The sequence below is a fragment of the Thamnophis elegans genome, chromosome 15 (genome assembly GCF_009769535.1).
Source record: "Thamnophis elegans isolate rThaEle1 chromosome 15, rThaEle1.pri, whole genome shotgun sequence".
NCBI lineage: Eukaryota > Metazoa > Chordata > Lepidosauria > Squamata > Colubridae > Thamnophis > Thamnophis elegans.
Genome location: NC_045555.1, coordinates 10,860,393 through 11,004,571, shown reverse-complemented (window position 1 = coordinate 11,004,571; position 144,179 = coordinate 10,860,393). Strand labels below are relative to the sequence as shown.

Here is a 144,179-nt window from a genome sequence, read left to right as displayed (position 1 = left end):
TCCTTCACAAGGAGACCTCAATTGCCTATGAATTCCTACAGAGAGAGATCCCACTTGCTCTCTGCAACAATTCCAGGCAAACACAAGTTCACTCATGCCAAACTAATCAACTTGGGAGTTGGGTCACCAGTAGGTGGGAGATGGCCAATATATCCAAATAAACAGAATAAAGTGAGATCATCAGCAACTCTTCCTCCATAGTGACCCTGGATCTACAATAGGTCCAAGTGATTGATTTAATAATGTATGAATTTGAGAAAGAGAAGATAGTAACCGAGAAACAAGCGGGTCTTGTTCAAAAAATGCAGTGAAATCTTTCTGATTAGTCACCCTTTCAAATTCATTTGAGGTCATACATCATGAAATCAGCACTTTAACAACTTAATTATTAATTGATTCTTAAGGTTCCCTAGTCCACCAAGACTTTTTCACAAATTTCGTTTTTTTAAAAATTGGTCCTAGTTATGCTTTATTTCATTCTTTTTGCAAGAAGATGCCCTTGCCAAGAACCCACCAGATGTGATTGAGCAGCAAAAATTAAAGACTGAAGAGAAATAGTATAGAACAGTGTCTCTCAACCTTTGCAACTTTAAGCTGTGTAGATCAACTCTTGGAATTCCGGAAGCAGATTCCACGCAGCTTCAAATAGCTGAGTTTGAGAAACACTGGTAGAGAAGCCCATCAAGTGTGATACTCCCCAATTATATTAGGAAAAGATGTGGTTCATTTTTAATACTGGGGCCAGGGGAGTGGAGTTAAATGAGGAAACTGGAGAGAAACCTTTTTGAGGGGGAATGATATTGGGACAAAATGCGAAGTGAAATGAATGCATGATGAAGTGATGATTCTAAATTATTTTATCTATTTTTTTTAAAAAAAGAATTTTTGAAGGGAAGCAGAAAAGAACTTCAATAATACTCTTTTAGGAAAATCTCACAGCAGCCCCCACATGAAAGAGTATACTAACTAAAAAAGACAAGTTGAGCAACAGGATTCAGAAATATAAGGGAGATATAACATAGGAACCAGTTAATAAATTGACATCAATTTAACAGCAGTTAAGGGAAAGGAGAACAATGGCAGTGTCATGTCACTTCAAACATATATCCACCCTTTCCATGCCCCTTGTGTGTTTTGCAATAAATATCCAATTGTTGATAGAAGTTAAATTCTCGCATGTGCATGTTTTGAACAGTTGTCTCTAAAGTGCGAGAAGCCAAGGGACACTCCTTAGCCGTATAAATTTATCATGGGCTCCAAGTCAGTCATAGGGAGTGAGTAAGGCAAGCAGAGGAGCGGGGGATGGGTAGGAAGCATGGTATGGTTAATGGAAATCAAGGAGAGTCCTCTTATCCTTTGGCACTTCAAAAGCTGAAGTGAAAATTCTGTGGAAACAGCAACTTCTTCTTTTTCTTCTTTCATCCTTCGAGTTATTGAACCTGATGATCAAAATCAGATGTGCACAGGTGATCAGGAATTGCTGTCTCTTCATGGTTACCCTCAGGAAAAATCAGATGTCCATCTCAAATTGAGCATCATCACCTGGTTGAAAGACAAGAACACATGCAAATCAACAGAAAATTTTTAGGGGAGAAACTTTACAGACATGTTTTTTTAAATCTCCTAAGAGGGCATTTGAGCCAGACCTCACTGACACATGTAGGTGGCCAAAGTAACAGAACAGGCAAAACCACTAGAAAATGCAGATGGAATATGCCATTTAAACGTAGCTAGGTGGTGATCAGAATCATTGGCTTAAAAATGGTACCCTACAAAGAATCTGGCTGGCAGGTTTGGGGAGATCTACCTATGCTTAAGTACTCAAGTATGCATTTTGCTTATTCTTGATCTATTTAATTTAAAGGCTTCTTTATCGGAGGAGAGTCGACTATTGCAACCAATACCTTTGCTACCTTCTGCTGCATGAGGATGTAACCAAAATAGAAAATGTGTTTTGAACTAAAGCAAAACAAAAGAAAAAGAAAAAAAACACCCAGGATATTTTAAAAGTTCTGCTGAAATGCTTCCAATCCAAAATGGTTAAGGAGAAACAAAACTCAGAACTTTTTGGTTGTTCCAGATTGTGGGCAAACCCCCCCCCCCCCATAGCATCGGTGAGTGAATTCATGAGGTAGGCATCCTGGTGCATAACTTTCCCTCGCTCCATTCCTTCTCCACGTGATCTGAATGCCTGTTTTTTTTTTTTTTTGCTACAATGGTTTCATGCTCCACCAGCTCTCCTATGCACTGTTTCAAATTCCTTCGCTTCAACTGATGATGCTGAAGTGGTATCTCTTCATAGCATACATTTACCAGGTGGTAAGATAGACTGCTAATAAACTTAATTGATAAAAATACCATATTTTCTGGAGAATAAGAAGCACCCCCCTAAAAGAGGCTGAAAATTTGGGTGCATCTTATACTCCAAATGTAGCTTTTTCAAAGCTTTTTTTCAGCCTCAATGAGGCGCTAATGAGTGAAGTGCTTTGCCTGCTTTTCTCATTGCTTTTCTCTCCAATGATCAGCTGTGCTTTAGAAGCTGTTCTTTTATCCCTAAACAGGGAATAAAAAGCGTACACATGCTCAAAACCAGCAAACTTATGTGCTGAAGCTGACCAGACTAAGGACGCTAGCCAGATGAATATCTGGTAGGCAGAATTTTGTTTTCCTATTTTCCTCCCTAAAAACTAAGGTGTATCTTATACTTGGTACAATAAAAGAATGGTTCCTGACGTGACAACTGTGCAAAGAGGTACCATTTCTTTCCTAGCTTTCCTTACTCCATTAGCTTTGTAGACACACTATATTGCCAAGAAAAACCACCAGTCTTGATTTTTATCGAGATCATCTTCTGCTGCATTATGAAATGTTTCGTGCATATCCAAAATAAAACTGCCTCATCTCACTCTGTATATGGGCCAATTGAATAGAATAACAGAGTTGGAAGGGACCTTGGAGGTCTTTTAGTCCAATCCCCCGTCTAGACAGGAAACCCTATACCATTTCAGACAAATGGTTATCCAACATCTTAAAAACTTTCAGTATTGGAGCATTCACACCTTCTGGAGGCAAGTTGTTCCCCTGATTAATTGTTCTGCCAGGAAATTTCTCCTCAGTTCTAAGTTGCTTCTCTCCTTGATTAGTTTCCATCCATTCCTTCTTGTCCTGCCCACAGGTGCTTTGGAGAATAGGCTGACCCTCTCTTCAAGAATAACTTGACTCCCGCTTCTCTGTGGCAACCCCTGAGATATTGGAACACTGCCATCATGTCTCCCTTGGTCCTTCTTTTCATTAAACTAGACATACCCAGTTCCTCATATGTTTTAGCCTCCAGTCCCTTAGTCATCTTTGTTGCTCTTCTCTGCACTCTTTCTAGAGTCTCCACATCTTTTCTACATCATGGTGGCCAAAGCTGAATGCAGTATTCCAAGTGTGGCCTTACCAAGGCATTATAAAGTGGTATTAACACTTCACATGATCTTGATTCTATCCCTCTGTTTATGTAGCCTAGAACTGTGTTGGCTTTTTTGCATTAGGACTCCAAGATCCCTCTCACAGTTAGTACTATTGAGCAAGGTACCACATATACTGTACCTGTGCAATATATCCATAAGACATTCCACTTTGGGCATGGAGCACACAAAGCCATATGATCTGAGCATGGTAAAGTTCATGCATGGAATATTTGGGACATTTCTCACCTCCAACATTTTTTTTAGTGTAAATTCAAGTTTTAGCTTGCGTTTTATATCTGGCCTTCCCTCCTTTACTTCTATAGTTTGTTATTGCTTTGCTATAGAGTAATCTTTGACTGAAATAAACTTTGAATTTGAAATACAAGATGATTCTGTTTGAGACCAGCTGCATAAACGAACAAATATGTGTAGATTCTATTAGCCTCACTTATCTCATGTTTTTGTCCAATTCCTATTTACCAATAAAGGATAATATTTGTAGATTAAAGTTGTGCTCTCTCAGCGTGCTCGTTTTCTTGTTTTATAACCCAAACTGGTAACACCTTCCGTGGTTGATGATGTTACTTAGTCTGGGTAATGAAACATCTGCAAGAATACAAGCAAGCGCAGAAAGCACCAAGGACCTCTCAATTCCTATAGCCTATACTGGGTCTCAGCTAGTTCCTCTAATGGATCAAGTCCATCTCATAATGATATAACCAAAATTGTATGGCAAAAAATATGTCCACTTTACCTCCACTTGAACTATTTTATTCCATTTTGAAAAGATAAATATCTTTTTAATAATTCATAGCTATTGAATTGCTATGACACAGAAGGCAAAAGGGCAATAATCCACCATTCAGTTCCTACTATATATGATTGTTACAACAGTTCACTGTTCTCTACAAGCAGAAGCTCTCTAACCGCATTAGAGAGAGAGAGAGAGAGGGGAAAAAACATCTACAGACAGGAAATAAATTACTTGATCCCAGGGTAGAACTCGTATTTGAACAATATCACAGTGCAGGAAATAGAATAGCTCTGTATCACTTCCCATCCTGGCTATAAAGAACAAGGAAATCAGTAATAATACATGTTTCTTTCCCCCCCCCCCCCCAGAAAAATATCTTTGTTTTTTGGAATAACAGGTAGTGGTCAACTTATATTACAGTCACAATTGCAACCAGAATTTCCATTCCAAGGCGATGAAGTGAGTTGCGCCCTATTTCACAACCTTTTTATCACAGTTGTTAAGAGAATAACTGCAACTGTTAAGTGACTCACATGGCCACTAAGCGAATGCAGTTTTCCCCATTGACTCTGCTTGTTGAAAATCAACTAGGAAAGGAACAAATGATGATCACGTAACCCTGGGATGTTGCAATGGTTGAAAACCCAAGCCGGTAGCCAAGCACCCAAAATTTGATCATGTGACTATGGGGATGCTACGATGTGTGAGGATTGGTAATAAGTCACTTTTTTCAGTGCTGTTGTAAATAAATGGTTGTAAGTTGAGGACTACTCGTGGCAGAGAGATGGATCGATACTGTCAATTGCAAGTAAGTATTTGGCATGCATGCTGGCGCTGCACTTTGCTTCTGCTATAATGCAAATGTTCTTACCAATTATAGGCTTCCCCTCATGATTGTTCAGATTGTTAACTTCCACTTTGGAATCTTCTGTCACAGAACCAGGACTGGTAACTCCTGGGATATTGGGAAGGTGGCAAGGAGGGGTCTGAGCCATGGGAGAATTGCGCCGATCTAACAGAAACTTGCGGTCATAGATGATTCTGGTACCTAGAGAGATGGAAAAGGAACAAAAGTAATTGGCATATCAGAGCCACTATGCTGAGACGGACATTATAGGGCAGTGGTGGCGAGCCTATAGCATGTGTGCCAGAGGTGACATGCAGAGCTCTCTCTGTGGGCACGCTTGCTATTGCCCCAGCTCTGGTTCGGGTCTCTCCCTTGCATGCACACGTGCCTCCCACTGGCCAACTGGTCTTTGGGTCTCTGCTGCACGTGTGGGATGCAAATGTGTGTGTGCACCCGTGGCCTTGCAGTTTGGGCAGGGCACAGGCACATGCACGTAGCATGCACACACACCTTGCAGTTTGGGTGCGCGTGCGCACTTTGAGCACTCAGTGCCTAAAAGGTTCATCATCACTATTATAGGAGGAGAGCCATGTTAGTCTATGGGAGCAAAAGAAATCAGGAGTTTATGAAGATCTTGGTGCTCTCTGAGCTTGGTTGTTTGCTTGCAGTTATTAAATTATCCCACTAGATAACATCGTAATCAGTGCCCAGAGCACCAAGGACTCTTTAGTTCAACCCTGAGCTACATATGTTGTCTTCTATTAAAATCAGAAGTTTGGCAGCACTGTTGCTGATTAACTATTTTTTTTTACTAAATTTTTACTTAATCATTGTTTTTTTTTTCTTTCAGGCAGATAAATCATAAATATTTGTGGCCTAAATCCTCTGAGTTATTGTTTTGTCAATTGCCAAGCCCCTAAGTTATAAAGAAAGGTTGCAGCTCTAAGGAAGTATCACACTCCACTGAATGCACTTTAGTTTATAACCAAGATATAAACTAAATATTATATACCATATTTTTCGGAGTATAAGATGCACCAAGGTTTTGAAGAGGCAAATTAAAAAAAAATTTTTTTTGCACTTTGCAGTCCTCCCAAAAACTGGTTTTTTTTTTTCAAAAAAAAAAAGGGGGGGCATGAATAGCCTTTAGGAAGCTTATAGAGTGCTCCTGGAGGATGGGGGGGGGGGATGAGCAAAAAACGGCCATTTTTCATAAAAAAAGATTGAATGCATAGTCTTTAGGAGGCTTATAGAGTGCTCCTGGGGGGGTTGGGGGGGAAGTGAGTAAAAAACCGTCCGTTTTTCGCTCATTTCTGCCCTTCCCAATGCCCAGGAGCTCTCTGAAAGCCTCCTACAGGCTCTGCACAGCCATTTTGGTGAAAGAGGCGGGGGTTTTGGAGGCAAAAAATGCTGTATTCAATGTATAAGATGCACCCAGATTTTCAGCCTCTTTTTTAAGGGAAAAAGTGTGTCTTATATTACGAAAAATACAGTAAATCTTATATATAAGAAAGCAAAAAAGCCAGTTCAGGTCTAGTAATTAAAGTGCTGGATGACTTTGGGCCATTCATGCTCTTTCAACCCTAGGAAGAAGGGAATGACAAACCCTTTTAGTTGTCTAGAAGTTGGATTCAAAGGCACCAATTAAAGTATGTTTAGTATAAAACCTAAAACTTTAGAAACTTCCCCCTTTTGCAACAAGGATGGCTCCTGACTTCTCAACCCCACCCACTATATCCTAATCTTCTCCAAGCAGTTGACTTTGGGGTTTGGATACACTCACCAGGTTAGGGAAGGCTACATTACCCTGAAAACAAAATAAAGTATCTTCAAGAAAATGAAATCTATCTTTTCTGTTTATTCCAAAGCTGACAATACCAGCTACTGATCAAGAGTCAAATCTGAACCATCAATAGTTAATACATGAGGCTTTGATAATTCAACTACAAGCCCCAACACTGAAGCCTTTTCATACATTGGTACAGAAATCTCTAATGAGTCAAAAAATGAAGAATATGAATCATGGTTTGCTATTCAACAACAACAAAAAAAAAAGCCACCACTTATGCCCTACTTGGAAAACAGAGGTATAGGATGGAGCCATTTTATATTGGCCTCTTCGCTGGCAGCATTATTCACTGACTAGAATGCTATTAAAAGGCAAAGGTTCCCCTCGCACATATGTGCTAGTCGTTCCCGACTCTAGGAGCCAGTGCTTATATCTGTTTCAAAGCCAAAAGCCAGCGCTGTCTGAAGACGTCTCCATGGTCATGTGGCTGGCATGACTAAACGTTGAAGACATATGGAATGCTGTTACCTTCCCACCAAAGGTGGTTCCTATTTTTCTACTTGCATTTATACATGCTTTTGAACTGCTAGGTTGGCAGAAGGTGGGACAAGTAACGGGAACTCACAAGTATGCAGCGCTAGGGATTTGAACCGCCGACCTTTCTGATCGACAAACTCAGCGTCTTAGCCACTAAACCACTAGAATACCAATACTTGGTTTAATTACTGGCTTGATAGCCAATATTTCTTAAAAATATATTTAAAGTGATACATCCTAGGAAATTATCCCAGGGCTGTTCAAATCCCATTTTCATTTGAATTCTCTTTCTTTGCTGAGCAAAATAATTGTTCCTTTCTCGGGTCGTCTTAATGCTTGCTTTGTCTTCTGTTGGAGCCTTCCTTTGCTAGCAACATCCCTGCTCATGTTTTTCTCTCTCTATTGGCTGAGACCCTCAAAGCTTGGCAATCTTCCTCTTGCCCATAAGGAGTTCCAACCTCCCATATTCCTTGGTTGGGTCTCCCCGACCTACCTATGAAACATTCAGTGGCTTGGCTTTGCCTACAAATTACTGCTGAAGGATGCAGAAATATGATGGGGGAGCAGTTGAGTCTGAGACATCCTTTCCCACTGGAGATAACAGGGACTTGCATGTAACAGGTAATCCCTGATTTGCAACCACAATTGAACCCAAAATTTATGTTAAGTGAGACATTTGTTAAGTAAATTACCTTTTTGCCACCGTTGTTAAGCGAATCACTGCAGCTGTTAATAATATGGTTGTTAAGTGAATGTGGCTCCCCCATTGACTTTGCTTGTGAAAGGTGATCACACGACCTCCTGACACAGCAGTCATAAATGAATCGGTTATCAAGCATATGAATTTTGATCACATGACCATGGGTCAGTTATAATGCTGGTGTGAAAAATAGTTGTCATAAATCACTTTTTTTCAATGCTGCTGTAACTTTGAATAGTTACTAAATGAACTGTTGTAAGTAGAGGATTACCTGTACTTTACTGAGGGGAGTCATGTGGTTTTACAGCAAGGAAAGGTTTTCTTTTACAGATAGAAAGGGGTTTCTGGAAAGATTAAACTACCAGATGGCATCTGACATACATCTGTGGCAAACTGGATGCAGGTTTAGTCAAACCTCTGCTCTCACCCAGCAGGGCACATTTTCATCCAGTGTCAACACATTGGTACCCACCAGATGCTTTAGACTCATACTATGGCAGAATGGTAAGCAATTATAGGAACTGTAGTTGAAAATATCTAGATGCTAGCAAACTGTGTACTCCTTTTTTAAGCTGAGACTTGGGGTACAAGCAGAAAATAAGTCTCCTGCTGCACCTTTACCTGCCCAATTTAAACTTTTGAGTCTGCGGAATCGATTTCTCAAAAATGATTGGCACTAGTTGGTCTATTATCAAAGGGTTTAAATGCATGTATTCCTTTCTGGTTCATATTGAAAATAAATCACAAATCTCATTTCCTTCCTTCCACTAGAAGCTCATCTGAACAGCATCACCAGCGTTTTAATACTAAGACAATAACAACACTGCCTGGCTTTAATCAAATTAAAGTTAAACTTAATTTAATTGATCTAATTGACGAAGGGGAAGTGTGCGAAGGGGGGGAAAAGGAAAGATGGCAAACTATTAACTCTAAGAAAAGGAACTTTTACAAATCTTTACAGTACAAATAAAATGACCGTTGGCTTACCTGAATGGTCGTTCTCTGGGCGCTGCGGGAGAGTCCAAGCATGGTTAAATTCAGTCTATTCGCCCAAGGACTGAAGTTGGACCTATCCTGACCTCTGTCATTCCCCTGGGAATACAGTCTCTGATAGGAGGTACCCAGGTTAGAGAAGTCCGACCCTCGAAAGGACTGCCTACGAAAAAAGGAGTTTCCTTTCTTCTCAGGCTTCTCGTTGGTAGATGGGAGTACTTTCCTTTTGTCCTTGGTTTCAATTAAGAACTTCTCCAAGGACTCCCCAAATAATTGGCCGCCCTTAAACGGGGCGGAGGCCAATTTCCATGTTGCCTTCATGTCTGCCTTCCAATGACGAAGCCACAGCAGGCGGCGTGAAGTCACGTTGGAAGCAAGTGCACGGGAAGCAAATTTTGCAGCATTGAGTGATGCATCAGCTGAATACTCCACTGCTGCAATGATTTTATTGAGGTCATGCCTCCACCTGATGGGGGATGTGCCCTCAGCTGCCTCAGCCACAGAAGCGAGGCCCTAGTGAAGAATGAGGCCAAGGAGGAGGCCCTGATAGACCAAGCGGCCGCTTGGTGAGTTTTGTGGCATGCTTTTTCTGCCTTTTTATCCTCAGCTTTGAGTCCCTCGAGGTGGTCAGCTGGGAGGACCGAATTAGAGGTAAGAGAAATGATGGGTGTGTCCACCTGTGGCAACTGTAACAGATCATCCAATTTACTCTCAACTGAGTAAAGAGTCTTGTCCACCCCTTATGCAGGATTGACTTGAAAATGGAGGGGCGGAAGAGGCCCGTAAAAGCAGGTTTGTCAGGAGGAGGGTTTTCATCCTTAGAAAATTCCTGCTCATCCACATTATCATCCTCCAGGACTGATGCCTCAGTAGCTATAGAGGTGCCTGGAGAAGGAGGATCCACAGACTGAGTCTTTGGGGCAGACCCTTTGCTGGACTTGGCCTGGGTGTTCTTAGAGGCTTGGAGTTTCTTATGGATGCCAGCCTCTATGCCCCTTTCAATGGCCTGCTCAACGGCCCTCTGAATGTTGGCTGGTAGATTGGCATCTGCTGAGGTGCCTGGTGACTCCACCCCTCCATCAATGGGGTGACCAGAAGGAAGTGGGCCTTCCTTGAGTTCATCACAGCCAAAGGGGCAAATTTCCTCTTGGATTGATGAGGACTCAGGGTAATCCGCTGCACCTTTCCGGAGTCCTCAGAAGTTGTCTTGCAGCGCTCCGGGCCTCCACCGAGGTCCCCGAGCGATTTGGGGCAAAAACGACAGCTGGGGGGAAAGGAAGCCTCCTACATCCCCCAGTGCTTGCCAGCAGCTGCTGGACAAGCGCCCACGCACCACAGCATCATTGTTTAAAAGGCGCAGTTCCTCCGGACTCCCTCAGCCTGTGTAAATGGAAATGATCCTTTTCTTGCCCTAACTAGCAACAAAAATAAGAAAAAACTAGCTAATTCTTTGAAGACTGAGGAACTCTCCAAAAACACATCCGACTGAGATGGACTGAGTTTTTGAATTGGCCCTCAATGAGGAAGGGAGGCGTGGTCAAAAGAATTAACTCAGTCCTTGGGCAAATAGACTGAATTTAACCCATGCTTGGACTCTCCAAGCAGCGCACCGGAGAACAAGTGGACAATGAATAAGATGATCCTCAACTGATCCTACTGCATATCTGATAGCTTCCACTTCCCACTTTCATCACATTGCTCAATTATTTGCCAATTTTTTTCCACTGCACATTTCGGCCTCCATTTTCTCTACATAGGGGTTAAGTCAATGAAAGGTATGTAACATCAGTGCTATAAGCAACCATATGTAGTGGATTTTACTGTAAGCAAAATGGCCCTTTGTGGCTCGGGCGAAGGATAGCTAAGAAACAAATTTCTCCCTTGTGTTCCATCATACCCCTATGTCAACTGAGTGTGACATCTATTCAGCACCATCTGTGCATTCCTAGGGCACATAAATAACACAGGAATCGAACCTCCCAAGCTTGTAAACAGCCTGTCACCCAATCAACTCCTCAGTAACAATCAAGGCTGAAAGAGGGAAGGTCTGTTTGTTGCCCTTTTTTTTTCAAGGAACAAAAAATGTGGAGTGGTCAGTGTTAAATAAAGCAAAGGCGAAAAATAAAATAAAATATGTCAGTTGGCATTTTTTTCAGTCCCGTTTACAAGAATAAACCTCATGTCAAACTCTTAAAATGGACAAAACATTGATGTTTCAGCTTAAAACTGGAGCCGCAGAGGTCTCACAGAAGCCATCACCTGAGACCCCATGGTTGTTATTTTAGAGAAAAAGCAGGAGGCAGAAGAAATATGTACATCTCCTTCAGCTGCAGAAATTAAAGGAAGAATGTAAATTTGTAACTCTATGCTTATAACATACCCATCCTTTTTCATTTACATTTCAATTCTACCCTAAAGCTCTGCCATAAGAGTGGGGGACATGCAATTCTACAAATCTGAGCCCACTGTGATGTAGTGATTAAGGTACTGGACTGGCACCAAGAACATGTGAGTTCTAGTTCATCCTCACCTTGGACCTTTCTGGATGATTATGGAACACCAAGTTAGGTTCAATTCCTGTTAACCTCAGTGACATATTTGACATATCTACGGCTTTCTTGGCAAGTATTGTATTTTGCCACTGCCTCTAAATTTCCTAATTTTGTCTACAGCCCTGGAATTTCCTTGATGTCTTCCACCCAAGCACAATCCCACTTAGCTTCTAGGCCCAATCTGCCAGATTTTTTTTTTGTACATAGTAGTAAACATGCTTGAACAGCATTCCACTTTGCAGTGCTTTGTTGCAGGATCTTGCAACTATTAATCTATTGATACAAAACATTTGAAAAGACCACTCTTCTGTTTAAAACTGTAGATAGCAGTAGGCTTTAAGTGAATTTGAGCTAGAATTTAATCGCTTGACACTTTTTAACAGCATATCGAATGAAAATTTCTGAGTTAAGACGAGCTATAGCACATGTGTGCCTCTGTTCAAAGGAACAATCCCTAGGTTTGAATCTCTCATCTGTAGCTCTCAATTTTACATTTGTTCACTTGGTTTCTCTTTACATCTGTATTTTTATGTGGCTAGTTACTAGGAAAATTACTAGAAAATGGACTTGAAGTAGTTCTGAAGGTCCCACGTTCCCCAAAGGAAAATGGTAGATTTGTTCCATGCCTTCTCCTTGGTTTTCTAACATATGTGTGTGTGTGTGTGTGTGTGTATGTGTGTGTGTGTGTGAGCACGCACACACAACTGGTTAAATATCCAAAGAAAATACTGGTTGTTGTCATTGACCCTTTTTTACTTACCAGGTGAACATATAATTATTTAGTTAGATTTATAGTCTATTGCTTCAATTTTGATTACTCAATTTTGGGGTGTTATTTTTGGAAATAACTCAAAGCAACCCTTCTCCCCCTCCCCCCTCTCTTGCATGAAGTGCCCTTTTGTTCATAAGCACAGTGGTATCTGCAGCAATCAATGGTGACCTCAGAATCACAGTACGAGCAGCTCCTCACATAAACCTCACCCCTGCATACTTGCACCATGACATCTAAGGCAAGTAAGCAAAATGCATTTGCCTGATGACATCTTCACACGCATGCCATCGTTTCCCCCTTGGGCTCTCTCTCTGTAGATGCCTATATAATATCAATTGCACTCACAACCTGAATATCAGAAATGGGGCAGGAGTGCAGTTCAAGTGGAACAGTCCAATTCCACCAATATAATTTCTTAGCATTAGTGACTCAGTGTATAAATAGCAATTCTGGAAGAAATGTTAACAAATGGCTGGTGATGAAAAGCAGCATAATCTGTAGTTTGAAAAGCAGCATAGCCCGTTTCTCCGATCAAATATATTAGTTTGCTAATTCAAACATTCTGAAAAAATGCTGCATAGGGGTCAATATAATAGAGTTCTGTCCAATTTAGGTCACTTCTCACAAAAATTCTTGCGGAATACTTACTGTATTAAAAAAAAACCTCTTATGTTTGACCACAAAAACAAATACCAGATTTTGAATTTTGGACAAATCGAGGCCCACAATAAAGGAAAAATCACGATACTTTAACCTACCTCACAATACCTCTGTTTAATTTGCATATGCCTACTTACTTCTGTGCACCAATACCAAATTCTGGCTCTTGATTTTCACATGTACTTTTAGCCAAAACAACAGCCTCTACTAAGACATTTCTGAATGCTGACTTCTTTTTTCCAGTATTATGAGGAAGATAAAATGAAATAACAAAAAAGGTGAGCAATTCCCACTCATCATGAATTGAAGACCAGCAGTCGGCAGTATCCTCATAATATCTGCATTTAAAACAATCCATTAACTCACACAACTACAGTTGCCTTAATGCAGAATCCCAAAAGTCCATAGAAAAGAAATGTAATTGTGGGTTTTTTTTAAGTCAGTGGGGATATCTCTCAAGGAGAAAGTTTTAACTTTTGGCTATGAAAACATATTCAGCCAATGGAGCTCATCAAAGCCTGTTGAAATATTGCTTTGCAGAGCAAAAGTGATGGTGCTCAGAAGTTCATTATTTTTTTCTCTAGGCACTGGGTGTAATTTTTGTTTTGCTGACCTGGGCTGGGTTCCAGCACCCATAGCAAGTAGCAAGGCACACTCAGTGCTTTCAAACGACACATCACAAAATTAGAGCGAGAAAGGAATGTGTCTAACAAAAGCACTTTTGTAAAAGTGAGGAAGAAATCCAAACATTGCCAAACGTCTGTATTTTGCCTTCTGAAGTTTCTTCTGGCTGTTAGTTCTCCTCAACCAACAAGTTGCTGTTCTTTCAAAACCCTTCTTTACACAGATATAGCCACCTTCAGTACTCTTCCTTACTATTTTGATCTGGAATCTGAAATAGGCTGTTAACATTTCTTTGGTTACAGAACAGTTCTTCTCTGTTGCATATGTACATGTATAAATACCCTTCCATGTTTTCAAAATTATTTTCTTTCTTGTTTAACTTACCGTATATACTCGAGTATAGGCCGACCCGAATATAAGCCGAGGCACCTAATTTTACCACAAAAAACTGGAAAAGTTATTGACTCGAGTATAAGCCTAGGGTGGGAAATGCAGCAGCTACCGGTAAATTTCAAAAATAAAAATAGATACCAATAATGTTTTTGAATATTTATTTCAAAGAAAAACAGTAAACTAGCGGTGTATTCAATGAAATACTTCACTCACCTCATGATGCTGATGTCCCGCTGTGATGATGATGTCCCGTGCAGCCGCGGGAGCGATGTCCCGCCTCCTATGACACACGGCACAGTGATTCCTATCATTGGATCACTGTACCAGAGGAGGTGGGACATCGCTATGTGGCTGCTTGCCATAACAAGGAGGAGGTGGGACATTGTTGCAGAGCGGCAGGAGGGGGAGGAAGGGGAATCGTAAGACAGCCCTGCATTACATTAGAACGTGAGGAGGGGGGATGGTGCGGTGCGCGCTGCGCGGCAAACTGACACAGAGGGAGGGGAAACTCACAGGGGCACTGGGCCATTCACGAGTGTCACCCAGCGGCATGGCCCCGCCCCTTTTTCTCCTCCATTTCGGGCAAATTTTTCACTGACTCGAGTATAAGCCGAGGCAGCTTTTTTCAGCCCAAAAAGTGGGCTGAAAAACTAGGCTTATACTCGAGTATATACAGTATACCTCATCTTTCATACATGAGCTTATGGTGGCAATCATAGCATTTCTACATACTTTTCCTACAACTCTATGACATAGGCTGCACTGAGAACGAATGAATGGTCCAAAGTCATTCAGGAAGCTTCCTGAGGCAAAAGTGGACTAGAATTTGATGCTTTTGCATTGTAGGAACTACTTAAGATTCTGTAAAATCCAGAATTAGATACTTGGCTTTGAAAAACCAACCAGCCAACCTTTTACACTGGTAACTTTAAAAAAATTTTTTTTTGAAATTTAGAATCATTAAATGAACAGAATCATAAAATAATAAGGAAATTTATATTTATAAACTGCTGCTTGATTATTTTCTTTGCAACTACTACTTTAAATATCTGAATTTCTTCTTTTCTCATATTTATGTTTAATGTTGCAATGCTAGGTTCATCCTCCCTAGGTTATATCTTAATTTAGCTAAAAAAGAGTTTTCACACCTTTAGATAACCAAGGATTTCAATGCATTCAAGCTTACACTGAATTACTGTATTTATTTATATAGAGAAATGTCAGATTCAGATGCCTGGAAAAATTGTAATATCTAAAACTAAAGTAATGGAATTTCAGCTGTGCAATTTTAAATAACCTTTAACAACCTTCCACTTAAGAACAAGGACAACCTGCTCACACTCTAAGCAAAAGTTTGAAATTAGTGTAGAGTCTGTCAGTTGCTTCATAAAGGAAATGGGATTAATGTCAAGATTATGAAGAGAATATCAATTTGACTGTATCAGCCCTCCATTCAAATTATACCTGAACTCCATAATGGGGTATAGTAAAATTAATCTAATTCAAGCATTAGGATTCTTTAAGCCTTGCAGATTCCAGCATGGTTACCTCTTTCATTGTAATCAATGGGAATCTATTTTTAAATTGTGGTCATGCTACACTGTTCTGCATACCAGGAGCAGCAGCAGCACGAGGGGGAAAAACTAATGTTTTTCAACTTTGTATATTGTACTCTACAAGTAGCCTCAACTTAAAACTTGTGCAAGTACAGTTTTAAGTCATGACAATCATAAAGTAGGGTCATTGTGTGATCAACCTGATTTTATGAACTTCTGGTAGTGGTCATTAAGTGAATCAACTGTTTGTTATGGGAACTAAATACTGCTTTACAGCAAAAGCATTGTAAGTTGCAGTCTCATATGAGACTGTAAGAAAGTGCAAATGGCTATAAATTCAGTCTGATTGCCAAGCGCTCAAAATATAGGAGGGGGTGGCTAATGGAACTTCAGAACTATGTTGTAAATATGTTTTTTTTGGGGGGGGGGTTATCAACTGTAACTTCAAACTTAAACTAACTGACCAGTTGTAAGTTGAGAACTACATATGTAAGACAGAAAGCAACATTAAGTGTTGACTGGTTTCGCAGAACTTTTATATTTGACTTGGATGCCATCAAATCTTCCCAGATTCTCAGCTGCTCACAAAAAACCCCCATATAATGAGGGGACGGGGCGGAAACTTGTGGCAATGATTCCACAACAGGGAAAACAGAGAATATAAATATCAATCCATCAATTTTAAAATGCCTTCTGGATGTTAAACTATGATGTAATTCGCTTGTTTGTGGGTTACCAAATTACGGGAATTTAAAGATTGTTTTCCATATCGTAATATGTTTACCAACTAATGTGAATCTCATAATGTATTTAATAAACCACAGTTAATGAATAAATACAACCATAATAATTAAAATATAATATTCTAGCAGAAACTGTCACGTTTCCCAGCTACTCCTTATCAATTGTGAATATTTATGCTAGCTATTTATTTTAAACAAGTCTGCTATGTCTAATTTTCCCAACTTGAGTTCCTTGTAGGTGTGTGGATTTCCACCCTGAATTCTTCAAGCAGAAATCTAACTTTAATTCACATATCTGGAGAGCTATTTTGTACCAAATCTTAACTTTGTACCTTCTAATAAAAAGCACCTTATCATTTCATCCTGATTCACAGTGCTGTGCCCTTTCCATTTCAAAGCAAGTTCTGGGCAAAGAAATGACATTCTAGAAATTATATAAACTTCCAAATTTATACTGCTATCTGGCATGACAGCTGTTAACTTGAAATGTATCCTTAATAGTTTTGAGCTTGCAGAAGGAACTGTATCATTGACAAATCAGCAAGGCAGCATATCTTACTTTCTCCCCCCATTACCAGTAATTTTGAATGTGAAATATGAAAGTATAATTCAAAGCTGTAAACAAAAGGCCCAAGAAGGAACTTGGTGCTCATCAACTTAAAAAAAAGTTTGCAAAGACCAAATCAGTTTGTAGCTATCTAAAATCTAAACCATGGCCACAAAATATAATAATCAGCTGTTAACTTTGAAGTTTACCAGAACTCAGCAGGATAAAACAATACACAGTTGCCCATATAAAAATCAAGGCAATGTGCAAACAAGTAAGACAGAGGGGTGTGGGGGGAGAGACATGACATCTGAGAACCAAATGATGATAACAAGTCTAATCACAACACAACCCTTAAGTGGTCTAGTGTCAATGAAAGCTGGATGTCACAACAATAGGGTCATAAGAATGTTTTTTTACAACATTAGAGACTCGGTGGCACAGTAGAGTGCAGTATTGCAGGCTGCCTTCAATTTGGCAGTTCAAATCCCATCAGGCTCAATGTTCAATTCAGCCTTCCATGGTGGGTAAAATGAGGGCCCAAATTGTTGGGGGCAATATACTGACTCTGCAAAACCTCTCATTGAGAGGACAGTAAAGTCTAAGTGTGCTATTCCTATATTACTGTCAGATATTTTTCTCTGGAATGTCTATTAGTTAATCCAGCGTTTTCAGTAGTGGGGACAAAGTTAGACCAAGCTATTAAAGCTTCTGAGCAACTTAATGCATTTAGAGCTAAGAAAAAAAAAGTCAGTCATAAAGCACCAAAGTTTCAAACCCAGAGTGGACTTATGTAACAGCAATATAAACAGCTGAAAACACCAAGTCTCCAGCATTACCATTTTGCAAGTAAATTTACTATTTAGCTGCACACCTGCACCTATCACCTCCCTTCACTTCTACCGCTTCCAAACCAGCTCGCTCCACGTCTAGGAAACAGAGGCTAATCATTAGCTGAGGGATCCTGCTTGCTCTCTTATCTCCTGCTCCACTTCAATGCAGGGCCAAGACATCCCCAAATAACGTGACTGGGCTCATGAACCCAACCTCAAAGGCTTATTATATACACAGCAAAAGCGATTTGGAGAAAACTACAAATGCGTTTCCATAGGAAACTCAGAAGCAGCACGCGGTGACTGTCGGCCTAGTGTATTAAAAGATAAAGGTTCCCCTTGCACATATGCGCTAGTCATTCCCGACTCTAGGGGACGGTGCTCATCTCCATTTCAAAGCCGAAGAGCCAGCGCTGTCCACAGACATCTCCGTGGTCATGTGGCCGGCATGACTAAATGCCGCAGGACTGTTACCTTCCCAACAAAGGTGGTTCCTGTTTTTTCTACTTGCATTTTTTACGTGCTTTCGAACTGCTAGGTTGGCAGAAGCTGGGACAAGTAATGGGAGCCCACTCCATTTAGGGATTCAAACCGCTGAACTGCTGACCCTCTGATCAACAGGCTCAGGGTCTTAGCCACTGAGCCACCGAGTCCCTGAAAATTAAGGGATTACCGGGTTGTAAAAAGGGAGGTTTTATTTATTTATTTAAATCTATTGGCCATCAAACTCTGACTTATAAACCTATTATATCATATCAGTATAGTATATTAATTATATATGATATGATATATCAGTGTTTCTCAACCTTGGCAACTTGAAGATGTCTGGACTTCAACTCCCAGAATTCCCCAGCCAGCATTCGCTGGCTGGGGAATTCTGGGAGTTGAAGTCCAGACATCTTCAAGTTGCCAAGGTTGAGAAACACTGTGATATATGATATTATTAATAAACCTAGGCAGGGCAGCCGGCTGACGTCCCCAAGGGCGGCTGGTAAACAACACAGGCACGCCAGCCGTATTTCCACGCGGGGATCCGGGTGTTTTGGGGCAGGGGTGGGGCGGTCTCCTCCTTACCGAAGGGAAAGCGGTTCCCTCTTACACGAGGGAGCCGCCGTCCGTCGCCTTCCCTCGCCCGCGGCTACGGTCCCTCCCTCCCGCTCCTCCCTTCCCCTATTGTGCAACAGCCGCGGCGTCTTGAGGCTCTCCGGGGCCTTGTTTACAAATACCTCGCCGCCAGCCCCAGCACCCAGAGGCCAGGCCTAGGCGGCGGCGGGAAAGCAGATCATCCAGCCCGCTTTCTCTCTCCTGGGCAAGACGCGGCTGCCCGAGGCTTTGCGGCCCAGGGCTCGGCCCACCTGCAGAACAAACGGGTCCGCCGTCCCTCACCCCTCCTTGCAACCGCCGCAAGGAGAGGCGTCTCTCCCCGCAATGCTCCGGCTGGGAAGGCGAGCGCTGACGAGGGCGCGTCACGTTTCCTGAGGGGAACCTCGGACTCTTTCCCCCCCCTCCCCCGAGGACGCTTATGGGAGGGGATTAGGGGGGGGGGTCCCCTTCCACCGCCAAGGCGCCTCAGACGTCCATACACACCCGCTTTTAAGGCGCCCCGGAGATCAAGCGCTCCAGCCAGGCCAGGCGCACGCCCCCTTCCCGCTGCGGTGGGCCTGCGCCCGGCGCGGCTCAGTCTCGTTTCCCCTCAAGGGGAGTGCCAGGCCCGGAGTCGCGCCTGGCTTTTTCCTGGCCGCCTCCTCCTCCCTCCCCCTTCCCACACACTCCAATTTACCTCCGGGCGTGGTGGAGAAGAGGGTCCCCCCGGGCGTGGTGCAATAGTCATGAGGTAGCTGCGAAGAGTCGCTGATGGGCACCGTCCTGGTGGGGATGGCGCGGCTCTGGCTTTGCTGGTGGCCGCCGGAGGAGGACATCTCCCGCTTCTTATTGTCCCGGGTGGGCGAGGGGGTGGAAGGCAGGGAAATCCGGCAGCTGCGGAGGGGAAACCTGAGGGGAACGAAAACGGGGAGCGAGGAGGCAGCGGGGCGAAAGGAAGAAGGGGTGATGGCGGCGGCGGCTTCCTTCAGGGACGAGCGGGCGTGGAGGCAGGCGACCGCTTCTCCGGCTCCGGGGCACTTTTCTTTCCGTCACCGCCTCCACCGCCACCTTCTCCCTCGGCCTCCGCCAGCAGCAGGAAACGAGGGGCTCGGAAGGCGGAGAAAGGCGGGCAAGGCCGAGCCAGGAGGCGGGGACGCGACGGAGACACCCGCCCGCCGACGAGGCACGTGGACGCTTCTCTGCTTGGGCCAAAGCGGAACGTCTTCGGGCTCTGAATAAGCAGGAGCCCCGGAGGGGAGGCCTGTTGGGCTCCGTCCCGGGTAGCGGTGACGTTACGCCCGAGGGGGATTTAGCAGGGAAGCGGGATTGCTTATAAGCCAGAACGATTGTTTTGGATAAGCCCCCTTGAGGTGTGGGGCCCCCACCCCTATTTCCTCAGCCTTAAAGAATTGGGAGCAATACAGGTAGTACTCAAATTACGACCACAATTCTGAGCCCCAGATTTATGTTGCTAAGTGAGAAATGTAACAGAATGAAAGGAACCTTGGAGGTCATCTAATCCAACCCCCTGCTCATGCAGGAGACATGTACTAGGGATTCGAACCGCCGGAACTGCCGACCTTCTGATCGACAAGCTCAGTGTCTTAGCCACTGAGCCGCCTAGTCAGGCTAAGCACCTAGTTAGGTGAGAAAGTAGGCACCTAGTTAAGTGAGTTTTGCTCCATTTTTATCAGTTTTCTTGTCATGTTTGCTAAGTGGATGACTGCAGCTCTTAAATTAGTAACACGGTTGTTAAGTGAATCTGGTTTCCCCTTGACTAGTACTGCAACCGTCGTAAAGGTGAGTTATGAATGTAAATCACATGACTATAGGGATGCTGCAATGGTCATAGATGTGAAAAATGGTCATAAGTAACTTTTCAGTGCCATTGTAACTTCAAATGGTCACTAAACAAACTGTTGTGAGTTGAGGACTATCTGTAATATTCTAATCTCCAACTTCCTCTTGAGATTCATCCAGAGCAATTTTTAATAGATAAGGCAGCACGAACATAGAATATGGGACATTGTAGAATAATTGTAGATAAGATAAAGTTGCAATCCAATGAGGAACAAAACAAAGCTGGTTCTTTGTGAACTTTTGTATGAACAGGATATTATGTGCTGAGTTTGATGCAATTTATTTTCAAGTAGTATAAAAAGCAAATCATTGAACCTGCTGTAATAAAATTTTTCATACTGGAGCAATTTCTATTCCACCTTAAAGATCTCGAAATAGTATGCAAAATTGTAGAGAGGTTTAGTTTTCAGAATTACACAGTACTTGGAAATGGGCACCATTTTGTTGCAAAATATCTATATCACGCGCACACTTCATATAAGCATATACTTGTGTGGAAAATAATAAAATGAGCACCCAAATCAATGCATATGTCCTGTCATTAGAGATTTTTTTTTTTAGAGATTTTATTAATATTTGTAGGCCGCCCTTTTCCCTGAGGGGACTCAGGGCGGCTCACATAAAATCAGGGAGGGGGAATACAAAACAATGACGAAGACACATATAATAAAAGTAATAAGCAACATACATTCATCATTCGGGAGGGGCGGCTATCCTTGTCCCCAGGCCTGACGGGCTAGCCAGTTCTTAAGGGCTGTGCGGAAGGCCTGGACGGTGGTGAGGGTACGAATCTCCACGGGGAGTTCGTTCCAAAGGGTCGGGGCTACTACTGAGAAGGCCCTCCTCCTTGTGGTTGCCAGCCGGCACTGGCTGGCCGATGGAATACGGAGGAGGCCCAACCTGTGAGATCTAATTGGTCGCAGGGAGGTAATTGGCAGAAGGCGGTCTCTCAAGTATCCACTGCATAATCAATTGGCCTATCTGCAACTGCTTATCTGCCGTTCAACATACAATATTAATTTAGGCCAGGGTGTCAAACTCGCCATCACGGTGGCATCATGTGATGTATCGGGACTTCCCCTCCCCCTTCCCTAATTCGGCTGTGGGTGTGGCCAAAACGTGACGCCTCCAGCCTACAGGCAAGGAGTTTGACAGCCCTGATTTAGGCTGTTGGACCTGAAATCAATTTATAGCTAATTCCATACTTTCTCCAAACATTTTCATTAGGTAAGACATATCAAAAGACAAGAAAGCAGTTGACGTTGGAGGCCCAGAGTCTATACTTAAACAATGGTTCATATGAGCTAAAACTCAGGAGTTTTTACATTATGTTAAATTGGGACAATTGTGTGTATTCTGTAAAATCTAGAATTGTTATTTTTGTCTGTTATTTATTTCTTACTTGATTGCAACACATGAACCAGTTGTTTATTTCCTTGTATTAATCAGTCTTTGGCAAAATTATTGTTAAAAACGTGCTAGTGACCAAAACAAATGCCAGAAGGGAAAACTAAATTCACCTAATTATATATAGGAATTTGTTTACTGATTATGAAGCTTATTTATGAATTCAATTACAAATAGTTGCCTCTAAGTCTGGTTCACTGTGACTCCATGGACAAGTGCTCAACATTACAACTGTCTTACAGAACAGCTCATACTGTAGGTCTTGTAAAAATATTTTTGCAATATTTAGATTTCAGTTATCTACTGCTTCCTACTTTGGTCAAACCTGCCAAACATAGTTTTTTTCTCGTCAATCATGAATGTGCCTCACCTATCCCAAGTTTCTGCTTGCTAATGCATTGTCTCAAGGCACCATCAATCCCCACTTGGTTTAGTGCTGATTGATTCATGCAGTCCATGATACTGTACTCTGAAGAATCACTCCCATACTTAAACATTAAAAGTTATATATTTACTCTTACTATTTTTCAGTGTTGTACTAAAGGCATGATCCTTTGCAATCTTATCTTTGTCATTAACATCCCTCCCTAGAATTACGTAACTTTATCTGTGTATTCATCTTCGACATATTATGGTCAACTATAAGAATTTAGCTTCATATTCCTGTCGGCTTTTTAATAGCAATAGCAATATAGCAATAGCAGTAGACTTATATACCGCTTCATAGGCCTTTCAGGCCTCTCTAAGCGGTTTACAGAGAGTCAGCATATTGCCCCCAACAATCTGGGTCCTCATTTTACCCACCTCGGAAGGATGGAAGGCTGAGTCAACCCTGAGCCGGTGAGATTTGAACCGCTGACCTGCTGATCTAGCAGTAGCCTGCAGTGCTGCATTTAACCACTGCGCCACCTTGGCTCTTATGTTTAATGTTAATGTTTAATAAAGGTTCCTTTCATTCCCCATTTTTAACTTTCATAATAAGTTTGTATTTATACTTATTGTCAGCTGACAAAATGACATCATAAACAGGTAAAGACCTGTATTGAGCAAAATTTTCTGTGCTCAGGAGTAAAAAGTGTCCTTGATTCAGTGTGATTCACTTCCAAATAACCATGCTTAAGACCAGACTATAAAATCCCATGAGAGGGGCTTATGCTTCTATTCATGCATAACTGGAAACAACTAAAGACTCTATTGTTAATCTTTTATTCTGTGTTCCCCATTTCTACATAATAGATTTGGTGGGTGTTCTGTTTAAGAACAAGGAGTTGAGAAAAGCGTAAAATCCCCATTATTATTATTTTTATTTTTTTTAACTTTAAAGTTAGGATGATCATTAGACCTTTTAGCTTTTTACAAATATTTTCTTGCAAAATTGTTATTCATCAGAAAAATGTATCTGCTGGATTGCAACTGGGCAACAAAATCATGCTTCTCTATCTCTTATCCCAAACATCCTAGCTTTGCATTCTCTACACACACACACACACACACACACACACACACACACACACACACACACGGATCCTTGGTTCAATGTCATGCTCTACTTAGAAACCAAAAAAAAAAACAAAAAACAGAATACTGTATACTATAGACATTATGGAGTACAGTGGAACTTCTGGTCACAAACACTTCTGAGCATGACCAAATTGGCTTCCGACAAGAAAATTCAAAAATTTTCCCCCACAGCCAATTTACCCTTTTGCGCCATTTTTTTTTTTTTTTTTTTTTTGTAAATGCCAAATTTCCAAAATTAGGTTCAGGTCACAACCAAATTGGGTTATGACCAAAGTTATAGAACAACACTGTGACTAGTGGTTCTACTGTAATTAGTATATTTTTATTTCATAAAAAAAAACAATATATTCTGCATTATTCTTAGGCATGGGCATCTAGTTAGATATGAATGTTTCTAGTACTTTTCTCCAAGGAAGAAAAAATATTTTTCAGGTCAGTGAAATGCCAGTAACTTGATGTGGTGTGTGCGTCATGATGAAAATGAATACAAAACTGATGATGACTAGTATTAAGAAATCTCGAGTCAGCAATCAAGCATAACTGAGGACTGCATGATTAATCCTCTGGGCAGAGGGTGTGTGGAGAAAATATTTTGCATTGGTAAGGTCTACCAGGAATCAAAAAAGATCCCTCAGTCCAGCGCAGAACTCTTAGGGTTAGAATGACATAGATTTTGGCATAAAGCAGCTTCCTATGTAATAGCAATAGCAGTAGACTTATATACCGCTTCATAGGGCTTTCAGCCCTCTCTAAGCGGTTTACAGAGAGTCAGCATATTGCCCCCAACAATCTGGGTCTTCATTTTACCCACCTCGGAAGGATGGAAGGCTGAGTCAACCCTGAGCCGGTGAGATTTGAACCGCTGAACTGCTGATCTAGCAGTAGCCTGCAGTGCTGCATTTAACCACTGCGCCACCTTGGCTCTTTCTGTATGTACATTTCTGAGAATTATCTTTATTAACTTGATTTTGCTCATCAAGGCTCTAAATTCAGAGTCTTCCTTAAAACAGCAGCTTTAGGCTTAGCTGCAGATAGATGAAAGAAGGAAGTATAAAATACCAAATCTATTTGTGGGTTTTACGCTTTTCTCAACTTATTGTTCTTGAACAGAACACCCACCAAATCTATTATGTAGAAGTGAGGAACACAGAATAAAAGATTTACCAATAGAGTCTTTAGTTGTTTCCAGTTATGCATGAATATAAGCATCAGCCCCTCTCATGGCCAAACGTAAGAATGATGTTATGCAAAAATTTCTACTGAGGAATCTCAAGATGGCTTTCATAACTCTTCTTACACATTCTTTCAATACCTAGGAGAAGGGCTGTGTGAATCTGGCTAGGAACAAGTTAGTGAGACCTTTTGGAGTAAGAACATAAAACTTTTGCTGCATTAGCAAAAACTAATGGAGACCTAAACAGAAGCATGATCAAGTTCACTTCACTCATCTACCACACAGGCAGATATAGACATTTGGACAATGTTTTTGTTTTTTTTAGGATTCAAATTGGGTGGGTTGCTGCTGGTTTTGCTATGGTTTTGCAACACGCGTGCGTGCACTGTTCAACGTAAATTGTTCTTTGTGCATGCGCAGAACAATTTACAGTGAACTGTGCACGTGTAGTCAGTAAACTAAAAACCAAAACGGCAGTGGGCAAGCGGTGGCAAGGGAACCAGTTCGGGGACGTGGCAGGCCTAGGCCGCTGCCAGTTCTGCAACCTAGGCCTGAATTCCACTACCGGTTCGGCCGAACCAAGCTGAATCGGGCCTTACTGGAAGCAACCCACCTCTGATTCAAATAGAAACTTATTAATGTTTGGTGTGAAGTTTAAATAGCTGAATTATGGCTAGTGGTTAGAGATACAGATAGAAGTGAAGGGGAGGATTTATCACTAAAAAGTAATTTATTCTTTTTACTGTGGCTTTTTAATAATGCTAATGAGGCAGTCCTTTTTGAGTTTTAAAACTTTATTTCAATATTTGCTTTTTCATCAATTTCAATATCTTAATCAACATGGGGGAGAGGGAAGAAATATAGTATCTGACAGCTTTATCAAAGTATCAAGAAAATGGACATGATAATTTCATAGAATATGCTTATGTTTGCCCTTGTGATGCATTTGTTGACAGTTATTCCAGATTGTTCAATATTGTCTTATTGCAGCAGCTTAAATTAAAGAATAAGCATGCAGCATCTGGTTGATTTGTCTGGGCTCAGAAATCAAGCATGACTGGATTATTTAAGTGTAACACTTGTTAAGAAATCACAGGGCTGTTGGCCAGAGTGAAACTCAAAACAGCTTCCTAGGAGGAGCAAGTAGCAAATCATTTATACGTTCTTGCCTAGAAAACTACATGCATGAACCATGAAATTTGAGCCCCGAGGAGACTTTGTCTTTTATGCAAATATTTGGTGCCACAAAATTGCTTACAGGTAATCATCAATATATGACCACAATTGGGAGACAGTTAAAAAGCCGTGCCCCGTTTTGTGACCTATTTTATTCTAGTTAAGCAAATCACTGCAGGTAAGTAAATCATGCAGTTGTTAAGTGAACCCAGCTTCCCCCAATTACTTTGTCAGAATGTTGCAAGTCCTGTAAATGCATGGCGATTGCAAAACCCTGACTTTTGATCATATGATGGTGGGGATACTGCAACAGTCTTAAATGTGAGGAATATCATAGTTGCCTGGCACTGTAGCACTGGTGAATAAACAAATGGTTGTAAGTGGAGGATTAGCTATAGTTCTTACTTTCTCTTTCAGCTGCAACTGCTTCCAAAGTCACTCCTGTACTACATGAAAAAAGATATTTTGCTTATGATATGTGAACTCACAGGAAAAAGGAAGAGGGAGGGAAGAGGGGCAAGACTTCAGCAACCTAAATATATAGTTAAGGAATTTATCTCTGAACTGAAATGAGATAAGAAAAGGAAACCAACAAACTTTTTCCAGCCTAATTGACAGAAGGGACCTTCTTATTAGTAACAGTCAGCAGAGGGCCAAATATTTCAGATGTTTGTTCAAGGTGGAACAGAGGTGGGTTCCTACCAGTTCGCACCAGTTCGGTAGAACCGGTTCGTCAAATTTTTGAAACCCACCACTGACAGACACACACATACACAGAATGACAGACAGACAGACAGACAGACAGACAGATTCACACAGAGAGTGAAAGAGAAAGAGAAAGAAAGGAAGAAAGAAAAAGAAAAAAGAAAAAGTGAGAGAGAGATGAAAGAAAAAAAAGAAAAAGGGACAGAGAGACAAAAGGAAGGAAAGAGAGAGAGAGAGAGAGAGAGAGAGAGAGAGAAAACATGGCCGGCAAGCCACTCCCACCATGTCACATGGCTGGCAAGCCACTCCCACAAAGGAGGCCACACCCACAGAGTAGGTTCGAAATTTTTTTGAAACCCACCACTGAGGTGGAACAAGAGCCCAGTCTGGGCTGCTTAGCTAATTTTTATTTATATATTTATCAAATTTATACACACACACACACACACACACACCCATTTCATGTGATGTGACTATGGTTAGTGTATAATGAATTTCTCTAATATTGTCTACAGAGATACATTTGTGATTGTGGTGATGATAAGGATGTTGTTATCCATTCAATCATATCTGACTCTTGGCGATTCTTTGGGCCAGGTCTCTCCACATTTTCCAATCTTGCACGGTTTTTCTATGCTCTGGCTGGTGGTAGTTTTGATGATGTCCAGCCATCCTGTTCTTTGACGGCCTGGTTTCCTTTTACCACTAACTCTTCCAAACATAATTGCTTTCCCCAGTGAATTCTCCTGCATGATATGCCCAAAGTAAGTGAGGTGGTGATACATTTGCACCAGCTTGCAAAATTCAACACTGCAACAGCTAATAGTTAACCTAGAAATGGAGCTATTAACTAGGAGGAAATGAACTGTATTATTCAGGAACTCTGCTGGGCTTTGGGGGGGGGAGGATAAACACCCTCCCTCTCAAGGTCTAAGTAGTGAAAAGAAGGGCTAGGAGTGACATGACAGGAGTATTCCAATATTTGAGGGGCTGCCACATGGAAGACAGGGTCAACTTATTCTCCAAAGCACATGAAGGCAGGACAAGAAGCAATGGATGTGTAGGAAGTTAAAACCCACCCCTCTCCTAGAAAAATGAAATATCCTGGGAAATATTGAAAAGGTAGAACATTTCCCTGGATAAGAAATGGAGAAACATGTTTTTAGGTAGGAAACAGACTCCCCCTTAATAGCCCCCACCTTTGTCAATGGGCCATTAAAATGCCTGAGCCAGTCTACTCTACATAGCAAAGGTAGGATTAACCCTCTATAGAAACTCACCAAAAAGCACTTGGGAAAATTACATCGGGCAGCAAGGCAACCAAACCTGGACTCAAAACACAGCCTACAGAGTTGTCCCTGCATAGTCCCATGGGAGTCTGACATCCAATCAGAATACAAGCTCAACATCAGTGGCCAGAAAGGGTGTAAGACCCAGGCACTTTCAGCATTTTGGCCTCTTTTTATTTATAATTTATTTATTTATAAAATTTATATGCCGCCCAATCCCAAAGGACTTTTTCTTCTTCACCCAACATCTGGAAGCACGTGATCCCCCTTTTCTGTTCAGGGCCTCAATCCATGTGGTCCTGTCCACCATTAAAACATCTTTCCAAGTTGCACCCATGTTTCCAGTGTCTTTTTCCCCACTTGGAACTGAACCCAGAAGGACATTTCTTCCAACAGATGGAAACTAATCAAGGACAGAACCAACCTAAAACTAAGGAAAATTTCCCTGATAGTAAGAACTATTAACCGATGGAACAGTTTGCCTTCAGAATTTGTGGGTGCTCCATCAGTGGAGATTTTAAAGAAGAGATATGACAACCATTTGTATGGAATAGTATAGAGTTTCCTATTTGAGCAGGACTAGAAGACCTTCAACTGTTATTCTGCTAACTAAGCATACATAGTTATTTATAGACCATTGGCTGTTTTCTGGAAAAGGGAAGTATGCACATGGAAACAATTTCCCTGTCTATGGAGATTCTCCATCACGGTTGTCCCAAAGGTGCTTTTTTCAAGAGGCAACTGGACTTTCTGGTGTTTCTTTGAAGACATTTCCCTTCTCATCCAAGCAGCTTCTGACTCAGAACTGAAGAAGCTGCTTGGATGAGAAGCGAAACGTCTTCCAAGAAAAACAAGGAAGTCCAGTTGCCTCTTGGGAAAAAAAAAAGTATCTTTGGGCTAAGAGTGTTTGACTGCATCTTTTTTTTCCTTTTTTCTGTTGATCATGTCCTGGAAGTGAAACCGACCTCCTCAGCGCCTAAATTCCTTAATTTACTTGCAGGAAGTTGTGTTGTTGTAACTATACTGCAAAAGGCAAACACCAGCAAACCGAACTCAGCTGTCACTTCTTAGTCTCTGCCTTGGCAAGAGATTTAAAGGGGGGGCGGAGGTTGCCGTTACTTTCTCTTGAAAGATGCCTTTTCATTTAAATTGCCCTCCCGCGGAACCGTGCAGGGAAGAGCCTCCACCGTCACCCACGAGAGAGGGCGCTCGTTCTGCCTGGCTTCGCTTCACTTCCCCGGCTTCATCGCTTGATGATTGGTCCCGGCCTTCGGGGCTCTTCTCCGTCCGGCTGGTCGGGAGAGCTTTTCCATCCCCCCCCCCCCGGTGCATTTAAGCGGAGGCCCAGCTGCTCCCGTCCTTCTCCATGGCCGCGGGAGGCGAGCTAAGAGCCTCACCGGTGCACCACGCTCCAGCAGCCGCCCGGAAGGGAAGGAAACCTGGCTGTCCCTTTGCGGTAAGCGTGGAAAAGCAACGGGACTGGTGGGCGAGAGCAAAGACCCCCGCAGCCTTCATTGCGCTTCGGGGAACCTTGTCTTGGGGGGGGCAGAGGATGCCGCGCAGAAACCGCCGGTTGAAACAGAATAAAGCGCAACCGGAGTGCACAATGGATCTGCCTTCCCGGAGATAGGGAACGAGAGCTTGCGCACACAACACGAACTTCCGGGAGTGGTGTGAAGCTCTTGTGAGTTCCAGCACGTAACTACAGAGTGGCTGTGGTGTGTGCTGTTCCTTTGTGAATGGCTGGTCTTCCGCTCGGGCTGGCTGCGCTGAGCGAGGATGTTTCACAGATGAACAAAGAGTTGGAAGGGACCTTGTAGGTCATCTAGTCCAACCCCCTCCCCCTCCCCCTCAAATGATGCTGTTGGAAGAAATGTCCTTCTGGGTTCAGTTCCAAGTAGGGAAAAAGACACTGGAAACTTGGGTGCAACTTGGAAAGATGGTTTAATGGTGGACAGGATCACATGGCTGGAGCTCCTGAAAAGAAAAGGGGGAAATCACATGCTTCCAGATGTTGGATGAAGAGAGAGGGAGATGCTGAAAGTCCCTGGTTTTATGCCCTCTCTGGGCTTTGATCGTGTATTCTGATTGGTTGTCAGACTCCCATGGGACCATGCAGGAGCAACTCTGTAGGCTGTGCTTTGAGTCCAAGTTTGGTTGAGCATTACTCTTCCCAGGTTGAGCATTAGTTTTCCCTGTGGTGAGATGGGCAAGGGGCTAATACTATTATGCTTTAATCCCATCACCCTTGAGCTGGAGGGGGAGATCTTTGTTATGTAGAATAGACTGGCTCAGGCCTTTAAATGGCCCATTGACAATAGTGGGGGCTGTTAAGAGTGAGTCTGTTTCCTGCCTAAAAACATGTTTCTCTATTTCTTATAAGGGAAATATAATATTATGCCTTTTCAATATTTCTCAGCGTATTTCATTTTTCTAGGAGAGGGGTGGATGCTAATTTCCTACATTGCAAAGCATTCAGAATAAGTGCTTGGAGCTGCTAAAGCAGTTACATCTTTGAGAGGTTCTGCCTATTGTGGTTAGCTTGTGTTTTGCTCAATCCATTATCTTCCTTTCTCTAGGCCTCAAACGGGTGGCAAAAGGTGGACTCTTTTAACTGCAGGCAAAGAGGGGATTGACTAAGTTTCTTTAAGTGCACCACGCAAACACAGATTGTGCTGAGACGTCTAGTATTCCACTGGATTTATTGCAGGATTCGAAGAAAAGGAGTTGAGCTAAAACTTTGTGGAATAATTGCATTTGGCCTGGATTGTGTATGCCAGGGGTGTCAAACTCGCTTTCATTGAGGGCCGCATCAGGCTTGTGTTTGACCTTGGGGGGGGGCAGAGTAGTGTGGCCAGGTGAGTTTGGCCTAGAGGTGGATTTCTGCTGTTTCGCCCCGGATTGGGCGAACTGGTAGTGGCAGTGGTGGGAGGCTCTGCTCACCCGCCCGGACGCTTCTGTGCATGCGCGCACATGCGCACGAGAGAACCGGTAGTAAAATAAATTGAAACTCACCACTGGACTGGCCAGCTCGACGTCACTTGTGTTGCGGGTGCCTGTTGTGGGCCAGGTGCACTGCCAGCGAAAATGGGCTCCCGAACTCTGTTTTGGCTGCGACAGCCTCCTGCAACCCTCTGCCAGCAAAAACGGAACTCGGGAGCACCTCACACGGCGCTCCCCAGCTCTTTTCGTTCGCAAAGACACCCCTACCCTTCATGGTAGTGGATCTGAGTACTTGAGAGACCGCCTTCTGCCGATTACCTCCCTTCGTCCCATCAGATCGCACAGAGTGGGCCTCCTCCGAGTTCCATCTGCCAGTCAGTGCCGACTGGCGACTACGCGGAGGAGAGCCTTCTCAGTAGCAGCCCCGACCCTCTGGAACAATCTCCCCGTAGAGATTCGCACCCTCACCACAGTCCAGAGCTTCCGCACAGCCCTTAAGATCTGGCTATCCCGTCAGGCCTGGGGATAAGACCTTCATACACCCCACCCGAATGTTGAATGAATGTTGTGTTTTATTGCTATTATTATTTGCATTCACATATTATTTTTACGTTTTGTCTTGCACCCCCTTCCCATGAGTTGTAAGCCGCCCTGAGTCCCCTCAGGGAAAAGGGCGGCCTATAAGTGACAATAAATACCAAATACCAAAATACTTCGCTTTTTCCAGGGCGGTCCCATGGGCCAGATCTAAGCACCCTGTGCCCGGATCTGGCTCCTGGGCCTTGAGTTTGATACCCCTGCACTATGCTGTAAAATATGTCTATTAACTGCAGGTAGTCCTCAACTTGCAACGGTTTATGTAGCGACCATTCAAAATAACAGCGGCACTGAAAAAAGTGACATGACCATTTTTTCACGTTTACTACCGTTGCAGCATCCCCATGGTCATGTGGGATCAAAATGTAGACACTTGGCAACGGACTCATGGTTGCAGCATCCCAGTGGCACACTTTTGCAACCTTCTGACAAGCAAAACCAATGGTGAAGACAGATTCATTTAACAGCCCTGTTACTAACTTAACAACTGCATTGATTCACTTAAGAGCCGAGGTGGCACAGTGGTTAAATGCAGCACTGCAGGCTACTTCAGCTGACTGCAGTTCTGCAATTCGGCTGTTCAAATCTCACCGGCTCAGGGTTGACTCAGCCTTCCATCCTTCCGAGGTGGGTAAAATGAGGACCCGGATTGTTGTTGGGGGCAATATGCTGACTCTGTAAACTGCTTAGAGAGGGCTGAAAGCTGAAGTGGTATATAAGTCTAACTGCTATTGCTATTGATATTAACAACTGTGGCAAGAAAGCTTGTAAAATGGGCCAAACCTCACTTAACAAATGTCTCAGCAACAGAAATTTTGGGCTCAATTGTGGTTGTAAGTCGAGGATTACCTGTACACCCTAGACTAGTTTAGCATAGGTTCAACCTCCTGTGACATCACACTACTGTGGATGATGAAGCTGGATCAGTGGTGGGTTTCAATTTATTTTACTACTGGTTTGCTCATGCGCGCTTGCACGCACGCATGGCACGTCTACTCATGCGCAGAAGCATCCGGGCGGGTGGGCGGAGCTTCTTGCTGCCGTCACTACTAGTTCACACGATCCAGAACTAACCAGCAGAAACAAACCTCTGAGTTGGATGCTGTTCACTTTTGGCAGTGTTTTCCAACCTTGATAACTTGAAAATGTGTGGACTTCAACTCCCACAATTCCCCAGCCAGCTGGGGGATTCTGGGAATTGAAATTCACATGTCTTCAAGTTGCAAAGGCTAGGAAACACTGAGTGATGGCATATTAAACTCAATTGTTGTGGTTGTCCAGATATATTTGGAGAACACACAATTATGAATGAGTCATGCTTCCTAGAAGAAGGTTGATTCAGAAGATAGAACAACCGTTTGGACTACAGGAGTTGCTTTTTTCCAATTCTAAATGCACATTTGCTTTTTCCAACCACTAGAAGGCAGTAAAGATATACAGAAAAACTTTTGTGCCCTCAAGTGTTCATCTGGGCATAACACAGCTCAATCATTATTTATACTGATATCCATGAATTAATCTGGTCGAATTTTGTCACCTCTACCCTGTTTCCCCCAAAATAAGATCTCCCCGGATAATAAGCCCAATTGGGGGTTTTGATCACATGCACTAAATAAAATAAGCCCCCCCTGAAAATATTGCAACACGGCAGCAGCCATGAGGTGACCACGCTTGCTGCCTCCTGCATCTCAAAAATAATAAGACCTCACCGAAAATAAGGCCAAGTGCTTATTTCAGGGGTCAAAAGAAAATAAGGCCTTGTTTTATTTTGGGGGAAACATGGTAATTCTGCAAACTAATTAAACAGTACTGGTTCAAAATGCAGATCTTTGTAGTATCTCTCTATAAACTGAATGCCGTGGCATGACAAAACCGCGCTCGTCAAAATAACGGTGATAAAACCGCGTCGCTAAAGCCGCGACGTCATCACCGCACGTCATCACTGCCGCAACAACAGCGCAGCGATAGAAGGGCGCTTTAAAACAGCGCGGCGACAGAAAGCCGATTTAAATTAAGGTAAGGGTTAGGATTAGGTTTAGGGGTTTGCTTTAGGGTTAGGTTTAGGGTTAGGGTTAGGTTTAGGGTTAGGTTTAGGGTTAGGCTTAGGGTTAGATTTAGGGTGCTGAGTGCTTCGGAAGGCGCGGATTTGCCCTCCGCGATTATGTCATCGCAGTAGGGTCGCGTTTTTCCTTAGCGCTTCAAACGGCACGGATTAGCCCTTCACGCTTATGTCTCCGCGGATAAGGGCTTCGCGGATTTGTGGTGGAACCACTGAATGCAGTCCTTTCACACACAAAAAAACCCCAAATTAGATTGGCCTTTGTATAAATGTTGAAAACCATAGATGGCAATATTAGAACAAGACTACTATAGAAGATCAGTAACTACACATCTCTTAAGCCTCTGCTGTGCTGAATGGTACTGTAGCGAGGGGGGAATGTTTGTTTAATCTGGCTATAAAGTGCAGGACTTCGGAAAACAGAAAATTCTGTTTTCACTTTGTCATTATGGGATACTGAATCTAGATTAATGCAGGGATGGGAGTGAATTTCAACCACTGTAGAATCAGGCTGCAGCATAACAAAATTGACAAAAGTGAAGGGTGTTATGTTCTGGGTAAAGAATGGAGGAAAGGCCTGAGTGACTTCTAACAGCTCCTTATTCAATACTGCCTGTGAGGCAACTGTTTCTCCCTGGCTGACCCAGGTCTTTTTATAGGGAAGCTGATCAGCCCACAACCAATCAGGAGAGAGTATTTTCCCGCTCCAACAGAGGACCAGACTGAGAACTTCAACTGACAACTATGTACAATACGTAACAAAGGGAAAGGGGGGGATCTGAATACTTTTCTGAATGCACCGTATGTACATGCACAAATTGGTCCGTTGGTACAATGTTGGTTGTCTCAGAGTCAGACCCACAACTATGTTGTAGCTGATGACCTGGGCAAGTGCTTACGCTGCTCATTTTGTAGGTGGGCATATCCTCCTAGCTTGCTCCAATGAATTTCACATCACTGGGGAGTGAAGGTCCCTAGCAAAAAGAAAAAGAATTAGCTAAAAATAGGAGGGAAGCAGAAACCCTTGTTTAAATCAGGGAGGTGTTTGGGAGAATTCAGATTTGACAGCTTTGAAAAGGCAGCAGTATATAGGTTTTTGGCTTCCATTTTAGGAGAATCAGCCAGAATTTTCGGAAATGACTCAGCTTTCACTCTGAAATAGTAGCTTCTGTTTTGTGGATCTGGAGTGCCACAAGTATGTGAGGGTAATTCGTTGACTATTAGCTTATAAAAGGAGACCATCCTTTGGCCTTGGTTTCTGATTCTGGCTTGTTCATTTAAAAAAAAGAAGCAGCCAGAAATGCTGAATCACTTATCACCATGACTAGTGTTGTCTAAAGTTGTTGCTTTTTCACAGCCATTATGTGATTGGATCATATTTTACTTCCAATATCCATAAATGTTTAAGTGAAAGACATTAAAGATTAGGCTACTTTATCCTGGCCTTCTTAAAACCTAGATGAACGCTTTTTAAATGTCAACCAATTGTTTAACTGTAAATACAGGAAAGTAAATAAGGGGGGGAAAGGTGAGTCAAGGAAAAAGCAAAATTGGAGAGTGAGGGGTGCAGAAAAAGAAAAGAAAAATACAGAAAAAGAATAACTTCCATCCTATAACTTCAATACAGTTAAAACTAAAATATATTCATCTTGTCCTCTAAAATTAAGCACGCAAGTAATCCTTGACTTTCGAACAGAGTTGAATCCAAAATTTCTGTTGCTAAGCAAGACAGTTAAGTGAATTTTGCCCCAATTTGAGATCTTTCTTGCCACAGTTACTGAATCACTGCAGTTAGTAACACAGTTGTAAAGTGAATCTGGCTTCCTCATAGACTTCGCTTGTCAGAAGGTCCCAAAAGGTGATCATATCAGAGGTGGGTTGCTACCGGTTCGTATCGGTTTGGGCGAACCAATAGTGGTATTTTGGCCTTGGTCGCAGAACCGGCAGCGACCCAGGCTGGCCACGCCCCTGAACCGGTTTACCGATCGCTGCTGCCATTCCCGGCAAGTTCTTTAGTAATTTTTTCATGTTTTGCGCATGCGCAGAACAATTTATAGTCAACTACGCATGTGCAAAGCAAACCAGCAGCAACCCACCCCTGAATCATATGATCCCGGGTCACTGCAACCATCATAAAAATGAACCAAGTATCTGAATTTTGACCAAGTCACCATGGGGCTACTGAAGCAGTTGTAAGTAGGAAAATTTGTCATAAGACACTTTTATCAGCACCGTTGTAACTTCAAACAGTCACTAAATGAATAGTTTTAAGTTGAGCATTACCTTAATACATAAGTCGGACCTGCAGACATCTTTTCTTTTGGGTCTTTGGCTTGCCACGCTTCCTATTATTCTGCTATGCATTTTCTATTGTGGAAAAATGGGAGAGGGGATTGTAAGGAGTTAGATGGTATGTAGCAGGGGTGGGTTTCAACCAGTTCGCACCGGTCCCTGCGATCCGGTTGGTTGCCGAACCCGGAAGTAAGTAACTTCCGGGAACGGCGAAGACCCCCCACGCGCCCGCGTGCGCCCGCGCCCGCTCCTTACCCGGTTTTGCCGAATTCTGCGCTTCCACACATGCGCAGGATGCATACAGCGCCTGCGCGATCCTCCAGGAGCAGCTGGAGCATCGCACAGATGCTAGTACGCATGTGCGCGCCGCGCACGTGCGCGAGGATGCCGCTGGCCTCGTTCCAACCGAACCGGTTGGAACGGGGTGAGAAACCCACCCCTGGTATGTAGCCACAACAAAATTATTTCTAAAAAGCCAAGATCATCCTTTGTCTCTGCACCTCTGCACCTGACTGGAACTGGATGGGTGGAACTGCCAGCATGATGGTGGGAGATTGGACCATGTGATGGACTTGTGGGTATGGGGGCAAGATCTTGAACTTTCAACTAGTTGGGGAAAACTGGGAAGCTTTCAGATTCGGGTTTTCCCAGGTGTGCCAACATGGCTGTCTTAATAAATTGGATCTTTGAGCAATACTTTGCCTTGGACTCTGATTTACTGTTATTTGGAACTCTGACACTATAATTAGTTCTAATCATCAAATCCCAAAGTTAAAATTTCATTTCTTTCAGATTCAAGCAAAAATTCCAAAAGTGGTTTCCAAGTGCAAGCAAAGCTAGATAAAGTATTTTATTTAATCAAAGTAGAATCTTACAAGTCTTAAAGTACAAGTCCTCCTGTCTCCTTTATACGCCCCAAAATTAGGGTGGGTCTTTTTTGAACCTCTTTCAGCACACAATATCCAGCTGCAGTTGGACTTTATCTTTTCTGACCATTTCCTTAACAGGTTCTGTTGGCCCAGTCTCTGAAGAGTTTCCCCACATATGTTTACAGACCTTTAATCCATTTGTAACTTTCTGACATCAAACTTTTTTTATCCTTATACTGGATGTATTCCCAATTCTGACAGCCAATTTTCATTTCAGGGTTCAAATCTTTTAGAATCTTTTTTTCCTCCACCACCATGGGTCCAAAACTCCTTGGGCCAAAATGGCACAATGCACAGTTTTCCCAAGACTTGTAAAATGGCTGTTTCAGGTTTCTATCCTCATGACTGCAATGAGTTTGGGAGGTCTCCATTACAGGGTTTGAATCTTTAAGGTTGGTTCGGCAACCTAGAATCACAGATGGTTTTCTCAAGCAATTCTCTGTCTCCGACAAAGATGGCTGAGTTTGCCTCCGATTGCATTCTGGGAATATTTCATTTTTTTTTAAAAGGGTCTATATTGATTCTGTCACTGCCAGTCTTCAATTTTGCAGGCCTCCTTTCAGCTCTAACAGCCGCTGGGCAAACTCTGAAGAATGGCCTCTAGGTTCACCTTGTCGCTCTGGATTTCCTCCAAATCTTCTTCTAAGGCTTCCAACGATGCCCATTGTTGCTCAGTTTCCTGAACCAAGATTGCCAGCATCTGATTCAGAGCACCAGGTCCTGCCAGGCGCGGCCTCAAGCTTGCCATCTGGACCTGGCCCCCTCGGAGCACAGCTGCAGACTGATCCAAGTTTCTTAGTTTGGAGAGCAGATGCTTGAGGGCCTTAACATTAAACGTTTAATCACCTTTTTGCTGTTTATTAAACTAATAAATTTTTAAACTTGTTGCAGGATCCAATCTGGGTTGGTCACCAGAACATTTGTCTTCTGAGCTTTTGGAATCATGCTGGAGCCCATCTTCAGGGAACTTCTCTCTAGCAGAGAGTGTGCAGATTGGATCCTGCAATGTTATCCTTGGACGCTTACATTCACTTTCCTTCTTAAACTTGTATTTAAAACTTTGTTCATTAAGGATTGAAAGAAACTTACTCGGTGCTGTCAAATCTGTTGATCCAACAAGAAATTTCTGAAAGTGTTTAGAAAAGGAAGTGCGTGACTTTAGTATTCTTTCAAAACCACTGACTGCTTCAGCAAGATGGCTATTTCCAGAGGTTTCAGTCCATTGGAGACTGCTATATTGTGGTCTCCTCATGAGGAGCAACTGTCTGGAGCGCTTGTGGGTTATCTCAAGCCATCTTCTTATCTGGAGAGTTTCAAAGAGTCAGTCTTCTTGTTGGCTCTTCATTCCGCCATTATCATCATCTCACAGAGCTGCCTTCAGTCCTTTATTTCTTCCTCTAGAAGTTAAAAATTTGAATGAATGTTTGGTGGAAACTAAATGTTAGAGTTTTCTGTATCTCCTAAGCTTCTTGCTTGTCATTTTCTGAATTCTTGCCATATACCACTAGTGGTACCTCAATACTTGACTGCTTCAAAATCCATTACATTTGGTACTCGATGCAAATTTTGACACAAAAACGTTGTCCTGGTATTCTTTGTTTGTTTGGTAATTCGATGCATTGCAAAAGGAAGTGGGGAACAGCTGCAGAGGGCAGACAGGAAGTCTGCCATGCTGTGAAGGTCACTGATATAAGAAAAGGGACAAATAGGAAGACCTTCCTGGCTGAAACAAAAGAGTCACGTGATAAGTCACATGATTTGTTTGGTACTCATCCTCTCTAGTCAGCCTCCCGGAACCAATTAAGTACTGAGGTACCGCTATAGATGAAATTGCTTATTAAAGTGTATCTCCTAAAGTGAAAATTCATTTTAATAAGCAATCTGGAAAAAAAGAGATTTACAGTTAATAAATAAATCCTGATAAACAACAATAACCTCTATAAACAGAGGCTCTAATACAGGGCTGTCAAACTCCTAGCCTGCAGGCCGGATGTGTCATGCAGTGGCCATACCCACATCCGGTTTCGCGAAGGAGAAAAAAGTCCTGAGACATGACACCGCCGTGACGACATGAGTTTGACAGGCCTGCTTTTCCCAAATTTACTTTCTTTTGTTTCTGATGAAGAGCTGTGCTCCAAGATCACCTGTTTATTGAATTTGTTTCTGTGAAAGGCCAGCTCATAGAAGGAACAATCTATTGCTTCAGGTACTGTATGTCAATCTGTTAAACCAGGGGTGTCCAAACTTGGGAACTTTAAGGAATTCAACGCCCATAATTCCCCAGAATTCTTCATGTTGGCTGGGAAATTCTGGGAGTTAAAGTCCATAAGTCTTAAAGTTCCCAAGTTTGGACATCCTTGTGTTAAACATTAGCAGACCTCAGTAAATTTTAGGCACAAATTGTCTTAATTTTTTTCTTTCTTTCAGAAAATCTGCTTTCTAACCCTTTGTGTGGTATTAGCACTGTGGCACCTCCTTTGATTTTCTGTTTTTTTTGCTTAGCTGTAGGACCATCCTTAAAAGATTTTCATGGTTGGGCATACCTGCATGGAGAAAAAAATGGGTGAAGCTGTTGCCAGAGTAGCTAAGAAGGTGAATGAAACAGTTGAAAATCAAGCAGATTCTCTTGGTAAGTTAATCACTGTTGGGTTTTCCCCCCCAGAATTTAGGATACTATTACAGGTAGTCCTCGACTTACAAGCACAGCAGAGTCCAAAATTTCTGGTGCTAAGGGAGATATTTGTTAGGTGAATTTTGCCCCATTTAATGACCTTTCTTGCCACAATTGTTAAATGAATCACTGTCCTTGAGTTTATCGTCACTAAATGAACTGTTGCAAGTTGGGAATTACTTGTATATATTAAACTAAAATTGGTGTTTTTCAAACTTGGAAACTAGCTGGGGAATTGTGGGAGCTGAAGATCACACATCTTACAGTTTGAGAAACAAACAGCAGGAGTTAATGGCTTTTCAGGAGACATTCTCAGCCTATCCTAAAAATGAGAGACTTCCTGTCCATTCTCCTAGAAGTGCCAAGAATTGAGCCTGTAACTAGGTGCGTCATTCTTATACCAAGCTGTACCATCAAACTGGTTTTCTACAATAGCAATGGGGAAAGAAGGGAATCACTAGATCAGATGTTCTAGCCTATCACAATCCAGTCAAGTCTCCGACAGTGAAGAGGGACCAGATTGGGTTTTCCAAACCTAGATAGCTTATATCACAGTGTAACAACTCCAGACATGCATATACTGTATATCCTAGCGTGCATATGACTGCAGTCTCAACATCATATTAAATTTTAAACCATGGTTGATTTCAACCTAGGGTTGTACAATATACAGGGCTGGGTTTCGACCGGTTCGCACCGGTCCCTGCGATCCGGTTGGTCGCCGAACCCGGAAGTAAGTAACTTCCGGGAACGGCGAAGCCCCCCCCCGCGCCCGCACGCGCCCACACACCCGCGCCCGCTCCTTACCCGTTTTTTTCAAATTTTGCGCTTTCCACGCATGCGCAGAACACCTGCGCGATCCTCCAGGAGCAGCTGGAGCATCGCGCAGATGCTAGTACGCACGCGCGCGCCGTGTGCGTGCGTGAGGACGCCGCGTGCGTGAGGACGCCGCCGGCCTCGTTCCAACCGATCCGGTTGGAACGGGGCGAGAAACCCACCCCTGACAATATACCAAGTCAAAGGCATACTGACCACATTATGACTTGGTTCTCATATCACAACATGCCATGGATAGTTTAACCATAGTTTGTTGAGCAAACTGCAATTCACTGGATTTGAACAATAAACCATATAGACCCGAATGTACAAATCAATGTGGCTGTTGATTTGCACTGTCCTAAGTCAGAAAAAACCCCAAACTGCAGTATAACAGTATTGTATGTTATTAAAGAGGATAAGGATAATTTTGTACAGTTGAAAAGAAATTACTCTTGTAATTAAGGAATGGATCCAAGGCATGTACCTATTTTTGAAAAGTCTTTTTTTTTTCTAAAAATCAGAACATGTCATATTACATTGCTATATAAACTAGATAAGCTTAGGGACTGAATTAACTTTATATTGTTATCTATAGTTACCCTATTTCCCTGAAAATAAGACCTCCCTGGATAATAAGCCCAATTGGACTTTTGAGTGCATGCACTAAAATAAGTCCTCCCCCAAAAGTAAGTCCTCCCTGAAAATATTGCAACCCAGCAGCAGCTATGAGGTGACCACGCTCGCCGCGTCCTACACCTCAAAATAATAAGACCTCCCTTTCCACCATTTGGGGAAAGACGGGGAAAGATAGTATTATGTTTTGTTATTTTTTCTTTTATCACAGCTTATATTAATCACTATAATACCTCAATATATTTTCTTCACTGTATACTTATAATCATTATATAATCACTGTATAATCATCATTTCTGCTGTTGATGTAGTATTTTCTTTTGCACTGAGCCAAGGTGGCGCAGTGGTTAAATGCAGCACTGCAGGCTACTGCTAGATCAGCAGGTCAGCGGTTCAAATCTCACCGGCTCAGGGTTGACTCAGCCTTCCATCCTTCCGAGGTGGGTAAAATGAGGACCCAGATTGTTGGGGGCAATATGCTGACTCTCTGTAAACCGCTTAGAGAGGCCTGAAAGGCCTATGAAGCGGTATATAAGTCTACTGCTATTGCTATTGCTATTTCACCATTAGAAATAATTTTTATTCCTAAAATAATTAAATGGTTTGAATGGGACCTGGAAGCCTAATGGCAACCAACATAGCAACATATTGCAAATTTGTTTTGGCAGGTTTGTTTGGTAAATAATCTTGTTGCTATATTTTGCACCAGCTACAACATGGGTGTCAACGTGTCATGTTGCTGTCACGTGACATTTCGGGATATTTTCCCCCTTTGTGGAGCTGGAGTGGGTGTGATCTATGCGTGATACATCTGGCCGACGGGCCTCCAGTTGGACACCCCTGAGCTACAGCTTTCCGGTTGTAGGCAGCCTATATAAAGTATGTCACAATAGTCTAAGGCATGACTACTGATGTCTTTGACCATCTTTGAGAGGAGCACAGGCCTTTCCTGAATCCTGAGGATAGTATAATTGGGATGTGCAGAAGTCTACTTGACTACTGGGAACTCCATCATGGGTATTGATCTGAGTTGTTTTATTCAGATCTGCACCAGGTTCTTATTAACTTCAGGCCACTGACCCAGGATCTCTACATCAGTGGGGTGTAGGAATAGCTGATAATTTAATGTACCAACTAATTGAAAATGAAGATTTTAAACTAAAAGCCCAGATAAAGTGTTGTAGAGGGCATGCTAAGCTAATAATGGCTTTTGTTAAATTTTGGCTTTATAAGGGCTGTAAATTCATTTGTTATCAGGGGTGGGTTCCGTCAGTCTCTACTGCCGGTTTGTTCATGGATGCACCCCACGCGTATGCGCGTTGTGTGCACATGTGCAGGGCAATAAAAATGGTTCTGCATATGTGCAGAAGCAAATAACAAGATGGCGGCACCTATGGCGCCGCTGGGAGAATGGTTCGGGGGCATGGCAGGCCTGGGTCGCTGCCAGTTACAGTGACCCAGGCTGCCAAATTACTACTGGTTTGGCCGAACCAGTCCGAACTGATAGGAACCCACCACTGTCTGTTATGATTTATAGACCAGTGTGTAGGTGGTATAGTGTATCAAATAAACAACCTTTAACTCATCTCTGGTTAAACAAACCAGTAATTATAAATAATTATTTTAAATATAGATAGTTCTTGACTGTGATTGTTTGAAGTTGTGATGAACCATTGCTTTTCTGTCCATGTTTAACGAGCTTTTTGAATGAATAAATTTGGCAAATGCAAATGTTTCCTTGGCCCAGTTCTGTTGGATTCTTCTTATGTGTTTATTTATTTTATATTTTATTTTATATTTTATTTGATATATTTATTTTCACTGTTGCTTCCATGGATGTCTCTTTTATCCTCACAATTTATTTTAGAGGTGGGTTGGGCTGTGAGAGTCTGTGATCTTTATTTTTGTCTGTGTGTGTGTGTTTTATTGATTGTATTGTAACTTATTTGATTGCACTACCCAGCGTTGTTGAGAATCAGGCAACATACAAGTTTATTGTATAATAATAATAATGAGAATTCAATAGGTAGATAGCCAGTCTAAATGTCTGGCTGACTGTACAACCAGTCGTTATAATAATATTATCTTTTAGATTCTGCAGATTATAAAAGATTATCCTAAATTACTGAAGAAAATGAACCATTAGGTCGTGAATGCTTTATCAATTTTATGGTTTTTAAATGATCATAGCCAACATGCGATCTGGGGAAAAAAACACATTTGTTTTAAAGAATTGTAGACAAGTAGAGTACTACGTTTGTACCCCCAAATGTTTTAAAGCTTCTTTTTAGAATTGAATTCAAAGTAATGTAAGTTTGGATAATATCCCATTTAGCAGTGTATTTCTGAATAGTAATTGCTAGGAATATAGCCAAGGAAGTGTGCTATTTTTAAGTCCGGCATGACTGTCTACAACTGTAAATTAATATGTCTCATAAGTTGACATGATTAGGCAGGTACTCCTCTATTTATAATTGATTGTTCACAATTGAAATTATGATGTGGCTGAAAAAAAATGGACTTTAGGACCTGTGCCTGAAGTTATGGCTGATTCAGGGCCCATAAAGACACATGATCAAAATTTGGGGATTTGGCAGCCTGCCCACACTTATGATTGTAGGGGCGCTGCAACTCCCCCCACCCATCTATCTCCTACCGATCTATGCTGTTTTGACACGCACACATCCTGGCACAGCAGCCCTCGGCAGCAGCAGTGGCTCTGGGGTTGGTGTGGGGGCAGTGCAGTTGGAAACCTCTATTTCAGCCCCAGTGCCAGGACTGCTACTGATGAGTGCCACTGTGTAAGGCAGCCAAACTGTGTAAGGTAGGAGGGAAATGCCTAGGAATTCTAAACGCTCCTTTGTCTGGTGAGGGGGGCTGAGGTTTCCAGGGTGTGGTAGCTTTGTGCTGCGCCACTGGATCAGGCTGGGATAGCTGAGACTTCCAGAAATGGCTGATGCTTTGTGTACCACTACAGCAGCCCTCCCTCCATTTTGTGTGCAGTCTGGACCTCCCCCACCCACCCTGCAGATACCCCTGCAGGCCCTATCTGTGACTCTCTCTGCTTAACCCACAACTCTGGTTTAACAGTGGGATTAATGAGTGTTGGCCTTGTGGTCACTAAGTGAGGTAGTCTTACGGTAGTATTCGTGTCTTGTTTTATGACTGCATCACACAGTGACTAAAATTCCAGTCCCAATTGTGGTCGTGAGTTGAGGACTGCCTATATTTCAGATTTGTGACAGGTAGTCCTCAACTTATGGCTGTAATTGAGTCTACTATTACAATATCAACTCACTGCAGTTATTAAGCCAATCACCCATATGATCACCCCACTCAACGACCACCGCCCTGGTCCTCTCAGGCACAGATGCAAAGTAAATAGCCATAGCTGTCATCTCAGAAGCGAACCTGGCTGAAGCCATCTTGCGCTGCCTCATAGTTGCCACGAAGCCTGAGAGGGGGAAGGGAGCGGGAAAGTAGATGGCCCGGCTAACTGCCAAAACAAAAAGTTTTCCTGTGGGAACCAAGGTCATCGTAACAAGTGGCTGTTGAAGGTGCAGAGGAGCGACTAAGTAGCCTACCAGCTGTATTCATTGGACAATGTAACCATTGACATATGGAAGCGGGGATGTTTGCTCTTTTAATTAGCTAAAAACCGCAGGAATTTCTAAAGTTGGTTTTCACTGGCTGTGCCGATATGATGTATCCAATAACATGTTGTTTGAGGAATCTACCTGCCCTGGAGTTCTGCTTTCAGTGGGTACATTACTCGGAACGCTAACAATAGCACTTATATACCGCTTCCCAGGGCTTTACAGCCCTCTCTAAGCAGTTTTACAGAGTCTGCATAGCCCCCAACAATTTGGGTCCTCATTTTACCTCCTTCGGAAGGATGGAAGGCTGAATCAAGCTTGAGCCGGTGAGAACTGAACTGCCAAATTTCAGGGAGCCAGCAGTCAGCAGAAGTAGCCTGCAGTGCTGCATTCTAACCAGGGGTGGGATCCAACCGGTTTAACCACCAGTTCGCTGAGCGCACACTTTGCTTCACTCGCACACGTGCCGGGACTGCACACGTATGCGCAGTTCAGAGAATACTTACCTTTTGGATTGCTGCTTGGGAAGGGAAACAGCTGAGGCATGGTAATCTACTCTGCCCCGCGACTCAGCTGAGAACATAAAGGTTGGTAAAGTGCAGGGGCAGGCAGATGGGCCCACTTAATCGTGGGAGCGAACCGATTCGCTGATCGTCGGAGCTACCGGTTCAGGCGAACCAGAGAGGGATTGGGTTGCTGCCAGCATTACTGCCAGTTTGGTGCGCAGTAATTTGTGTGTGCACTTGCACCTAAAAAGGTCTGCGCATGCGCAAAATGTTAAAATGGGGGGGGATACATTTCTTCAATGAAAATTGTTCTGCGCATGCACAGAAATGAAAATCAAGATGACGCCGCCATAGGAGAACCGGTTCTGGGGCATGGCAGGCCCAGGCTACCAAGTTACTCCGGTTCAGCCGAACTAGTCTTGAACCGGTAGGAACCCACCTCTGGAATCGGTCCGAACTGGTAGAATCCCATCCCTAATTCTAACCAGTGCGCTACCAGGGCTCATGAAGTGAAAGAGCTGCTTGCTGAAAAAGGCCAGGCAGTTCCTCTCTGAGCACAGAATAGGCAGGCTGAGCTGGAGAAAGGAAGCTCGGATCTCAATGATCCCAGTTTCTTTATCCAGTCCAACATGCTGGCTCCCCTCTCTAACCTTTCTGGTTGCAATCGCTTGACTTTGTGAGCATTGCAACATCCGCTAACTTTGGGTGCCAGTTCTAAGTCCCTTCGCTCAGTGCCATCATAATTTCAAACAGTCACTGAATAGTCAGTTGTAAGTTGAGAACTGCCCATGCTGAATAAGCTGATTGAGAGACGGCCAATACTTTTAAAAACAACTTTTTAGATCCCTCCTTTTGTAAGCTTTAAAGTTGCTGCAGCATCCATTGCTCTCGGAGCTCATTGGAAACAAACATATAAGTTATTATGCTTGGAATTCCAGAAGGTGGAGTAGTTTCCCAGTAAATCAAGAAGCATATTGAAAACTTTGGTAAGCAAAATATCAACATTGAAGCTGGCTTAAAGATGCAATTATATCCTAGTCTCTCTGCCTCTGTTTTTTTCCCCAATTGAATATTTTCATTTAGAAATATTCAATTGGAAAAAAAAATATTTCATTTAGAAATATTCAAAGTTTTCTTCATTCGAAACAGGTACTCTCTCTCTCTGTCTCCCTCTCTTTCTCTCTCTGTCTCTCTCTCACACACAGACACAGACACACACACATTCTGAAAGTGCTGTTTACAGGTTTGTCCTTAGGTTTGGTTGAGGAACCAGTCAAAATTATTCTGCTCCAAAATCAAAGCATCCTCTCACTATTACTCTTGAGAAACAGCGAATGAGCTCACCACCCAAAACCAACAGCAAAGGCAAGAAAAACCCTTGTATAGAAGTACCACTGAAAGTATTCTTAAGTATAGTAGTCCTTGACTTATGACCACAATTGGTCATAAGCACCGCTCCCTATAGTCAGCAATAATTAGCAGAGTAAAATATGCAGGGACTCCTTACAGTAACTGATATTAGAATGAGTTGGACAGTGGGCTTATTCGCACAGTGACATTTTATAACTTCTTGAAATAATAAAAGTGGTTTTATGGATTTTTTTTTAATAGATAAGGGATGAGATGTGATGCTTAACTTATTAGGGAGTGAAGAGTTATTAAATCTGTTAATATTTGTGATGAATGTTGGAATTGTAATTACCAACAGTGGAGATTTCATAATAAAGTTCTGATATATAAAATAGGTTTTGCAGTCAACCTCTATTCCTTCCCAAGGAAAGTTGAAAAAGGAAAGAAATTACTGTTTTTTGTACCTCTCGAATAAAACTAACATGTGAGAAGATAATTGGCTGGGCAATCTCATGACAGGTGGCTCAATGAATATTTCTGCCCATGAGCTGCTCGGATCATGTTATGGGAAAACTTCCAATGGCAATGACAAATGCCGAAGCATTTGCAAAATCATAAATAACTGCATAAGCTTCTTTGTCTGTTTGGAGGCCCTCTGGAGGGTCAGTGCAGTTATGTAAAAAGCAAGAAGACAATGCTCATCAGATGAAGATTCAGATTGGAAGGTGGATCAGAAACATATTGTTCTGACCGAGGCTTCCCAAGAGCATGAAACAAACTCCTTGTCCTGACAAAAATCCCTTTTATTAATTTACTGTGAATTCTACTCATTCACAACCGGCAAAGTCTTTCAGGGGAGGTCATAGACCTTATCTGGCTTGGAGAACTGACAGGCTGATATCTGCAAAACTTGGCAAGGAGAGTCATGAACCAATTAAGTGAACCAATTGTCTCCTGCAAACTCCACTCCCCTTTCGCTCCTCTTTTATTCCCTGTGGGAGGGGCCATTCACCATCCACCTGTGGCCTTACTCTCAAGTCTACCCTTGATCCTTAACTGTTCCTTTCGTCTGGCAACTCTGCGCATGCGCACACTGGGAACAGGCTCCAGCTGTTCATCTGCCTCACTGATGTCTGACTCTGAAGGCAGCTGATAACTGTCAGATTGCCCTGGCCTCATCTCTGCCTCCAACACAGAGCTCTTATCAGAGCCTTCCCCAGACTCCAGGACTGGCCCATGTTCCTCCCCAGCCTCCTCACTGTCCGAATCTGCTGCCAGCTCCGCTGGTCGGCCACAACACATGTTAATAAGGAGAGTACTTTATAGATGACCTAGGCAAGTGCACAAAATTAAGCGTGTGCATGTGTACGCGCAGATTAACACCTGACACTCTATAGAAATGAAAGTTGGACTTGGAAGAAACATGATAGAAAGACTATTGATACTTTGAGCTTGACATTTCCTAGGAATACCTCAAGTAACCAAGAGAACAACAAATGGATTATACATACATGGAGCTAAGTGACTGATATTACTGAAGAAAAACAGGCAGTGAAGCTGTGGAAAAGAAGGAGGAGGCATTATTGATGATCCCAGCAGAGCAACACAGATTGGCAGGTTGAAAGATTGGACAGTGGGAGACAGATGCTATTGTGGATGGATAAATAATGCAGTAGCAGAGTGCAGTGGATCAATTCATCTGCTGACTTTCCAAGAAGGCTTCGAAAAACAGAAATTTTGTTCCTCCTCCTCCCTTTAATATAGGAAAGGTTAGGTACAGGAAGCATAAGCAAATTATTATTATTAGTTAGCATATGAGCTGTGGGGGCGCAGTGGTTAGAGGGCAGTATTGCAGGCTATTCTGCCGACTGCTGGCTGGCTGCCTGCAATTTGGCAGTTCAAATCTCACCAGGCTCAAGGTTGACTCAGCCTTCCATCCTTCCAAGGTGGGTAAAATGAGGATTCAGATTGTTGTGGGCATTATTCTGACTCTCTAAACCACTTAGAGAGGACTGTTAAAGCACTGTGAAACATGATAGAAGAGAAATTAAACTTCTATGGGGGTATCGCAGACATAAATGAATGTCCAGTTCAGCTGTCCAGGTGATCTGGTGTTGCTTTTTGTAGATCTTCTAGGGCAGTGTTTCTCAACCTTGGCAACTTGAAGATGCCTGGACTTCAACTCCCAGAATTCCCCAGCCAGCGAAAATTCGCTGGCTGGGGAATTCTGGGAGTTGAAGTCCAGGCATCTTCAAGTTGCCAAGGTTGAAAAACACTGTTCTAGGGGACCAAAGAATGCATGTTGTGGGCAATCTTGCACAATACATTTAATAGTTTGCATGTCAGCACCACAATTGCAACAAGGCGTATCTTTCCATCCCCACTGATACAAGGCAGAAGGACGTCTTCCGATATCATACCTAATTCTAAAAAAAAAGGAAAGAGATTAAAATAAGTTAAGAAGCTTCTAGCAAGTTCTGTAAATAAACATGTACTTTTAAAAAGTTAGGCTTGAAATTAGAACATACACAACCATCGAGGACATAAAATTACTATATGGTGGAAGTATAAGCACAAATTATTTTCTTGTTTTGCATTGTACCAGTAAAGTTATAATGTGATATTAGTTCCTATCCTTTTCTCCAGTTCCAGCACAAGGCAACTTACATATATTCTCCAGTGTTTAAAATTAATCCTTTTGCTTCTGCCGTTCTGAGTTACTGTACCAGAGGTGGTATTCAGCAGGTTCTGACCAGTTCTGGAGAACTGGTAGCAGAAATTTTGAGTAGTTCAGAGAACCGGTATATACCACCTCTTACTGGGCCTGCCCCCATCTGTTCTCTGCCTCCCGAGTCCCAGCCGATCGGGAGGGAATGGGGATTTTTGCAGTATCCTTCCCCTGCCATGCCCACCAAGCCACGCTCACAGAACCAGTAGTAAAAAAAAAATTGAACCTCACCACTGTACTGTACCAATCTCTTGCTGGCATTGGGAGACAGATGTACGCGGTCCACATAATAATCTCTCTAGCCTGGGACTCTCTGGTTCCCGACTTTCCAATCTATTTTATCACCTCCTTGATTTTCTCAAGAGGAGAGTCAGAGAGGTGACTCTGAAGAAGGCATGCCCTATCCAACAAAATGAATTTTAAAGTGTAGAAAAGCAAAGCTTTACATTTAGGCAGGAAAAAATCAAAGTACAGATTTGGCGAGACCTGCCTCAAAAACAGTAACTGTGAGAGGGATCTTGGAGTCCTAGTGGATGATCATTTGAATATGAGCCAGCAATGTGCAGCAGCCGCCAGAAAAGCTAATACAATCCTGGGTTGTATAAACAGAGGCATAGAATCAAGACCATGTGAAGTGTTAGTGCTGCTTTACAACACCCTAGTAAGACCACACCTGGAATACTGCAAACAATTTTGGTCACTATACTACAAAAAAGATGTTGAGACTTTGGAAAAAGTTCAGAGAAAAGCAACTAAGATGATCAAAGGCAAGGAGATTAAACCATAGGAAGAATGGCTGCAGGTTTTGGATCTGGCAACTCTAAAGAAAAGAAGAATTAGAGGTGACATGATAGCACTATTCCAGTATTTCAGGGACTGCCACAAAGAAGAGGGGGTCAAATTATTCTCCAAACTACCAGAGAGCAGGACAAAGAAATGGTTGGAAACCATTTCTGGAATTAAGGAGAATCTTCCTAAAAGTGAGGACAATTAACCAGTGGAACAGCTTGCCTTCAGAAATCATGAGTGCTCCATCAGTGGAGGTTTTTGAGAAGAAACTGGAGACTCACTTGTTTGAGATGGTATAGGTTTTCCTGCTTGAGCAAAGGGCTGGACTAGAAGACCTCCAAGGTCCCTTCCAGCTGTTCTGTTTGGTTAGTAAAGCATGGATTAATCCTGGGAACAGAAGAAGAAACTTATAAAGAAATTTAAGGAAATTTAAAGTCACCCCATCTTAACTCTCTGATATAAGAGAAGGAAGGAAGAGAAACTCAAGTCAGGCTTTCAAGAGTTTATTACTGTAATCTACTGCCTGATTCCCTGAAAATAAGCCCTCCCGGGGATAATAAGCCCAATCAGGCTTTTGAGTGCATGTGCTAAAATAAGCCCTCCGCCCAAAATAAGTCCTCCCCAACAATATTGGAGCAGCCATGAGGTGACCATGCTCATCGCCTCCTGCACCTCAAAAATAATAAGACCTCCCCAAAAATAAGGCCAAGTGCTTATTGCGGGGGTCCAAAGAAAATAAGACCCTGTCTTATTATGGGGAAAATACTGTAATTTTCCAATATTTACTGTGGCATCAGTTTCGTGACCTGGTGTACCTCAAAGGGATGAAGTCCCCTTCGGGGAAAAGGGCGGCATATAAATGTAATAAATCCATATAAATGTAATAAATCCAATGAAACATAGATATGAAGGCAAGCAGAATCCATTTAGCTTAAAAGAGAAGCACGTACAGCACCCAGCTAGCAGGAACCGAAACCACACAGAAGTTCCCTCATCCTCTCAGGTCACTACAGTATAATGTGGTGGCTCATGACTCCAACATTAAATAATAGACAATTGTTTTGCAAAGAACTGGGCATCAGAAAAGGAGAAACACCTGGAAACCAAGCTTTGCAAATTACATTCTTGTCTAAGCCCTTTCTCTCATAACACCTCTGAATTCTTCCATTGTTCTACCCGAAATTATTAACTGCAGCCCTCGGTTCAGAGAATGGATCTGAACAGCGGTAGCTGCACTTTTCCATTACATTTTGAAAAGAATTGAATTCAGCTGGCTGATCTCTGGTGCTGCGTGATCAGCAGTCAGTGTTAATTCAGTTGAAGGCTCCAGGATTATACAGCATAAATTTCCCAATTTCAGGTTGTGGGTTAGAACGAAGGTAATCCAAAGTTGCTAAGGAATTTGACATTCTGACAAATTGGTTATCAACAGACACCAAGAGATACACTCCATCTCGCTTCTGGGGGCGGAGCCTGTCGCCGAAGAGGGCTCAACGGAGCTCCTCTCAGAGATCTGATCTGTATATCTAAATAAGATCATAGATATCACCCCTTTTTGGCTAGAAAGGGGCAGGGAGTAGCTCTGTGGCTAGGGTCTATTCGTAATCCACAGCCTTTTTCTTTTTTTTGGCTGTGGACGGAGATTAGATCCAGCGTAAGCGGAGCCTTTATCTCCAGCCAGTTCTTCTCAGCTGCCTTTTTTGCAGCCCTAGACAGGCGACTCCCCCCCCCAGGACAAAGCAAAGTTGTTTGAAGCTAGGATTAATACGGGCGGGTCCCACCCCTGTGAGATTTTTGCTTTTATTACTATCTTAAACACCAGCCTCATTTGTCCCAGAGGCTTCTTTGTTTAAACGGACTTCAAAATGGCGATTTCTCTCCGTTGGTGACTGATAGGGGATGTACTTAGCCGGCTTTACCTTCCTGCAGACCGCTCCTTAACAAAATAATTTTTTTTTTTGGAAACAGAGGGGAGCGAGAGCGCTGTTTATTTGTTTATTTATAATGGCACCCAGGTCAAAATCAAAGCGTTTCTCTACGAAGGTGCTTAAAGAATCTACGAATGAATCTAAAGAATCTGCTATGAAATCGCTGCCTTTGTCTCCTACGCCCTCTACTGGAGAATTCTTAACACAGGAATTTTTCTTTCAAATGCTTAATGATTTTAAACAGGAAATTAAAGAATTTGTATTGGAGCTATATGGTAATTTAAAGTCTAAAATTGCCCAAATGAAGGCGAATACGTTTGTAGCTGTGTCTGCCCTGACAGATTATACCGCTGAAATGGAGAATAAATTGGAAAGCTTGGAGGAGGCTAATTCTAATTTGACTACTAATATCCAAACATTACAACAAAAAATTAGAGATACTCAAGAACAGCTCGTTATGATAAATTTTAACAAGAAGGCATTTGCAATAAGAGTCAGAGGATTGCGCGAAAAGGAGCGAGAGAATTTGAAACAGACCTTTGTTGAGGCCTTCAGCCATGCGGTGGGAAGCCCGGGACTTAATTTTGATTGGCAGATCCGGAAAATCTATCGCCAGAACTCGATGGTAGCGGAACAGCGACAGCTCCCGAGGGACATAATTATATATTTCTCCACAAAAGAATCCAGAAATGCGATCATGCAAAAATTTTACAATAACAGGTTGCGAATCGATGGGCAGGATCTGATTGTTTTCAAAGAAATACCATCCCAGATGTTAAAAGCAAGAAGAGACTATACTTTTTTAACTAAAGAGCTTATAAACCACCAGATTCAATATAGATGGGAAGTCCCAGCCGGCATAACAGTCACATTTGAGAATCAAAGATTTCGTCTCAATTCTGTTTCGGAGGCTCGAGATTTCTACTATAAGACTCTGAAGGCGGGACTTCCTGAGTCACTTGGAAAAGAGGAGAGACAAGCCGAAGGAGAAGGCAAGCAGCAGACCACATGGCTGCAAGATGGAGGGGGTAGCTCTCCCTCTCTCGGAGAAGCAGAAGAGCGGAGATCGAGGATTTAGACATTCCAAAATATTCGCCAAAGTGTTGGATTGAATGGGGGTTTGCGATCTCTCTCCGGTAGAAAAAGTGGAACTGGATATTGGTGGTGTGATATTGGGACTGAATTATGTGGATGCTGAATGTATACTTCACGGGACTTGTATGTCTGAACTTTAATTTAAACTGTCCAGGACTCTAAAGTGAAGAGAGTGGAGATGGTAACTTTACTGAACTTAAGTTGGGGAGGAGGGAGCTGGTGCGAATTATTGTTTGAAAATAAGGTTAAGAAAGATTATTTGGAGGGACTATGGGAAATAGTGGTAAACATCAGAGAAGCAAGGTATAGAGCAAAATGCATGCGGAATGATTTATGTTGTTTAAATGCAAGGGACGAGGGTAAAATGCATGCGAAATGATTTACGTTGTTTAAATCCTATTAGAAGGGAAAGCTTGATGAGATTATTTTAAAATAGAAGGCAAATTGATTCTTGTGTAAAGTATATGTGGAATGATCCATGCTGTTTAATTCTTATTAGAAGGGAAAGTTTGGTGAGATTATTTTGAGCTAGATTGTATACCGATGTCTGCATAAATTTGTATAAATTTTTATTTGAATATAAGGTTAGCTCGATGAGAGTATTTTAAGATAGAATGCAAACTGATTCTTCTGTAAAGTATTATTTGAATATGTGGAATGATCCACACTGCTTAAATCTTACTAGAAGGGAAAGCTTGGTGAGATTATTTTGAGCCAGATTGTAAACTGATGTCTGCACAAATTTGTATAAATTTTTATTTGAAAATAAGGTTAAGGAAGATGAACTGGAGAGCCTACAGGAGGTTGGGGTAAATAACAAAGAAGCAAGAGACGAGAATAGAATACATATAGAATGATTTATACTGTCTAAACATAAATAAAGATGGGGGGCTGAGCTTAATACAAAGAGTTCTTTTTTTCTTTTTTTCCCTTTTTTTCTTTTTCTTTTTCCTTTTTATAATTTGTAATTTCTTTTTTATCTATTTTTTATATATATATTACTTTTATTTTGAATTCATACGATCATAAGATACCTTAGAAGGGGTTTAACAGAGGGCAGTGCCAGGTGTGGGCCCTGGGAAGTCGGGGGGACTAGGGATGGGGATTTACGGGGGGTGGGTGGGTGGGTGCTCATATAGTTTCAATAAGAAGAAGAATGCACTTGTATACGGTTGTTCTTTCTTTTTTTCTTTTCTTTCTTTATATTTTTTTCCTTGGTTTATTTTTTATTTCTTTATTTTTTATCATATTATAGATCAATAAGAGTTGAATAAAGGAACACACCAAGGGGAGAGGTAGAGGGAAAGAAGAGGGAGGAGTAAGGAAGGAGTAAGGGGAATGTAAGGAGGGTGTAAGGGGAATGCTAGGAGGAAGGGGAGAAAGGAAGGTTTGAGGGGAAAGGGAAGTAGGGAAGGGGAGTGTTAGAGGGAGGAAAGGAAAGTTGGAGGGGAAAGATGGGGTGTATGGAGGATGGAAGTGTCAGGTGGGGTTGTGAATGATGATGAGTTGTGTTTTCTTTTTTATTTTATTTTATTTCTTTTCTTATAGCAAATATCCAGTATATAAGTGACTGTAAAATGGAATGTGAAAATGAATAAAATATATATTTAAAAAAAAAAAAGAGATACACTCCATCTCTATGCCGTTTAAAAGAGAAGCCACAGCTACTCTGCATTTCACAACCAGCAAACATCACTCTCCCCTTCCCTGATGATATTACAGAGCCTATGAATAAAACTGGGAACCAACTAAGCTCAGAGAAAATAGAATATATAAAACTTAGTCTGTTCAAAGAGAAAATGAGAAAATGCAGAAGATCATGTCATAATTTATATTATGAGATCAAATTCCATATATTAGCAGAGGAGAGCTGCACACTAAGAACCACAGGTGATCTGGATTAAAAATGTAGATAAGAAACACTAAATATTATAGAGATATGAGTATAGATGGTTGAATGTTAAAGCTATTGTATAGGAAGTATTTTAAACAGTATTGTGTTTCAGATCTAAATACAGTACATTTACAGTGACTAAAATAGAAGCTAACTATATTCACTTATCAAACCGAGTGTTTATACTACACTAAAAAGCATAGTGTGTGAATTAGAAACTTGCTAGATATTATATAGATACAAATATAGACAGTTGAAGAGTAAAGCTATTGTATAGGAAATAGTAGCTACATGGGTTTACTTATCCGAGTGATATTTCATCTGTGTTTGTATATTATGGCTTACTACAAGGATTGTCCAACTGTGGATCACGAGCAAACATTGTAGCTTTCCAACTGTTTCTACATCTGTTTGTTCAAAAGCCCATCTGGGATTCTAAGAATACTCTTTCTAATCTGTTCTTTGAATTCATTTCTTTAACTGTACAGCCAACAATCCTCTTCAAAGACTCCCCGCCCCAAATCTCCATGCGCTTTTCCTGAAATTGCTGGGAGCAGAACCAAACTCTGACTGAGAGCCAGTTTGGTGTGTGCAGAGAGGATAAAAGAACAAGGAGCGCATTGATGCTAAAATGATAGCTGGCACTGTCAGGATAACTGAGCATGAGTTCATTGGTTTGGTTCATAGGGAGGAACACAATTTCATTTATTGTTCTAAGGTGTCGTACAGAGTATAACAACTAACTAACTAACTAACTAACTAACTTATTTATTTATTTATTTATTTTGATTGTCTCTTTTGAGTGATGTGTAGATGTTGTTTACCTCTCTATACCTGTTAATGGCTGATTTATCTGAGTGCCAGGTAGGTGTGGGCGGTTTACAGTGTCAGCATACAATATTTCCCCCAATAATTGGGGTCCTCATTTTACTGACCTTGGAAGGCCGAGGCAATAACTTTTTCTCCCTATGTTTCTTCTACATGCTGGCTAGATTAATGTTAGAATATGGAGGAGTTATTTGCGTGTTCTTCTCACGTACAGGATGAGAGCAAGTTCTCTGCCAGTTCACCTGAAAAGAGCGAAGACCACTTTTACCAAGAGGAGGAAGAAAATGTGCTCATTATATTCCTTTGCTGCAGGAATATTATTCCTACATTTACTGAGGTTTTATGTATTTTTGAGGGGCAGGGCTTCAGAGAGAAGTTATAAGATAGAAGAATTCAGAGCTGGGAGATGGGATGGACTATTGCCTGACATCTGAAATGAAGTAGAGACAATAGCTCCCCACGTTTATCCTCCAGATAATTTATTTTTTCATTTCGGACCTGCATGCTGTGTTTGTCAGTGAATATGGTTCATACTTAAGTGGGAGGAAAACAGAAAAGTTTTCCTGGCATCACTATTACTTTGATATTCTAGTCTGTTGCAGCACCCCATCCTCAAGATAGATTTATATTTCAAAGAAGTGTATCTGCTGCTGATTCTTCTACTGCAAGCATCTAATCCTCACGGACAGCTAATAAAATGTTGATGCCTCACAACGCAGCTTATTTTGTTCCGGAACACTCAATATTTCTTCTCTCACCCCTTCCTTTCCTCCTTTGATGTCTTCCTTTAGATTTGGCAGATTGCAAATTGATGACATTCCCCATCGCCCTTTATAAAGTCATGAGGCATGTGGCTGAAGGCATACATCTCATCACGCTGGCCAATAATGAGCTGAAGTCTGTAACCAGCAAATTCATTATCACTTTTAGTCAGCTGAGAGGTAGGTGTACACCTCTGCAGGCAACAAGCAAAAGGAAGTATCTCTGTTGTTGCTATTACTTTTCCAAATGTCAGGACTTCTTCATTTTAAAAATGTATTTATGCCGCGTGTAACATGTTTTTTTCTCAGTAACCATGAATACAATGTTATAAATTGATAGTAAAACAGTAATTATCAAAATATAGGTAGTCCTCGATATAGTTTCTTGTTTAATGACCATTTGAAGTATTCTGTCCTAGGCTTCCCCAAAAAGCAGAGTCCTGGTCCCCCCCAAAAAACCCTTTTTAAACTGAATTTATTTTATTTAATTCCTCTTATTCACATTCAGCAAGGCCTGGCAAACAGTCTTTCAAAGGAATATTTATGACTACAGACCTTACCTATCTTGGAAAGCTGCCATGTAAATATTTTCCAAATGAGGTGCTGTGCAAGGAAAGTCTAGGCACAGAGTCTCTGAGATTCACGGACAGATCTTCACACTCCTGAAATGAAACTAACAAACAAATGAACGGATTGTTTCATGCAAAAGCCCACTCCCCTTTCTCTCCTCTTTTATTTACTATGGGAGGGGCCAATCATCTTCCACCTGTGACTTTACTCCCAAGTCTACCCTGATTTCTGAGCTGTTCTTTTCTTCTGGCAGCTCTGTGCATGCACACACTGGGAACAGGCTCTGGCTGCCTAGCTCCGTATGCACCCAATCACTGCCAGAGAGCCTCGGCCCCGTCTCTGCCCCCGACACAGGGCCCTCATCTGAGTCTTCCCCAGCCTCCAGGACTGGCCCATGCTCTCCCCAACCTCCTCACTGTCTGACTCTGCTGCCAGCTCTGCTGGCGGGCCACAATACGAAGTTACAATAGCACTGAAAAAAGTGACCTGTGACCGATTTTCACACTTAGTGACACCTTTGACTGATTTTCACACTTGAAGCATCCCCATGGTCACGTGATCAGAGTTCATATACTTGACAACTGGTTCCTATTTATGACAATTGCAGATTTCCAGGTTCGCCTGATCGCCTTTTGCAGCCTTCTGACAAACTCAGTGGAGAAGCTTAAAATTCATTTAACAACCGAGTTAACTAATTTAACAACCAGAGTGATTCACTTAACAAATGTGGTGAGAAAGATGGTAAAATGGGGCAAAACCTGGCTTAACAAACAGCTCACATAGCAACATAAATGTTGGACTCAATTGTGATAATAAATCGAGGACTACCTGTAAACGAGTCTTTTTGGGGAGAGATAAGTGGCAAATAAATTAATAATAAATTAAATTAAATTTTCCCTCTCAAACGTTACAAGCAATGAGATCATCTTAGCTTCTCACAGCCTCACAAATGTATAATTTGAGAGGTAAGAGCTGAACGTCAGAAAAATTTACACATGGTAGACTTCTGTACGATGTTTATTTTTCAAATTTTAGATTGAACCTTCCTGCTGTTGTGATGACATTGTTACTCTGCCTTGCAGCAAAAGTTTATATCTTTCATTTTCTGTAGACTTCTCTGCAATGTGGAATAATCCTGTGTCCTTCAGTAACCCACCAGTTTTATTGTTTTCATTTAAGCCAGAGGTTCTCAAACAGTCTCATTCCCATGGGTATCTCAGCAGCTTAGAGGATTTTTTTTAAAAAGAAAAATCAAACTTACATGGATAAAATGGAAACACTTTCAAAACGTACTGGCCTTCACTATACAAGCCAGCTTCAGGCAATTGTGAGAATCTCTTGATAGATTAAAATTTAATTTTTAAAAGCAAGAGGTTATGCCAGCTCCATTAGTTTCATTTGGAGGGAGGTCACTCAAAATCTTTTATCACAAAGTGAGCAGAATAGTGGCACAACTCTTTTGCCAGTAAAATAATTTATAACATTGGTCTCTGTTGCCAATCGTTTGGGGAACTGGGTGTTAAAATACTGATTTCATACAGAATAGAATAGAATAGAACTTTATTTATTTTTTCAGGCAAGAGCTGCACTTGATTTTTGGATAGTGGCCATATTAAACAGAATAACAGAATAACAGTTGGAAGGGACCTTGGAGGTCTTCTAGACCAACCCCCTGCTTAGGCAAGAAACCCTACATCACGTCAGACAAATGGTTATTCAATTCCTTCTTTAAAAGTTCCAGTGTTGGAGCATTTACAACTTCTGGAGGCAAGTTGTTCCACTGATTAATTGTTCTAACTGTCAGGAAATTTCTCCTTAGTTCTAAGTTGCTTCTCTCCTTGATTTGTTTCCACCCATTGCTTCTTGTCCTACCCTCAGATGCTTTGGAGAATAGCTTGACTCCCTCTTCTTTGTGGCAGCCCCTGAGAGAAGAATATCTAGCACAGTATATTCTAAAATGAATAAATGATTCCCTGACAGATTTAATTACCTCCTCAAAGGTTCAAAAGAATTTTGCGTTTTATTAAGATTGTTGAAAAGTGGTAAAAGTTAAAGGGCATTTGAGGAATATGTAGAATGAAACTATAATCAAATTGCTGTGTATAAATAACATGAGCTTTGATGAAATATATACCAAGGAAGCAACATTATGTGGTTGTAAAGAAGGATTAATGAGGTTTGACAGAGGCGCAGAACAAAACTGCATACTGTATTTTGATAAAGCAATTTTAACAGACAAACAATTGAGTGGCTGAGTGAATAATATTTATAAAGGAAAGATACATATGGTTGCTTATGTTTATTTTTAAGGCTTTCTGTACTTTATTATTCAAAGGTACTGGAGTATATTGTGTCTCCTTACAAATCATTTAATCATTGATTGAATGAACATTTTAGTAGCTGTGCAAAAATATGAAATGATGAAAGGAAAATTTAAGCGTCCTTCCTACTATAATTATCAATTATCTTAGCTGTGTCTGTCGTATACTGTTGAAGTAAGTCATCTCTAGCATTGTCTTTAAGAATGCGGTGGCTCAGTGGCTAAGGTGCTGAGGTTGTCGATCAGAAAGGTCGGCAGTTCAGCGGTTCGAATCCTTAGTGCCACGTAATGGAGTGAGCTCCTGTTACTTGCAGAGGATGGAATGATGAGAGCAAAGTATTACTGGAAGAAAAACCCGGTCCGAACTCAAGCTGGGAGAAAGGTGCTGGAAATAAAATGGAGGCTGACTGACTACAAGAAAAGGAGGTTTATTTGGATTTCAGAAACTTCATTGACAGCAGCAATGTTTGTGGTAGCTCACCCCTTGATTTAGGAATGGATAGATTTTTATAGTGTTCTGAGATGCTCCAGGGGGTTGTACAATGTAGTGAGGCCTTGTGTCTTTTGCTATTCTAATGGTGGTGGATTAATTCTATTATGTCCTAAAGGTCATGTCCTATTCTTAGAATTTGGAGTGGGTGTGTGTAAATTTTAATCCCATCAGCTCAAACCTTCTGTGTGTTTTGTTTATGAATAGATTGGCCCAGTCTTTCTCAATGGGCATGAAATATCCATCTCTAAAGATTTGAGACTTCTGCTATTAAGAAAGACTGGGTATGCTTTCTGCCTTTAAGGACATGCTTTCTCTATTTCTCCTTTGGGAAAATATTCTATATTCTGCCTTTTTTAATATTAAGAATGAAGGAAATTTTAACCTGGAGAGAGGGGGGCTTCCTATAATTACAGTGTTATTACCTAAAATGCAAAATATGTAAGCTTTATCATATAGGAGAGCCAGTATTTTTGAAGATAGTAGTTGACCTGTCTCCCTGGAGATTAATACTAACCTGCACTGGGAGACAAGCAATTGAGGGCATTGACATGCCATGCTATAACAAGTGGCAATTTAGAAGACACCCAATTATCTTTTTTGTAGCTGGTAGGATCTCTCATGATTGTGACACAGAATGTGCCTGCACAATTATAAAAAAATAATAATAATCACCTGGATCTCAACATTTTGAAAACTGAAAGGGTACTATAAATTGTGTGTGTGTGTGTGTGTGTGTGTGTGTGTGTGTGTGTGTGTGTGTGTATTAAAAAGAAAACCCTACTTCCTCAAAAACCTAGCAAAATTTCTGGGTTCAGTGGTTCTAATTCCTGTAAAAATAAAGAAAAGGAAAGTAGACAATTTAGTTTTATCTTCTTTGGTTTGGTGCGTTGCTATGACAAAGGACCATCTACTGCTACATCTGCTTTTTTATTCTTTCCCAATTCTTTCGATCCATATGAAAAATTTAGTGCCATGATTCATCTTTTTCAAAACTGCAAACATGACAAACCCTTCAAAATTCTCAAAAGCTTTTTTCTGTATCTGGAGAGTTCAATAAAATAAAGATTTTTCTTTTTGGTCTCATTCTGGTTTTTGAAAAGGCAGCCTTGCATGAGATAAGTTGCTTAAAAAGAAGTTAAGAATATTATCAATTCAGAGTTACTGGCTTCTAGGACAGGGGTTAGCAATCCGCGGCTCTAGAACCTCAAGTGGCTCATTCATCCCTCTGCTGCAGCTTCCTGTTGCTGATTTGCTCCACAATTAATACAGTTTTCGGTTAGGACACCCTGGGAGGAGACTATGGTGGGGAGAACCAGACTTCCAGTTGGCTCCAGAATTGAATGGGAGGCTTCCGGTTAGGATCTTTGTGTCTCTTTGAGTGTTTAAGGTTGCCGACCCCTGTTCTAGGATATCACCATTTTGTTTGTTTGAACCAGATATAATCTCTGTAATCCAGTTCCTGCTTTTCTTTTCTTTTAATTTTTTAATTAGATTCTTGGTGTTTTCTGAATTTGTTTCTCAGCTTGGAGGCATCTCATTACCAGCTAGGTAACATCATCAGTGCGTGGGAAAGATGTTTAAGTCAACTCTGAACAGGTAGACCTTAACATACAGTCTTAACGGAGTCAGTCCATTACATTGTATGTTGTAAGGATTGTACTGTAAAACAGTTCCTTTTTTTTTTTTTTACAGCAGCCGTTAATTGAATTCCGTGGTCTTTAAAAGAACCAGTGGTTTTTCTATGGGTGTGGTTTTGCCAAAAATCAGAGATAAGTGCTGGTTTTCAGCAAATCCATTGTAAAACATCGTCACTTGAGTATGGAATGCTACAAATGCAGCCATGTTTGCTAAGCACCTGAAGTTCAGGCTTGTGACTTTGGAAGAGTCTGTCTGTGATAACATCCGGTTGTTGGTTTTTTTGTAATTTTGAATGTTTGCTAAGCAACTGGTCATAAATCAAGGCCTACCTGTAAATTCTCCATTAAGCTAATTTCCTTCTGCTCTATTCAATTAATTTAATTTTTCTTTTGACCCAAAAAGGGAGCTCCATCATAATGAACGCTTATCTGAAACAAATGTTACAATATTCATTTGAAAAATATTTTAATTACTGTTTAATGTTTGGTAATTAAGTAATTTCATTGTGCCATTTCCCCTCACACTAGTCATTTGTTAAACTATAAAGAATTACTGGACTTTCTATTTTTAGAACTTTCTTTTCTTCTGCTACTATTAATGTTATAATTTGTTTTGCTTGAATTTAATGAATAGAAACTCGTAAGGGTAAGGTTACTTATTATTCTTCCTAATAAAGCAGAAAGAATCATAAGATCAGACATAGCCCTGCTGGATTCTTCTTTTCCTCAGCTTGAAGAATTTCTTATGGGAAATTGCATACAGGGGAATTAACTGAACAAACACATCAACATTTAGAAATGGCACATGATTCTCTTAAGGCTAATATTAGACCCCCACCAATTAATGACTCAAGTCTGAGAAAAGAATAACCTAATAACAAGAGTTAGAAGGGACTTTAGAGGTCTTCTGGTCCAACCTCCTGCTCAAGCACAAGATCCTATACCATGTCAGACAAATGGCTGTCCAGTCTCTTCTTAATAGTTTCCAGTGATGGAACACCAGAGGTGGCATTCAGCCAGTTCTGACATGTTCTGGAGAACCGGTAGTGGACATTTTGAGTAGTTTGGAGAATCGGCAAACAGGCTGGCCCTGCCCCCTCTGTCTCCCAGCTGATCTTCTTTTGTTGCCGTAAACAGGAGAACGGAGCTGGAAAGCAGGTTAGTGGGGTGGGGAGGGAATGGGGATTTTGCAGTATCCTTCCCCTGCCACGCCCACAAAGCCACACCACGGCCACTAAGCCACGCCCACAGATGCGATAGTAAAAAAAAATTCAATGCCACCACTGTGGAGCACCAACAATTTCTAAAGGTAAGCTGTTCCATTTAATAATTGTTCTTACAAATTTCTCCTTAGTTCTAGATTGCCTCTCTCCTTGATTAGTTTCCATGCACTGTTTCTTGTCTTTGCCTTCTGGTGCTTTGGAAAACAGGTTGACCACCTCTTGTTTGTGGTGGCCCCTCAAATATTGGAACACTTGCTTTGCACATTGCAAAGACACTGGAGAATTGCAGATTCCCTTTAGTTCCAAAGTCTCGGCCAGCAGAACTGGAGAAAGAAGAAACCACATTATAATTTGGTAAAAATAATTTAAAGTTCAGTCTTTATCTGAGAATTAAAGTAAAGAAGATTGGGGAAAGAAAAAAATTCATCTTGGACACAGACAGCCTACTGGAAATTTAGTAAATCTATATCAAATTCACATTTTTGTGGACTGAAGAGGTAATAGAAGAACTAGAAAAATGAAAGTCCTTTATAACTTGGAGATACAATAATTGAGATTTTATCAGATGAACCTCCATAAATACATAAGAAAGGAATATATACAGGATGAAAATCTTGACAAGTCAAGAAAAATACTGACTTTTTAATGTGTTGAGTACAAATGTGGATTTTAAAACTTACATTCCTCTCACAGAGAGAGGAAATGCTCTTCAAAAAAGAAAATTATTTCATTATTTTAAAAAATTGAAACAAGTTATAGGATGTTTACAAGAAATGCATATAGAAAAAAAGGATACCAAATATTTGATCCCCAAAATTGTGGATGAAGAATTTATGTTAGTGAAATGAAGAATTTATATTAGTGGGAGTCAAAAGGAGAAATGAGATTGTTCTGAATATACACCCCTAATTACAACCAGAACTTATTTCAACTGATGATTTTGGCAGATATGCAGTTGTGAAATTCAATTTTATTTTACTACCAGTTCTGTGGGTGTGGTGTGGTAGGCATGGTTTGGTGGGGGTGGCAGGGGAAGGATACTGCAAAATCTCCATTCCCACCCCACTCTGGGGCCAGGCAGAGGAGGCATTTGCCAGTTCTCTGCATGAGACCAGTTGGGACTTTGATTTGTATTTGTATTTGTATTTTATTATTTGTATGCCGCCCTTCTCCGGGAGGACTCAGGGCGGCGAACAATTCAAGGGGGAAAAAAAAGGGGAACATGAAAGACAAAATACAAATAATAAAAGTAGACAACAGTCGCACAACCATACATGTCGAGAGGGGAGGGAACTCATCACCCCCTGATAATTGATAATGGGAAATTATGCCCCAAACAAGAATAAAGTAACATTTTATAATGGATACACTAATTGATGAAAGTTGGTCTTTGATAGGAGACTGGAATGGTGTAATCTGCCCATAAAAAAATGAAATTTTGATAAAGACATTCAAACAACACAAGGTGTAAAATATCTTTTTTAATATCATGGACTTAGATTTAGAGCTTGTAGATGCATGGAGATATAAAACTGATGATGTAAAAAATACACTTATCTTTTTAATGAGCACTGATTATGTTACCTAGTTTGGGTAATGAAATGCCTGCTAGAAAATAATCAAACTCAAAGGATCCCTCTCATTTTCCTGAAAGACGTAAACAATTCTCAACAAACGACATGCTTTGGATATCTAAGAATTTTGTTCATAAAATTCAGATAATGCCATAGGCCCTTTTCAGACCACAACCCAATGACGTTAGCATTTAGAAAGAAAATGTTCCTTTAGATCATGGGTAGTCAACCTTTTTATACCTACCACCCACTTTTATATCTCTTGTTAGTAGTAAAATTTTCTAACCGCCCACAGTAATGGTGATTTATAAAGTAGAAAAGTCAATTAAATTAAAAAAAAGGAAAGTGCTTCAGTATCGGACAAAACCCCTACCGCCCACCATGAAAGCTGGAATGCCCATAAGTGGACGGTAGGGACCAGGTTGACTACCACTGCTTTAGATAGAGATTACATGAAATATTTCAGAAAGAAACAGGAGCAGAAATTTGTTTTAAAAAATGAAATATTTTTTCTTCTTAATAAAGATACAGACAATGATGGTTTAGGACACAATTAAAGCTTTTATGAGGAGCTATTCTATAACATGCTTAAAAAGAGAGAGAAACAAGAAACAAACAATTTTAGATGAGATAAACGTGAAAGGATAAGTATTAAACAACTCTCCATTGAACTATTTGACAGGAAATTAAACTTCTACAACAGGAGTTGTAACAGCAGTTGTCCTTGTTAACAGCACAAGAAATGGAGGTAAAAATGAACTACACAAAACAAAAGAATTTTGAATTTGCAAATGGGCCAGGGAAATGGTTGACATATAAACTGGAAAGAAAAAGAGGGGGGAAAAAATCAAAATTATATTGGAAATGTGGACAATATGAAGGATTATTTTATGTGAAGTATTTCTTGAAAATGCAGAGGGTACAATTCTTATTTTGGGAGATCTAGAGGGGTGTTTTTTGTTTTTTTTTACCATACATGGATAAAGCAATTTTATCTAATAGAAATAATGGTAAATTTCCTCAAAACCTCTTATTCTGCATGTCACTACAGTACTATCTCTCCTGGAGGTGTGGAAATCTAATCATCCCTCTAAGGGAAAGAGTATAATTTCTGTTTTCCAGCTTAACATACGGTAACTTGTTTGAGGATTGATTTATATTAGGTTTTAATTTACTCTCAATTAACCTTGTTCACGGAGGTGACAACTGCTCCTGATGCAGATGATAATCTGATAATTGTAAAGCTAAACAGAAACATTTTCACTCGAAAAGGATTCAATTAATTTTTGCTCTTACAAGAGGATTCCAACTGGAACAAACAGCTTCTTCCAAGTCAAAGTACTCCCTTAAGTCTTGCATATGTGATGCTAGTAAAATCATTTTTGAGATATTTGTTTATCTCTCGGGCATCATGAGAAAGATAACTGTGCAAAAATAGAAGAATGTATTACTGAATGATCTGGAATAATTGTATTCAAGGAATGCTTAATCCAATTTCTGATTTAGAATGAAAGATAAATGCAGTACAAAATTGAGTAGATTGACTGGGTTTAAATGAGCAATATGCAGTTATTAATCTGTATACCTGTATACAGACACACAGTTCTTAATCAAGATGACTGAAATGCATTAGAAAGTTGGAATCTTATGCAAATAAAATGAAGGATTTCTACACTGATCTGTATAGTAATAATCTACCAATCCTTAGAAAGTTGGAATATTATGCAAATAAAATGAAGGATTTCTATGATCTGTATAGTAATAATCTACCAATCCTTAGAAAGTTGGAATATTATGCAAATAAAATGAAGGATTTCTTATGATCTGTATAGTAATAATCTACATCTAATACGTTAGTCATTTTATTAAGTTTTGTGCATTTCTCTCTCTTTGTCATCCCCATCTGTGATGTTTTAGAACCGTGATGTTGAACCTATGGCATGCATGCCCCAGGTGGCACGCAGAGCCCTTTCTGCGTGCATGCCAGCCATCACCCTGGCCCAGCTCCCACTGGCCAGCTTGTCTTCGGATCTCTGCCGCGCATGCGCAAGAAGCTCTCGCATTGCATTTTGGGGACTCATGCACCACCCCTCTGCTCCGTTTTGGCTTCCAGGTTGGTGCAGGCCTGGAAGGCCTCCTGCAGCAACTTGGAAGCCAAACTGGGGCACAGGGGGGACACATGCGCCCCTCTGGTGCCCTGGTTTAGGCCTGGAAGGCCTCCTGCACCAATCTGGAAGTAAAAATGGATGAGGGGGGTGCATGTGCATGCACGGGGGAGGAGCACATCTGCAGGGGGCTGGAGCATGTCCCACATACATTGTGGGTGCGGGCATGCAGTGTTGCGTGCCCGTGCACTTTCGGTACACAACAACAAAAAGGTTAGCGCTTCACTGTTTTAGAATTTTAAAAATTCTTTCAAAATATTGCAGTGTACAATGCTTCCATTCATAACACCCATTCCATTTCTCATTTTCTAATAGTCATCCCATATTTGTTGGAGTTAAGTCCTGAGGGGGTGTTTTGGTGGATCCCCTCTGCCTCTATTTAAAGCCTTTTGAATGCCGCTTACCCATCTGCATATATTGCAGCACCCTTGAATACGGGTAGTCCTCTATGTGTGACAAAACTGAGCCCCACATTTCTGTTCCTGGGCAAGATAGTTGTTAAGTGAGTTTTGCCTGAATTTATGACCTTGCCACAATTGCTAAGTGAATTGTTGTGGTTGTTAAGTTGGCTCTTAAGTGAATCTTGGCTTCCCCGTTGACTATACTTCTCAGAAGGTCGCAAAAGATGATCACATGACCCCGAGATACAGAAAGCGCCATAAATATGAATTGTCAAGCACCTGAATTTTGATGACATGACCATAGGGATGTTGCAATGGTCGTAAGTGAGGAAAATGGCCAAAAGTTACATTTTTCAGTGCCGTTGTAACTTTGCACAGTCATTAAATAAATGGTTGTACTGTAAGTCATGGATTACCTATAAGTGGTTACTTCTCTCTATTTATTTATTGAAACTTACGTAATTTCATGTCTGGAGACTCTGAGTAACTTATAGTCTTAAAGACAAAAGGTTAGAAACAGAAACCAACTATAAACATCATATACATCTTTCTTTCTGTGTGTGTAACTAAGCTTATACAGTGGTACTTTGGTACTCATCGTTAATTGGTTCTGGGAGGCATGATGAGTACCAAAAATGATGAGTACTGAACAAATTTTCCCATAAGGAATAATGTGATTCATAAGGCAGTCTAGCTTGTGCATTGAGCATCAAACAAATGATGACTACTGGGACAAAATTTTCATGTTAAAATGCATTGAAATCTGATGAGTTTCAAAGCAGTTGAGTACCAAGGTACCACTGTATATTATTAAAATCAAAACATACATATTAAAAACACTGAACAAATCAACTCACAGTTCTCACTTGAAGCACAAATGACCAGGCTCTGATTATCCTACATTGAACACATAAGATGAAGACGTAGGACCAGGATGGCAAACCTATGCCACGTATGCCACAGGGGACACGCAAAGCCATCTTTGCTGGCATGGCAGACCCAATCGGCAAACTGGAAGTTTGGAAACAAACTCCCAATTGGCCCATTGGGCTTGTTTTTTGCCCTTCCCAGGCTCCGGAGGCTTTCCTGAAGCCTGGAGAGGGTGAAAATGGCCTCCCTTGCACCCCCGGAGGCCTGGAGGAGGCTGTTTTTGTTCTCCTCAGTCTTCAGGAAAGCCTCTGGAGCCTGGGGAGAGTGAAAATTCCTCCTCCCCACGCACACAGGGATTGCTTGTGCATGGGTAGTGGTGATGGATCACTTGTTCATGTGCAAGTGGGTGTTTGCTCGCGCATGTACAGGTGGGTGGGCACACATGCGTGTGAGATATCGCACACGCGCACAGTTTTGGCAAACCTTTAGAAAAACGTTAGTCACCACTGACCTAGGTCTCTAGAGAAGTCCCTAAAACTGGGAAAGAAAGAGAAGATAGTCAGAAAGAGAAGAGGATGATCATCAATAAGGTGGATAGACTCAGTTACAGCAACAATGAATGCATGGTCAGAAGTGCTAAAAGACATAAGAAGGGCAGATCATTATGGAGAAAATCTATTTGTGTAGTTTAGGGATGGGGAACTATGACCCCTTTATGACTTGTGGGCTTCAATTCCCAGAATTCCTGAGCCAGCCATAGTTGCCCACTCATAGTTGCTAGGAGTCAATAGTAACTCGATGGCACTTAAATCTTCAACACACTTTCTACTTTATTATTTTGGAATTATACATGTGTTATACTTTTTAAATAATTTCACAGTTCACTCTGAAATAATTACTTTAGAACAATGTTCTCTTTGTAAATTAATTCTGTTTCATGACTTAAAGAAATGTCTTGCATATGTCAGTTATTTATTTCTCCAAAACCAGGATTCTACTGTAATATTTTTTTCTGATCAAAACTACTTGCACCTGTCTATCCCAGTTCCCTTCAATAATTTGTGAAGAGTATGCTACTCCAGATAACCTGTCAAAATCCATATTCTTCCTCTAGTGATATCCTCACAAACAGATTCCATCTTATATGAAATAAATCAATACAGTTTTAAGTGAAACGAGGTGGTTGAGCAAATCCAGCTTCCCCATTGACTTTTCTTGTTGGAAATCAATTGGGAATGTCGCCTACGGTGATCACATGTCCCTGAAATGCTGCAACCATCATAAAAATCATCAAGTCATAAATATATGTCAGTTGCCCAGTGTCTGAATTTTGATCATATATCTGTGGGGATGCTGCACTTGTAAGGGCAAGAATGGGCAATCACATTTTTCAGTGCCATTGTAACTTGAACAGTCGATAAACAAATGGTCAGCCTGGCTGTCTTCCCTTCCCTTCAAGCTTACTGCCAGCTGCCATGGAAACGGGGGGGGGGAGCAATGGGTATTTGGGAGGGGATGTGTATAGGAGGTGGAATTTCTGAAAAGCAATGGAGCCAGCTTGTGTTGTTTAACATCTTCAAGGCCAACTATCTTGGGAAAGGCATGCACAAAGGGCAGATGAACTTGGACCGGAGATGTTCCCAAAACTTCTTCTTGGTTGACTAATGGACTCTAGTTCCCTGGCTACTGAGGCTCTTTTAATTTGTCTCTCCTGGTCTGTCTGTTTCAGATCTTGCCTGTTTTTTGCGGAAATCAGTTCTTTCCTAGTAAAAATATCTTTTCTCTGAATCTATAGAGTGAAGGGTTTTCTTTTCTATGGACTGATCGAACGCAGGTCTGAAACAGGTGCACGTTAAAAAACCAATTGAACATAACCCAAAGTCCACTCTGTAAATTGAGGATTTCCTGTATTAAAGAGGATCTATGGTTTTTCAATATATCCTGCTAAGGCCAATTCTTTTACTTTCAGATCATTTTCCAAATTAAGCTTGGAATTCAGTGGGAGTTCAGGACATATAAAAACAATGTTCCCCAGATTTTCTTTTTTGTTCCTGAAACGAGGCATAAGTGGCATCTTACTATTATCTCCTATGTTGTTTTCCTCTGTTTGTTAAGGTGTGCCATCAATTCCTGGTGGGTGAAATGCCAAAACCAACTTTATAAAGGTTGATGTGTCAGCCTAAAGGTTGATGTGCCACTCTACATGCATAATTGGGACCTTCTCTCTCCTACAGAGTTTTAATTATTTATTTGTTTTCTATATCTGGCCTTTAGGGATAGAAACCCTTTAGAATAAACTTCCAGGGAATATGATTAAAGTCATCATAAATGATGTCTTTAAAGACATTTTCAGAATGTTCCCTCAAAGGACTGACTTGATGAAGAGAAGAGGAATTTTAGCTGGAGCAGCCAAAGATGGTTTTCACTTGCCGACTTGGTTCCTTTGAACTTGTCCAAGAGTAGTTGGGGGAACAAATATACCAGTGTTGGCGAACCTTTTCAGCACCAAGTGCTGAAATGGGAGAAGGCTGGAAACCGGAAGAACAGCCGCCCAATGTGCATGCGCATACCGGGAAAATGATCTTCCGGTTTTTGTTGCACACCAGCCACCTGGTCTTCTGGTTTCTGGTGCGCATGCATGCCCAAAGACCATATGGTCTGCGTGCATGTGTGTGCTGGGAACCGGAAGGTCACCTTCCCAGTGTGCACATGCGCATCAAGCAGCTGCTCTTCCAGTTTCCAGCGCTCCTCCACGCGTGAAGACCAGCTGGCTGGTGCACCAGAACCGAAAGAGTAACGGGTGACGGCTCACATGCCCAGAGAGATGGCTCTGCGTGCCATTTCTGGCATGCATGCTGTGCCATAGATTCGCCCTCATGGGAATATACAATCCTTACTCAATACATCAATGAAAGTTTTGGACTCCAGAGGAGTTAAACAGTCAACAAGAACAGCCTTCTTTTGAATACACTTACCCATTCATTTCACTTAGACCAATATTTTCCAAGTTTGATCTTGCTGTATGAAAATGTGTAAATTTATAAGAAAAATATGTAGGAGGCAAACTTGAAGTAGAGAATCATCTTGTAGGCCAGTTTATAACTCTAAAGGGGGAATTCTTCTAGGAGTAGTATAATAATGACGTGGTACAGGATAACAGAGGTACTGAAACTGTGGCATAGTCTACAAGTATTTTTACAATGGAAAGTATAATAAATATGGCATGGGTCTGAGGTATCCGAGGAGCTAATGGGATTGGCCTGTGCAACGTGCTGCAATGGGATAAACCTACTGTACTTTGGATCCTGTTAAATAATTTTATCTGGGGGAGGAGCCTTTTCTGCTGTGGCATCTCTCTGGAATGTGAGTTTGGCTTCCACACTCCTGGCCTTCTGAGCCTTAACTTCTGGTCTCTAACCCTGAAAGGGCACACTATGCTGGGGGTGGCTGATAAGAAAGAGAGAACCTCCCCTTTCCCCGTGTTGCCTGTCCTCTTGGTTTTTAGTCATTATTTAGTCTTTTTAAATGTTTAATTGTTTTGTATTATCTTTTCATTTTGCTGTAAACCCCCCCCAAACTCACTGTAACAGTGAGATGGGCAGAATATAAATTTAATAAATACATACAATTTAATATATAGTTATTAAATTTAATAAATAAAATGATAATGAGCGCAACCAAACTGTTGTTTAGAACTAAAAAGTGAATGTTAAGACTTGTTGTTGAGTGTTTTAAATTGCGGTATTGTTTTGTTCGTGTTCTTTTTTCTTATTTGTACCCCCCCCCCCGACTTGGTTGTGAGCCACCCTGAGTCCCCTCCGGGGAATAGGGCGGCATAGAAATATAATCAACTCAACTCAACTCAACTCAACTCAACTCAACTCAACTCAATTCTTTGGTTATGACTGTTCCACATAGCATGTTTAGAGATATCTGAGGCACAATCACCCATGCTGTTAGTATGATTATATATAAAGGGTTATTCCTATACTGCTTCAACTGAGTCAGTCTAAACAGCTTTCAGGTTCATTATACAACATCATAATCAATAATAACTAATACGTAACAGTGCAATCAATCAAAGCCCACCTAAAATATACGATATATAAATATAGAGAACCCTGGAGCTTTCAAGGAAAGATCAGAAACCAAATTGTGTTTCTAACATACAATAAATACATTTTCCTTTCCCCAAAACCTTTTTATGCTGGTCCTGAGCGAAAAAGTCTAAAAAAAGGAGAGAATTGAGCAAACTATGTGCCCAATTTCTATCACAGACAATATTAGTGTCCCTGTCCAACTGATGAAAGAAACAAGAAGTCTGCGAAATCTAGAAAATGTAATGATATTCCTAGAGAAAAAGTTCTAATTATCTGTTTTGGCCAGTTCCATGTGGTGCTTTGATCTGAAGATGACAAGAAAGAAAATATGTTATATAAAATGCAAACAACAGTAATTGGCTCAACTTCTCATCAGTCTTCCCCATCCATTAGCAACCCACTGACATGAAGGTCCCAGAAGAATCTGTCAGTAGTACCTTACTTCAGGAGGGAAGAAAAATGGATGCTCGCACAGTTGCTTTTCCTTACTGACCTTTGGAATAAGCTTCTAACTTACTGGGTTTTCAGAAATTAATGGGAAAAAAGTCATTTAGGAGAGCTTTTGAATTATGAATATCATTATCAAAGTATCAACTGTATATTTTGCTTCATTTTTGGCACACACACCCCGATTTGTTTGTTAGACTTTGATTACTGTTTTATAGCATAGATGTTTTATTAGGGAAATTGGAATTCCATGTGTATTTTGATTGAAAGGGGACGTGGTGGCTCAGTGGCTAAGACACTGAGGTTGTCGATCAGAAAGGTCGGCAGTTTGGCTGTTTGAATCCCTAGTGCCGTGTACCAGAGTGAGCGCCTGTTACTTGTCCCAACTTCTGCCAACCTAGCAGTTTGAAAGCATGTAAGAAAAAAATATGCAAGTAGAAAAATAGGGACCACCTTTGGCGGGAAGGTAAAGTGATCTGAACTGGTGGCCTCCACCATTTCTTTAACTTGGATTCTGTGGAGAAATAATTCCTTTTCTTTAGCTTGCTTCTTTCACCCTTCAGCTTTCATCTGGGCTGAACTTATTTCTACTTCTTTTACCATACATACTTTTATACTCCCCTATTATACTTTCCTCAGTCGTTTTTTCCCCTAAGATAAAAGATCCTCATCCTTCCCAAAGAGTTGGACCAGCTCTTTCATTATTTGAGTTGTTTCTTCTTGCATTTTATTCTAGTTCTATGTTATCTTAGATTAAACAAATGTACAATTACTGTATTACTAAGATGCTACGCTTATTGATCAGAAAGGTCAGCAGTTCAGCAGTTCGAATCCCTAGAGCCACATAATGGAGTGAGCTCCCGTTACTTGTCTCAGCTTCTGCCAACCCAGCAGTTCAAAAGGACATTAGAAAAGCAAGTAGAAAAATATGGAGCACCTTGATGGGAAGTGTTCTGTCCCCCCTTCACGGCTTGTTAACAAACGGCAGGCAAACAAACTTAAAAGGAACTTTCTTTATCAGTTCTCGGCTCAGACTGGCTTCGAGCCCCAAAATAACATAAATATAGTCTCTGACCAGATAACGGAATGAAAAACAAAACAACTCTTACAAGCAATGCACTTCTCCAAGTGTAGCCTTGAATCAGGGTTACAGGAAACACAAAGCACTTATCCAAGTGTATCAAGCAATGTTGTACGAACCAAGGAACGAATGATGGAACGTTGACTCCTGCCACTAGGGCATGGCAGGTTCCATCCTTTTATCTCCAAAACCCCACTAACGAGCCCCAGCTGCATCGTTAATCTTGCATTCCGAAAAGACTCACAGAAGATTGCTGCTGAGATACAACAGGAAGGTAACAATGTTCCGTGCGCCATTGGTGTTTAGTCATGCTGGCCACATGACCAAAGAGACTTCTTCGGACAATGCTGGCTCTTTGGCTTTGAAACAGAGATGAGCACCACACCCTAGAGTCAGGAACGACTAGCACATATTTATGAGGGTAGGGTATTACCTGTCTTATTTTGATTGAGGGAGGAAGAAATCAAACAGCTAACTAAATGAAATATTTGATCATCCTTATTATTTTTATTTAAAAACTGCTCACCACCATTCTGCTCCTCACCAGAGATCATCCATACATTTAAATTTAAATGTAGTTTATTATCATTGTACGTATGTACACAGTATACTCATACAATGAAATTCACCTAACACCCAGAGTCCTGATCCAACACACATGACAATCCCTAAACACACCCCCACCTACTAAAAATTCCCCACCCCTAAACCACCCAAGCATCCAGACAACAGACCAAGTAAGTAATTACTTAAGTATTTAAGGCATTACATAAGTAATGTCAATACTGTTTTTGTCCCATATTTGAGCCTGAAACCTGACTGAAAGGGTCCAGATAATCTGTTTCCTCCAAGATCTTCTGGAGTTGCAACATCACCCCCTTGTCAACCACCTTCCCTAAAAAGGAAAGATGGGAAATGGAGGAAAATTGTCTAGAATGATGTGATCCAGTGATGGCTTCTTGAGGACGGGATGTACCAGAGCCTCTTTAAATCCAGCCAGGAACATCCCCCCCCCCTAATAAGGATGAATTATTTGAGGGACGTAATGTTTTATAATTAATTGAATATTTATTTATTTATTTATTTGTCATGTTTATGTAGTGTATATTGGAGGTGGTGACCCTTTGAGAACTGTATGCAACAACATTTCATTTTAATGTATACCGATTAGTGTTCATTTAAAGTGACAGTAAAGTTAGTCTAAGTAAAGGTAAAGGTTCCCCTCGCACATATGTGTTAGTCATTACCACCTCTAGGGGGCAGTGCTCATCTCCATTTCAAAGCTGAAAAGCCAGCAGTGTCCGAAGACATCTCCGTGGTCATGTCGCTGGCATGACTAAATACCAAAAGTGCACAGAATACTGTTACCTTCCCACCAAAGGTGGTTCCTATTTTTCTACTTGCATTTTTACATACTTTCAAACTGCTAGATTGGCAGAAGCTGGGACAAGTAACAGGAGCTCACTTTGTTACACAGCGCTAAAGATTCAAACCGCCTAGGTTCGAATCAGTCTAAGCCTGTCTAATTCACCATCATTGGGACTCACCTCCCTGATCCCTTCTGGGTAGCCTTAGCCAGCCAGAAGGGGCGTGAAACTAGCACACAGGTGGTGGCATGTACATTCTGGAGGACCCTGTCCAATTCTTGCTAGATCCAAAAGATCCAAAGTCCACTCCCTGGGCATCTCCATAGGACTTGCCTCACACTTGGCATCCAGCTGAGAATAGATCTGGGCAATTTTACCCTTTCGGTGAATAGAAAATCCCTCTGCAAACAGGCATCCAGGCATCTTTTCCTAAGGAGAGTCCAGGTGACACTAAAGAGGGCTGCTGGGACTAGCATCTCATGATTTGGTCAAATTCATTATTTGTTTTCCTTCAGTGACTCTGTAAGTATCTGTTTACCCTTTTAAGTTTTCTCCTCTGTGAAGGAAGGGGAGAAATGGGCCTGATGGGCTAAGAGAGGCCATATAAACATGATCCTTCCAAGGCACTGGCCATCTTCCTATTCCAGGCAGCCATTAGGACCTCCACAGGATCCTGGAGCAAATCAGGTATTTCCCCCATCTCTCTTTGGAATCCATTTGGCTCCATCAGTCCCGGGCGCAGACCAATCAAATGGGTAGAACCTCCCTAAGGAGAGGGTAGAATAAGAGAACTTCAAAGTCATCATGATGGGATCTGACCAAGACAGAAAAGAGCCCAAAATCAGCTCTTCTCTCAGAGCCACTTCTACAAGCCACTTGCCCAGAGTGAGACCAAACTCCTGAGTTGGACCATGAATGGCCTGGAAGAGGCCCATGGTTGTCATGGAGGCCATGAACTCCTGAGCTTCCTCAGAGGTCCGCTCCAAGAATGGCACATTGAAGTGTCCCTCATCTCCAAAGTCAATCCTGAGATGACCTCCTGCAGCTCAGACAGGGAAGTTGGTACCCAGCAGGGAGGCTGGTATAGTAGCAACAATCCCAACTGCCCCTACGAGCCAAAGTTCAGAAACAGAGTCCCACAGGCAGCAATTGTGGAACAGCACACCTTAGGGCTACCAGAAGTTCCCAGATTATAACCGTTACCCCTTCCTCCCTTGCCTTCCTCCCTTCCGAGGTGGGTAAAATGAAGACCCAGCTTGTTGGGGAAAATATGCTGACTCTGTAAACCGCTTAGAGAGGGCTGTAAAGTACTATGAAGCAGTATATAAATCTAAGTGCTATTGTTATTACTATTGGAAGAGCATATATCAGAGAGGGCAACACACTATACATACACACATGCGCGCACTCACACTCCCGGGCCCAGCCAGGTCTCAGTAATACTTGTCATTTTATCTAATTCTCTAAATTACTTCTTCAGAGCAAAGGGCATTTAGCAGAAAAGAGCAATTTGTTCCAGTGTTAGAAGCCATTGTGTGCTCCTGAACAATAATGTGGATACTCAGTTTTAAAAAAAAACAAAAACGGGGGATCCACAGACATACATCCTGGCATTGAAAGACAGAAGGTAGAGTACAGAACCACCAGACCAATAACTTCCTTGTCCTTTCGTGAATCAATCTTATGACTTAGTCTTGAAACAATTATAGTCCTTATATCAGTGGTGAAATTCATTTTTTTTTTACTACCGGTTCTGTGGGTGTGACTTGGTGGGCATGGCAGGGGAAGAATACTGCAAAATCCCCACTCCCGCCCCACCCCAGCGGAAAGATACTGCAAAACCTTTATTCCCTCTCCACTCTGAGGCCAGTCAGAGGTGGTATTTGCCAGTTCTCTGAACTACTCAAAATTTCCGCTACCGGTTCTCCAGAACCTGTCAGAACCTGCTGAATTTTACCCCTGTATTCTATCCCAACTTAACTGACCCTTCCAGAATTTTTTGAGAGAAGCTTTTGCAATTGAAAGAATGTACAGTAGCTCTTCCAAATTTTTACATTATAGAAGTGCACTTATCTTTGAGACATTTTGCAGACATACTAATAGAGATTTTTGGTCAGTGCCTAGAAACATTATAGCAAATGGGGTGGAAAAGCTGTAATGTTATGGAAGCCATTAGCCTTTATTGCTGTAATAATTCTACCAAAGGAACAAGGATGGATGAGCTCTCTGAATATTCTTACCCATCTTCGATCATTCTAAGCCTAAATAACATTTGGAGGCTCTGCTAGGAATGATGGGAACTTATCTAAAGGGCGTTAATCTAATAAAATGGTTGCAGGAATTGCAAAAAAGATCTTAGCGTCAACCAACTTCATATGTTTCAAGCTTTTGGGCTACGCATGTACAGGTAATCCTCAACCTATAATGGCAGTTGGCACTTGGATTGTCATCACTGCAAAGTGTGAGTACTTTGTTTAGCAACAGCAATCCAGGCTGTCCTGATTGCTGGTGTTTCATGAGTACTTCATGCCGGCTTCCCACAATCAAATTGATTGAGATGGAATTACAAGCTGCATTGAAAGGTTTGGGGAGGGTGCACAAGAGCCTTAGGACCACTTGAGTTTCTAAAACCTCCTCATTCTGTGGCTGAAATCCTCTGTGGCTGAAAATTCTTCTTGTATTTTGCCATGGGGCTTTCTTAGCCAGCCCACAGAAATGAGAGGAAGTCCTCTTGGCAGATGGCAGTGATATACGGCATTTCCCTGCTGGCTTCCCCATTGACTTTCTGGGGAAGCTAGCAGGGAAGATTGCAAATCCCATGATCACGGGACATTTGGCAACCAGGTGGAACTGCAGATGGAGAGCCGAGATTACAATCATGTGACTGAGTTCACTATAATGCGCTGTAATTTCGGGGACTAGTCACAAGTTCATTCAGCACCATTGCAATTTTGAACAGTTGCTGTACACCTGATGAATGAGTATTTGTGCAGGACTCCCTGCATAATTCCTCATGGACACAGACAGTTGTACCCCTATTTTTACTCTGAAATAGCCTATTTTGAGCAAGGTTAATTCTATTCAGTAAAACTATGGTGCTGTTGTAAATTTGGTGGATCCTTGACTTACCACCACAATTGCAACTGCAACCTCTGTCACTAAGACAAGGCACTATAAATGTTAATAGATAAATTGATGAAGTAGTGATGGTTAATGTACATTTAGCTGAGTGCATGGATTTATCATCTCGTCTGTTTAAAACATGGCCCATGCTGGTAAATGTAGCCCCAGGAGTCTGTTAGATACTATATGCTCTTCGCAAAGACATTTTTGGAATCTTCCAATTTGTAGTCGTGTCCATCCATCTTGTAAGAAGCGAGCACAGGGAGTTTTTCTTGATTGGAAGAAAATGGGCAAATTGCTTCCCACCTCTTCCTGCAGTTAGTTTTATACAGAGAAAAGGAACATTAGTTCTAAAGGTAAAGGTTCCCCTCGCACATACTACATGCTAGTCGTTCCCATCCCCAGGGGACGGTGCTCATTTCCATTTCAAAGCTGAAGAGCCAGCTCTGTCTGAAGACATCTCTGTGGTCATGTGGCCAGCATGACTAAATGCCAAAGGCACACGGAACGCTGTTACTTTCCTACCAAAGGTGGTTCCTGTTTTTCTACTTGCATTTTTACCCGCTTTCAAATTGCTAAGTTGGCAGAACCTGGGACAAGTAACGAGCTCACTCCGTTACGCAGCGCTAGAGATTCAGACCGCTGAAGTGCCGAGCTTTCTGATCGACAAGCTCAGCCTCTTAGTAATACAGTAATTGTATATTTGCTTAATCTAAGTTAACATGGAACTAGAATAAAATGCAAGAAGAAACAACTCAAATAATGAAAGAGCTGGTGTAACTCTTTGGGAAGGATGAGGATATTTTATCTTGGGAAAAAATGGCTGAGGGAAGTATAATAGGGGTGAATAAAAGTATGTATGGTAAAAGAAGTAGAAATAAATTCAGCCCAGATGAAAGTTGAAGGGTAAAAGATCCAAGCTAAAGAAAAGGAGTTATTTCTCCACAGAATACAAATTAAGGAAATGGTGGAGGCCACCAGTTCAGATCACTTTAGAAGGAAATATCAGATGAAAGGAAGACAAAGCCATTAATGGCTAATAATTAAATGTTACCTCTTGGATTAGAGGCCCATGCTTTGAATAAGCATCACGTAAAGCAGCAATATGAAAAGAGCTGATCCTCTTATTATCAATTTTTCCAAAGATATCTGCCTGACTTTTGTAAAACCCTTTTGCCTTTCATCTGACCCAGTATGGCTTTTCTTATTTAAAGCTAGTTAAGAAAGTTATATATTTTATAACAAGGGAGAAACTTTCCAATTTTCATCCCTTGTGTAAACTTTGCTGCTTTATTCTGATTCTAAATCAATATTGGAATCTTATTATATGTGATTTATCATCCAGAGTGCACCAATGTCAAGCTACGTCATCCTTTGTCAATAATCTGCATAGCAACAGGCATCCTGCATGAAAAAAAGGAACTGTAGCATCAAGGCTCAACCACAGGATATGTACCTTCTGCCCTAGTAGGTGTCTTGCTAGTTCTTGCTGCAAACACCTAACTTTATTAGGCAGTACAGTGGCGGGTTCCGGATCCCGTTCCAACCAGTACGGTTGGAACAGGCCCGGCGTTTCCCACATGGACACACGTGGTGTGTGCGCACACATGCAGAGTGCACACATGTGTCGTACCTGCCTGTGACGTCTCCACAAGCCTCAGTGATGCTCCAGCTGCTCAGCGGAACATCATGCAGGTGCTGTATGCATCATGCGCGTGTGCAGAAGCGCCAAAGGCTTAAAGGACAGGTAAGGAGCTTGGGAGGGCAGGTGGTCCCTCCGGAGCACCGTACCGAAACGGTACCCAGTGCTCCAGGCAGGCTCCAGTATCCCCATACCGGGGCGTACCACTTGCAACTCACCACTGAGGTAGTGCTTCATCTAATGTCCTTTTCTGAACCTGGCATATGAGATAAAAAGACCTGTGCTGCTGTCTGATAAATTGAAAGGTTAAAAAAAAATGAAATAAATATCGGAGCTTTCCTGGCACTGCAGTGTTAAGGCATATGGCTAGGGAAATCAGCTCTTTTTCTTTGTCATCTTTTTTTAGGAAATAGGCTAATCTCCCAAGAGATAAATACAATCAAGCTTTTTTTTAAAAAAAAAAAGGTAATGCAAAAATGTAGAACTCCCTTTTTAATTTTAAGTAGTCACACGAAACCATTTCATAGCAAAGTTGGTCACTATGAAGAATATAGTTAGTCAAAACCCAGAGAACTACTTCAAAGAATCTTTCTTAGAAAAATATATAGAGGAAATTGTAAGATTTAAAGGCAACTCTGCCTTTAAAGCGCCAGATTGTATAAACCACAGAATTACTGAATTTGTATAGAGGACTTAAATACCAGAGGCAAATTATGCAACAATTAACAAAATAAAAAAATAATCTGCAATATTTCTAACTAAAATATATTCTATTCATCTTTTCAAAAGTTGCCATTTTCTGAAATATATTTCTTTCTGCTTCAGCTGTTCCTAAACATTCCTTCCAGATCCTGCAGGACTCCTTTCAATCAATTCTGAAGCAATTGGAGATGGAACAGTTCTCATATCTTTTCTCAGTCTTGGCTCTGAACTACTTTTGACAAAAAGCATCCAAAGGAAAAACAAATCCTTTATGTAATAGCAGAATTGAAAAGTTGGAAAATTGGTACATGTAGACCAAAGTAACAAATAGGCTTGACAGTCCAGGGACAACAGGCAAAACAAAAAATGGCAGAAGAATTGAAAAAAAAATACTTAGGAGTCTGCAGGGAGTGGCCAAAAAAGTCAAGATAGCATCCATGATGGTGTGATAGAAACTCCACCCAATTTTTTGTTTGTGTGTGGCACTTGCACAGACATTCCTGGGTCTAAACTTTAAACCAGAAGTGGGTTCCTACCAGTTCGCACTGGTTCAGTGGAACCGGTAGTGGAAATGGTGACTGAGTCTTCAAACTGGTAGGGATGGCATGCTCGTCATAGCAATAGCAATAGCAGTTAGACTTATATACCGCTTCATAGGGCTTTCAGCCCTCTCTAAGCGGTTTACAGAGTCAGCATATCGCCCCCACAGTCTGGGTCCTCATTTCACCCACCTCGGAAGGATGGAAGGCTGAGTCAACCTTGAGCCGGTGAGATTAGAACCGCTGAACTGCAGATAACAGTCAGCTGAAGTGGCCTGCAGTACTGCACCCTAACCACTGTGCCACCTCGGCTCGGGTCATGCCCCCAAACCGGTTCCCTGGTCGCTGTGACTTCTTTTTTAAATCTTTTCAAATGTTCTGCACATGTACAAACCTATTTATAGGCAACTGTGCATGGGCAAGGATTTCGGTAATGTATTTTTTTTTGTTTTATTTTTCTTTTTGTTTTCATAGTCCATTTTTTTAATCCACTATTGCATTATAACCCCCAATTAAGCAAATATTTTCATATTCAAATTCATTTATTTTGTTGTGTAATTTCCTACAGAATTCCTCTTGTTTCTGATTTGGTGCATATATGACTATTAATAATATCGGTTTTTCTGTTGTCTCTAATTCAGTCATTAGCATCCTGCCTTCTTCATCAGAGTAGACTGCTTTGGAGTTTATTTTTTCCTTTATATAGGTTGCTATCCCTCATTTTTTTTTAATCTGCCAGTGCTGTATATAATTTCCCTATTTTTTTGTTTTCCAGTAAATGCCTGTGTTCCCTTTTAATATGCACTTCCTGTATACAGGTTATATCTGACTTCAATTTCTTAAGTTAATTAAACATCTGTGTGCTTTTTTGGGGTGTGTTCAGTCCATTCAAGTTTATCGAGATAATTGTTATTTCCTGGTCCATCTTTAGATGGGGTGTTTTTTGTTACTTCTGGTTTGTATCTGACTTTTCCCTCTCGCGCCTTCCCTTTCTGCTCTCTCTCTTTCTTGCCTCTGTTCTTTTTTCCTGTTTCTTTCCTTGTCTTCTGATGTTTCTTCCTCTTGACTTCTACTTTCTAGGTCCTCTTTACTTCCTTGTTCTTCTTCCCATGTGCAGTATTTTTCATAGAATTCCTGCGCTTTTTCTATATTCTCTATCTTATATCTTTTTCCTTGCCAAGATACCACTACCCCTTCTGGTACCAACCATCTGTACATTATTCTGTTTTTATTTAACTGATTTGTTAAAAATTGGTATTGTCTACTTTGTTCACGAATTCCCCCTTATCTTTCTGTTATCTATCTGTTTCAGTGTTGTAGCCAATGTATATAATGGGAGTGGGCTTGCTTGGAACTCTTTCCTACAGTATTCCAGCAGGCAATTTCAATTTCAATTGAGCCCAGAATTACAGTTTTTAGTCATTCTGGTTGTAAATTGAAGGATCATGTAATCAGAGCAGATTTTTTTTGACATTTTTTGCTGTACTTGCCAAGTGACTGTACAATTGTTATGTGAATCCATTTTCTCTGATATCTTTTTAGTCAGAAACTGAAAATAAACTTCAGAAACTGAAAAAAAAATGTTACAAATCATAGTCACGGGATAAAGGGGATACTGCAAATAATCGTGAAGATGAGTTGATTTCCAGAAGCCCAACATGTGATCGTGTGACCACATGATGGTGTACAGCAGTCATCATTTCAAAAACTGGATTATAAATAGCTTTTGGGGAAGGGTCATTTTAACAGTTGGCTAAGTCACCGGTTCTACATCGAGGACTATCTGTAAAGTATATTTTGATGTTTCTAATGCCAAATACTTTGGTCGTGCGTTCAGTGAGAGTTTTCCTTACCACATTTATGCCTCTGGGAAGGCTGGCTGTCATCTTTTTTTGAAGTCCACAGTGGTGGACTTCAAAAATTTCAGCAATGGGTTCTCTGTCCAGTTGCTGGATGGGCATGGCCTTGGTGGGCATGGCCTAGTCAGCCTCCTGCAGCACAGCGTGGGGGGGGTGTTTTAGCCTTCCCCAGGCTCTGGAGGTTTTCCTCAAGTCTCTGGGAGGGTGAACACTGTTTTCCCCAGGCTCTGGAGGCCCTCCGGAGACTGGAAATGGGCCCATTTCTGCCTTTCCGGAACTTTCCAGAGGCCCATTTTTCACCCTTCCTGAGCTTCTGCACAGGCCCTGTACTTACTTCACATCCAAAATGGGCTGCATGGAGACTCCTGGGAGAGGTGGGGTGGGGTCAGCCAGCAGTGGGATTTGAAAGTTCTCCAAACCGGCCATAACGTTAGCTACGGGTTCTATTGAACCCGGGTGAACCCATAGCAGCAGATGCAAATTACTTTTTCCTTCTCTGGGCATACATTTCGTGTATTTGGAACTCACCTTTTGTGAAAATAAAAATGTTAGCATTTCGGGCTCTGTACAATGTTTCCAACATTTTTTCCCTTGTATTATCCTGAGTCTACTGGAGCTCTTCAAGTGTATTGTTCATTACAATTAAAACTGCTGTGGATGCTGAATCTAAAGAACACTCTGGAGAGGGCAAAGAGCGGGAGATATATTTTTTTCTTTAAAAATGATTCTTGTTGAAAATGAACATAGAGCTCAGGAGCTTTGATGCGGTTCTTCCTATTTATTCTTTTTGTAAGGTATTTTTATGGCTGTGCATATCCCTTTTAATGCTGAGAAAAGTGGAAGAATATTTATGAATACCTTTCATAAATACTTTATAAATACTTTTATAAAGAATATGATTTGTGCATCTAAATCAGTTTTATCCCTTGACCTTCAAAGAGGTTATGGTATCCACACAGTAAAATGCTAGTTTATCTGAAATGCAGAGAAGCATTTAGGTGTGGTACTAGACTGAAAGTGGGGATATTTTGAGTTCTTATGGTGGAGCGGTTCGGTGGCCTAAAGGTAAAGACTCCCCCACCATTCGAGAGGTTCAATCCTAGCAGCGACAGATGTTTTTCTATCAGAGCACAAAGAGAAAATATCTGCTGTGAACTTTGCGTTGGCGTCAGGAAGGGCTTTGGGCCAGTAAATGCTCAGCTCCATTCAGTTGCCCTGACTCCATCCCGAATAAAGAGAAATAAATAAAGGTTGTAAAAAAGGGGGGGGGGAGTTGTTATGGTGCCAAATCTGGCTAAGAGACATTGGGACAGTCATTCTCTCTAAGCTCTAGGAAAAAGATACTGGCAAGCCATTTTAGAAAAATGTTGAAAATTCCATGGACCTATTCCCTTCGCCTCCATGAGTTGAGGGCATCTTCAAAGGACCATAACAATGAAAACATCTGCGATTCTTCCAGTTTGATTTATTTTTGATTATGCACCCTCAAATTAATGTCAACTCTGGCTGATGATATCTTCACCATGACAAAAGGTCATTACTTGGTCTTTCTATTATTTCCAATAATGTACTCATCAATACTGTAACCATACCATCTACTAGGCAGCGGCTTGTCGCCTTCTCTTTCCTTCCACCTTTCCCATTATTAGAGGCCTTTCTAAAGAGTTGGGTTTTTACATAATGTGTCTGAAGGAGAACAATTTGAGCCTGATCGTTTGTGCCTCTAGTGTGAACTCTTGAGCTGATTTGTTCAATGACTCATTTATTTGTTTTCATGGGAGTCTACAATATTCTCAGAAGGCTCCCCCAATACCAAAGTTCAAAAACATTTATTCTGCTCCTAAACTGCTTTTTCAAAGCCCAATTCTAATTTCAACAGAGTTTCGCAGGGAATTTGCTTATACTGGTCTAATCTTTGTAGCAGAGGTAGGTTCGTACCGGTTCGTATTAGTATGGCCAAACTGGTAGTAACTTGGCACTGGAACTGGCAGCGACCGGTTCTCCTATGGGGTCGCCATTTTGTTTTTCGGTACTGCGGATTTCCCCCCCCCCCCATTTTTTTTAAGGTTTTGCGAATGCGCAGACCTTTTTATTTGCAAATGTACATGCGTGCTGAAAATTTTTCAAGCACCGAACTGGCAACAATGCCAGCAGCAACCCACCCCTGCTTTGTACGTGTAGACACATGATGGCATCTTCTCAAGCCCTTTATGACTGCTCTACCAAGGGCTGATCTGGAGCATATTTTATGACTGCTTGATCCTTTACTGTTGACGGTTGATCCAAAAAAGCAGAAGCTATCTGTTATCTAAATATAGACAACTTCCCAAATGTAAAGATAGGAGGACATTTCTAATTTTTTACATCAATTGCACTTCTTAAAATGGTTGACAGATAATGGTTTAGAACAATACATTACATTTTTCAAAGTAATGTCCGATCATGACTGCTTTAAGCACTAATGATGTTACCTAGTTTCAGTGGTGGGTTTCTAAAATTGTTCGAACCTACTCTGTGGGTATGGCCTCCTTTGTGGGAGTGGCTTGCCGCCCATGTGACCGGATATGAAGATGCCGACGACACTTGTCAGAACCACCTTAAATTACCTCACACACAGCACTGGCATGCATAAGAATATGATGTAAACTTGTTTTTTTAAAGGCATCTTTGGTTTGCGTTAAAACAACTTCAACACATGCAATGTTCTGATTGCACCAAAAACGCAGTAGTCATCCTTTCACACGAACCGGTTCTACCAAATAGGTGCGAACTGGTAGGAACCCACCTCTGCCTAGTTTGGTAATGAAACATTTGCAAGAAAACAAGCAAGGATCCCTCGCTTTAAGCATCGTATTCTAATCTAGACATTATTATATTTATTGTAAAAAATCACCTACAATACAATGATTTCCATAGATTTCTGATTAGAAGGAATATTCATATTGTGTTATCTTCCAGGTTTTTACTATATGAATTTTTTGGAATAGTCAGTATTTCTAAACATCCATAGTTGAAGCCTTCTTTAGTGCTTAAAGGTTTGTGACATCGTTTGAATTTTCAATATTTCTGCATAAATATGACCTAAAATGAGATCTGTTCTCTATACAAGTCCTAAAACTAGGTAAAATGAACCCCAAATCTAGAGATCTATTTATTATCTTTCTCCCACTATAATTAAAAATAGGAATATTGCCCAAAGTCAACAAACTATGGGTGAATGATTGTAAGAGTCAGTTTGCGTGTTTATTGATTGTCCGTCCTGTCCAATTGCAGAACTTAATCTGGAAGGGAATTATATTCATCACCTGCCAGAAGAAGTCCGAACCCTGTTACATCTGAGAATTATCAACCTGTCCAGGAACAAATTTCACACTTTTCCTGACCAGTTGACTTCTTTGCAGGCTCTTGAAATGATCAACCTTGAAGAGAACGAGATTACAGGTAAAAATGTAGCTGTGCATTCAAGTGTCTCTTTGTTCAAATAGAATACTAGATTGATTTTTGCCTTCAATGTTTAACATTGTCTTAATGTTTGTAGTTTTTCCTTTGCAGGCAGATATTGTTTGACTTTTCATTTCACCATGCACTTTCCAAAACGTATACCAAGGTTATGGTTTTCATACATAATGTGATTGATTTTCATCTCACGATACTGCTATTTAGAAGTACAATGTCTCCTGGTGTGCCTCACTGTGCTAATCTTGTCAGAGCGGGGAAACTAATTAAACCTTGGTAGTTGTAGTTAATACTTTAATTGGAGACTGTTTAGGAAATCCAAGAATATTGTCTAATCTTAGAAGACCAAACAGTAGGATTTTTCTTAATATGGTACAAAACACAGACACATAGACTGTATTTGTTTTTTCCACACACTATTTTATTGTGCAAAATTAAATTCCTATCGTTTACTTTTAAATGTAATGCAAAGTCTGTGCTTGTTTCTATTTTCCCACACAGCTTATTCTATCTTTGTATTAGATAGATAGATAGATAGATAGATAGATAGATACACACACACACACACACACATACATAACTAAGTTTCCAAATATTTCTATTTTTATTTGATCTATATCAGTGATGGTGAATCTTTTTTTGGCTCGCATGTCATAAGGGAGAGGGAGCACAGGGGGGGGGTCGTGGGCAGGCGTACCGCACCCATAATGCAACGTGTGACCCCCCCCAGTGCGTATGCGTGCATGAGAGGTGCTCCCCCCATTTTCTGCATGCTTTTTTTGCCCTCCTCAGGCTCCAGAGGCTTTATAGGAACCTGGGGAGGGCGAAAAGAACTCCCCGCCCCTCCGGAGGCCCTCTGGAGGCTTCAGTGACCTTCAGGAGGCTTCCCTGAAGCCTCCAGAGAGCTTAAACCGACTCTACGAGCAAACTGGAAGTGACTTCCGGTTAGGGTCAGTTTAAGCACTCCGGAAGCTTCAGTGACCTTCAGGAGGTTTCCCTGAAGCCTCCAGAGGGCTTAAACCGACCCTACAAGCAAACCGGAAGTGACTTCCGGTTAGGGTCAGTTTAAGCCCTCTGGAGGCTTCCTCTGGAGGACTAAAAACCACCCTACAAACAAACCAGAAGTGACTTCCGGTTTGCTCATAGGGTCAGTTTAAGCGTTTTTCTATCTCGATGACTTCTCTGGCCCCAACCCTCCTATCTTTTTGTGAGGGCCTAAAGACCTGTCTCTGCCAGTCAGCTTGGAGCTCCAGTGGGGAACAGCTCAATGGAGATGGTTGATTGAGTAATAACAGATCCCATTTCCACCCATTCCGCCCCACCACTTGCCCTTGGTTTTAACGTCTAATTTTAACTTTTTATGTTTTAACTGTGTAATACAGTGGTGGGTTCCAGATCCCTTTCCAACCAGTACGGTTGGAACAGGCCCAGCGGCATCCACATGGACGCTTGCGGTGCGTATATGCATCGTACCTGCCTGCGACACCTCCGCAAACCTCCGCAATGCTCCAGCTGTTTGGCGGAGCGTCGTGCTGGCGCTGTATGCCCCATGCGCATGCGCGGAACCGCTGAAGGCTTTAAAGGACAGGTAAGAAGCTCAGGCGGGTGAGTGGGCCCTCCGGAGCACTGTACCGGAACGGTACCTGGTGCTCTGGGCAGGTTCCGGTACACCCGTACCGCCTGCAACCCACCACTTGTGTAATAGTAATTTTAAACTGCCTAGAGTTACCTTATGGCAGGGCTGTCAGACTCTCAGCCCACGGGCTAGTTGCATCACACACTACCCCCCCCCCACCCACCATGCTCAGTTTAATGAAGGGGGGTAAAGTCCTGATATGTCATGTGATGCCGCCATGACTGCATGAGTTTGACACCCCTGCCCTATGGTAATATGGGTGGCCCATATAAGTTATATAGATATAGTACAAATAAATAAATAGATAAACAAACAAACAAACAAATAAAAATCTCTCTAGGATTTATTTCCCCTGCTGCTGTTACTTCCCTTTTCCAATTTGGAAATTATTTTCTTTTTCTCCTTTATTTCAGCATGCCTCTGAGTTAAACTAGAGGAAACTGGGGGAAAATATGGAATGGCAGAGTCGCTTTTTAAACATTAAGCCAAGCAACAAATTGACTTTTTAAAAAAATAACTTAAAATAATGGTTTATGAATAGGTTCAAATGAGGCTACACTCTATCTGTAGTGAATCGATACTTGTTTACCTTGACTTCAAATATAGTCCTAATGTGTCTCCGAGGTAAATAGACCGTTTCCTAAGCAACTCTCAAACCTGTCTTTCCACCAACAGCTTCCATATCTCTCTCCCTTCGCAATATGTATGTAGGATTGATATTTGGAGGCAGGAGGAAGAATGGGCAACAGTGAGATAAAAGGCAGCTGAGCCCATAGAAGGTCTGACAAATATTTTGGAAGGGAACCTGTCTTGTTTCTTATCTGTGGACTTTCTCTTGTTTTTTCTTTTTTCTCTTGGTCCTTTCTCTGGTTTATCTCTTTTCTTTTGTCTATGATAGGGGTGTCAAACTCAATGCCTGTGGTTGAACTTGGGGCGGTGGGGGGGGGAAGCTGATTGGGTGGGTGTGGACAGCTTGATGCCATTCCCCAAACTACTGGCATATTTCCTCTTTGCACTGAGGAGGCCAGGACAGCCCCACAGCTGGATCCGACCACGGCAGAGGTGGGTTGCTGCTGGTTCAGCTGAACTGGTAGTGGAATTCAGGCCTGGGTCGCAGAACCGGCAGCGACCCAGGCCTGCCACGCCCCCAAACCGGTTCCCTCGCTGCCACTTGGCAGCTGCCATTTTGGACTTTAGTGACTGCACATGCGCAGTTCACTGTCAATTGTTCTGCGCATGCACGAAGAACAATTTACATTGAACAGCGCATGCATGCACAGCAAAATTGACTAACTTTGTTGACTCAGTTTTTATATAATACTTATTAATAAGAATATGTAGAACAAATTTTATATGGATTTAAATAATTATGAGCACTGATTCTACTTACATTGCTCATCTGTAGGTCTGGTTATGGGAGCGGGGGAGATTTGAGTTTTGCCCCAAAGTTGGTAGTGTTGGTTTTCTGCTCTTCTTTTTAGGGACCTGCTGTTTATAGGTCTTTGTCTTGTCATCTTCTAGAGTTCTTCTAAGAGTATCATTTCTAAAAAGACACACAATGATTGCATTTTGTCCATGCAAGCTCTCTTACTGGTTGACCCATGTGTTTGTTGACAAGTTTCTAGGTTCCACAAGTAAGTCTAATTCTGGAATGAAGGGCAGACTTTAATGGATAGTTAGGACTTTAAAAAAACCAATTGCAACCAGCCTGCCTTCTATTGGAAGGGGGGGGGGGCGGTGTTTGCAGATTGTCATGTGTGTTGAGTCTGGTCTCTGGGTGTTATGTGAATTTTATTGTATGGATATACTGTGTATATACGTAAAATGACAATAAAGTAATTTCATTTCATTCAGGATCTATATAATGCATGAACCTGAAAGAGGTTCTGAGACAATATCTGTAGACCCCTCACATCCCAGACAAACTGTTTTAATTGCTCCCCTCAGGATGCTGCTATAGGGCATTGCATGCCAAATCAACTAAATTCAAAGATAGTTTCTTTCCCCCATGCCATCACTCTGCTAGATGTTTGCCCTGAAGATATTTACCCATGTAATAGCACTTGTCATTTTCTTATCTTTCAAATCTTGTCCTCTTTGTCATCTTTCTCACCTTTTCATCTTTCCCACTACCTTCTCCTATTGGTATCTTATGATTTATCACTTGCTGTTTATATCTTATTATTTATGATTGTATCTTATAATGTATGATCTATGACTTATCACTTTGTTGCTTGTATGTATACTGAGAGAATATGCATTGGAGTCAAATTCCTTGTGTGTCCAAAGAATTCTCTTCCCTTCCCTTCCCTTCCATTCAGTGGTGGGTTTCAAATTTTTTTAGAACCTCTTCTGTAGGTGTGGCCTGCTTTGTGGGAGTGGTTTGCTGGCCATATGACTGGGTGGGAGTGGCTTGCAAGCCATGTGACTAAGTGGGAGTGGCTTGCCAGCCATGTGACCGAATGGGGTTCCACCACAAAATCGCGTTCGACTAAAGGGCGCTTGACGAAACCGCGTAGCTGACGTCATCACAGGGCGACAACAGCGCGGAGACAGAAGCATGCTGTAAACGCTAAACCTAAAATTAACACCTAAACCTAAACCTAACCCCCTAAACCTAACCCTAAACCTAACCCTTAACCTAACCCTAAACCTAACCCTAAACCTAACCCTTACCTTAAATTGAATCGGCTTGCTTTCAAAGCGCTATTTAAAGCGCCCTTCTTTCTCCGCGCTCGCTGTTGTCGCCCTGTTGATGACGTCAGCGACGCGGTTTAATCGGGCGCGCTTTAGTCGAGCATGGTTTTGTCGTGCCACGACCGAGTGGGAGTGGCTTGGCAGTCATGTGACTGGGTGGACATGGCCAACTTGTGAAATGTGGTGAAACTCACTTAACAACGCTCTTGCTTAGCAACCAAAATGTTGGCTCAGAAACTGGCATTTGAAGCATGCAAGTCCTTGCATCCTAACCCTTTAGAAAAAACCCCCAGGGGTATTCAAACTTGACAGCTTTAAGACTTGTGGACTTCAACTCCCAGAATTCCTCCTCCAGTCATGTTGGCTCAAGAACTCTGGCCTTGAAGTGTGCAAGTCTTAAAGCTGTCAAGTTACAAGACCCTTGCGCACCTAACCCTTTAGGGGAAAAAAAACCCAGGGATGTTCAAACTTGACAGCTTTAAGACTTTAAGGTTTAGATAGGACTCTTAGAGATGGGCGGGGCGATTTATGAACCAGCCAATCAGTGAGCAGCAGGTGGGGGGAGGGAGCCGGAACTGATTCTAAATGGCACGGTAGAGTTGTTGAACTTCTTCTATAGAAGAGGTTAGAACTGTCAGGAACCCACCCCTGATTCCATTCCATTCAATGCCCTGGTACCTTTAGTGTTTTCTTTAGTAAGTTGAAAAGTAAGGCAAAGAAAGCCAGACACAAACAGCCCAAAACCAGATTGTCCAGTTACGAAATCATGACACTGAGAGATGAACCTCTCCTCCTGCATTGACAATTTTCAGCTTGTAACTCTGAGAGGAAAGGGATGAATTTTAATTCTTCTATTTATATGGCTCGTATCTTATACTTTGCAACTCCTGGGTTAACAGCTCTTCTGATGCCTTCTATAAAGCTAGCTTATTTAGAGCTGGGCTCTTCAATTGTAGACAATAGGATTTCTCATTCCAATATCAATTTGAAGTCTTGGTCTAACATCTCCCTCTTCCACCCCCCTCTCTCTTTCTATATCTCTTCTTTCTCCTGTTGAACATTTTGATCTTACTTCCTGATAAAATATTGATGGCTCTCAAACATCTTCCTTTTCTCCTACGCTTTCAATTCACACTTCCTTTTTCTAAAAATGATTGTAAACTATTCTCCTGGCTTGACTCATTAGATGAAAGGACCTTTATCGTGGTGGCGCAGTGGTTAGAATACAATATTGCAAGCTAATTCTGCTGACTGCCAACTGCCAGCAGTTCGATGCTCAGAGTTGACTCAGCCTTCCATTCTTGCAAGGTCTGTTAAATGAGGACCCAGATTGTTTGAGGCAATATACCGACTCTGGAAACCACTTAGAGAGGGCTGTAAAGCACTGTGAAATGGTATAAGTGCATAAGTGCACCAGTGTGCCTAACATCCCTGTCCTAATATCCCCATTTATTTTTTGTACCCATTTTCTTTGTTCTTATTCATGTTTATTCTTATTCCTGTTACCTTGTACATGAGCGACAAACTAACAGACACAAACAGCCCAAGACCAGACTGTCCAGTTACGAAATCATGACACTGAGAGATGAACCTCTCCTCCTGCATTGACAGTTTTCAGCTTGTAACTCTGAGAGAAAAGGCATGAAAAGTCTAAGCGTGGCACGACAAAACCGCGGTCCACTAAAGCGTGCCCGATTTAAGCGCGTCGCTGACGTCATCAGCAGCGCAACAACAGCGACCGCGGAGAAAAAAGGGCGCTTTAAAAAGCGCTTTGAAAGCAAGCCGATTCAAGTTAAGGTAAGGGTTAGGTTTAGGTTTAGGGTTAGGGTTAGGGTTAGGGTTAGGGTAAGGGTTAGGGTTAGGGTTAGGGTTAGGTTAAGGGTTAGGGTTAGGGTTACGGTTAGGTTTAGCGTTAGGTTAAGGGTTAGGTTTAGGGTTAGGTTAAGGGTTAGGTTTAGGGTTAGGTTTAGGGTTAGGGTTAGGGTTAGGGTTAGGTTTAGGGTTAGGTTTAGGGTTAGGGTTAGGGTTACGGTTAGGTTTAGCGTTAGGTTAAGGGTTAGGTTTAGGGTTAGGTTTAGGGTTAGATTAAGGGTTAGGTTTAGGGTTAGGTTTAGGGTTAGGTTAAGGGTTAGGTTAAGGGTTAGGTTAAGGGTTAGGTTAAGGGTTAGGGTTAGGGTTAGGTTTAGGGTTAGGTTTCGGGGGGTTAGGTTTAGGTTTAGGGGTTAATTTTAGCTTTAGCGCTCACAGCGTGCTTTTTTCATCACGCTGTGATGACGTCAGGTACGCGGTTTCGTCGAGCGCACTTTAGTCGAACGCAGTTTTGTGGTGGAACCAAGTCTAAGTACTATTGCTATTGCTATCATCAGAAATGAATGCTGCTTTTAACCATTTAGTCATGTCCGAATCTTGGTGACTTTATAGGCAAGTGCATGCTACCCTATCAAGCACAGCTTGTTTCAATTGCATGTTTAACTTTGCATCAGGTTGGATCTTATCAAGCCACCTTGTGCTTTGCTTGCTTTTCTTCTTTGTCCACTAACCATTCCTAGCATCATTGCCTTGTGAGGACTATGGAGAGGATGTTTAAAAGCTTTGTTATAAAAGATAAATAATTCTATATGGAATAGAATATAAAGATGTGATACTATTGGGTGATTTCAGGATGATATAAATGGTATAATATAAATTTATCTTAAATTTAGAATATTTTACATAAAAAGGATATAATAATAGCTATAGTCAAATGAATGTTTAATAACCATAACAATTGTATACATATATATTAGAATGATGATATGAGTCTTTATGTAAGTTGCAAGTGAAGATTATTGTGAGAAAGCACAAAAGTTTTGTAACCAATCGACACACAGTAAGTATTTGGAGAAGGATTTTATGTGTTTATGTCTGTTTGTTTTATGTTTGTCTAAAAATAAAAACTTTTTTATTAAAAAAAAGAAAAGAAAAAAATAATGGCTGCTTTCTTGCTCTTCTGATTTATATTGTCGGTAGGGTTTTAAAATACAGTATATGTCTTATTATTCTTTCTGTATCTTTTCGAAACAAACCCAGCCTTATTGAGTTGAGTTAAAAGGCCTTCCCCCCCCCCTTTGCAAATAATGTATCATAGCCTCCATGTAATAAATATATAGCCTGCATACCTCTTCAGGTAGAGCCATTCAGCTCTTACATATTGGAGGGAAACAAAGAAAGCTCTTACTGAAGGGACATAATAATAGAATAGGTAGAATTAGTGGGACATAATAGTAGACTCAGTAGAATTGGTTTGACTTGCTGTTTTGCTTCTGTAAGAATTGCTTTGCTAAGAATTGAAATTGCCGCTGACATTTGCTTCTTATCTTGTTTTTGTGTACGACTCAGAGCCTGGTGCGGGTTAAGTCATACTTGGCAGGGTTGTTGTTGTTAGTTGTGAAGTCGTGTCCAACCCATCGTGACCCCATGGACAACATTCCTCCAGGCCTTCCTGTCCTCTACCATCCTCTGGAGTCCATTTAAGCTTATGCCTACTGCTTTGGTGACTCAATCCAGCCACCTCATTCTCTGTCGTCCTCTTCTTCTTTTGCCCTTAATTGTTCCCAGCATTAGGTTCTTCTCCAGTGAGTCCTTTCTTCTCATTAGCTGGCCAAGGTATTGGAGTTTCATCTTCAGGATCTGGCAGAGTCCAACTTTCACAGCCATACATTGCATCTGAGAAAACCATAGCCCTGACTATATGCACTATTGTTGGCAGGGTACTCAGAATAACCCTGCCTTAAAAACGGTAGGTGTTAAAGTTGAACTAGAAAATGTCTTCAACTAGCTTTCAACATTCTGTTTCATTAATGGAATGAGTGTTTTATTTACTACTAATAAAAATAGTTCAAGAAATTCAGGTGGTTCTTGTTTCCCAAACTTCCCACGATTTGACACCAACACATTCATGCTGTTCTTTTGAATATGATCTCCTGAAGTCATTTAGTTGTTTTCCTTTGTTAACTTTCAAATACAGTCTTTCTTTTTATTAAATGGCTAATTATTTAGTTGGAAATATTTTTAGCTGATCCATGACCTCCATTGTCAAATTAATTCCTGAAGAGATGGCAGCTGCTTCAGCCAATTTTTGATCTTCTGTCTGTTATGATTCCTTTTATCACCTGCCTTCTCGCTGCCAATAACTCAAACATTCTGTTGGCATTATCTGATGAGCATGGAAAAATATTAACAACATCCACAAAGACTTCTAGGCAAAATGGAATACCCAGCCTATATCTTTCTTGATATTTCTTTCTTGAAAAAGTAAATGCCAACAACTCTCATTTTTTCTAACTATGTCCAGATGTGAGATTTTCTAGCCTCACAACCATAGGGTTTAGGTCTAGATTTGGTTATTCTAGAACACAAAATTAATTCTTCATCAATTCTCTTCTAGACTTGCTTTTATCTTATTGCATCTTATATGTGTGCTTCAAGTTCAACCGATTAACAGATTGCTTGAGACATCTCTTGTAGTGATATGTGATACAAATTGATCAGGCCCTTCCCAAACCAAGATTCCACCTTCACAATTGACAGTTGATGTTATAAATATGGCATTAGATTTCTGTGAAACATAATAATACTGCCCACACATACAGTACCAAGATTTCTACTTCTGACTTAGGTCTCCACTGAACAAACTTTGAAAAAGTTCAAAAATCAGGTTTTTACTTATTATTTTTTTCTGAATGTGCAATCATAAATACTGATTTTAGCCAAGACTAGAAAGACCTATAGATTCCTGGATGGTTCTTTAGTTGGTGTGTTAGTGATTCCTGGATATTTTCATGCTGCAATCTTGGAGTCTTCGCTATGATTCTAAATATTTTCTATTTCAAAACTTAATAATATTTATTTCATTATTTGTGGCTTGCTTTTTTACCACTATGGTCAAGATACTCTCAACAAGTTATAATCTCCATGATGAAATCTGAACAATATAAATACATTTGCATAATTATGGTTGAAGTAGGGATAAAATAATGATGATGATGATGAAGAAGAAGATGATGATGATGATGAATTAAACTTGTATATTGCCCAACTCTCAATGACTCTAGGCGGGAAACAGTAATCAAAGAAATTACAATAAAATCAATAAGAGATAAAAGATTACAAGTAGGACAGACCAAAAGGAAGTACTCCCACCAGAGGTGATATTCAGCAGGTTCTGACCAGTTCTGGAGAACTGGTAGCTGAAATTTTGAATTGTTCGGAGAACCGGTAAATACTACCTCTGTGGGCCCTGCCCCTATCTATTCTCTGCCTCCCGAGTCCCAGCTGATCAGGAGGAAGTGGGGATTTTGCAGTAACCTTCCCCTGGAGTGGGGAGGAAATGGAGATTTTACAGTATCCTTTCCCTGCCACGCCCACGGAGCCACGCCTACCAAGCCACATCACACCTACCAACCCACGCCAACAGAATCCCACCACTTTTCCTTACCAAAGACCTGGGTGAACAGTCAGGTCATCACCCCTCTTCTGAACAAGATGGGTTCTGATGCGAGATGTAGTTTAATGGAAGGAACCCAGAGTGTATCAGCCCCACAAGATTAAAATGGTCAAACTTATACTAAGGGAGGCAGGCAGTCCCTCAAGTAACCAGGCCCTGTGCCATGTAGGATTTCATAGGTAACACTCAGCACCTTGAATCACACTTGGAAGCAAACTGACAATTAGTACAGCTCACAAAGCAGAGAGATTATAGCATCCTGAGGGCATGCCTATCACTGCCTATGCCACTATATTCGAGTTCAATTGTAGCTTCCAAATAGTCTTCGATGGCAGCTCCAAGAAGAAAACATTGCAGTAGTCAAGCCATGAGTTGACTGAGGCATAGTAGCTGTCTGGAGTTTATAAAGGAATCCATAAAAAAGCAATAAAAAATAGAAGGTGATATCTTTAGTAATTTATTTTCACTGGGACATGACATGACCAGTATAAATGGAATCAAAAGTTTGAGTTTCATATAGGGCAGAACTGGCCCAATCGACATCAATAGTTTAATGAAACCCATTACCCATGACTAACCATAGTTCTCTCTTTAACTGAACAGATTAAACTAGAGAGATTAAATAGTGGCAATCACATATTGAATGACATGTTTTATAAATAAATGAAACAAGTATTCTGTTTTGGTTTAACTTGTTCATTTACATTTTCATTTTTATAATAGAACATGGAGCTCTTTTAGTATTTAGCAGCAAAAAAATGCAAACATTCAGCAAATTTGAAAAATTATGAATATTTTTTAGTATATCTACAAAATATAGGGCATCATCTCCATGCCGCAATATTTTGTTTCTAATTAATTTACTAAAACACTTTTAAATTTGTTATTGAATAGTATAACAAATATATTATCTGTAAGATTAGTTAAAAAGAGGGATGAAAGAAAACATCCTTGAGAAACACTACAGCATGCATTTAATTTTAAAAATGTATGATCTTGTGATGATTAATTTAAACCGAAAAGCTCTTTTCCCAGTATTATTGCCTAATAAGATTGAATAAACATTCTGCTTTGGACTCATTACTTTTATTAATTAGAAAAATTAATAAAACAAAATCTGTATTATATGGATAAATAAGAGAGCAAGAAGTAGATAAAAGAATATAATGCATAATAGTCATGCATTTATAAAAGGAAAGAAAAAATAAACATTACATTTCCCCTCAATTAAACCCACATTTACATATTTAAAAGGTTTTAAAATGGCAGGATTTAATTGTGTCTGGCTGAGTAGAGTTGAAAGGAAATCAATTATAACAATAATTACACTGAGAAAAACAAATCATTTAATGTCAGTTTTTTATACATAAATGAGCAAATGACATAATGTCATATAAAATATGGTAACCCTAATCTTATGCTTAATTTTAAAAATTTGGATAGGGTACTGCAATAATACATACATATAATTATTTCATAATTATATTCAAGAATCAATGAATAGTGATGTCCCTTTACTCTTTAATCTTACAGTTCACTATTTAAAATTAGATCACCATTATGCATATTTATATTTATTATATTTCTATAATAAAATTTCATTTACTGGCATTTTATACCAGAGAGATTGTGTAAATGTAAGCAATTCCTATGAGAGCCGGTTTTTTCTAGTGTAGAGGTTGTACAGCCTTGGCAATTTTAATACCTGTGGACTTTAAATCCCAGAATTCCATACCCAGCTGGCTAGAGAAGTCTGGGAATTGAAGTCCACAAGTATTAAAGTTGGATAACCTTGGCCTAGTGGTTAGAGCACCAGGCTAGAAACCAGAAAACTGTGAGTTCTTTTTCTGACTTAAACGTTAAATCAAATTGGCCAGTCATATAGTCCCTCAGCCCAATTCACCTCATAGGGTTGTTTTTTGGGGAGAAAATAGAAGGAGGAAGGAGAGTTAAGTATGTCCACAACAGAGGTGGTATTCAGCAGGTTCTGACCAATTCTGGAGAACTGGTAGCGGAATTTCAGAGAACTGGTAAATACCACCTCTGACTGACCCCACCCCCATCTATTCTTTCCCTCCCGAGTCCCAGCTGATCAGGAGGAAATGGGGATTTTGCAGTACCCATCCCCTGGAGTGGGGTGGGAATGGAGATTTTACAATATCCTTCCCTTGCCATGCCCACCAAGCTACGCCACACCCACCAAACCATGCTCACAGAGTAAGTAGTAAAAAAAAATTGAATCCCACCATTGGTTCACAACCTTGAGTTATTTATGAAAATAATAAGGGTGGGGTAAAAAATGAATGAATGAATGAATGAATGAATGAATGAATGAATGAATGAATGAATGAATGAATGACTCTGGCTCTGAATCGGCAAATAAAAAAGTAATTGCAAGCCATCATAGTAACACTGGGAGGACAGTAAAATCAAGATGATGAGAGTGTTATATCTTTTTGTACATTTCAAAGGAGGACCGGTTCTATTCATTTAATTCCCAGGGAGCTGCAGTGACAAATTCTCACAATATGGAATGATGTGCTTCCCAAATAAAGCCACAATAATAAGGGAATACATTTTGCTAGAGTGAAGGCTCTTCTTTAATTGGGATAACTAGAGTCAAACCTCGGAGCATTGAATTTGGTTTTAAGCAATATTTAAATATAGCAATCCAAATCCTTGCTGCTATCTTTAAACGTCCAGCCTCAAACTACAAAATGTGGCTGAGACTAGAGATAGGACTTAAAGTTTGTCCTGAGGACTCTTGATTAAGTCCAAACAGTATTAAATTGGGACACAATCTAAATTCAACTCCATAAATTGGTTCTATATGGGTTGTTACAGGATGTTGTTGTGATGGAATCTGCAATCTGCATCTGAAGAAGAAGGGGGAAGGAGGGGGAATGAAATATTAAATACTGGATGAAAAATTAAAAAGCTACAGGAATTTCTCAACAGAAAAAAGGAAAAAGATATTGGGTATTGATATGAAATATTTACCCATTTCATGTTTAGAATAGTTTGGGCTTCAGATCTGATTTTTCTTTCTTTTTTCCCAGGGAAACGTCTGTGAAATATTGTTGGGTTTTGTTAGAATGTTATTTTTGAGAGATTGCCCATGATAAAAGTTGAAAGCTAGAAATGATTGTATTTATAAAATGTATATTAGTCTTCTCTATGATCATGTTCTCTTGAAATATTTTAACTATTTTATCTGAAGGTGACCAAGTTAAATGGAGTTATCCTCTCCTAATTCAGATCTATCTATATACCACTAAAACTCTTAGTGCTTGTCCAATTGTAACCTTCAAAATTATAACTTTTGGACAAAGCAGTGCATAATAGGGCAATTTTTTTTTGAATCTGTGGGAATTCATTGTTGGAATGTATTTCTATGCAATACCTACAGTAATATTCAGCCATTAATGGCAGTATTTACAAGTTTGGATCTATGGTATATGCTCTATGTTCTTTTGTTCTGAGTAGAATTTTCTATTTGCTGTTACAATTATATCATTGAGTAGTAAAGCACGTGGTGACTGTACTCTTGCTCTGTGTGGTACTTTATCTAAACAGAATTTCTCACAAGTTATGGGCCCAGAGACTGCATCCAAGCATGGAGCAGCAGCATAAACAGCCCAGTCATAGCCAGCTAGAGCAGGCATTTCAAACTCAAGGCCCGTGAGCCCGGATCCAGCCCATGGGGTGTTTAGATCTGGTCAGTGGTGGGATTCAAATAATTTAGCAAATGGTTCTTTGGCCTAATGATTTCTTCCAACAACCAATTCAACCAATGCTCAGAAAGTTAACAACCAGTTCTCCTGAAATAGTGTGAACTGACTGAATCCCACCACTGGATCTGGCACAGTGGGCCAATAGCAAAGGACCAGCCCACAGTGCCTCTATGTCACGCGCCACTCCATTCCATAATTAGGAAAGAAGACCAAGAGACTCCATGGGTTGGAAATCCAAAGTACTTTTACTAATTATAAATGGTAAGCGAGCAGTAGTGAAGCAAGATCTGAATAATATGGCGCGAAAGCAATTGATATATGGCAAAGCCCGTTCCCCCCCTTAGGATCAAAGCTCCAATCCAATCATAAGTCCTTCAAATGTCAGGTGTGAGATAACTTCAAAAAGACAGGCCAAGATGGAATGTGAAGGCCGTTGATGCAGGCGGGAAACACGTACGCATGCGTAAACCCCAACGACTGGAACATCCTAGAACATTCCTGCAGCAGACCTCCAGCACATCAATTAAAACCCTCCCACATACACGCCCCCCCCCTCCCATTTCATGGCAGCTGAAGCAGCAGCAAAGCAGAAGCTGACATCCGGCCGTCCCCCGGAAAAAGGCTGTCAGGCCTGGAAGAAAAAACAAACAAAACAGACAACACAGAACAAAACAGACAAACAACAAACAAACAAGAGAGGGAAAGGAGAAAAGTCAAGGCTTGTCGGGATAAGCAGCATAAAATTTCCGAAGCAAGCGGGGAGCACGAACGTGGGACTTATCAACCCATTCCGTGTGGGAGGGGGGAAAATGTTTCCAAGCCACAAGGTATTGGATGCGATTGCGGTGCCTGCGGGAATCCAGAATGTCCCGGACTTCAAAATGACGTTCCCCATCAACAAGCAACGGAGCAGGCGGGGGGTCATCTGCGGGCCGCAGGTCAGACACCCGAACTGGCTTGATAAGGTTGATATGGAATACCGGATGGATCCGGTTAAGATGTTTGGGCAATTGCAAACGAACCGAAACAGGATTGATAACTTTCAAAATCGGGAAAGGGCCAACATACTTGGGACCCAATTTCTTAGACTTTTGTGTGGTATGCAAGAATTTCGTGGACAAATACACTAAATCACCAACGTGGTACTCATAAGGCTGAGAGCGTTTCCTATCAGCCTGCTTCTTATGAGCCTTGTGGGCTGCGTCCAAGGTGGAACGAGTGAGGGGCCAAAGGCGACTGAGACGTTCACTCCAGTCCGCCACGGAAGGAACCTGAGGCTGGGCCGTAGGCAGTTCGGGGATAGGAACAAAATCATGGCCATAAACGACCCTGAAAGGGGTGAACCCAGTGCTGGAGTGAACCGAATTGTTATAGGCCACTTCAGCGTGTGGTAACAAGTCCACCCAATCGTCCTGTTGATAATTGATGAAACAACGTAAATATTGTTCAAGGACGGAATTAGTACGTTCACAGCCGCCATTAGTCTGAGGATGGTAGGCGGAGCTAAGGCCCTGGGCGGAGCCAATACGCGTGAGGAACTCCTTCCAAAACTTGGATGTGAATTGGACTCCACGATCGGAGATAATACGGTCGGGAACGCCATGCAAGCGGTATATGTGGGAAAGGAAGAGTTTAGCCAAGGCCTTGGCGGAAGGAATCTTGTGGCACGGCACGAAGTGAACTTGCTTGGAGAACAAATCAGTAACCACCCAGATAACCGTGTGCCCCTGGCTCTCGGGAAGGTCCACAATGAAGTCCATGGAAATTTCCTTCCACGGGGCAATGGGGCGGGCGACGGACTGTAGAAGTCCGTGTGGTTTCCCTGGAGGTTTTTTGGCGGTAGCGCAAACCGGGCAACTGGAGACATAAAGTTCAATGTCCTTTTTTAAAGAGGGCCACCAGAATTGTCTCTTCACGAGGTGCAAAGTTTTCACGAATCCAAAATGACCCGCCATCCTGGAGTCATGAGCGCGACGAAGGACCACAAGACGTAAGGAAGCGGGGATGTATAATTTAGCTCCAATCCACGGTAGATCGTCTCTCATGGTGCATTCGTCCCGATGGTTCAGGAACCAGTCGTCGTGAGGGAGAGCTGCTTTGAGGTCAGAAAGCAGGTCGTGAGGCACGTCCTTTTGGGCCTTGGTCTGGTGACGTGTGAGCACCGGAGCCGCCAAGAGTGGTTGGACGATACTCAGCCTGGAACAATTATACTGAGGTAACCGGGACAAAGCATCGGCCATGAAATTCTTTCCACCCGGGATATACTTTAGAGTGAAATTGAAACGGTTAAAATATTGGGCCCAACGCATCTGCTTTGGGGAGAGACGGCGAGGCGTGCGCAACGCCTCCAAATTTTTGTGGTCAGTCCACACCTCAAAAGGGTGTTTAGAGCCTTCAAGGAAGTGGCGCCAAGTAGCGAGGGCCCAACGAACTGCAAACGCCTCTTTCTCCCAGACCGCCCAGCGTCGTTCCGTGTCAGTGAGTTTACGTGAGGTGTACGCGCAAGGCTGTAAGGTACCCTGGTCATTGGCTTGTAGCAGAACAGCCCCAACTGCGACATCACTGGCATCAGCTTGGACAACGAAGGGTTGGTTGAGGTCAGGATGTTTAAGAACTGGTTCAGCGGCAAAAAGGCGTTTAAGCTTTTCGAACGCCGCCTGGCATTCCATGGTCCAGTCCAAAGGCTTACTGGGTTTAGGTTTTGGGTCGCCTTTAGTTTTGAGCAAATTAGTAATAGGGAGAGCAATGTCGGCAAAAGAGGGAATAAATTGACGGTAGAAATTAGCGAAACCCAAAAATTGTTGCAGTTGTTTACGAGTTTTGGGAGCGTCCCATTCAGTGATGGCCTTTACCTTCTCAGGGTCCATTTCAACTCCATGAGGGGAGATACGGTAGCCCAGATAGTCAATAGTAGTTTGGTGAAACTCACACTTAGACAATTTGGCATACAAGTTGGCTGCACGGAGTTTTTTCAAAACAGTGCGCACCAGATTGACGTGGTGGTCGTGAGAGCGGGTATAAATGAGGATATCGTCCAGATATACGATAACGCCCTTATAGAGATGATCGTGCAGGATCTCATTAATAAACTGCATGAATACAGCAGGAGCCCCCTGTAGGCCAAAAGGCATGACCCGGAACTGGAAACAACCAAGAGGGCAGTTAAAGGCGGTCTTCCATTCGTCCCCCTCCTTAATGCGAACCCTATAGTACGCTTCACGCAGGTCCAATTTTGTGAAGATGCGGCCCTTCCCCAGTTGCGCCAATAAGTCCTTCATCAATGGGAGTGGGTAGAGGTTTTGAGAACATATGGCGTTAAGGTTCCTAAAGTCACAACATAAACGAAGAGACCCATCTTTCTTCTCACGAAACAGCACAGGGGCCGCCACTTTGGGTCGGGCCGGTTCAATGAAACCACGTTTCAAATTTTTGTCAATGAAAGAACGCATCTCCTCCATTTCCCTGGGTGACATGGAGTAAATGCGGGGTTTTGGGAGTTTGACCCCGGGCAAAATGTCAATGGAGCAATCAGTAGGCCTGTGGGGGGGCAGAATGTCCGAAGATTGCTCGCTGAAGACTTCCTTAAGATCCAAATATTCTTTCGGAATTTTCTCCTCTCCTGCAATCCTCTCCTGCCCCCTAGCGGCTACTTCAGGAACGTTAGTGACGTCAGGTTGGTTTGGAGAGCCCTCCCCCACTGGAGGCAATTTGGAGCGAATACGCAAGCGGCCTGTCCGCCAATTTATGTGAGGGTTCCACTTCCGGAGCCACGGGATGCCCAAAATAAGTGGTCTGTCCATGCCAGGTGCGACCACAAAAGAGATTAATTCAGTGTGGGTACCCATTTTCATTTCCAAAGGCTCAGTAAAAAAATGGGCGCCCCCCCCCCCCGCAACCGATCCGTCTATCTGGCAAAAAACAATAGGGGTTTTCAACGTGCGCAATTTGAGGCCTAATTTCTCAACCATGGCTGGGTTGATCATGGACCGGGAACAGCCGGAATCCAGTAATGCTAGGAGGGTGGCAGGTGTCCCCTCAGGAGGAACTTTTAATTCAATAGGGAGTAGAAGGGGCCCCTTGTTTGAACTCACCCAGTGAGGTGAAGTGTCGTCATCTGAGTCATCAGAAGAAGAGGAGTTAGCATCCGCGTCATCCTTCAAAGGTTGGGGAAGAGGAGGGGGGTTGGTTTCCCCAGCGAAAGCCGTTTCCCTCTTCTTCTTTTCAGAGCCTCTGGCAGGTTTCTCCTCACGTCTGGGAGGGGGTTGGGCAGAGAGGGGTGATTTCGCCCGACAGAGGGGGGCGGTATGCCCAAGCTTCCCACAGCGAAAACATGTTAAAGGTCTGGAGGAGCCAGAAGGGGGCTCCCTCGCGTCGCCTCGGCGTTTGGAAAGCGCTTGAGTAGTAGGAGGGGGGAGGGACTTGGCAGCTCTTTCTTTTCGCTTCCTTCTTTCTTCAGTGGCATAACGCAGACGAATTAAGTCAAGCTCCGCGTCAGCAGCATGCTCAAACCAAGTGATTAAACGCCTCGGCAGGTTACGATTGACACATTGTTGATAAATGTCAGCGTTTAAGCCTTCAGCAAATCTGTCCAGAAGTGCATCCTCCCCCCAGCCTCTCATGTACTGAGACAGACATTGAAATTCCTGGATGTATTGGGCGACCGGTCTATCGTCTTGGTCAAAGGTTAAAAACTTTAATTTGTTCCGCTTCTCAGTTAACGGGTCATCAAAACGTTGGCGGAAAGCCGCCATAAAACGGTTGAAATTCCCCAAGAGGGGAGAACCAGACATATGCAAAGCAGTTGACCACGTAGCCGCTTCACCATCCAAAGATAAAAGAACCATTCTGACCCTTAAAGTGTCAGATTCAAAGTCCCGCCCATATATTTCCATGTAGTTAAAGACTTGCATAAGAAAGGAGGGAAGGGTGGCTGAAGCACCATTAAAACGCACAGGCAAGGGAGGAATTTTAGCCATCCGATGTCGTCGAGGGGGGGCCTGGGGGGGAGGTCCCCTTTGATCAGCAAAACCTCTAGCCGCAGGGGGTGATACAGGCCGAGGGGGGGGTGGGGGAGAATCCTGGCGTGGGTGACGTTGCCAACTTCTCCAGTCTCTTTCCTCCTCCCCCCTCCTGTCCTCCAAAAATGTTTGACCCCAATAATCAGGTAACTCACTCCGCTGTGGTTTTCTCACGGGGCCCTGGTGTTGATAATTTCTCCATTCAGCTTCATCGCCTCTTTGGCTCCAATAGTCAGGGAAATCACCCGCCTGAGGTTTCCTCACGGCCCCTGGCTCCAGCGAAGTTTGTTGAGGTGGTCTCTGGGTGAGTCCAGCATTCCAGCTTGTCTCTATTTCTCTTTGCCCCACTGAAGTTGACCAACGGGGTAGGGGGGAAGGCTCAGGCTGATTGGAAATTTGTAGTTGAAATAAATCTTCGTGCAGAGGTCGGTCAGACGGGCTGGGCTGGTGTAAAGAAAGGTCGGGAGGTCCCAGTTCACTGGAATCCGTTCCTCCAACGGCGCCTTCCTCTTCTCTGGTCGGAGAAGACATTATGTCCCTTCTCGGTAGACGTAAATCTCCTGGAAAGGGATATTATTCAGATCTTGCTTCTTGTCACGCCCCACTCCATTCCATAATTAGGAAAGAAGACCAAGAGACTCCATGGGTTGGAAATCCAAAGTACTTTTACTAATTATAAATGGTAAGCGAGCAGTAGTGAAGCAAGATCTGAATAATATGGCGCGAAAGCAATTGATATATGGCAAAGCCCGTTCCCCCCCTTAGGATCAAAGCTCCAGTCCAATCATAAGTCCTTCAAATGTCAGGTGTGAGATAACTTCAAAAAGACAGGCCAAGATGGAATGTGAAGGCCGTTGATGCAGGCGGGAAACACGTACGCATGCGTAAACCCCAACGACTGGAACATCCTAGAACATTCCTGCAGCAGACCTCCAGCACATCAATTAAAACCCTCCCACATACACGCCCCCCCCTCCCATTTCATGGCAGCTGAAGCAGCAGCAAAGCAGAAGCTGACACTCTACCAGTGAAAGCAAAGCTGGAAGCTGGTTGAAGGAGGCTGTTTCAGCAAAAAACGGAGCTCATGAGGGCCACAGGAGTCCCCATGAGCTCCGATTTCACTGGCAGAGGGTTGTAGGAGGCCATCACCGAAAATGGAGCTTGGGATCCTGTTTTCCCTGGCAAACCACTTGGGCCACCACAGGTGCCCCTGATATAAGTGACATCGAGCTGGCCACTCCCACCCTGGCCTCCCCAAGATCAAACACAACCCTGATGCGGCCCTCAATGTAATCAAGTTTGATACCCCGAGCAACAGGAAACAAGAGCAAGATACAACAACAGAAAGAGGACTGCAACAGAAGAAAAGAAAATGGACCCTGACACAGCTGCAACAAAGATTTCAATTGTAAATCTGACAAACCAGAACTACCAGTCTTGGAAATTCAAGATGAAAATGCTGCTAATAAGAGAAGTACATCGAACTGTGTAAATTAAACTAAGCCAGAACAACCTTCAGATGAGTGGACAAAGATCAGAAATCTCAGAGAACAATCTCTCTTAGTATAGAACAGGGGTATCAAACTCGGGGCCCTTGGGCTGGATCTGGCCTGTGATGTGGTCCAATCCAGCCCGTGGGGCTATTGTGGAAAATGTAAGGGGCATCACTTCGGCTTGGTCTACCCAAAGCGAAGAGGAAACCTCAGGCCCGCATCGCTTTATCCCAGTCTACCCAATGCGAAGGAAACATGCCAGCAGTTTGGTGAGTGGCGTCAAGATGGCCACGCCCACTCACTTAACTACACCCAGTAAGTGGCGTCAAGCTGGCCACCCTCATCCAGTCAGCCACACATATACCCTGAGGTCAACCACAGCCTTGATGTGGCCCTCAATGAAATTTAGTTTGACACCCTTGGTATAGAAAATGATCGAATCATACATACTGTATATGTAAATATGAAAGTGCTAAAGAAACGTGGGAAGGATTACAAAAGATGCATGAAAGAGCTAATATCTGTGATAAACTATATTTGATTAGAAAGTTACACCAAACCAAACTGATGAAAAGCCAGCATATGCATAATTACATAAGGCACACATTGGAAATGGTTGAACACCTGAGAAGTATATATAGGAGAAGAAATAAAAAATTTTCATGTCATAGCACTATTACTTAATGGTTTACCAGAAAGTTACTTAGTGGTTTACCCTTGTCCAGTGGTGGGATTCATTTTTTTACTACCAGTTCTGTGGGCGTGGCTTGGTGGGCGTGGTGTGGCTTGGTGGGCGTGGCTTGGTGTGCGTGGCAGGGGAAGGATACTCCCTCCCCACTCCAGGGGAAGGTTACTGTAAAATCTCTATTCCCACTCCAGAGGAAGGTTACTGCAAAATCCCCATTTCCTCCCAATCAGCTGGGGCTCGGGAGGCAGAGAATAGATGGGGACGGGGCCAGTCAGAGGTGGTATTTACCGGTTCTCCGAACTACTCAAAATTTCCAGTACCGATTCTCCAGAACTGGTCAGAACCTGCTGAACACCACTTCTGTCCTTGTCACTGTCCTTGATGCACCTCCAAATGATGAACTGACTTTGGAATTTGTTAAGGGCAAGTTTGTAAATAAATATAAGTGTAAAAGAGAAAGCATTAATAGTGACAGTGCCTCTGTAGCAGAGTCTGCTTTAAAGAGGGAAAATAGGAATAAAAACAGTTACACAAAGCCAAAAACATGTGAATGCTTAGCCCACCAGAAAAAGAGCAATTTAAAAGATGATTGTAGAATCTGGAAAGCTAGAATGGAAAAATAAAACTAAATTACAAAAAGCCATAGGTTTGAAGGAAGAAACTGACTTCAGATAATGAGCATTCTTTTCAATCCAAAAATTGTATCTCATCTTTGCAAGCATGCTGTGTTGATTCAGGAGCTACAAGTCACATGACAAATTTCTTTTTTCATCAGAGTAAAACAGAAAAAAATCACCACAGCTAATGGGCAAATAATAAAATCAGAAGGAATAGGATATGACTTTCTTTACTGTCCTGTTTTATGGAGTGTAACCAGAAAGAGAATTGTGAAAATGTCCTGTATGTCTCTGCTTCTGAAACTAATCTTTTGTCAGTGAAGAAGGTCACAAAACAAGGCAATGCACTTGGTGATTTAACCTGATAGGATATGTGGATGGGGCAGGTGACTTAAATCCACAAGCGGTTTCTTGTTCAAATTAGTACTATAATTTGGTCCAGCAAGAAGCAGATCTCAATAGCTTTGTCTTCCAGAGAGGCAGAATATATTGCTACTGCCTATGACAGTCAACAAGCTGTGTGGTTACGTCAATTGCTTGAAGATCTTGGAGAGCCAATGTCCCAGTTTACAGTCTTATATATGAAGACAATGTATCAAGCTTGCTTCCAATGAGAAGATCAATGCAAGAACAAAGTATATTGATGTCAGACATCATTATATTCATTATTCAGTTGAATAAAATGTAATTGTGGTTATGTATTGTGAAACTAATAACATGATGCAGATGCTTTGACAAAACGGCTTGTAAGAAACAGATGTATAGAACTGAGATCTGAAATGGGACTAATATAAAGAGTAGTTGTTGAGTGACGATGTTGGAGTTCATTGTTGGAATGTATTTCAATGCAACAACTACAATAGTATTCAGCCAATAGATGGCAGTATTTAAAATGTTTGAATCTATGGTGTATATACTCTATGTTCTTTTGTTCTGAGTAGAGTTTCCTGTTTGCTGTTATAGTTATATAGTTGATCAGTAAAGCGCATGGTGACTGTACTCTTTGTTTGCTCAGTGTGATGCTTTATATAAACAGAATTTCTAATAGAATCTATGAACTTCAAATATGCCAATTTAAAACAAAACAAAATCTGGGACCCAATATTCCAATGAAATTGAAACAATTAGTGGTACAAGAAAAGATGGGAAGGGTTTATCCCTGCCTCTTTTCTTATCTCCTCTGGTCCCTGTCGCCAATTGTCTGGGCCAAGTAATAGCAGTTAGACTTATATACCGCTTCATAGGGCTTTCAGCCCTCTCTAAGCAGTTTACAGAGTCAGCATATTGCCCCCAACAACAATCCGGGTCCTGACAGGTGAGTAGTAACTGGCTGCTTTGGAACTGAGGCTGAGATTTGAAAACTTTTTAATGGGGCTGGGCAGCAAGGGAAGGATGAGTGGATAATTTGGAAGCTTGCTGGAAAAGTAGAGTTGGCTGAGAGGTGCTAGCAGTTGATGGGTAGATCTTCTTCCTCCTTGTGACCCGACAAATTGCACACGACAAAAGCGTGCCGACAAAACCGCATCGCTAAAACCGCGATGTCATCAATGCGGCGACAACAGCGCGGAGACAGAAGGGTGCTTTACAACAGCGCATCGACAGAAAGCCGATTTAACTTAAGATAAGGGTTAGGTTTAGGTTTAGGGTTAGGTTTAGGTTTAGGGTTAGTTTTAGGGTTAGTTTTAGGGTTAGGTTTAGCGTTACGTTTAGGGTTAGGGTTAGGTTTAGTTTTACAGTGCGCTTCTGTTGCCGCGCTGTTGTCAGCGCGATTCAGTGCTCATTCATCGGAGCGCTTTAGAACTCGCGGTTTTGTCACCGCGGTTTAGTCGGGCGTGGTTTTGTTGGTGAACCCTACCTCCTTGAAGGGACGGGACCTTGGGGACACACCAGGATGGAAAATAGGGATGCAGCTTTCCTTGTAGGCAGCAGCTCCTTTTGTTTTTCTCTTTAGGTAATGAAATATCTCTGAAACAATGACTCAATGGATCACAGCCTTTCTGGCTAACTACTAAATTGCTGGTAACCTGCTGTGCTGACATTGGTCTCAGCAATTCTTTTAACTGAAATTACCTTTTTTGAGATGGCAACCTTATTAGAGTATAAACAAACAGCATGCTATCCAGGCTACTTTGCAGTAGTGAGTTTGGTTCAATATTTGAAGTTCAGAATACTCATATTTATTTGATTCAGTAAAAGTTATTTTTAAGAGGCAGGGCCTAACTTTTTATAGTTAAGTATTTTTATTGGAATTTTATAGGAACATTGCAGATTTGTGGAAATTTTATAGGTACTTTTAGATGAGAGTGGCTGGACAAATCATTTTAGAGCAGTCCTATTGAAATCAACATCACTCAATTTCTACTTTAACTATAATTAAGGATCCAATCTAATGTCCTCAGTTATTTGTATGTACTGTAAAAATAACTGAGGACATTAGTTATTTGTATGTACTATACCAGGGATGTCAACTCGTGTAGTCACAGCATTGTCACAGCGTTGTCACGTGATGTATTGCAACTCCCCCCCCTTCACTAAACTGTCATGGGCGTGGCCAGGGCGTGAGCATCAGGCCCATGGGCCGCATGTTTGACATCCCTGTATATATTATTTTTGTGGTCACTTGAATGCACATTTGCTTTACAAGAGAAAAGCAGTTTTCAGTATTAAACTTGTATCAACATGATGCCAAGAATACATTCTACATTGGGGGCTTTCTTTTTTTTCTCCTCCAGAATCAAAGTAGTGGGTTAAATACACTTGTTCAGATATAAACGAATATATTTTGATTCCTTGCATTACGTCTGTCTTAATGTTTGGCTTCATTTCTTTAAGTTCTGTTTCAGAGTGGCACAGTTTGGATAAGCCTTATATTGAAGACTGTGGAGAAATTGACTTTGGAAAGCGGGCTTTAAAGAAAATAAGAGAGAGATGTACACATGCAATCTTAGAAACAATTTCAGACTCAGCAGGTTGTACTGTAAAGAGTGAAGCCATTTAACAGGACAAGACAAAGAACAAGTAGTGGGAAAGGAGCAGTGGTGGGTTCCGGATCCGGTTGCAACCGGTACGGTGCACGGGCCGGGCATCCACTACACGAATGTGCGCACATGCGCGCACATGCACGCAGCACACACATGCGTAGTTAGCGCCCATGATGCTCCGCGATGCCACCGCAACACTCTAGCTGTTCGGCGGAGCGTTGTACAGGCACCATATGCTCTGTGTGCATGCGCGGAAGCCCTGAACAGCTCAAATACAGGTAAGGAGCATGGGCAGGTGGGTGGGCCCTGTGGAGCACCATACCAGAACGGAATCTGGTGCTCCCAACAGGCATTGGTACGTCCGTACCGGGGCATACCGGTCATATCTCACCACTGGATAAGAGGCTTAAACAGATGATATCTAAGTGAGATATCACCAGAATCCATCATAATTCTAGTCAAGCCAAATGATCAAATTAATTGAGATGGGGGAGGGGCAGTGGTGGATTAAAAAAATTATTACTGGTTCTGTGGGTGTGGCGTGGTGGGCATGGCTTGGTGGGCGTGGCAGGGGAAGGTTACTGCAAAATCCCCATTTCCTTCCAATCAGCTGAGACTTGGGAGGCAGAGAATAGATTGGGGTGGGGCCAATCAGAGGTGGTATTTACCGGTTCTCCAAACTACTCAAAATTTCTGCTACCAGTTCTCCAGAATTGGTCAGAACCTTCTGAATACCACCTCTGTTGTGAACTTAACTCTCCTTCCTTCTATTTTCTTCACAAAAACCAACCATGTAAGGTCAATTGAGCTGAGAGGCTGTGATTGGCCTAAAGTCACCAGTTTGATTTAACATTTAAGTCAGAAATAGAACTCACAGTTTTCTGGTTTCTAGTCTGGTGCTCTAACCACTAGGCCAGAACTGGTCAGAACCTGCTGAATACTACCTCTGGGGAGGGAGAAATTAATTTGAATTAAATTAAGTAGTTAATTTGGAAATAGGAAAGAAGACATATTTTTCTAAAGACGGAACCTCCACATCTTGATGAAAACCTCTACATAGGGAACATCTTACACATATTTCTGTTTGTGCTTGGAAATTGTATTTAGAAATATAAGAAACCTAATATTCTGCTTCAGTAAAAAAAATAAGACTGGATAATGCTGAGTTTGCATTGTGCTGTATTTTCCTAATAATTTGGGAAAATGTTTGCTCCTGCTGTAAAAGGATAGAAGGTATAGAATACCACTTCCATTGAAAAGAAATCAAAAGTCAGTAAAGAAGCATTTTCAGAAATAATTCTCCTTGTATGCAGTGTGTCATTTTCAGTTTCTCCCTGCATTGTTACTCAAAGCTATTTACTACTTTTATCTCAGTGGTGTTACAAAGCTAGTAATTTACTTTGACTTGACTGCACTTCAGATTAGTCTTTCAGTTGCTCTTAATACCCTGATAATGTGCCATATTTCCAACCAAGTGTATACATTTTGTATTTTTTTTTAAAGAATGTTTGAAATTCCATTTAATAATAGGTTTTCAATTTGTTTAAATGGGAGGTTGGAGATTTTCAACAGAAATAAATACTTAATTATTTATTAGCTGCTACTGAATCAGGCTCTGTTGGTAACTGATGAATGAAAATCCACCCTCCTCCTTATCTTTAGCAGTTGGTCATATCTCTTCCCAGGATATTCCAGTAATCTCTTTGATCTTGTCAATTGCCTTGTGCAGATTGCTTCTATTTCTCTTTATCTTGACAAATATATTCATTTTTTCAAGTCCATCATCCCTTCACAACAGGTGTCCAAAATATCTGAGATTTGCCTTGCATAATTCAAAAGCATTTATTATCTTTCCTACTGTGTCCAGATTTTGCAGCAAGAAAACGCACAAAAAGCACAGCACTGGAGTTTTTTGTGTGCGTATGTGCGGGGGGGGGGGGTGCTTGGATATATCTTTGTTAAGATCTGATTTAAATTTGTCCCCATTAGCGTTGATCTCTACTACTTCTCTAGTGCTTTGTCCAATTTGATTGATAGTTCAGGAAAGCAAAGTATGCCTCGCCTTCTTCACTTTTTCACCAATATAATGAAACCGGTAAAAGCACATTCTTAGACGCAGCCATGTTTCAACAAACATGCATTTTTTGCAATAAACCACATATTACCTGCTAGGGTTTTACCAGTATTTATATATCTTAAAATTTTTCCATCTCTTGGCCCATCTTTAGAAAATGTTTCACCAAAATACACAAATTCATTTCCTTGCTTAATTTTTTCAGTATTTACATACACATATCAGAGGTGGGTTCCTACCAGTTTGGCCCGATTTGGATGAACTAGTAGTGGTATGTCGGCCTGTGTCGCAGAACCAGCAGGACCCAGGCTGGCCACACCCTCGAACCGGTTCCCTGATCACTGCCGTTGCCTCAACCATCTTTTTGTTAATTTTTGCACATGCACAGAACAATTTCCATTGAACTGCGCATGTGCATGCAGCGCGCGCACAAGCAAACCAGCAGTAACACCAGCTAGAACCCACCCCTGACACATATATTATATACATATATTACATACCAGTGTATTAGCAGCCATGGTGGTGCAGTGGTTAGAGTTCAGTACTACAAGCTACTTCTGCTGACTGCCAACTGCCTGCAATTTGGCAGTTCAAATCTCACCAGGCTCAAGGTTGACTCAGCCTTCCATCCTTCTGAAGTTGGTAAAATGAGGATCCAGACTGATAGAAGCAATAAGTTGACTCTGTAAACCGCTTAGAGAGAGCTTGGAAAGAACTGTGAAGCGGTATATAATTCTAAGTGCTATTGCTATATCTTGCAAAACTCCCATTTTCCCAGTCAAATTCAGAAAACATACTTCAAGCCCATCCTTTATCACTCTATCTTTGAAAATCATTTTGGTTCTCATCCCACAACAAATTAACCTGCGACCCCATTTCTGCCATCACCACATGCATTCCTGATATATTTATCAATAAATACACTAAACCCAGGAATCCACTTGTGGATGCTCCATCACCAGACGCTTTCAAGAAGAGACTGGCCAGCCACTTGTCTGGAATGGTATAAGGTCTCCTGGTTGAGCAGCGGGTTGGACTAGAAGATCTCCAAGGTCTCTTCCAACTCTGTTATTCTATTAAATAACCAAGAGACATCACAAATCCTTACCTCGAGGCTGAAGCATCCCTTTTATTCTTTTGTATGATTCATTTTCATCATTTATCACACTCAGTAACCCACTTCAACTCCATATTCATGCAAAATGTTTCAAAACCTGCTAAGTAATATTATCTGTTCCACATTCACAACTTTTTATCACCAGTATATTCTTCTTGAATTCTCTGAATTTTTCCGTTTCATTTTCAGTTGCATAACATTCCTTCCCCCCCCCCCCAATATTATGACAGAATCTAGATGAATGGCACAGCTATAGGATCACCATGACTATTGCTCTGGGGTGGGGTTCCTGAACCGGTTAGTACCGTTTCGCTGTGCGCGTGCTTTGCATGTGCATTGGCCACATATTGCTTGCACGTGTGCATTTGGCTAAAAAGTGCTCTGCATTTGCGCAGAACCATGCCAGCAACGGCAGAAGACACCGGAAAACCAGTTCGGGGGCGTGTCAGGCCTGGGTCTCTGCCGGTTCTGAATTCTACTGGTTCAGCCAAACCTGGTTGGACTGGCAGCAACGCACCTCTGCTATTGCTACAATGCGAATTGCTTACAGATGAACTCAACATAAATTAGTATAAGTATAATCTTTATTGTCATTGTACAAAATAAATACAACGAGATTGGTTTTAACCTCACTGGTGCAAAATTATAGCAGAAACAAAAAAGAAGGAAAAAGAAAAAAACCCAGCATGTGCATGGAGTGATTGTGGTTGTATTTAAAAGTCTCACAGCCCAAGAATAGAAACTATCTTTAAACCTATTTGTTCTGCTGGCTATACTTTGATTCTTCTGCCCGATGGTAGAAGTGCAAAGAGACACTGAGCAGGGTGTGAATCATCTCTGAGTATATTTCCTTACTCTGCTAAAACAGCGAGATCTGGAGATGTCATCCAATGGTGTCAGAGGGCAACCAATGGTTTCTTGTGCTGAATTGATCACTCTCTGTAGTGCTTTCCTGTCTGCAGCTGTTAAACCAGCATACCATACTGTAATGCAATATGTGAGGACACTTTCTATGGTGGACCGATAGAAAGAGGTCATCAGCCGTTGTTCCACCTGATTTTTTTCGCAGGACTCTAAGGAAATGAAGTCTCTGTTGGGCCCTTCCAATCACCAGAGACGTGTTGTTTTTCCAGCTGAGATCTTGACTAATAAGCACTCCCAATAACTTAAAAGAGGAAACCCTTTCCACATAGCCCCCCTCGATATACAGTGGGGCAGGTTCCTCTCTGTGCTTCTGGAAATCTAGCACCAGGGGTGGGTTTCAACCGGTTCGCGGTGGTCCCTGCGAACCGGTTGGTCAGCGAACCCGGAAGTAAGTAACTTCCGGGAACAGCAAAGGGCCCACCCGCGCGCCCGCACTCCTTACCTGGTTTTGACGAGTTCTGTGCTTCCACGCATGCGCAGGACGCATACAGCGCCTGCGCGATCCTCCAGGAGCAGCTGGAGCATTGCACAGACGCTAGTACGCATGCGTGTGCCGCACGCATGCACACGCGTGCGTGAGGACGCCGGCAGCCCCGTTCCAACCGAACCGGTTGGAACGGGGCGAGAAACCCAGCCCTGTCTAGCACCATTTCCTTTGTCTTACTAGTAATAAAAGTTTTAATGACAGCTGAAAAGAATCTAAGTGTATAGGTAAGATGGATCAATAAGATGCTTCTGCTTTGGAATTACAATTTAGTTTAGTTCCTGCAGCACCCAAATCAATAAGAGTCACAGTGGGAAAAGAACAAAATCTTTCCTACTTTTCTTACCAGCCCTCATAAAAAAACCACATTGCCAGATACTCGCTAGTGTCTAAGAAAAGCTAACCCCCACTGATCAATGTCTCCGCTATTATTCAGACCATGCATAAAGTGTTTGAACTAGTAAGAAGCATAAAATCAAGCATAATATGTACCGGATAGAAAGAAAAATCCAAGAAAATAAAAAACAAATGTCGAAAGTATAGTCTCTGCCCTAATGATGATAATTCAAACTATCAAAGAGAAATGGAGTCACGGAACACAAACAGTTATCTAAATGTGCTGCAGAACACACTGGAAAAAAAAACATAGCTTTAGAAGCCAATAGAACAAATAGAAAAGGAAGATCTGAGAAGCAATCAAAGGTGAAATGGATTGAGAGAGAGTGTTCTCAAGTCAATGCCATTCCTTAGCGACCACATAGATTCTCTCCAAGAGTGATCTGCCTTCAACTTGACCTTTCAGCTCTCTCAGGGGTGCATTCATTGCTGTCATAATGGAGTTCATCCTCCTTGCTGCACAAACATCCTCCTTTTCTCCTCTTTAACTTTTGCCAACTTTATGGACTTCTCAAAGAAATGTTCACCTAATGTTCCCTCACTTCTCAAGGGTGTTCACCTAATGTTTCTTGGATACGTCTATTTGAGCCTGCCCATTTGTGCCTTGAGTGAAAATTCTGAATTGATGTAGAGTGATGGGATTAAAAAATTTTTACTACCAGTTTGTGGGCGTGGCCTGGTGGCGTGGGTGGGGAAGGATACTGCAAAATCCCCATTCCCTCCCCACTCCAGGGAAAGGATACTGTAAAATCTCAATTCTCTCCCCATTCCAGGGAAAGGATACTGTAAAATCTCCATTCTCTTGCCACTCCAGGGAAAGGATACTGTAAAATCTCCATTTTCTCCCCATTCCAGGGAAAGGATCTGCAAAATCCCCATTCCCTCCCCACTCCAGGGAAAGGATACTGCAAAATCCCCATTCCCTCCCCACTCCAGGGAAAGGATACTGCAAAATCCCCATTCCATCTCCACTCCAGGGAAAGGATACTGTAAAATCTCCATTTTCTCCCCATTCCAAGGAAAGGATAGTGTAAAATCTCCATTCTCTCCCCATTCCAGGGAAAGGATACTGCAAAGTCCCCATTTCCTCCCCACTCCAGGGAAAGGATACTCTAAAATCTCCATTTTCTCCCCATTCCAGGGAAAGGATCTGCAAAATCCCCATTCCCTCCACACTCCAGGGAAAGGATACTGCAAAATCCCCATTCCCTCCCTACTCCAGGGAAAGGATACTGCAAAATCTCCATTCCCACCCCATTCCAGGGAAAGGATAGTGTAAAATTTCCATTCTCTCCACATTCCAGGGAAAGGATACTGCAAAATCCCCATTCCCTCCCCATTCCAGGGAAAGGATAGTGTAAAATCTCCATTCTCTCCCCATTCCAGGGAAAGGATACTGCATCCCCATTCTCTCCCCACTCTAGGGAAAGGATACTGCAAAATCTCCATCCCCTCCCTACTCCAGGGCAATACTGTAAAATTTCCATTTTCACCCCACTCTTGGGGGAAGGATCCTGTAAAATTCCCGTTCTCTCCCCACCCCACTAACCTGCTTTCCATCTCCATTCTGTGCAGGGCAACAAAAGACAATTCAGCCAATCAGCTGGGGCTCTGATCAGATGGGACTCGGGAGGCAGTGAATAGACGGGGGGCAGAGCGAGTCAGAGGCGGGATTTACTGGTTCTCCAAACTACTCAAAATTTCCGCTACCGGTTCGCCAGAATTGGTCAGAACCTACTCTGATTCATGATCTGTTTCCATATTTTCATTGATCTTCCCCAACACCAATCTTCTGGCACATTTAAGGCTGTAGCTACAAAAGCCCAAAGCTCGGTGTTACTCAAGCATGTTGCTAGGTAAAATTTCTGATGTTCTGAAGTAGGGAAGAGAAACGGAGAGACGATATCCATTGCCATTCCTTGCACCAGAGAGATCCCTGACCAAGAGATTCCATGCCAAATCAGCACAATCCAAAATTGCTCTTTTATTTCTTTTCCAAACAGGAAATAAAATTGGGGGGAGAGCATGGGATGACAGATCCGGACCCCATCCTGCTTTGTCTACCCCAGTTCCAAGAAATGGCAGGAAGGCTGATCATCAGTCTTGCATCGGATTAGGCAAAATGGCTGTGAAACTAAATATTGAACTTTACTTTGGCTTTTATTTTAATTAGGACCGCCACTGAATCCTGCCATCAATAAGTTGGAAGTGAAATCATTTGTTACAACTGATTGTTCCTTCCTTGCCTTTTTTTTTGCAATATGTGCTCTAGGGCTATGTGGTGCTTCAAATATGGTGTCTCAAGGGTAAATACTTCAAAGGACACAAAGGTAGCATCTATTTGTACCACCTTAAAGCAGCTGCATCTTTTTCTGCAGCCAGGCCCACAGCTGCTTTAAAGTGTTGCATGTAGACGTTACATTTGAGTTCCTGCGGTGGCCACAGCACTTTCTGGAGATCAAATTGGAAGCACTGCACAGCCGTAATATGTTAATGACATCTTTTGCATGTCACTATTCACAGAATAGTTCTGCTTCTGTTTTCATTTATCACATGGGTGTCAAACTTGCTGCATCATGTTGCCATCACGTGATCTTTTGCCATGTTTTTTACCTTCACGGAGCTGGAGTGGAGTCACCTGTGTGTGACAGTCCGGCCCGCCAGTTTGACACCCCTGATTTATCACAATCCTGGATACAAAGAAGAAGCATGTTTAGTTTATACTCAGTCTGTAATTGTGCATAAATCTGTGATGGGTAGCAACAGTAAGCCCAATAAATCTGGATAAATCCAAAGATTCTCATTATCTTAACACTTAGGCTTTATTAATGTGTTAGTGAATTTACCCAGATTTACACATTATAGTAAACCAAAGCTCACCTGAACACATTTTTCTTTTAGAGCATTGAGTGAATGTAACCTCAGTTTCCCATCTGGGATGTGATTAAAGGAGAATTTAAAGATTGTAATTACTAAAAGATAAAATAAGTGAAGAATTCTGGCTCTTGGAAGAAATTAAAAACAGATGATAGTCTGAATTCCCCTCAGACAATTCCAAATCAAGTAAAAGACAAATCATTTCATATTCAGAACCGCAGTTACAGACCGAGCTATTATGATAAATTATAAACTAACCATGCTTCTTTGTATGGAGAATTCACCTCTCTAAAAACATCCAGCAATATAAGTTATTTTGTTTGTTTTATTTATACATATAAACAACCCACATATCTTAGATGATTAATTGCATCAAAATTTAATCTGATTCCTTGGTTGCCTGGTGATTTGCAGCAAAAGTCCATCCGTTGTTTCACAATTGTACCATGTCACACTTAAGAAATAGTTTTCAAGCAGAAAACACATCTAAATGCAAATGAGTAATGTATATAAATATAAATAGCACATAACCATCTTTCAAAGAAATATCAGTTACTAATTTATTACTGCAGTGCGAGGTGGCAAAGTTCAGTATTTACATTGGCAGTGCCCTATGAGATAGATAGATAGATAGATAGATAGATAGATAGATAGATAGATAGATAGATAGATAGATAGATATAGAATCTTGAACTCTCCTAAAAATATGACTTCCAGGTGTAGCTGTGAAAGAAGAGACAGACATTGTGATCTCTGGAACTTAAAATATATTATCCACTTAGCTTTTGTTAGCCTCTCCTAACATCGTCAGAGCGTAAAAACTATTGATCAATGATGCATAAAGGCAAATATCTCTTCAGTGGTAGTTTTTACATTCTGACGATGTTAGCAGAGGCTAACAAAAGGTAAGTGGATAATATATTTTAAGTTCCAGAGATCGCAATATCTGTCTCTTCATGTGTGTGTGTGTGTGTCTGTGTGTGTCTGTGTGTGTGTGTGCACGCATGCACACACAAGCATGCATTTATATTTATATTCAGCAGCAGCTCCGATATTGCATTCAGTACAAACAAAGAGGCATCTCACAAGTTGAATGGACATCACTGCCTATTACTTTAGAAGTGAAAGCTTATATGTTAAAATGCATATATTCAAAGAAAATGGCAGAATCATTGAATAGAAGAGTCTTTTTAAACTTGGAAGCAAGGAAAAAACCGGCTCCGAGTTATCTTTTCCATATTTTAATTTTTTTTTCATGAATGATGGACTGCCATCTTTATAAATAGCTCTCTGATCAATCTGCAGTCCCTTGCCAATATTTCACAAAATGCGATCTATTTTGGAAAATCTTACCTTGCTTGCTATTGTAATGCCACTTAGTCAAGCAGTCTTTTCTAAAAAGTAATGTTAGATTTCATTTTAAGTTAATACAGATAGCATAGGAGATGTTCCTTTTAACAAGGAACAGAAGCTGAGAAAAGGCATATTCTATTCACAGGTCTGCGACTAAAAAGCTGTTTGATTATTTTCATCTAATTTCCATGTATTTTGGTGTGCTGAAAACAAATAAAATATTCAAAAAACTCCTAGATGTCATGATTTGCCACAACATGCAAAATTGTCTTCAAATTTATCATTTTTTAAATTTTTGTTATTTTTTTAATATTGAACTCTCAGCCTTCCAAGTAGGAGGTAAGTGTCTTCACCTCTAGGCCACCACACTGCTATGTCCCAGTTCTTGAATATTTCAATCAAAGATTAAATAAATTGTTTATTCAAATAAGCAATGATCAAACAGTGCTTAAACTCATTTTATGAACCTCAGAGAAGTGAGGATGGGCGATGAATCAGTGGTCAAAGTGATAATTTCCCCCCATTGAGTTAGCTGAAGGACAAAAATTTTCCCCCTTGAGTTAGCTGAAGGACAAAGTTACAGTAACACGAAGGCATAATTTGGGGCCATGTTGTACAGTAATACCTAATGTATTTTGTTTGGTTTTGGTATTTTGGGAGCCCAGTTTGTCTGAGTCAACATACGATCCTTAAAACTAGGGCTACCAGCACAGAACTAGATTTTTCTGTATTTTTTGTTTCACCTCCACTTAGTGGCTTTCTAGATTTTTGCATCTACAGTTAGCCTGAAAATATCAGTGGCTTTCAGTGTAATGCTCGTTGGTCTAATATGACCAACAATTACCCTGTGTGATCATCAGTAGAGTCTTACCCCAGCCTCTATTCCCAGATAGTTCAGCCTCTGTTAATTATAATTCCTCCCACGAGCTGCTGCCTAATGGCCGTGTAAGAAAGGAAAGATTATAGCTAATATACTTTGGTAGGGTCAGCCCTTCTGGGTGAATCATGCAGAAAACATGACTAGCTGAACTAATTCTGTTTTGTTATATGGCTGCATTAACAGAATCTTGTAAATCTGGGAGCACAGGTAATCCTCGTCATTTGAAATTGTTAACACAGAGACTAAAGGAGGGCCCAAGAAGAGCGACATGGTGGTCTAGAAGTGGAGTTTTTAACCTCAAAATCAGGAGACTATGAGTTCAATCCTAGGTAGAGGCAGATATTTCTCTCTCTGGGCACAAATAAGAAATATCTGCTGCAAACTCCGTGTAGGCATTAAGGAGGGCTCTACCGTTTCAGTCAGCTGAGCTAAAAAACAAGGGAATATAGTATGGGAAAGAAAGGAGGCGGGAGGGTGGGGCCAACCAGAGGTGGTATTTGCCAGTTCGCCCAAATCGGCTGAATACCACTTGTTTTGTGTATCACACATATGTATTCATGTGCTTCTTCCAGCAATCCCCTTATCAGATTTAATTTGAATGCTTGATTTGAATGTTTTAGTTAATAGTGTTCTATAACCATAAGTGTTCCTGGTAATCTCCTATCCACGAACTAACCAGGCAGGCTCAACTTTGCTTAGCCAACAAGCTTAAAAAAATTAACTAGGTTAACTAGTTAACTACCACCTGATTAATTGGTCTCCAGTTCTGTTAAAGAAAGGTGGGGGAAGGTCTATTGTGAGACAGGAGCAAGAAGTATTTAAAAAAATAACCCAGTGTTATTTAAAATTACTGAGCTATAGCAAACATATTAGGCATAGATGACTAATTATCTAATTAGAAAGCAAGCATTCATCTCCTGCTTAATTATACATGTTTAATTTCATTTCAGCATTACCATAACCCAAACATTAACAGAGCCCATTGCTTCTCAACCCCAGCAACCTTAAGACATGTGGACTTAAAATTCCCAGAATTCCCCAGCCAGGGAAATTTTGGGAGTTTAAGTCCACCTGTCTTAAAATTGATAAAGTTGAGAAAAAAACTGAACAGAGCCCACTAAACAAAACAGGGCAAAAGAGACAAAAAGTCTTTTATACACTATGGTTGAAAAAGAACCCAAAATGCAATAAAATTGTAATACAGTTGGAGGACCATTTGCTGTGAAAAATAGACAATTACATTTTGGGTAGAATTGCACTTCTTTCAACTAGAGGGGAAAAAAATCTCATTGAGAAAGATTGAGCATTATCTTGAAGTGGAATTTTTAATGACTGATCTTCAGACTCATCTTTGAGATGAGTTTCTACCCTTAGAATTACCTGTTTTTCCATGCAGAATTTTCTTTGTAACGTCAGTTGCAGTTTTGCACATTATTTGCCAGCAAATACCAGAGACGGGCAGGTAATCATTAGTGAAGACAAGTACGGACGAGAACATGATGGAGAGCATATATTCCATAAGCCATCTTAATAGACAACATTTGCAAAGTGATCCTTCATTAGTTCATCCAATTTCAAGGAGGCAGGGCTGGTTGCAACGCAGCCCTTATTCCATACTCTTTACATTTTCATGCGTCCTCTCCATTTTAGATACAACATCTTTATTCAGTGCCTGTCTATTTTCATGCTTTCCCATTAACATTTTTTTCCTCTACTGAGAAACAGGCAGTGTTGATTCATGAAAGCTCGCCTACGAACCTTGAGTTGACAAAATATTGCAATCTCAAAAGCATAAGTGCATTTCTTCTGTTTTACTGGTTTCTAACATAGCAATTATTCCCCCCAACCCCTTAAAATTCTCATTTATTAAAGCAGCTGTGAGGAAGAAAGCAAATCTAAGGCAGGTGTCAAGGAAAGAGCATTTAAATTACTAAAGAAATGTGTGAATTGTATTCGTAGCTGCCTGTTCCAGATGAGACTGTGTCTAAGAATTCAAAAGCTAACAAGAGACAGATGAGATGGGGAGGGGCAGGAAGGATGAGAGAAAATATATTGTAGGAGCATAAAATAATAGTTGTGAGAGAAATCAAGTTTTCCCTTTAGAAAGCACTGGTTTACACATTTAATAGCAGTCAATGCATGTATTCTCATCTTTTCTATTACCTTCTATTATTGGTGTCATTACTATTATTATTATTACTCTGTTGTTTTGTATGTACACTGAGAGCTTCTGCAACAGAGATAAATTCCTTGTGTGTCTAATCACATTTCACCAAATTATTCTATTCTATTCTATTCTATTCTATTCTATTCTATTCTATTCTATTCTATTCTTGTCCAGTCAAGTCTACTCCACACCACACCACACCATACCATCTCATCCCTTGGATTCTGTATCAGAGGACCAGACTGTGTCCGAGGGAGGGGTCAAACACATCATAAGTCATGAATACCTGCACTCCTGCAAGAGATCTAAGTCCAGCCCACTTGGAACGCCTTCTTAATTCCCACTCATTCCCCTTGACTGTTAGTAGCTCAGCTTCTTGTGGAAATAAATCTCTACACTCATTTGAACTGCCTGAATCTCCTGATTTCCCTGGAATTTGACACATACAAACTAAGCATTATATGAAATATTTCAAAGCCTTGAAATAGCATTACAGGTTTTATTCAATGCTATGGTTTATTCGTAGTGCCAGTAGTATCAACTTTTAAACTACATTTTCTGCAAAAGTGTTATCAATACACTACTTATTTTCTGGATTTGCATTGTTTAGCTAAAACCTCAAAGCAAAAATGTTCATTCCTTTCATTCTCCTGATGTAATGGATGTTTGCTGAGATAAACAATGCAGAATGAAAAGCCCATTAGGCAAAATTAATTAGTTGCAAGAATGTTGATCAGTTGGCAGAGGGATTTCTGAGTTGTTTGTTGTCCTTCTGAGTGCAACGTGTGACTGCCGCTTTCCAAATAGGACTCTTCCCCCATGAAAGTGGGGGGGGGGGGCAGGGAGGCTTCTTGCAATTTAATTGGGCTCTTGGAAACTATCTAAAGACATCCCTATTCAGGGGTGAGATTCTACTGGCTCGGAATTATTCGAACGAACCGGTAGCTCCAACCATCAGCTGGGACCGAACTGGTTTGCTCCGATGGTGAAGTGGGCCTGCCTGCCCGCCCGCCACTGCACTCACCTTTATCTTCTCAGCTGAGTCATGCGCCCCAGCAGTAATGTGGAAAGTCCTTTTTCTCAAAACTGTGCATGCATGAGCAGTGAAGTGTGGGCTCACCAAACCAGTTGTTAAACTGTTTGGATTCCACCACTACCTATGATTTCTGGAGTATAATAAACAGGTGATTTGCTGCCGTGTTTCCCTGAAAAAAAGACAGGGTCTTATTTTCTTTTGATTCCCCTGAAATAAATGCTTGGTCTTATTTTTGGGGAGGTCTTATATTTTGAGGTGCAGGAGGCAGCAAGCGTGGTCACCTCATGGATGCTGCTGTGTTGCAATATTTTTTGGGAGGGCTTATTTTTTGGGAGGACTTATTTTAGTGCATGTGCTCAAAAGCCCGATTGGGCTTATTATCCGGGTAGCTCTTATTTTCAGGAAAACAGGGTATTCCTTTCTTTAAGCATTTTTGAAAATTTACAATACTGGAATTTCCTAGAAATCTCCCATCCAAATACTAAAATTAACTTGGTTGTGTAGCGATATGGAGTAGAAGGGAAAATGTAATGGGTGCACATTCAGCATTGTTCAGGTGTACCATAAACGATATGCTTCCTTTTCAAGAATTGGACTATCCCAATAGGTGATTGACTTTCAACCAAAATCAGATATTGCTTTTCAGCTCCAGAGCCTTGCTTAGCCCTGCCAACCAGGACTGATTCTGCTTGGGCTCTGATAAGCCCAAAGATTTTCCTTATTGTATACCGTATTTTTTGGAGTATAAGATGCACCTTTTCCCCTCAAAAAAGCGGCTGAAAATCTGGGTGTGTCTTATACACTGAATACAGGAGCATTCTATAAGCTTCCTAAAGACTATCCATGCCCTTTTTAAAGAGAAAAATGGGCCATTTTTTTGCTCGTCCCCTCCCCGGAGCACTCTGCAAGCCCCCTAAAAGCTATTCATGCCTTTGGGCGGGGGGAAACGGGCCCATGTTCATGAAAAATGGGCCATTTTGGGGAGGTTTGCAGAGTGCAAAAACATTTTTTTATTTGCCTCTTCAAAACCTTGGTGTGTCTGGAGAAGGAGGAGCCACATCGCAATGTCACAACGTGCAGTCTCAATATTCCAAGACCGCCATTGACATTTTTGCCGCTGGATGGTCCATTGAGACCTAAACCGTCCCGTAGAGATGGTGATCAGGAAGACAAAGCCTTGCTGGTCTCAGAGATATCACAAAGTCCCTGATAGACCCAAGGGAAGTGCTTCAAGACGGCAGTAAACAGGCAGCTCCCAGGCTGATGAAATCAGGACGATCCAGAAGAAAGGAAGTGAAAAGAGAAAGTGAGTCCATCTGGTGAGGTATTTTTTCTATTTTGCTAAAGACTGCCCAAAGAAATGTTTCTTTAAAGCCAAATTAGATCCTTAAGCAAAAGAACTGAGCGGCGAAAATAACCCTAATTGGATTGCTGTGGAAAGTTTTTTTTTTTTTTGTAACTATTCTTTGTGGATTGAAGTGCTCGCAACGTTTTTTTATTTCTTCTCTTAAAGTGAACGGATTGATTATTTTTCTTCTGCTTTTTGTTGCTTTAGTTTTTGACTTCTGGATTAAAACCTTCCTTCTTATTTTAACAATTCTTCCTATTACTTGTTATTAAATCTCACTAAAAGAAATCTAAAGAACTTTGTTTCCTATAAGCCAGAGATAAATATTAGAAGGTGAAAAATTAGCATACTGCCACTCGGAGGTCAGAGGCTGGGGTTTTTGAAACAACAAAGTAAGTTGGATATAAATTCTAAACAGTAAGTTGGAAAAGGGGGGGGGGAAGGTTTAGAAACTTTATTAATTGACTTTTATTTAAAAGATGTTATAAAGGCGTAATGTTATTGGAGGGTTTTTTGATATAGCTAATGTATGCCATTATGCGGTTGTGTCTTTAAGTATGAATGATTTGAGGTAAACGCATGTTCAAATAATTGTAGTCAAATGAGAATTGTGGTACATTAATAATAAGATATACAAAGATTTTTGATTTAAAGTGTATAATCTAATATGAACTATAAGTAATGACTGTGGAACAAATGCACGAAAGTTATCTGTAGCCAATCAACACACTTTCTACAAGATGTAATGAAGGATGATTCTTTTTTTGTGTTTTTGTTCAATTAAAATAAAAAAATAAAAAAAAACCTTGGTGCGTCTTATACTCCTGTGCATCTTATACTCTGAAAAATATGGTATTTGCCTGCACCATCCTCATTACTTACAGTATCTGGGTCAATTACCAAAGCCATAAAATAGTGGGTTTTTTTGTCCTCAGCTGTCAAGTTCTATGGGAATAAAAGGGAAATTCAGGCTAGGTTCATAAAAGCACTGCACTTTATAATGAACTAAGTTCTTTTTTCTGACTACCAAATTTCTAGCCAGTAGAAGTTAGAGAGACGGAAAGGACTTCCCTTTGTCATATAGGCTTAAACATTAAAAATCAAAGCAGATATGTAGCCTTAAGCAAATATTATGCTGACCTACTAAATGACAGGCTGTTTTTACTGTGATTTCCATAAAAAATCCTCCCTTCTGACAGACTGCTCTGCTAAAATGAAATAATGCATCTTGAGTGGACCAGCATCTGTCAGTAGCTAAAGAAGAAGAATTATACAGCAATTGGTTCTGAATCCATTATGTAAACTAAGGAAATAGCTCTTCCTTTTCAAAACCAGATAATTGGGGAGAGATAGAGCTACAGTCGGCTAGCCTCTATCTGGGTTCACAAAGTAAGAATATTACCTTCGCGTGGTGAGCTTGAAACTGTAGTGTGGAACCTCTACACAAATAAGGAACATCCAAAATGTATGTTTATTCAGAAGCCAGTAAGTTGAAGTCAATCACAAGCTGAGCTTCAGTTATAGTCACTGCATGGACACAACCATGAAATTTTCTTGACCACAGGATAGAAGTGATTTGCCATTATCTTTTTGTGTGATATTTATTCAAGTCCTGTGATTTTTCTGACAGTTTGAAATCTTGCAGTTGGAAGAGAATGTCTAGGGCAGTAATTCTCAATTTTGGCTATATGAAAATGTGTGGACTTCCACTCCTAAAATTTCCTCTGGTGGCTGAGGAATTCTGGGAGCGAAAGTCCACACATCTTCAATAAGTCAAGTTGAGAAAAACAGGTCCAAAATTATTCTAATGTTGTTTCTAATTTGCCTTTTAGGTAAAAACCCATTTTGATCAGAATGTATAAACTCAATCAAAAATCTTTAAAATCTTTTGGCAATTATTGAAGCAAATATTTTATAGTCTGCATTTAATAGGGATATTTGCCTGTAATTCTTTATTATGTTTTCACTTCTCATCCAAGAAACTTTTTCCTTTATTTGGTTCATAACTGAACTTGGATGAGAAGTGAAACATTTTCAAGAGAAAAAACCCCAAGAAAGTCCAGTTGCCTTTTGGGAAAGCACCTTTGGTTTCTCAAAGCAAGGCAAGTCAACACCCAATGCCCATCTAATTTCTAGACTGAGAAACACAAACAAGATATCTATTGAACCAGAAAATTTATGAGAAAAAGAGACCTTAGATTTAGACTACAAGGAAGATAGCAATAGCACTTAGAGTTATACACAATGCTTTACAGTCCTCTCTAAGCAGTTTACAGAGTCAGCATATTGCCCCCAACGATCTAGGTCCTCATTTTACCCATCTCAGAAGGATGGAAGGCAGAGGTGGGTTCCTACCAATTCAGACCAGTTCAGCTGAGTAGGTAGTAACTCGTCTGTCTGCGCCTCCGAACCAGTTCTATTGGCAGCGCCAATGGCAGCTCCATCTTGTTTTCTGCTTCTGTGCATGCGCAGGAGCTATTTTTTCACTTATGTGCATGTGTGCATAGCGCGCATCAAGGACGTGCCCAAAGCACATTTCTGAGCGAACCGGCAGTCAAACAATCCGGAACCACCCCTGATGGAAGTTCTGAGTCAACCTTGAGCCTGGTGAGATTCTAACTGCCAAATTGCAGTTAGCCGGCAGTCAGCAGAAGTAGCCTGCAGTACTGCACTCTAACCACTGCGCCACCTAGAGACAAGATAAGCAGTGTCAGCCAATTGCTTAGAATAACTTTGCAATGAAGGAGCTTATCAGGTAGCTTTGCTGTTTCAAGATTTTTCGGTAGCTACAACTGAATTTATGCTGGAATGCTGTCACTAGGTTTTGGCATTAGTGTTGATTATGTGTTGCCACCTGCTGTAGGCTATTCTGAATTAGCTATACTCAATCCTATCATTCTGCAAACAGAATTTCCCCGGAGAATTCCAAGCATTTGGATTCCTCCTGTACACCGTGCTAGTCTGGTGGCTTTCTAGAAGCCTGAACCACGTCAAAAATAGTGATAATATTGGATACTGGGCCTTTCATAATTAACTTGCCAAATCATAATTGAGATGTGAGTAAAAATTTGTAAGGAGGCAAAATGTACCATTGAACAATTAGATAGCCTCATGTTTTTCTTAGATCAAGCCAAGTAGAACATGAAACACGAATAAAAGCTGTTCATCTACCTTTTCACAACATTATTTTTTTAAATGTTCGTTTTTTTAACTATGAGGCTGCTGTAGGAGCTACTTAGCATGAAACTAATAAATCAAACGATATGGGAAACCACTACCATGCAGAGAAGGAGAGATCACACATTACATATTTGTGCAATTTGCTAACTAGGCAGGGGTGGGCTGCCACCGGTTTAACAACCGGTTCAGTGATGGTGCGCTTTGCATGTACATGCACACTTGCATGCATTAAAATAAAACACGCATCAAAATAAAACAATTTGAAGCTCAGCTGCTTATCTTCTAAGACAGCCCCGTAAGTAGAAAAGTGGAGGCTGTACCACGTGGATCAGCTGAACTAGAAAGAAGGAAATATATATCTTCTCTTTTTTGCTGTATCTAAACATTGTTAATTAGGATATAAATCTCTCCTGTGTGAAAAAGAAAATTTAATCCCTGTCAGGTTATAGGGGCAGGTAACAGAGCAATCACAGAATTTATTTATATTGACCTTTCCTAGCAAGTAATTTAGAGATATAGATACTTTTATTTATTCAAGTAAGAATCATTAATCATTATGGACTATACAATCAAATAAAGATGGCTCATTTTGATGCAGTTGATGCTGTTAATCCCAGAATATTAATCCCAGCATTTTGGGGTCATTTTGATTTGTTTTGAAAAGTGTTCTCTTGAGTTCCAGAAAATTGTAATAAAATCAGATATTAACTGAACATACAGTACTGAAGAGGATTGGGTGACTAAAAATTAAAATAAGCAATAAAAGCTATTGATTTTTTTTACCTCTAAAGCAACCTAATTCTATTCTAGTGATACATTTTTATGAACTGAGGAGAGAATGCAAACCAACAGAGATTTTCCATAACTTATGAAATCATAATAAAAAGATTGGCATTCAATCATTCATTTTTAAAATTGTTTATAAAACTTATGATTGAATAAATAGCATTAAAAGCACACCTTCTTGAGAAGTAAATGAACTAATTTATAGCTACACAATAAAAACAGATTTTGGCACCTTAAGTACTTGCAGCTCTAGCATAGCATGAATTTTCATGGACTTCATAACCCATATGGATTTTTATTCTTATATTAAAAAGTCAAATGTCTCCAAAGAACTTGGACTGGCTCCATAAAGCCAGTCCGATGTGAAGGTTAAAGAACATGCAGTGGGAAATCTAGATTGATTAGGTTGGAAGTGTTGGGAGAAATATCCATCTGGTTCAGTTCCAAGCCAGGAGAATGATACTGGAAACATGGAGGCTGATTGGAAATATGGTTTAATAATGAAGCAGAATCACCAAACACATGGTTCTGGGCAGCTGCTGACCACATGGAGTTGAGAGTGAGAAGTTTTTATACCTTCTCTTGGGCTTTGCACTTGAACTTCCTGTTCCTGTACAAGAACATGTATTGTATTGACTGTTGTCAGACTCCCATGGTGCCATGTACAAATCCTAGGAGTTTATCTGAGCTAAGCTTGGTTGAAGTTTGGCTGATTGCAATGAAGGGGCTTGTTGGGCAATTCCTATTGTGGGTGAGGGCTAACTCTACCTTTGTTTAGACCAAGGGTGTCCAAATTTGGAAACTTTAACACTTGTGGGCTTTAGCTCCCAGAATTCTGGGAGTTGAAGTCCACAAGTCTTAAAGTTTCCAAGTTTGGTGACCCCTGGTTTAAACCTTGCTGCAGGAGTAATGGATTACTAAATCTGCATTTCTAAAAGCTGGCCTCAGCTTAGTATCTGCTTGGCGGCAGGGAACTGGGATTCTGAGTTTCTGTCCCCCTTAAGATTTGTATTCCTCTTTTAGGGGAAATATTTTATCCTGCCTTTTTAAATATTTCTCAAAAAAATTCATTCTCCTAGGAGAGGGGTGGGTGCTAACTTTCTGCAGAAGGATAAGAAGAGTATTAGGCCAAGCCATCCTCAGCCATTTGATTGAAGAAGGGTTTTTTTGTTTGTTTTTTGTGAGACCCATCCATGATTTCTCATAGTTTTGGCCAGTTCTGAAAGACTTGGCAAAAAAAATATATCAAACTTACCATTTCCACATGGCTACCGGTTTCCTACAAGAGAGCATCATGAGGATGTTAGCCTTCAGGCATTGTTTGAATAACTGTGTAATTCAATCTGTTTTTATTGCATGGAGTTTAATTCCTCTTGCAGCAGGGGGTGTTTGGCCTCAGGCAAGCCGGGTCTGTTTTAACTCTGCAGTTAAGGAGGGGTGTGAATTTTGATCACAGGATCACGGGGATGTTGCTACTTGCTGTAAATGTGAAAAACAGTCTTAAGTCACTTTTTTTCAGTGCCACTGTAGCTTGCTCACTAAATGAATGTTTGTAAGTCTAAGTCTACCTGTATTTCTTCTCCTCCCACAACAATAACCCTGGTAGGTTGAGCTGATAGAGAGGTTTTTTTAATTGATCTAAGACCATATCCAGGGACGGGGTGGCTGAGAGGAGAGGCGAAACAGGGTCATACTTCGGCCGTAAATTATGTGGGGCAGAGTTGACTTTACTTGGGTAGTTGCTGGCATGTTGCTCCTAATAAATGACTGGATTTCTTTTGAAACTTGGCTCGAGACTCCTGGTTTAATTAGGGCATCCAGCAGAACCTTGACAAAACTTTCCTTTTGGCAGAGTTGATGACTGTCATAGAACAAGGGGCCAACAGATTGATTGACACCTCAAAACGTCTCCCCAGATAAAGGAGAGGAGCTAGGATCACCCATGTGCTCTATGCAGTTGCTCCCTGCAAATAAACAATTAAATAGCAGTCTCCTACAGGTTTGCATTATTACCTGATTTACTTCGCTAAAGTTAATATATACATATTATTATTTCTGGTAATTCTTAATGGAGTTTTGCTGGTTAAGATTGAATGGCAAGGCTTTATAATTTGTGTATAGATAAGAGATAAGATTCAGTGCAATGCGATGTGGTGGCTCGGTGGCTAAGATGCTGAGCTTGTTGATCAGAAAGGTCGGCAGTTCGAATCCCTAGCGCTGCGTAACAAAGTGAGCTCCCGTTACTTGTCCCAGCTTCTGCCAACGTAGCAGTTCAAAAGCACATAAAAAATGCAAGTAGAAAAATAGGAACCACCTTTGTTGGGAAAGTAACAGCATTCCATGTGCCCTCTATGTGTTTAGTCATGCCAGCCACATGACCACGGAGACATCTTCAGACATTGGTGGCTCTTTGGCTTTGAAACGGAGATGAGCATCGCCCACTAGAGTCGGGAACGACTAGCACATATGTGAGAGGGGAACCTTTACCTTTAAAACCAAATCCAGTGTGACTGATTTTTAAAAAAATGTATATACAAAGAGTTTGGTAAACAGAGAGAGAGAGATAAAGAGAGGTCCCTGCAGATTTTACTCTGCTAGTTGTTGCCAACTATAGTGGCCAATGCTCATCTCCAGTTCAAGGCCATTGAGCCAGCGCTCTCAGAAGACATTTCTGCAGTCATGTGGCCAGCATGACATCATGCAGTGCTGTTATCTTCCCACCAAAGTGGTACCTATTTATCTACTCACATTGGCATGCTTTCTAATTGCTAGGTTGCCAGAAGCTGGGGCAGGAGGGGAACTCACCCCGTCACGTGGTGCTCGGGTCTCAAACCTGGGCTGATGGCTTCCCAGCTGACAAGCCAAACATCTTAACCACTTAACCACCACACCACTCTCAAAGTGTCTGGGGTTAGATAAGCATGTTAGGGATTAAGATGGACAAGCAAGGTACAGCTTTTTTTGGTTTGTGGGGTTATTTAAAGCATCTGGTCTATTCCATGCATTTGTATAGCACTAATGGATAATCTAAATACTTTTTTCTTGAAATAAGGAATATAGCTCAAGAAATCTGAGTCTTTTTAGTGTTTTTAATGAGAAATAATCCATTGTGTTTTCTTGTCTTCTTATAGACACCCCCATAAACTGTAAATCTATCTTTTAGCATTATTATATGGCTGTGTCATAACAAAGAAGATCTCATACTCCAAGTAGTGCAAGAAATTAGTGAATTCTCCAGAGTGATAGTTAAATTTAGTTCTTTTAGATTGTCTGTAGCATTTTCTAGCATGGCAACTCCTGGAGGACCCATTGCTTTCCAACACACACTTTTTTTCATTAGTAGACAAGGAAGTTGGCAATTACATATTCAGAGGGAGGCAATAAATCTTGAAGAATAGATTGTGCTCTCATCTTTATCATATACAGGTAATCCTTGACCTATAGCCATTCATTTAGTGACCATTCAAAATGAAACATTGACCTATGACCAGTTCTTGCATCTATGACTATCACAGCATCCCTATGATCACATGATCAAAATTTGGGCATTTGGCAACCAGCATGTATTTACAAGGGTTACAGGTCATGTGATCGCCACTTGTGACCTTCCCAGCTGGCTCCTTACATACTGTGTTTCCCTGAAAATACGACCTGTCCTGAAGCTAATGCCTTGCCACATTTTTCGCATGGGCAAAAATATAAGCCCATTCCCGATAATAAGCTCCCTGGACAACCCTCCCCTCTGGCCAGGCAGACCACTGCTCATCAACCTAGCGGTATCCCAAAGGTGCCAAGCCGTGGGAGCTGGGGTGAGGGAAAGGCGTTCATGTTGCTTGGCACTTTCAGGATACCGCTAGGTTGGGGAGTGGCATTCTGCCTGGCCGGAGGGGGGAGTTGCCGGGCAGCTGCTTCCTTGCAAACTGGCTCCCGAGGAGCCGGGCACAGCCTCATGGGAGAAGCAGCCATGAGGTGACCACACTCATGAGCAGCCGCCTGGCAACCCTCCTCTCCAGCCAGGCAGAACACCATTCACTGACCTAGGGAGTATCCCTAAGGTGCCAAGGCACGTGGCACTCTGCCCATTCCCCAGCTCCCACCACTTGGCACATTTGGGGTACCCCCTAGGTCAGTGCATGGAGCTCTGCCCGGCTGGAGAAGGGGGTTGCGGGAGCACCTGTTCTGCCCCGCCATGCTCTGAGCATAACTTCTTCTCCGGCTTCTAAACTCCAAAACTTGCGGCCGAGTCTTCCAGCAGTGGCCGCTCTATGGTTGTGGGCTGGCTGCTGAAAGACTCTCTGTCCAGAAGACTCTCTGTCCAGCAGCCGGCCCACAATCATGGGAGGGAAAGCCAGATCTGCTTAGTGACTGCAGGTTTTCCTTAATAAGTGCAATGATTTGTTCAACAGCTGTAGCAAAAACAAGTTGTAAAATTGGGTGCAACTCACTTAACAACTGCCTTTTTAAAAATGTATTTATTTATTAGTTCGTCAGACATGTACAAGATAGCAGGTGTAAGTATGAGCATGGACATGAACGAAGGAAATGACTACAAATAAATGGGAACAGTAGAACAGGGATGGTAGGCACGCTGGTGCCTTATGCATGCCTCCTTTACGGACCTCTTAGGAATGGGGTGAGGTCTACGGTAGACAGTTTAAGGCTGACGCTGTGAGGGATTGGGGATGTAACGTTCAGATAGAGCATTCCAGGCGTTGACCACTCTGTTGCTGAAGTCATATTTTCTGCAATCGAGTTTGGAGCAGTTTACCTTGAGTTTGTATTGATTGTTTGCCCATGTAGACTTGAGGTTGAAGCTGAAGAGGTCGTTGACAGGTAAGACATTGTAGCAGATAATTTTGTGTACTATGCTTAGATCAGACCGCAGATTGTCCAATTGTTAGAATTGGATTGTCCAGTTGTTGGAATTGAGTTGTCTTATTGTTGGAATGGAAATTCTGGTTGTAAGGCCACCTGAATGGGGAATTAAGTTTGCCTGAAATTTGGCTGAAATTTTAGGACAAAGAGTATCTCTAGTGGAGCTAACTCTGAAAAAAAATCTAATAGTGACAGTAGAGTAGGAATAATTGAGGTTGAGCAATTTACCACCATCAGTACAAAAAGCTTTGTGGAACGCAAAGCCCATATTTTGCATCTTTCTTTTTCAGTCTCATTTTTTAGCAAAGTGGGATCAATCACTCTTAAGTCAACCACATTCTTGACAAAAAAAATCCCAAAGGACATGGGAAATATTTATTGATTACATGTTTATTCTAACTTTTTCCCAAGATCCTAACTTTATCCCCAAATTCTAATCTTAACCCAGCCTTGAGAGGAAGATTGAACCAAGGGAAAATTAATTTTCATAGCCAAGGAGGACTTAAATCTGTGTCCCTCAAACTGTCCTCCAACATCATAACGACTGGACTATACTGTATATCTAGTGACGTGGAGCCACAGAAACATGTGACATCTGTTTCTCTATGTCATTAAAGGCTCAATCGTCCAGGTCAAAAGTACCTGAAAAGGTAAAATCATGGCAACTGGACCAAAGTTTGTTAATCTGAGATGCTTTGTTACTAATTCAAGTAACTTCATCAGTCAAAATAAAAAAAATAGTTGGACAGAGTCAGAAAGTCATTGGAATGTACTAACCCTAATGTGCTAACTATATATATTTTATTGTGACTAATGAAGTTAGTTGTCTGAATAATGAAATTTCTCATGGAAAACAAGCTTTGGTCCAATTGCCATGATGCAACCTTTTTAGCTAGATACTAGCTGTTAACCTGGCGTTGCCCAGGTATTGGTTTAGTTAGTCATTTGTGTACCAAGTTTGGTTGAAATTGCTCTAGGCAGTCCAAAGTTTTGCTGGAACATACACACACACAGAGGCATTTTTATGAAGAATGAAAGAAGGAGGAGGAGAAGAAGAAGAACAAGAAAAGAAGGAGGAGGAGGAGGAGGAGGTGGTGGTGGTGGTGGTGGTGGTGGTGGTGGTGGAGGTGGTGGTGGTGGTGGTGGTGGTGGAGGAGGAGGAGGAGGAGGAGGAAGAGGAGGAAGATAATATGTTCCTCTACTATTTATGCTATACTATGACTTTTCTTAATTTGGGAGACATACATTTTCTCCCCTGCTAAACAACTCTAATCTGTTTCCAGCTTGGTCTTTCTGATTTCCTATTTCAGCTTTAAAGGATAGTTTGCCCCAGAGTCCTCTGTCTTAATATGTGTTTTTCTGAAACAGCAATAAAAGGCCTTCCATAACCTGTCACTTCCCTTGACTCCTTTAACTTTTTTTTGTAATTTTTAAATCTGCAGTGGTCAACAAAAAGCTTTGAATGATCCTGCCCTTAAATGATTTTCCAGTTTGAGGGAATAAAGAAACCTTTCAGAATTTGTCCTCTGACCTGATAAATCTGCTAAGCCCAAAGTGAGGCAGGCAATATTTACTGCAATTGAATTCTTAAAAGGCCATTCTTCAAAAGTGAGCAAAAGCCAAGTATTTTAGCTTTGTATAAATGCAAGGATATTTAATTTTAATTGACAAATTTATTTGTTTCCTCGCCTTTTTTATAGAGGTTTTCGCTAATTGGCTGCCCTAAAAAAAAAAAAAGAATTCTCACCCATTCCTCCACATTTCCTAAGCAAAAGCGTTCCTATTTTTGAAAAATGTTGATATTCAGGGGGGAAAAGATGCACATCACTTCTACTGCTTCACTGAGTTGGCACGGGGTGGACAGATACAACTGTGTATCGTCCTCATATTAGTGATATTTAATCCCGTGCCGGCGTATGATCTCACCCAGCAGCTTCATGTAGATGTTAAATAGGAGGGGGGACAGGACCGAACCCTGCGGCACCCCATAATTGAGGGGCCTAGGTGTCGATCTCTGCCCTCCGACCAACACCGACTGCGACCTGTTCGAGAGGTAGGAGGAGAACCACTGAAGAACGGTTCCTCCCACTCCCACCTTCCGCAACCGTCGCAGAAGGATACCATGGTCGATGGTATCGAAGGCCGCTGAGAGGTCAAGGAGCACTAGGATAGAGGAATGTCCTCTATCCCTGGCCCACCAGAGATCATCGATCAGCGCGACCAAAGCAGTTTCCGCGCCGTAACCAGGCCTGAAACCCGACTGAAAGGGATCCAGATAAAGTTAGTGCTGGCTTGGATGCCCTGCCACATATGCCGTGTGTCACTGCTGTTCGTGAAGTATTCTTGGATGCTCTGGGCATGTGCAATGAAATGAAGTGAAATGTCTTCAAGGAAAAACAAAGAAAGCTCAGTTACCTCTTGAAAAAGCACCCTGGGTTCAAGTTCAACCAAAGATGAAAATCTGTTCATTACATATCTTATCTCTTAAGGTAAAGGTTCCCCCCACACATATGTGCTAGTCGTTCCCGACTCTAGGGGGCAGTGCTCATGTTCTGTTTCAAAGCCGAAAAGCCAATGCTGTCTGAAGATGTCTCTATGATCTGTGGCCCGCATGACTAAACACCGCTGGTGCATGAAACGCTGTTACCTTCCCACCAAAGGTGGTTCCTATTTTTCTACTTGCATTTTTACATACTTTCAAACTGCAAGGTTGGCAGAAGCTGGGGCAAGTAACGGGAGCTCACTCTGTTACGCAGCACTAGAGATTCGAACCATCTTTCTGATCGACAAGCACAGTGCCTTAGCCACTGAGCCACCACATCGCATCGCACTGCATCTTATCTCTTACCTATACACAAATTATAAAGCCTTGTCATCCAATCTTAACCAGCAATACTCCATTAAGAATTACCAGAAATAACAACATGTATATATTAACTTTAATGAAGTAAATCAGGTTCATACTTCTTTACTTTTCACACAGTAGCTTATTTTTTTAAAAAAACACTTTTCTTTGTCCCATAGCTTATGTGTAAGCAAATATTTAAAGCATCATTTGAATTTATTCAGGACACATTCATTTAGAGCTACTAGAAACAACAACAAATTAAAAATTCACCTTTAATTGCTTGAAAGAGTGTCCCACAAGTTAATTTAATTTGAAGGCTCTGAGCTGCAGCTTGGACAAAGTTGACGGTCCTTCAGTTCCCAGTGCACCCAACCTGTCTTGTTGTTGTTCAGTCACAAGTCATGTTCCACTGTTTGCGATCCCATGGATTATAGCACACCATACCCCTGGACAGGGGTGGGATTTAAAATTTTTAGCAACTGGGTGTGCGTAGCCATGCTGGGCATACTTTGCCTCCTGCACCATGGGGTGTGTGTGTGTGTGTGTTGTTAAATCCTAACGTAAGTCCTCGACTTATGAATGACAGCCGGCTCCGGCTGAGCCGCGCCTGATTGGCTAAGGCGCGGCTGGCTGAGCTCAGGCTGTTTACACCATTCCTATGGGTTGCCCTGCTTGACAGCTCCTGTATAAATAGCTGTCAAGTAGGGCGAGGTGCTGAACTCTGTATATAACCTGTTACCTGGTTCTGTTAAATAAAGCTGTTCTTCATTACCTCAGCTGTTCCACGTCTCTTTAATCAGCTCAGTCTTCAATAGTTTTCACCCTTCCCAGGTTCCGGAGGCTTTCCTTGAGCCTCCAGGAGGGCAAAAGTGGCCTCCCCCGGGCTCCAGAGGTCCTTCGGAGGCTGGAAACAGGCACATTTCCAGCCTTCCGGAACTTCCGGGAGTCCGTTTTTCACCCTCTCAGAGCCTTGCACTTACCTGGCATCCAAAATGGGCCACGTGGAGACTCTTGGGAGGGGAGGGGCAGGGTGGACGGGTTCAGCCTGTCCTCACAACTACTGGTTCAGATGTAAACCAGATGTAAAATTAGCATCCGGGTTGCCCGAACCGGCTGAATCCCACCCCTGCCCCTGGTCCTTCACTATCTTCCAGGGTTTGCCCAAACCTCATCTCATCTCATCCTCTGTTGTTTCCTTTTGCTTTTGCCTTCCATCTTCCCCAACATCAGGTAATATAGTACAAATCTGTAGGAGACTGCTATTTTATGGTTTCTTTCAATGGAAGAACTGTATAGAGCACTTACGGGTGATCCAGATTCTCTCCTTTATCTGGGCAGAAGTTTTGATGTGTCAATCCATCTGTTGGCACCTTGTTCTATGACAGTCATCAACTCTGCCAAAAGCAAAGCTGTCTTCAATCTGTCATTGTTTTCCTGGAAGTCCATCTTATAACCTTTCTATCTATGGGTGGCTGCACATGCCCTAACTCTGTACAGATGCAAATTTAAAAGGGGAATATGCAACCAGTCCTTAAATGTATTTGCGGGGGGTGGGGGGCAATGATGACGACAAAGGTGTATCCTAGATCTGAATAGCGGATTGGCAGTGATATACCTTGATGTAACGTAAGAGCCTTTCTCAGTCCAAATAAAAGTGTCCAAGGCTCAACCTCAGGCCTTCTCCATATAGTTTTGTCACTGAATTACATTCCTCAAATGTATTTCAAATTAATGTTTTGAATATATTGAATATATATCCTGATGGTTAGCAACATTAACCGATTTCTCAAATTTTAAAAGAAACATTGGTAGATGAATTGCGTTTGACGTTACGTTTCTTCTTCCTACAGATGTTCCTGTTGAGAAACTTGCTTCCATGGAGTCTTTGCAGTGTGTGAACTTAAAATCCAACCCATTAAATGAGGAGGTTCGGGTGATTGCCAAGCCACTGATCAAGTTTGACCTTCTGACCTCTCCAACTGTTCCCCATGTCTGAAGCCATGTCTGACCTGGATTTGCAGTGAAAGAGGGAAAGGAAATGCCACGTTTGCTGAGCTAAGCCACTCCTAAGCTGCATCGCTCTGCATGTGTTAGGTTTATGAGCTTCCAGAGTTGCAAAAAGTGTGATTTTTTTTTTCTTTTGCAAACTGATGGAGGTTGCAGCCAGAACTATTATCTGCTAAACTGCGGATCCATCGAAAATGTGTGACTAGAGAGGGGCCTTTTCATTGAATGATGAAAAAGAGAGAAGGGAGGACACTGCCTGCCTAGGCCATAACCACAGAGAAAGAGGAACGGCAAAAGTGACCAACTGTGTGCCTAGGAGATGATTAGATGGTGTGGATGGGCACCTTGTATGGCTGAGAAAAGAGGAAAACAATTTGTGGTTGGAAAATTGCTTGCAAGTTCATGAAAAAAGAACAGTCTTCAACTTGGGTGAATTTAGATTCCATTCTTTCATGTTTTATCTTCTCCACTTGTACCCAAGGAAAACCAAGGAGCACTTGTTTCTTTACTTACAGTGCTAGCAAAGGACAATCAAATCAAATATATAAAGGATAAATATACATCCAGAGTCAGAGATACTCTAAAAGATTGATGTGGTTTCAGGGGTATAAAATATAACCTGTCAGGGGCAAAAGATCAATACCATACATTAAGTTGCAACACAGAAAATGTATTCAAGCCTACACACAAGAATCTAGTCAACTAAAGTTCAGTACTTAATTGGTGATAAGTGCCAACAGAATTTAAGAGGGGTTAGACTTTGACCATTTCTGGGAACATAACAACTCTAAGGTATTGACTCAACCCACCAGTTCCAGCTGATCTTTGCCTACATAAACTAAGAGATTCTGTAAAGATGTGGATATAAATCTAATCCTAGTACAAAACTATTATCATCTGCCCATAAATAAATTATTCTGATAATTTTTGTGCTGTATGAACCAATATTTAAATCTGGGACAGTGATTTGATTTACAAAGGTTTGTGCTTCCAGTAGCCGGCTCTGTGAAGAGCCGAGGTGGCGCAGTGGTTAAATGCAGCACTGCAGGCTACTTCAGCTGACTGCAGTTCTGCAGTTCGGCTGTTCAAATCTCACCGGCTCAAGGTTGACTCAGCCTTCCATCCTTCCGAGGTGGGTAAAATGAGGACCCGGATTGTTGTTGGGGACAATATGCTGACTCTGTAAACCGCTTAGAGAGGGCTGAAAGCCCTATGAAGCGGTATATAAGTCTAACTGCTATTGACATCAAAAAGGTGATTTTGTAGATTTTGTACCTTTTATTTATGAAGCATTTTAGCTATCCCAGTCTTCAAAATCCAAGCAACCCTATAAGGGAGAATAGCTCAGAGTTGAAATGAGGGGTCCTTGGTGCTCTCTGAGCCTGGTGTCAGAGTTCCAAATAGCACCCAAAAGTAAATCAGAGTCCAAGGCAAAGTATTGCTCAAAGTTCCAATTTATTAAGAGAGCCATGTTGGCACATCTGGGAAAGCCCGAATCTGAAAGCTTCCCGGTTTTCCCTACCTAGTTGAAAGTTCAAGATGTTGCCCCCACACCCACACTCCATCACATGATCCAATCTTCCACTATTATGCTGGCAGTTCCACCCATCCAGTTCTGGTCGGTTTAGAGGTGCAAAGACAAAGGATGACCTTGGCTTTCTAGAAAGAATTTTCTTATAGCTACATAGCATTTCACTCCTTACAATCCCCCCTCCCATTTTCCCACAATAGAAAATGCACCCTGAATGGAATCTTGCTAAATTTAGCAAGGAGATTAAAAAGACACGAAATGACTGGTGGAATATAATTTCAACTTTTGAATTTAACAAAATTCTGAAGATTGGTTTTATACGGTAGATATGAACAGTAATGTCAAAGCGCCATTATAGTTTTCACCAGGATTCCCATTTGAGAAAATAAAAGGACTGGAACTTTGCAAGTGATACAACACTTTTACAATTTCCTCATCCCTTCTAGATTTGTGAACAGTGTAACTGTTGTGTATTTAAATGGAAACCTGTATTTAATCTTTGCCCATGGAACAACCAGGCACCCTTTAATAAAAGTAAAACGTGGCTTTATTTGCTGCTTTTAAAAAAAATCTAAGAAAAAAAACCTGCATGAAATCTTCATTTTAAGTAGCTACAGCATAGTAAAGCTAGTTGTAGTTTATTGGGAGGTGGGGAAAAGATTCTTGAGAAATGTCTCTTCTCTGCCTGCTTTTCCCTTTTTTCCCCCTTTCAGGATGTGATTGACAAAATCCCGTGTTTTGACAATAAAGAACTTGAGTTTTTGAAATCAAGTGGCTTCTCCGAGTGATTTTGTGCAGATAATGAAATACCAGATTCAAAGATGGAAGTAGGGGTGGGGTTGGATCGGTTTGGGCGAACCGGATGCTAATTTTACATCTAGTTCGCCGAACTGGTAGTTGCAAGGACTGGCTGGCCCTGCCCACCCTGCCCCTTCCCTCCCAGGAGTCTCCACACAGCCCATTTTGGATACCAGCTAAATGCAGGGCCTGTGCAAGAGTTTCGGAAGTCCAGAAATGGGCCCATTTCCGGCCTCCGCAGGGCTTTTGGAGTCGCTAAGTGTGAAAATGGTCGCTAAGTGTGAAAAATGGTCATCAGTCCCTTTTTTCAATGCCATTGTAACTTTGGTCACTATACCACCTTTCTGGCCACAGTTCTTAAGTGAATAACTGCAGCTGGTAAGTTAGTAACATAAGTGAATCTGGTTTCCCCATTTGACTTTGTCAAAAGGTCACAAAAGGCAATTAAAATGACCCCAGGACACTGAAACTATCATAAATATGAATCTGTTGCCAAACATCAACATTTTGATTGCGTGACCATGAGGATGCTGCAACGGTCGCTAAGTGTGAAAATGGTCGCTAAGTGTGAAAAATGGTCATCAGTCACTTTTTTCAATGCCATTATAACTTTGGTCACTATACCACCTTTCTTGCCACAGTTCTTATAGTGAATAACTGCAGCTGGTATTTTGTATTTTGGATAGAATCTTTTTTTAAATAGTCTAAGACAATTTTAAAAAAGAATCCACACAGAATAAATTGAAGTAAAACATTTCAAACTATTCCACATAGAATAAATTGAAGTAAAACTATTTTTAAAAAATCTATGCACAATATATTTCAAAGTGTTGTGCATAGAATTTTTAAAAATGGTTTCACTTCAATTTATTTTGGATAGAATCTTTTTTTAAATAGTCTAAGACAATTAAAAAAAAGAATCCACACAGAATAAAACTATTTTAAAAAATCCCATGCTCAATAAATAAAATATTATTTTAAAATACATAAAAAAATAAAAGAAAAAAAACCCAGCTCACTTGCCAGCAGGCACAAGTGAGCACTCCAAGTCAATCCAGAATGATGTAGATGTTAATACAAAGAACTGAGCAAATTAAAATGGTGAAATTAGTCAGGGAAATATTTTTCAAAAAAACTTTGCCACCATTTTTTCCACACGAGCCGACCGCCAACCTCCGTGCCCTTCCCCTCTGGAAAATACAGGAAGGAACACTCGCGACTTCTCTAGCCAAGTATTTCCTGTAGCTCTATGGTACTAGGTCATCTTTTCTTATAAAAGTAAGTAAAATGGGGGGGGTCTGTTTTCTTGCTTTAACGTTTTATCTTCAATGAAAGTACTGAGACACAGAGAGGGTTAGACAGTGTCTTTTGTCTTGCCCTGGTTAGGATTTCTTAAGCAAATCCACTGGGCTTTCAACATGAAGTCAGAAAATCGGGACTTTTTTAAAACGCCCCAGGACACGGGACAAATTGTTATAAATCGTGACTGTCCCGCCAAAATCGGGACGTCTGGTCACCTTATCCATGACCACATTGACAGGGCAAGTCAGTAGAATATAAACTGAGAACAAATCCCACTCCTTACAAGCACCTAGTTGAGTAATGAAATGTCAGCAACAAAACAATGAAGCTCAGAGAGCACCAAGGACCCCTCAAGAAGTTTTCATTTGCACCTCAAGTGACAATATTGGGACCACAGCCATAGAAGGATGATAATTTAATAGGCGTTGGATTCAGTCTTCTGCAAAATGCCGACTGATTTGAAAACCAAACATTACACTGCTGCTCAGTTACAATTGTTTGCATTTGACTTGAATAGTGTAGGAAGTTAAAACCCACACCTCTCCTAGAAAGATGAAATATCCTGGGAAATATTGAAAAGGCGGAATATTATATTTCCCTCGATCAGAAATAGAGAAACATGTTTTTAGGCAGGAAGCAGACTCACTCTTAATAGCCCCCACCTTTTTCAATGGCCATTAAAAGGCCTGAGCCACTCTGTTCTACATAACAAAGATCTCCAGTCTTCAGGTCCAGGGTGATGAGATTAAGGCATGATAGTAGTAGTCCTTTATTCATCTCACCACAGGGCACCTGGGAAGGAGTAATGCTCAACCAAACTTGGACTCAAAACACAGCCTAGAGAGTTGCTCCTGCATGGCCCTATGGGAGTCTGACAACCAATCAGAATACTTTTCTTACACAGGAACAGGAAACAAAGGTGGGGCCGAACACAGAATATAAAAAACTCAGGGACTCTCAACAAGCCCCTTCTCTTTTTTTTCCTTCTTCACCCAACATCTGGAAGCATTTGATCCCCCTTTTCTGTTCAGGAACTCAAGCCATGTGATCCTGTCCACCATTAAACCATCTTGCCAAGCAGCCTGCATGTTTCCAGAGTCTTTTTCCCCACTTGGAACTGAACCCAGAAGGACATTTCTTCCAACAATAGCAAGTAAGCTTCTTTTTTAAAAGAACAATTTCATTTTTACTCCACGAAATGGATAGATAGAGAGATAAGGTATGAAACTTCAATTCCTGTGACAATATTAAAGGGAAATATGATCAGATACTATTACTCAGGAGAGAGAAAACTCTGAATCCTTATCAAATGAAATAGATTTTATTATCGCTTCTGGAAAATAAAATATATTTGGTACCGACTTCTTATTTGGATTGCTTGGTTGCTTTGTGGTGAGAGGAATCAATACAGTTGTCTGTTTTCCAGAGCTGATCTTAAGATTGCTCTGATTCTACTTTCTCCCTTGATAAAGGAAGTATTGTTATGATATTCATACGGGTATAAAAGAAATATACTCTACTCAACAGGAGTAGAGCTTTTTAATTTGTTCAATTGCATTTTGATGAGAAGGCTATAAGCTGAGCCTCCTCTCACCAGAAGTTTTGGGAAGTTGGCAGCACTTTATCTTTTTGAGTTATCTTCAAAAAGCTGAGCTGCATCAGATGTAATTAGTATCTGGATCAGAAGTGCCAGGGGAGTTGGGAAGTTTTAAAACTCTTAGCAAACATTTCTGGACTGCTGCCAAGAACGCTACCCAGATGTCTCCACGAAGCTACAAAGAGCTGAACTTGGATCAAGGAAATCTGTCAGCCCCTTAAAGCCATTTAAAAACATGGAAGCCTAATTTCTTTGCTTCCCCACCAGCTTCACTGTCTCTAATATTTTAGTAA

The 144,179-nt window shown here is 41.4% G+C and overlaps 2 protein-coding genes across 3 annotated transcripts in view; one reads left to right on the top strand and one right to left on the bottom strand.

Moving 5' to 3' along the window:
- EIF4EBP2 (eukaryotic translation initiation factor 4E binding protein 2) overlaps positions 1 to 19,960 on the bottom strand; it is a 25,453-nt gene extending 5,493 nt beyond the window's left edge. Inside the window, exons 1-3 of the mRNA XM_032232139.1 lie at positions 19,536 to 19,960; positions 5,081 to 5,257; positions 1 to 1,542 (exon numbers count right to left, since the gene is read on the bottom strand). The exon at positions 1 to 1,542 is cut by the window's left edge and continues 5,493 nt beyond it. Coding sequence (XP_032088030.1) covers positions 1,511 to 1,542; positions 5,081 to 5,257; positions 19,536 to 19,674 — 348 coding nt within the window. The 5' untranslated portion in view covers positions 19,675 to 19,960 and the 3' untranslated portion in view covers positions 1 to 1,510. The remainder of the gene's footprint in view (positions 1,543 to 5,080; positions 5,258 to 19,535) is intronic.
- Positions 19,961 to 29,339: 9,379 nt separating this feature from the next.
- Positions 29,340 to 139,488, top strand: LRRC20 (leucine rich repeat containing 20). 2 transcript variants are annotated; one of them, XM_032231473.1, is made up of 5 exons: positions 29,340 to 29,426; positions 39,293 to 39,419; positions 56,419 to 56,568; positions 85,775 to 85,942; positions 138,502 to 139,488. In XM_032231473.1, exons 2-5 carry the CDS (start codon positions 39,320 to 39,322, stop codon positions 138,645 to 138,647), a joined length of 564 nt encoding a protein of 187 aa, XP_032087364.1. In that variant the 5' UTR covers positions 29,340 to 29,426; positions 39,293 to 39,319; the 3' UTR covers positions 138,648 to 139,488. The 2 variants fall into 2 exon arrangements, with proteins under 2 accessions (XP_032087364.1, XP_032087365.1); XM_032231474.1 differs by lacking the exon at positions 56,419 to 56,568.
- The last annotated feature ends 4,691 nt before the right edge of the window (positions 139,489 to 144,179 follow it).

Coding starts and splice junctions, on each gene's coding strand:
- LRRC20 (XM_032231473.1), top strand. CDS start 39,320: ATGGTTGGGCATACCTGCATGGAGAAAAAAATGGGTGAAGCTGTTGCC. Junction 39,420..56,418: donor AAATCAAGCAGATTCTCTTG/GTAAGTTAATCA, acceptor GTCTTCCTTTAG/ATTTGGCAGATTGCAAATTG. Junction 56,569..85,774: donor CACTTTTAGTCAGCTGAGAG/GTAGGTGTACAC, acceptor GTCCAATTGCAG/AACTTAATCTGGAAGGGAAT.